This window comes from Mya arenaria, chromosome 5, assembly GCF_026914265.1.
Source record: "Mya arenaria isolate MELC-2E11 chromosome 5, ASM2691426v1".
NCBI classification, from domain to species: Eukaryota; Metazoa; Mollusca; class Bivalvia; order Myida; family Myidae; genus Mya; species Mya arenaria.
In genome coordinates, this window is record NC_069126.1 from 37,142,832 (window position 1) to 37,264,727 (window position 121,896).

At 35.7% G+C, this 121,896-nt stretch overlaps 6 protein-coding genes across 10 annotated transcripts in view; 3 read left to right on the forward strand and 3 right to left on the reverse strand.

Moving 5' to 3' along the window:
- The window catches only part of LOC128234720 (40S ribosomal protein S19), a 9,107-nt gene extending 4,414 nt beyond the window's left edge, over nt 1–4,693 (reverse strand). The window contains exons 1-3 of the mRNA XM_052949149.1: nt 4,547–4,693; nt 2,875–2,975; nt 665–733 (exon numbers count right to left, since the gene is read on the reverse strand). Coding sequence (XP_052805109.1) covers nt 665–733; nt 2,875–2,975; nt 4,547–4,614 — 238 coding nt within the window. The 5' untranslated portion in view covers nt 4,615–4,693. The remainder of the gene's footprint in view (nt 1–664; nt 734–2,874; nt 2,976–4,546) is intronic.
- Nucleotides 4,694–13,620: 8,927 nt separating this feature from the next.
- LOC128236037 (leucine-rich repeat-containing protein 58-like) lies at nt 13,621–16,372 on the forward strand. Its single transcript, XM_052950856.1, has 3 exons — nt 13,621–14,288; nt 14,804–15,207; nt 16,076–16,372. The coding sequence occupies exons 1-3, from the start codon at nt 13,807–13,809 to the stop codon at nt 16,255–16,257; spliced, it is 1,068 nt and encodes a 355-aa protein (XP_052806816.1). The 5' UTR covers nt 13,621–13,806; the 3' UTR covers nt 16,258–16,372.
- A 6,509-nt stretch (nt 16,373–22,881) lies between these two features.
- Nucleotides 22,882–37,781, reverse strand: LOC128234307 (glycogen synthase kinase-3 beta-like). 2 transcript variants are annotated; one of them, XM_052948474.1, is made up of 9 exons: nt 37,389–37,781; nt 36,694–36,884; nt 35,153–35,236; nt 34,226–34,336; nt 31,461–31,591; nt 30,215–30,321; nt 29,402–29,595; nt 28,039–28,225; nt 22,882–27,372 (listed from the first exon to the last, which is right to left on the reverse strand). In XM_052948474.1, the coding sequence occupies exons 1-9, from the start codon at nt 37,471–37,473 to the stop codon at nt 27,194–27,196; spliced, it is 1,269 nt and encodes a 422-aa protein (XP_052804434.1). In that variant the 5' UTR covers nt 37,474–37,781; the 3' UTR covers nt 22,882–27,193. The 2 variants fall into 2 exon arrangements, with proteins under 2 accessions (XP_052804434.1, XP_052804433.1); XM_052948473.1 differs by lacking the exon at nt 34,226–34,336 and adding an exon at nt 34,560–34,670.
- Nucleotides 37,782–39,034: 1,253 nt separating this feature from the next.
- Nucleotides 39,035–57,652, forward strand: LOC128235384 (uncharacterized). The gene is made up of 9 exons (XM_052950194.1): nt 39,035–39,113; nt 43,220–43,333; nt 43,577–43,637; nt 44,583–44,652; nt 44,988–45,082; nt 47,304–47,433; nt 47,768–47,932; nt 54,180–54,230; nt 55,693–57,652. The coding sequence occupies exons 2-9, from the start codon at nt 43,269–43,271 to the stop codon at nt 57,078–57,080; spliced, it is 2,025 nt and encodes a 674-aa protein (XP_052806154.1). The 5' UTR covers nt 39,035–39,113; nt 43,220–43,268; the 3' UTR covers nt 57,081–57,652.
- Nucleotides 57,653–58,844: 1,192 nt separating this feature from the next.
- LOC128235052 (Golgi pH regulator A-like) lies at nt 58,845–82,784 on the reverse strand. The gene is made up of 15 exons (XM_052949756.1): nt 82,656–82,784; nt 76,580–76,639; nt 75,652–75,755; nt 73,669–73,775; nt 73,381–73,491; nt 72,894–73,014; nt 70,481–70,561; nt 69,188–69,291; nt 68,946–69,034; nt 67,382–67,474; nt 66,970–67,065; nt 64,409–64,498; nt 63,422–63,487; nt 63,089–63,147; nt 58,845–59,838 (listed from the first exon to the last, which is right to left on the reverse strand). Exons 1-15 carry the CDS (start codon nt 82,695–82,697, stop codon nt 59,697–59,699), a joined length of 1,365 nt encoding a protein of 454 aa, XP_052805716.1. The 5' UTR covers nt 82,698–82,784; the 3' UTR covers nt 58,845–59,696.
- Nucleotides 82,785–83,026: 242 nt separating this feature from the next.
- On the forward strand, nt 83,027–117,688 carry LOC128234598 (ubiquitin carboxyl-terminal hydrolase 25-like). 4 transcript variants are annotated; one of them, XM_052948905.1, is made up of 26 exons: nt 83,027–83,126; nt 83,695–83,753; nt 84,759–84,932; nt 86,048–86,117; nt 86,431–86,593; nt 89,443–89,608; nt 89,954–90,034; nt 90,310–90,471; nt 90,799–90,884; nt 91,219–91,313; nt 91,631–91,779; nt 92,536–92,663; nt 93,807–93,902; nt 98,752–98,904; nt 99,181–99,302; nt 99,561–99,833; nt 101,715–101,785; nt 102,377–102,605; nt 102,802–102,978; nt 103,317–103,507; nt 104,654–104,841; nt 105,227–105,311; nt 105,555–105,634; nt 108,420–108,546; nt 114,492–114,678; nt 115,045–117,688. In XM_052948905.1, the coding sequence occupies exons 2-26, from the start codon at nt 83,703–83,705 to the stop codon at nt 115,227–115,229; spliced, it is 3,489 nt and encodes a 1,162-aa protein (XP_052804865.1). In that variant the 5' UTR covers nt 83,027–83,126; nt 83,695–83,702; the 3' UTR covers nt 115,230–117,688. The 4 variants fall into 4 exon arrangements, with proteins under 4 accessions (XP_052804865.1, XP_052804866.1, XP_052804867.1 ...); XM_052948906.1 differs by having other exon boundaries at nt 83,027–83,041; XM_052948907.1 differs by having other exon boundaries at nt 83,042–83,061.
- The last annotated feature ends 4,208 nt before the right edge of the window (nt 117,689–121,896 follow it).

Sequence of the window (121,896 nt, forward strand, 5' to 3'; positions counted from 1 at the left end):
AACTCCTGCTAGATAGTACTGCTCACTTTAGTGTAATCACTTAACTTTATGCTAGTTGAATGGCCAAAAGAACATGTAACTGACTTTTTTTCTTGAGACGCCTCTAATTGAGAGACATTTTTCAATGGTTTAATATAAGCAAATTACACAGCAAAATAGATAGAATACAGGATGTCATAAAAAAAATAATTTCACACTGCTTTGTCTTCCCTTTACAGTTCAGTAATCTTCTCTGCTGGTCAAGGGACTCAGTCTATAGGATAATTATTTTAATAAATCAAATTTAACAACCATGTGCATTTGCGTTACTTCCCCAATGTAAGATGCTCAATTTTTGAAGCAATGTAATATTTTGATTTTTTTTTTCATTTGTAGGTGAAAAAACTATGCTTATTTCTGAATATAGTTAAATAAAAGGTAAATAAACTGCACATTCCACGTTCATTTCAAACATTTAATAATTACTATTTGGGCATCATATCTAATAATAGATTGTTTTAAGTATTGAGATGGGGATTTGATTTATTGGTCTCTGTATCAGAAAGTTTCTGGCTCAATCCCACTCACAAATTCAACGATTTGCACCAGAAGCTTATCATTAAGAAACAGAAACTGTTTTCAACCACCTGCTGATGAACTAAATCTGAGTTCATTGAATATTTACCTCCATAGATTTTCTCAAAAGATCCAATACCGGCTGGTGATCTGATGTACAGATGTCTGCAGATTGAGGCTGAAATATGATGACAAACAGAATATACAGGTATAAATGTGCAAACAAATTGATTGTTAAAAATCCATTAATTTAGTTTACTACATTATGTCATAAAATGTGACTTTTGCACTAATTTAAGAACAGATACTTTCGTATTTGCCAGTTCAAAAATAACTTTTAGGGAACAGTTCGAGAAAAGTAGTAATTAAAATATCCTGTGTTAAACTTTATGATTAAAAAGGGCAAAGCAAGTGTCAGTGGTTAATGTAACCAACTTAATGGTTTAATGTCAGAAGTGTCCTTATCAGACTCATTAAATCAGTTTTTGCTCTCACTGACAATAGAGAACATAGGTGATCATCATCTTGAACACTGAGGAGTAATGTTTTGAGAAACATTTTATCTATATATAAATATATCTGTATATTTCGAGTATTGGTATCATACAGTGTAAAACGAGATTCAAAGTATGAAGATTTAAAATCAAACAAATAAAAGTTACCCTGTCTTAAAAATTCAAGAAATAACAAGAGCTGTCACAGTATGTGACGAATGCCCCCATGCCTTTACGTGTCAAATACATATGGCAAGTTATTTTAAATTGCCTCTGAACATAAAAAAAATACCACCCATACTTGACAACCTACACTGTTATGTCCTTATATTCAGAATTCCCTTGTGAATAAACACTTAGTGTATCTTTCACCTTAGAGGTAGGGACATGGGTCTTGCACACGACACGTTGTCTTCGTATGTGGAACACATGTAGCAAGTGATTTTAAAATCTGTCCATACAAGGGAAAGTAACAGCCCTGACACGACAACCTATACTCTATGTCCTTATATGCAGCACTCCATTGTGAATAAACACTAAGTGTGACCTTGACCTTTGAGGTAGGGACACGGGTCTTGCAGGCAACACGTCGTCTTGGTATGTGGAACACATGTGGCAAGTTATTTTAAAATCTGTCCATACAAGAGAAAGTTACAGCCCGGACACGACAACCTATACTCTATGTCCTTATATGCAGCACTCCATTGTGAATAAACACTAAGTGTGACCTTGACCTTTGAGGTAGGGACACGGGTCTTGCAGGCGACACGTTGTCTTGGTATGTGCAACACATGTGGCAAGTTATTTTAAAATCTGTCTATACAAGGGAAAGTTACAGCCCGGACACGACAACCTATACTCTATGTCCTTATATGCAGCACTCCATTGTGAATAAACACTAAGTGTGACCTTGACCTTTGAGGTAGGGACAAGAGTCTTGCACGCCACACGTCGTCTTGGTATGTGGAACACATGTGGCAAGTTATTTTTAAATCTGTCCATACAAGGGAAAGTTACAGAGCCGGAAGGACGGTGCGATTTTAATATGCCCACCTTCGGGGGCATAAAAACAGGAGTAAAAGAACATGACTTGTCTAGTGAAAATACAATATTGTTCCTACTAAGAAAGTAAGAAACCATGCCCATCTACATGCATCATTTATTATTCAGGGTATGTCATAAAGCATCAGAAGTGAACATTTTTCCTACATGTAACAAGAACAGTCATATCCCTCACTAAATGTGCAGCATCCTTTACAATTGGACAGAGCATAGGAATTGAACAAAGGGAGTCCCTCAAGAAATACCACATCCAGAGTTAGGATTCTTGTACATTGTTCTTTTACTCGGTATGATCTGAGTGCTGCAGACAAAACTAAAGAATGAAAACTTACAAATGGGCAATAAAATGTATTGAGTATGTGCATTGTTCTTTACCTGAATATACTCAATCTGTATATGGATCTTGAAGTTACATAAAAAAAAATTAACAGAATTATGCCGAACAAACATAAAATATTGTAGCCGGAGTTACGTTTACTGTTGACTGCACCTTTCCTAAATATGAAAACTTATTATGAAGTTTGAAGTCATTATCTCAATTTTTCCCCCCATCAAAAATAATGTATGAAAATGGACAAGGGCAATACCTTAAAATACCACAGCCAGAGTTATGGTTCCTTTTCACATAACTTCTCAATATGATCTCTCTGTATATGATGCCAATACCTCAAAGACTTTTAGTTGTTATTTTTCCGACAAAAAAGACAACCACATCCTTTTCTAGGTACCCCTCACCTTTACCCGGGGATAACAAGTTAAATACCTGCTCTGATGAAGTACCAGTCAGGCTCATAGGGAGACAGTTCCTTGAACATGCCAGTCTTCACAAAGTCTGTCCACTCTGGGACCTTCATCTTCCCGGACCTGTAAAACCAAACAATGTTACCTTCCAATGGTACACATGTAGAGACTAATGCCAAGGTTTGAATGTATTTAATGTATATAAGCTTAAGGTACCTGTATATTTTAAGCTTTCTGGCGAAGCCCATCAGCAATACATCAGTGATTTTTTTCACTTTTTTGTGAAACAGCCCATGCCTTTTCTTGTGAAATTTTAGCGTGTTAAAGTTCAAAATTAACAAACATTGAAATCTTAATTCTGAAATACAAGAGTGTTAATAATACTCGCACATACAGCCTGATTTAGTGTCTGTATTGATATTAAAAGGATAATAGACAACAATGAAAATTTGATAATTGCATACTTATTAAATGCAAAGAGTTACAGATAACAGCTTTGTCAACTTTTTTTAACTTTGAGGTACAGTGTTTGGGTCAGAAAGAATTGGTGTAATGACACCTGCACAAGATTGTTTATGATCAGGTTTAAGAGACAACTGAGTTGACTGTGTGGATAAAGTATAGGGTTGAAGAGACTGAGTTGACTGTGTGGGTTCTTCATTTTCAATAAAGGGCACACAATTGGATGTGGATGTGGAACACGAAAGTGAACTGATGACAGATTGAGAATGATTCACCACGGTCATTTGTAAATGTCATGTTTAAAGGCAGAAAATATTGTTGGTGTACCGGCAGCGTGGATCTTTTTTCTGATAATTCTTGCCAATTCTTGACATTTTGCCGATAAATATCAATTTGTTTACAAATTTTGCTAAGTCATTTTGCTCCGCGTGACTGAGGACTAGGAGCGTTTGCTTGATCGGGTATCGATAAAAACTTTCATGCGGTATCTTATATGTATGCGAATTCGCAATCGCAGATAGGTAAATATTTCAACTAAAATCAAAGTTTTACACAACTTTTACAAATCTGTACGCTGATTTAATAGAAAAACACTTTGTTCACAGGTAGCTCTTGGGAATTGTGAATTTTTCTTCACATTTTTGTGAATTTTTAGCGTTTTTGGCGATTGTGAAAAGGCCGATATTCGGCCTTAAATTGTTAGTAAAAAAATCACCAACTCTTGCAGATTAGATCATGCATTGAGGCTTCTTTCCGATGATACCGACTCTCACACTGAAATTCTCCCGGGTCAAATCTGACGCATACTACACATTTAAGACGCGTCAATTTTGGGTCATTTACGATTTCTGTGCATCAAAACTAATATACGAAAGCCAATATTTAGAAAGTTCATTCAGAATTTGAGAATTGTTGCAGAAGAAATTATGAAAACTAAGGGATTTAAATTTCAGGAAAATGCACTTGCCCGTTTGGGCAACCACCATGGAATTTGGACTTGTCCGAAACAGTATTTACTTGTACCGGGCTTCGGGCAACCCAGTTACGACCAAGACTGTTTAAAGGTGATTAATGATCAATACTAGTAAGCAAATTACAATTATCAATACAAAAAATTACAATTTCCAAAAGACAAGGAGACCTTGCTACTAAACGTTCAGCAAAGCTGCTCAGACAAATTGTCAAACTTCCTGTTCTTAAGAGCACCCAGTATAGGTTTCTCCAAAACTTACTTTTTCAGAAAGGCTGCAAAAGCCCTGGTGAACTCATGACTGCTCACGTCTTTCACCGAGATGCCCATCTGAAATAAACCCTTTTGTTTATTATTCAGGGGTTATATTGATTTACAATTGTGTGATAATATAAGTCCTTGCAAACCCGTTTTAAATAAAGCAACTATGGAAGCAACAAATGGACTTAAGGTTATCAATGTTGTTATTTCACATGCATGTCTAAAAATCTAAGCAACGGTATGGGTTCACTAAATTTAGGACAACATATATGTCTTTAATACAAAATGTTTCACATGAAAATCTGATTCAGATGATACCAAAATATTTCTCTCTGACAAGAGGGCTATGTTTCACTATGTGAAGAAAGACACTGCTTAGGCCTTAAAAAAAAAATTGTTTGTTTCTGGTTACATGCCCAAAAAATATTGGATCGGTAGGTAGTTTTTTTTGTTTTTTTCTCTTTCTCTGGCAGTCAACTTCAACATCTTCTTTTCTGCCATGTAACTCATCGAAAAGGTATTTTATAGGTTGTCCTTGTTCTTCACACTTTATTTGTTTGAATCCCAATGCACAATGAGTGCAAGGGTATACATTTACTGCAATCAGGCATGTTAATTTCGTCGCCATTCCGGTCTACTCAAGGGGCATTTTGTTGTCAGGAAAAAAGAAATAATGCACCGGTTGGTGCTGAAAAAATATCTAGTTGTTAAATTTAGCAAATGGCATAAATTTCGGACATTTTTTTTCCGGATACCGGATTTTTTTGGCAAGTGATTTTTTTGCAATAAAATATTTTGAGTCGGTGGCAAATAAATTGAGTCGGTCGGGTAACCAGAAACAAACCTATTTTTTGTTAAGGCCTTATAAACAACTTTTGGGTAAAAACCCCAATGGACATGTTTAACAGTAGGTCATTAGTCCGCACCCTGGGACGGTGCTGACTATATTTCATATAGCTCAACTTAGGGACCAGTTATCAAATTGCTAAAGAAAGTTGTTGATATTTTTAAACGCTGCACGATAAAATATGATAGGCTGTGTTTTAAATGTTTTATTTCATTGATAAAGAAGTGTAAAATTTTATCAGCCCTGAATAATGTTAGTCTTAAATTATTCATTTTAATAAATAGCTCTGAGTTTCAATTTCGAAAGAGACAATGGTCTGGTTCAATTGAAAAGTCTGATGAATAAATTCAATATTGGACAACAATGTAATTATACAAACATAATAAATTTAAGGTAATTACTTCACCCTAAAAGTCTATAAATAGAACAATAATTACCTTAAAAAGTGACTAATTCGAAGGGGAATAAAATATGTTTCCTTGTCAATAAAGCCAGACAAAAACCTTGCTTCTTGTGTCAAGTTTAAGTAAGATATTCTAACAATATGGAATTTTCACTCTGCAAAAAAACTGATGTTGTAGGCCAATGGAGACTTCTTGTTGTATTTTTTTCTTAGGTCACCTTAGGAAGCTTCCTGGGAAGTTTTATTGAATTTGGCCTCATGGTTTAAGAGAAATAACAACTGATGACAGACAAAGACCCATCCCAATAGCTAACTTTGAGCACAAACCCTCAGCACTTTGAGCTAAGGTAAGCTTAAAATGCATTTTTACGAAAGTACTTTCAAATTCAATATAAATGGCATTGTAAATAATAAAAGCATCTTGAAAGCACTTGCCAAAGACTGGCTTTACCCAAGAAATGCAATAAATGAATACACACTCAACGTTTTTCATTGTTATGGTTTTGTGTGCCGGTCTACTTTTATTGAGACAACATTCTTTGAGTATACAGTTTATACAAAAACGGTTAATGTTTCATTTGCAAAGAACACGTGTGCGACATCAGGCCCGATGGAAGTTTCTCCGGTAAGTAGTAACTTAGTTACCTAAAGGCTGAAATAGTTTACTCCACCCACTTTCCTTCAACATCATATGGATCCGTCCAAATTAAACATTTATTGTTTCCTTTTAATATTAGGGTAAAGTTAATAAAGTAGTCTGTAAAATACAAACAATTGTTTCTTTTCTGGATTATTAAAATATTTCACTGAGCTTAAAACCATTTATGTATGAGAAAAACTATTTTTTCTGTAGTATATTTACAAAAAGTTGCTTTCTACTCACATTTACGGGTCGCAAAAGGAAGTACAACGGGGTTCTCTTGTTGAAAATCAGAAAGCAAAATAGTTGTTTTGTAAATTTCGCAAAAGGTTTAATTACACTTTAAAATATTGACTTTTATCATTTATGGCTTTTTAAGACGTAGTAGGGGCATAACTTAGAGACGTGCGACGTAGGAGTCGAAATATTTAAGATAAAAAAAATTATATTTAAAGTCGACAAAGCAAGATACAGTAAACATAAGTTCGTAGTGCCCTTTAATCAAATATATTTATCATAATGTATAGCAACAACAAATGTACTGTATTATGTATAACAGCTAGAAAGGGTGTACAAAGTATTAAGACATATATACTAATAGCATAATACTTGCTAGTTCAAACTTAACACATAAAATATATATTTAATTTAATTGAAAGAACAAATCATCTACAGTATCAGCAACCGGGGAGTATGATTGATCAGTGTTATGGGTCCCAGTATAAACTCATGACAGAAAAATCAACATATATGCAACTTTAAAATTGCTGCCGACACTTCCGTGATGCGGTCACGTCTTGTGTTTACTTCGACACACGTGTGAATGATACATTTTTTATTTGATAGTTTTATAAAACGGACATCTAAATACTATTAATACTATATTCAACGATTTGCACTCTTCACGGCCATGCGACATTGATAAATTGGTCGAAGAATTTTCGTCTGTCGTGCTTAAAAGTGCAGACCCGTATTTTAAGAAAACGTATTTATTGCAAAACAATAGTAATAGTTACATAAATAAATCCTCAAATGCCTGGTTTGACCACGAATGTTTTACGGTCAAAAAGGCGTATTTAGAGGCACTCAATAACTTTAACGTATATAAATCTGAATCAAATAGATCAGTTTTGTGTGATAAAAAGTGTGCATTTAAAACGCTTGTTAAAAAGAAAAAGAGAGCGTATAGAACGCGTAAAGCTAAAGAATTGTGCGAGTTGCGAAGTAAAAAACCAAAAGAATTCTGGAACCACTTTAAATCTAAGAAACCCAGTCTTTCAGACAATATTGACACCGAAACATTTAAGGAATACTTTGCCGGTCTGTTCAATGATATACGCTCTACACAAATAGACGAAATAGATAATTTTATCAACGATACTGATTTTAATATCGATGATCCCACATTTGAGGCACTTAACGCTGCCATAACTCCTGAGGAAATTCGTCTTGGTGTAAAAGGTATTAAACGTAATAAATCCTCATGTCCGATTGATAATTTACTAAATGAGTTTTTTTATCGATACTATAGATATTTTAATCGGTCATTTAACGGACTTGTTTAACATCATTCTCGACGGAGGTTATTTCCGTTTAAGTCGTAACCGTACAATCACTGTCGTGACCACTAATCATCTGCATTTCCATAATGTATCTAAATAACTAGATAAACAGCTGCTTATATCTATTATTATCAATATTGTTATACGTGAACATTCTCCATATTTCTTGAGCTATCTTGAATTGTTATTGATATTGGCTACCTTGTAACGATGATCACACGCATGAATATTTTGTTTAATTGTATATATTTGTTTGACGAGATGCTTTGTTGCATAAGTCGAAATAAACTTCTGTTCTGTTCTGTCATATTTAGACCGAGTCTAAGAATACTGCCTCATTGTCTGACACACTGTCAACGCAAAATCTGAAGTTTGAATGTGTATCGGATGAGTGGCAATAGGTGCGCGGACCTTTTAACACCCACAAAAGTTGAAATTCTTAATGATTAAGCCTAGTACTTAATGATTGCCTATCTGCAATTTCATTGGCTGGAAATGTAGGTTGTATTCTAAGAAATGTTAACTTATTATTGCACCCTACCGCCTTAACATTCTGACACACCAGACGTTGCTTCGAAGACTTAGGTAATGAAAGAGGCAGTTTTATGGTAAAATTTACGAAACCAAGGGTACTGTTTTTGGAATAGTTTTTACGTACGTATATAATAGTTATATGACATGAATTTTAATGATTACGAATAGGCGGAATGAGCGTAGGGAATAATACTTCAGGTCATCTAACTGTCATCTATCGTATTGGCTGATCAACACATTGTCAACGCAAACTCTGCTAAAGGGAGTACATGTTAGCTAGGTGAATGACGGTAGGCTGACCTTTAAACACCCGCGAAAGTTGATATTTTTAATGATTAAGCCTAGTACTTAATAATCGCATTTGATTTATGTCGTTTGGCGTATTTTCGTGTGTTTTTTTCACTTTCCGATGCGAAAATACGATCATTACGAAATGGCAGAAATCAGCCACCATACGCTAGAATGTTGACAATCTGTTCAAAGTGTTCCGTAGGGTTTAGCAATCCCATATAATTGTAGCTTTTTTTCACACAAAAAATCCTCTTTATATATTTTAGAACTTTATAATTATGCTATGTGGTGCACTAAGATCGATATCTTAAACATTGTGGTGTCAATGAGTCGGTTATGGAGCCGATAAATCGTTGTGGTTCTCATGCTTTGTACTGGCGAAGTTTAAAGATGCACTCTTACTCCCAAAAAAGATTTACCACAATTAATACTATTGTTTTATTATTCCATAAAGATGAATAAATGTCAAAAACAGTGGTTCTTATGAAGGATACCGAGTTTTATTTGGAAAACAATGTGCATAAACACGGTATTTCTACCTCATGAGACTCAAGTAGATTACAATAAATCATTTAATATTTTTTGCGTTTTCTGGCAATAATCTTGTTATCAGTGATACATATTTTTCATAAATGCATTATTTAGTTAGTAGTCAAAGCTAGGTTTATCATTCAAAATTGATGTTTGTTATACATGTGTATGTACTGATTTTTAATAAGAGAGTCACTTTAATAAATGGAAAATTAACAAGTCATAAATTAATATCATTGTCGATATTAATCCTTAAGTTTCCATCAATTTATGCAAGTTCTAGACTATCCGATCTTGATTTGTATTGTGAACTTTTACTTTGAACACAACACATAGTCAATCCTATGTTGGAACTACATTCGTGTAAACCTCTGAAAGGAAACACACCAGATCATATACCAAGGGGGAGGACGTACTTTTGTTTCATGCAAACATTTCGTAAGAAAAATGTTTCATGGCAAACAAAATGGCGGATTTCGAACGAAAAGTACCGATTCAGGTACCAACTTTTGCCTGGTAAGTGGACTTTTTCTTTAAATTTTGAAAAATCTATGCATCCAGTATGTGGCGAAAAACATAGTCTTCGTTCGACAATCTAGTTTGGTATCATAACATTGAAGATAAAAAAGTTATTGAACAGATTGTGGCTTAGAAAGCAAAGTTCACAAATAAGCGTGTTGATTTTGTCTTCAATTTTTCGTATTTTCTCGGCAAATATGGCATATATCTGTGCATGTTGTAACTGTGCTTGCATGTATATATTCCTATTTTCCAAACGCCATAGTTATGTCTCGATAGTACACGTTTCCTGGCCGATTTTTTTTACCTTTTCCCCCTATTTGTTTAATGCAAGCATATTACCCACATTTTGGTGACAATGCAAACAACCTTCTGCATCATTTCAAAATATAAGTGTGTCCAACTGTTCATGTTGTGCTGTAAAATTAACTACATACCTCTGACTAACTACAGTTGTATGTGTTTACGATTATACCTGATTACCACAAGTGAATGGAGACAAGAAACAAAAATGGCAAATTATTAAATATTATTAAATAAATTACAGTATAGAAAAATACAAAATCTTAAAATATTGTACATTTAGTACAAACACAATATGTAAATAGTTATGATTGGTATGTATTACCACAGTGAGAGAAACTACCACAGATATATATCAATGACACTCCTTAGTTCTGCAGAACGAACAAAGTAATAAAGTCACATAGAGATGTGGGTACTCAATGTATATTTATGTATACATTCAGGATATTATGTCTTTTATTTCATCCTCGCTGATACCAAACCGTAACGAAGGAAGGATCTTGCTTTCGTCTACCTTGCAGGGCTTTTTTGCCCATTTTGGGAAAAATACCCACTACTACTGCTACTACTATTACTACTACCACTTCTACGGCTACACTACTACTATTGTGTCAATCGTTGTTTAAACTTTTAATGAACAGTATTTTAGATCAATTCAAAATGCGTGATAAAAGCTTCAGTTGAAGACATGATTCAATGACTTAATATAAGCACCCCTGAAACCGACATTTTTTTCTATGCACATGCGCACCGGAAGGCGATAGTACGATGATGAAAACACGACAGTACGATGATGAAAACGCGATAGTACGATTGTGAAAACGCGATAGTACGATGATGAAAACACGACAGTACGATGATGAAAACGCGATAGAACGATGGTGAACACGCGATAGTACGATGATGAAAACACGATAGTACGATGATGAAAACGCGATAGAACGATAGTGAAAACGCCACAGTACGATGATGAAAACGCGATGGTACGATGATGAAAACACGACAGTACGATGATGAAAACGCGATAGCACGATGGTGAAAACGCGATAGTACGATGATGAAAACACGACAGTACGATGATGAAAACGCGATAGTACGAAAATGAAAACGCGAAATCACGAAACTACGATGGTGAAAACGCGACAGTACGATGGTGAAAACACGATAGTTTATCGCATTATCATCATCGTACTGTCGTATTTTCGCGTTTTCATTATCGTATTATCGCGGTTTCATCATCGTACTGTCGCGTTTTCACCATCGTAGTTTCGTGATTTCGCGTTTTCAACATCGTACTATCGTGTATCGCGTATTAGATCAACACATTCACAAGCGATGGCCTTAACGGCATTCCGTAGTTTAAAGTCCTGAGAATCGCTTATGATAACGAGTCTTTCATTTTTGGTATGTGATGTGTAACATAATTTTAAGTCAACGACTTTTTCACTTCAGAAACGGACTTGAACTTCACCATGGCCCGATTTAGAAGGCGAATGGGCCTCACGTTATACAGAAAATCACACAACAGTCCTGCCCTTGCCACTGTCACCTTCAAATGCCTTGGTGGTGTTGTCACTGACATTTATTCATCATCATGTGATTAAAACACACTTCCTCTGAAAATGCATCACATTTTGTTACAGTAACAAATGCATTAGTCGGTTATCCTGATCATTCTCCCCTTTCGGTAAATTTAAAGGTTGGCATATATAGTCAACCTGTCTTTTTAGTGTGAAATAGCCTAAATCACCTGCTTTTTATCAATACTTATTCATTTGCTTCACAAAAATATATATAAATGCACACCATCCTGACAGACTGATTGTCATAACTAACATAGTATGAACAAGTTCAATATAAATGGTTACAGACATATCCCCCCATGATCGCCTTTATTTCTCAATTTCAGAGTCTCAATTTGCAGTTGTCCACTCTCAGCAACTTCGATCTTTCCACAATATACGATACTGTAAATTAAAATGTGCCAATTATTATTCATAATTGATAACAAAATGTGCTTTTAAATTTGTCTACAATGGAAGCAGATAAATTAATCGTTCAAACCCAACCAAACCATCAATGTAATACGTACTTTGCTTTTGTGTGCACATGCTACCTAAATGTAGATTTTAATCAACTTCATAAAACAACAAAGATAACTAGTCACGAAAATATATTACACGAATTCCTTTTCAACATAATTACTCGAAATTACAACTTACTTTCGAGAATAAAACTATAGATAAACAGAATAGTACTATAATAATTCCTTATATTCATGAGCTCAACAACGATTCAAACAGTACTTACCATTGACAAAAACCTAAAGTATGATTTGACTCTGATCTTCTCTTTGAAATGGCACAAATACCGCAGTGAATATAAAACTAAATAATTTCATAGATAAAAATGAAATGAACATGAACTGAATCTTTTAATTACATAATTAATTAAAAAATAACCATATAGACTTAAATTGGTTTTATTATTTAATGATAATGAAATTAAATATTTATTAATCGCCAGGGCAATGAACTGCTAGTGAAAGTTGCAACATATGCAGTGCTCTCCCTTGAAGCAATACCGAGTATAAATCGGGCTAATATCGGCCCGATATTGACATATTTATAAAGTGTTTTGTCCATAAAAAAACAACAAAAGCTATTGTTAATGTTTTTATGTTTAAAAATTCAAATTTAAATCATATAGTTTTATTACACATACAATGGTTCAGTCAATATGCCCATATCGGGCCGATTCGGCAAACACTGGCCGATATGACGAAATTCAGCCAACATCGGCCCGATATGGTCATGTTTGCTGGGGGGGCCTTGATTAGTTTTCAACGAAGTTCAACTTTTCGCGCGAAAAAGGCCATTAATTAACAAGCGTGGCGAGTAAATTTTTAATGTTAAAAAATCTGTTATCCGTTAAAAATGGCCATGGCTTCGAAATTCAATGGGATCAGCATTTAAGTGCTCCACCAGCCCATCAGTGACATTGCGTAAAATCGATCAGGGTCGCAGTTTTCAAAACCCTTCTTTGTTCATGTCGTCCGGACTATTCAACGCTTTCTATGTCGTCCCCTCAAACGACCGCGTTTTAGGATAGGGCCACAGTTTTTGAACAAAACCCTTCTTAGTTTTTTTGTCGTCCGCACTATTCAACGATTGATATGTCGTCCGCTTTAAAAACCGCGTTTAAGAACTGATACGACTGTGACATGGAACAAGTGCACACTTTGTACTTGGGGAGAGCAAGAGTATGGTGTCACAGAGCGTGTTGATCGTATAAATTACTTAAGAGTTCAATTAGGTCATTTATGACGTTAATCGGTTCACCAACCTTGACATTTACTGTAGGAAGTTTACATTATTGCGAATGGTTCCGCCTTCTATCCGCGCATATGACTTAAACCGGGCTAAAGAATGAATTCATTCAGATGGATCACTTGGCTATCATGCGTCGATCGCATGTCACAGGAGTAGAGCTGTGTTGTCTTCGTTTGTTACATATTTTAGTGTTCTGATTTTTGTAACCTCGATAAAGTAGTCTGAGAATGAAAACATCCTGACGAAAGCTGACGGAAAAGGCATAACCTGCCTTCAACACAACAACAGACTACAGTATGGCAGAAAATTATCTGTATTATTCTGGATCTTCCGACACTGACGGCGAATTCAACGATGAAAATTCAGAAGATCTGTCTCATAGCGAGTTGGAAGTCTTGCCAAATTACTTAAAAAGTGACTCACTTTGTTTGAAATCGCTTCAGTTAAGCCACAACAATTTTGTTATATTTCCAGAAGAAATAGGGAATTTCAGGAATCTTGTGAACATTGACATCAGCAACAATGGATTAACAAACATCGGTGGTGCTCTTCTTAATTTGACTGCTCTTCAAACGTTCTCAGCTCGCAATAATCTTCTTGAAGCCAGTTCACTACCCAAAGACTTCGGACTTATGACATCACTTGAGACTGTGAATTTCAGTGGAAATAAATTTGTGGACTTTCCTATGCAAATTACAGAGCTAGTGGAATTAAAAACCCTCTATTTTGGTGCTAATCAGATTGTTTCAATTCCAAATGCTGTAGGAAATCTTAAAAGGTATATTAACTGAATTAACAGACTAATGCACCAGTCAATTGTAACCACGGCCCCCCCAAGGTCTGGGGGTATACCAGGGATAGCCAGGGAAATTGGCCGTGTTTTGAATGCCGTGGTTTTGACTTTGCGCAAAATATAGTGGGGAATGGGCCTGACCTAGGCTCCCTGGGGCTGGGGGCATTTGGCGGGGATTTGACCATCAGTTCGTTACTGCAGGGTGGGGATTTTACCTGGGGTTGGCTTGACCGAAAGTCTAAGTCCCCGCTATTCCCCGGACCTGGGGGGGGGCCATGGTTACATTTGACTGGTGCATAAAGACAACATTTATTTTTCTACACCTTATGCAGTACAATTTTGGAAATATAAATTTTATAGATGCAAATATTCAAGTTTTTTTTAACAAAGTGGTAAATATAATAATAATGACATAAATAGAACTGGTGTTCACATGCTTTCAGTGACAGTGATTCAATTTGAGATATGATAGTAACGAAAAATATTTTGTTTATTTTCAGATTGGAGGTGCTATATCTAGGTGGGAACTGCCTCACTGAAGTGCCAGCCGCTCTGGGAAACCTTCAGAAACTGTCTTCCCTGGTGCTCTGTGATAATAACCTCAATAGTATTCCTCCGACATTTATAAACCTCCGGAAACTACGCTCTCTAAGCCTACATAATAACCGTATCACAACACTTCCTCCGGAAATTGTAGCATTAAATTTAGTGGAACTTAGCCTGAGAAACAATCCTTTGGTTGCGAGATTTGTTCAGGATTTATCCTTTGATCCACCATCTTTGCTAGAGCTTGCGGGGCGAGTTGTCAAAATTGAAAAGGTGAACTACTCTGAAACTGACCTTCCATCAAGCTTGGCCAGCTATATGAACTCTGCTCAAAGATGTGTGAATCCCAAGTGTAAAGGTGGGTGTTTAAAGGGACTGTACACCAGATTGGCACCAAAAAGTTTTTTTCTGTAACAAATCTCAGGACAATTATCTAATAGAATGTGTTACGCTTTGATATCATAATTGTAAAAAAAAGTACCAAAATGTTAAAAAAATTTTTTGTTCGACCTGGGTTCAAACCCGTGTCGCCAAAATAGCAGTCCAGTGTTGTATCCACTGAGCTACGATGGCTTTCTATAATTGGGTGACATAATTAAGCTATACACCTACCCTGGTAATATCACGTGATAACACCGACTAGCCAATCACGCATAAGGAATGAATTCTACCTGGTAGACATACCCAGTAATCTATTTTAATGGAAAAATATGAAATAACTGCTAAACTTATATAAATTGTTAACTATGTGGTACTTCAGTTAGTAAGTTTCAATGCATTGTACACATCGATGCCAAGTTTATGTCAGTTTTCTACAATTTTCTTTTCTTTTCGCTATTTTATCATATGGAGTACAGCCCCTTTAATATTTAGTGTATGGGTTTTTGTCAATATTCATTGATGTTATATGTCACAATAATTAAACAATTTTTTTTTCACTAACTAATAAGATATATGTGACAGTGAGCTTTATTTTATAGTTTTAACTCAAAGATTACAACAATTTGTCTTGGTCAAGATGATAACAAACATTTTTTTTTTTTAAACTGACATTTAAGTCTGATTATTTTGATCACAGGAAGTGCTTCACCAAAGAATCAGACTCTGGACTTCTTTGTTGACAGACAGGCTTACATATTGTTATGTACTGGTACACCATTTATGCAGCTCACTCTATAAATTATAATAGCTCCAATGTTTTAAATGAACATGTTCATGTATTTCAGGTGTATATTTCGACTCGAAGGTTGAGAATGTTAAGTTTGTAGACTTCTGTGGGAAGTATCGGCTGCCACTGCTACAGTATCTCTGCTCCCCTGCCTGTTCGTACCAACCTGCCTACAGTGACAGTGAAACTGATGATGAAGATTCAGCACGCTCCAAACTCAAGAAAGTCTTGCTGGGTTGAACATTTAATGCCAGTAATACTCATGTGTCTCATGTGTTTTTTACTTTGTGGAGGATTGGTCCCATTTGAATACATGTCCAGAATTTAAGAAAAACATTAAAAGAGTTTAAATGACCTCAGACAATTTTCCTTTTCTTCTTAATTTACGGTCGTTGGATGAACAATCCCTATTTGGTTCTGGTCCCCCCCCCCCCATTTTTTCTTTGATTTTTCTGAAACATACATCTGGTAATTTCGTTGTACAAAAATTCATTTTGTGTAGCCTTATTTCAATGAAGATAGATATTATATTGTGTAAAAAATATTGTGATAACAGATTATACATTTTAGATTATACATTTTAAACACAGGTATAGCTTCTAGTCGCATACCAGTTTAACATTTTATCATTTTACATAATAGTATACAATTCCTTGTTTCATTTGAAATGCTTTTTGTGTTTTGCTAGGATGATTGTCCGTCATCCTTTATCAACATTTTCCTCTGAACAACTACTCCTAAACCACTGGGACAATTTCAACCAAACTTCAATGGAATGATCCTTGACAATCCTTTTTCCCAATTCTTTAAATACATGTGGTTCCATTGCAATTCTGGTTGCCCTGGCAACCAAATAAGCAAAAATTTGAAAATCTTCTAAGAAATTGCTGGCCTGATTTCAAAAAAGTATCAGAAAAATGATCCTTAGGTGACCCTGTATTAAATTATTTTACCCCATGGATATTCGTGAGAAAATCATTGCCGCCAGAGGCGAGATTTAGAAAATCTTCTCTGAATCTGCTGGCCCGTTTTAAAAATAATTTTACTGAAATGTTCCTTAGGTGACTCTCTATCAAATTTCTTCACCCCTTGTTGATTTATTAAAAACATGGTTGCCAGGGGCAGGGCTAGGCCTAGTTACCACTATATGTCTATATATGGGGAACTTTGAAAAATCTTCTCTTCAGAAACCATGGACCAGATTTCAAAATAATTTCTAACTATGACATAATGTATTCGGCCATAATATCTTGGACAAGTTTATTTGGTCATATAAAAAAATAACTAAAGTTGGTCTTGTCTGCTCAATAACTTTTCAAGGGTTTGTCAAATTATCACCTAATATGTTCAGAAAGTGTATGGGCATAATGCCTACAAGTTTGATAACTTGCACAATCGCTGTAGTAACCTAAGAGTTATTGCACTTTAATTATAGAATTACCTAAAATTGCTCTTGTGTGATCAATAACTTTACAAGCATTTGTCCAATTACACTGAATGCAGTCAGAATGTATAAAGGCATAATACCAAGGAAGTGATCAATAACTAGCCAAGTCTCTGTAGTCACCCCAGATTTATTGCCCTTTAATTATAGAAATGTCTAAAGCACCATTACAGTTTTTCTCAGGTGAGCGATATAGGGCCATCTTGGCCCTCTTGTCTTAAGATTTACTTTTAATTGGAACTGTAAATGTTTAACTGGCATTTATTTATTTAACTGATGATCTTTGAGAAGTTAAATGCTTTGTACGGAATTAACAGACATATGGATGAGTGGGTGCTTATTTTGTTATTTTGGGGCAAACGTGCATAATTATTATAGTGAATGCTGATGGCATTTTATACTTATAATAATTAACATTCTTTTTATCATAAAATCATTGGTTTAATATACATAATATGTGTTAGACAGGTTGATTTATTTGTGGCCGTAACATTTAATTATTTATAAAGTACAGCCTGTCTGTGACTGAAACTGCTTTTCCCTAGTATTGTAACTGGAGTGAACTATTTTATCACTGTACAGAAATAAAAACATTAAAGTAAATGTTAGTATTGTATTGACTAATTTATACCCATGGTGGTCTATGTTTATTCAAAGGCTGTATTATGAGACTTGAATTCTAAATAACATACATTTCCACTACCTTGATCGCTTTGAACTTGGAGATAACCAATACATGTAGTTTTATGTTTTGGCTAAAGATCAACGGATACACTGTGAAGGTGAGCTGGCCTTCTTAAAATATTTAAGACTAAATTATTTCACCTACTAAGTACAGAATCCATTCCGTCACCATTAAATTCACGTTTTTATGTTATATATATTGGATCTGGATAGTACTGTTTCTCAAAATGAAAGGAAGGTGCAACCTGTTGTGTGGCTTACCCTGACCCCGACTTGGCAGAAGGCCTTGTTTTCCATTTCAATAAGTTAACTTCTATTTTCTACGTATCGAGATAACTTGAATATAATTGATCGAGCGTCAACACATGAACGTTCACGTGGGACTTTTTCAAATCAGACAAGATGATTTCAATAAAGCTGTAACATTGTAGGCGCAGTCCACTTGGTCATGTATTTGGTATAGTGGTATAGCAGCCCTCTGAGGGATTTAAAATTTTACCTTTCCGCTGTCATAACAGAGGTGTCCGTAGATGGATGTTTGTAAAAAAACTTTAAAAGAAGACCACATAAGTACGCCGAGTAGGATTCCTGTACAGCTGGGTTGGAAATGAACCTGTAAAAGAGAAAATATATCACCAGACGTTCTGATGGTTTGCGTTTGAACGTGGTGTTTTCAAAGATTTAGTTGCTTTTCGGATTCTTAACTTGCCATGATCACACGTCTTGTAACCTGAAATAATTTTATAACTTATTGGCACAACAATTTGATTAAAACTTCATCGAAATTAACGCATACAAAGTATCTACCATGGGATCATTTCAAACCCTTCCGTGCGTCTGCTCGTGGGTGCATGCCGACAGTCACGCTAAACCTCGTGTTGCCAGTCTTTTTTATGTACGCCGAACTAGACTGAATTAATTTTGACCTCTAGTGTAGTAAGTAGTTACATAAAGGTGTCTGGCTTGAGCATAATGTACTTAAATGTACTTAAAGTTAATTCGGATATCCTCAAATTTTGTGGCATTGTCCTCAATACGCTCAGCATGTTAAATGAAGATGGTAAATTTGTGTGCCAATTAAGTTATGCCGAAATCCTTCCATAACTTGCACGAGTCAATGAGCAGAAACGCATAATGGCTCCCATAAGTGTGATATTTACCTTAAAGAAGATGCGTGTCTGTACAATACCTGCGCTATGCAAGTCAGCTTATTGTTATTGTATGCCTTGTTATTTTCAAATCCTTCCACAAGTAAGTTATAGAATGGACACAAACATGAGCTATCTATAGATATGGCCTTACTCAATGTGACTGGAACATGCCGGTAAGTAAATTAACATTGGTTCCAAGTTATATCGAAATCCATTCATTGTCTGAAACACAAAACAGTCTATATGACACAAAATATGCCTTTGGTACTTTGATTTTGAAGGGCTCGGCATACTGTCTGATAAGTTAATTAGCGGACAATCAGAAGCCAGAATGAATACTGGATATCCCATAATCACCAGAATTAAGCAGGTAACGTCACGACTCTTTAACTGCGAGATTTGTCGCGCTTGAGCTTTTTCACCGACCGTCGGATACCCTCGATACTTTATTACACCATCTACTTCATTGAGCAGTGTTAACGGAATGTGTATCTTCAGTGCCGACGATGCTTTTCACCAAACCAAACAACACCCGAGAGAAGAGTACCAGTCACCCGACCAAACAGCACCCGAGCTGAGAAGAGTACCGGTCACCATACCTAACAGCATCCGAGAGAAGTGTACCGGTCACCATACCAAACAGCATCCAAGAGAAAGGTACCACTCACCATACCAAACAGCACGCTAGAGAAGGGTACCACTCACCATACCAAACAGCACCCGAAAGAAGTGTACCGGTCACCATACCAAACAGCACCCGAGAGAAGTGTACCGGTCACCATACCAAACAGCACCCGAAAGAAGTGTACCGGTCACCATACCAAACAGCACCCGAAAGAAGTGTACCGGTCACCATACCAAACAGCACCCGAAAGAAGTGTACCGGTCACCAGACCAAACAGCACCCGAGAGAAGTATACTGGTCACCATACCAACCAGCATCCGAGAGAAGTGTACTGGTCACCATACCAACCAGCATCCGAGAGAAGTGTACTGGTCACCATACCAAACAGCACCCGAGAGAAGTGTACTGGTCACCATACCAACCAGCATCCGAGAGAAGTGTACTGGTCACCATACCAAACAGCATCCAAGGGAAGGGTACCACTCACCATACCAAACAGCACCCGAGAGAAGTGTACCGGTCACCATACCAACCAGCATCCGATAGAAGTGTACCGGTCACCATACCAACCAGCATCCGAGAGAAGTGTACCGGTCACCATACCAAACAGCACCCGAGGGAAGGGTACCGCTCCCCATACCAAACACCACCCGAGAGAAGTGTGCTATTCACCATACCAAACAGCACCTGCGTGAAGGGTACCGGTCACCATACCAAACACCAACCGAGATAAGTGTACCAATCACCATAACAAACAGCATCCGATAGAAGAGTACCGGTCACGGTACCCAACAGCACCCAATAGAAGTGTACCGGTCACCAGACCAAACAGCACCCGAAAGAAGTGTACCGGTCACCAGACCAAACAGCACCCAAGAGAAGTATACCGGTCACCATACCAACCAGCATCCGAGAGAAGTGTACCGGTCACCATACCAAACAGCATCCAAGAGAAGGGTATTACTCACCATACCAAACAGCACGGGTATCAATCACCATACCAAACAGCACCCGAAAGAAGTGTACCGGTCACCATACCAAACAGCACCCGAGAGAAGGGTACCGTTCACCATACCAAACAGCACCCGAAAGAAGTGTACCGGTCACCATACCAAACAGCATTCGATAGAAGTGTACCGGTCACCATCCCAACCAGCATCCGAGAGAAGTGTACCGGTCACCATACCATACAGCACTCGAGTGAAGGGTACCGGTCACCATACCAAACACCACCCGAGAGAAGTGTGCTATTCACCATACCAAACAGCACCTGAGTGAAGGGTACCGGTCACCATACCAAACACCACCCGAGATAAGTGTACCAATCACCATAACAAACAGCATCCGATAGAAGAGTACCGGTCATGGTACCGAACAGCACCCGAAAGAAGTGTACCGGTCACCAGACCAAACAGCACCCAATAGACGTGTACCGGTCACCAGACCAAACAGCACCCGAAAGAAGTGTACCGGTCACCAGACCAAACAGCACCCGAGAGAAGTATACCGGTCACCATACAAAACAGCACCCGAGAGAAGTGTACCAGTTACCATACCAAACAGTGTACCGGTAACCAGACCAACATCAGCTGTAGTAAGACTCTGCCGCTTTGACTTAGAAGTTAATACATTAACGATGTAATATGTGCCTGTCAAAAGCAATACAAAAATCAAATTAAAAAATGAACAAGAATCACGATGTGGGGCCCAAAACACAATCTCAGGAAAGGCCTCTATAAACTTTATACCAAGTTTGGTCACAATATGTAGACACTTAAGGTATTTAATACCAACCCTTTTTCTATTAATAGCATCTTTGACCTTGACCTTGATCCTAGGGACCTCAAACACATTCCCATAAAAAGTCTCCATAAACACTTCGTATATACCAAGTTTGGACTTTATGTCAAACCTAGCTAAAAATTATTCGATACATTAGGTGACTTTGACGCTGCCCTCCCACCAGACCGCCCGAACAATGATGCAAGTCATTCAATAACTTGTTTTCCCTTTATGAAAATGTGGTTAACAATATAAAAATGTGCCTGTCAAAAGAAATTAAAAGAAAATTTAAAAAAAGATCAATAAAAAATCAATCAAGGGCCATAATTTGTATGCAGGGTTAAAATGGAGTTATGTGACCTTATTGTAAGATGGTCGTCATTAATTTTGCGAATTATTAAGTGCATTGAATGAAGGGTATAGGAGTTGTTTTTATTAAAATCCAAACTTGCCCTAAAACTTTAACCTGCCCTAAAACTTGAACCGAAGTTCCTAAGTCAGTCAGAGCCATTACTTGTATTAAGGATAATATGGAGTTATGTAACCTCATTGTGTGATGGTATTGAACAACTATGTGAAGTATTAAGTGAATTAAATGAAGGGTATTGAAGTTATAAGTGAAAATCCCAACTTGCCTTAAAACTTTAACCCAAGTTCCCAAGGCATCAGGGGCCATAACTTGTATTAAGGAGAATATGAAGTTATGTAATCTCAATGTGTGATGGTCCTGAACAACTGTGTGAAGTATTAAGTCAATTGAATTAATTAATTAACTTGCCCAAAAACCGTACGCCGACGCCAGGGCAAGTAGTAAAGCCCTCATTATTCTTTAAATAGTCAAGCTAAAAAGTGTACCGGTAACCATACCAAGCAGTGTACCGGTCACCATGCAAAACAGCACCAGAGAGAAGTGTACCAGTTACCATAACCAAGCAGTGTACCGTACAACATACCAAACAGCACCAGAAAGAAGTGTACTCGTCACCATACCAAACAGCACTCAAGAGAAGTGTACCGGCCAACATACCAAACAGCATTCGAGATAAAGAGTACAGGTCACCATACCAAACAGCACCCGAGTGTACCAGCAATTTTTCAAGGACTGGCATGGAGTTTACAATCGCTCACTTGGGTATTTCCTGGGCTTGAACATAATAACAAACACTTTTCTGTACATGACAATTTCAATTTTATTTCAACACAAGTTCATGAAAATGCATCTATCCCATTCAACAACTAGGTTATTATCATTCATTAATTACAACACACTTCATACTGTATCTACATATATAAGCCAGTTACACAAGATAGTATTTGTTGAATATAAAATGCTCTTTAAAGTTTTCTTAGCTGAAAATGAAAGAAAATGTCAATGAAGCTATGGTATGAATTAACAAGTAGAACATCTCTTTAAGGAAATTGGAAATATAAACATTAGTTTACCTTTAAGATAACATTGCTAAACACCTGATGTAGAATGAACAAGGTTCAACTGGTTATGCATAGCATCTTAACCTGGTTTAGATTCTTTTTATTAAATTGTGTCAAAATTCCAATTAATGCCCTGTAAATGAATAAATTCAGAAACGTTTAAGTATGCATATTTGTATAAGAATAATTTAATTATGAATTTGTTATGATAAATATTTGCATAAAACAATACAAAGATACAAACCACACAAAATGTAACGTAATGAAAACAATGAATTTGCCATTTCACACAATGTTTAGTATAATAACAAGTTTTTAGAAGGAGCTTAAAAACATTTACTGTTCATTCTCTGGTAACTCTTTTTTAATACTTTAGACGATGGAGAACTCTGCTAATTCTAATGACTTTACGGTAAGCAGTTACAGAGTTAAATCAAACCATTCCATATCTGTCCAATTTAAAAAAAAACATAAGCTTACAAATGACAAGACACATTTTGAGCCCTCAATTAACATGTTTCAGAGGTAAAAACAAGGTGTCATGTTAAGGTCTAGAATAAACAGAAAACTTAAAACATCTTGAATACAGATTATGAAAATTAGTAATAATACACATACTACTTGGTATGAGAATGCATGCATAATACGAATGGTGCACAAATGATGCAAATCACAAGTAATAAAACAACTGGCAGTTTCTTCTGTGTTAAAAATGAATAAAAATGTTTCTCTTTCATGAATAATTGTAAAAGATGGCCACATAAAATGAATGATCACCATGCATGACATAACAACATTCTCTTTGACACTATACACACATGTCAAAACCATCATACAGCACTGGCATCTGTTCTAGAGTCAAGCTTTCTAGATCAATAAAACATCTAAAATCATTATTTTTTAAATTGGATAAAAAGTTTCCAACAGAACATTAGGTTTTTACACTCATGAATTTGGGTTCCTTTTTCATCATGTTATTAACAATGGGACATTATTACATCAGGTTTGTTACCATTAATGTCACATTTATCTTTATAGAAAAACATGAACTCTACTAGGTAACATAAAACACTTTATAGGCTTCTAAAACTATTACCCCACTGTCATTTCTGGCACTAGTAACATTTCAAATAGTACACTAATATTGAACATAACATATTTCTAACATATTTCTCATTCACTTACACTGTCCTAAGGTATCATATGTAAACATTACCTTTTTGTTTAAAGTGCCATTGATTATGTTTAACTTTGATATCTGGTGACCCCATATAACTTTAAAATCATTTAAAAGATATTAAGTGAAGATGAAAAAACCAAACCAGCTATGGAAAATTCTATAACATAAAGATACTGCGGTTCCTTTATTAAATCAACTGAAATTGGACATGGAGCTACCTAATTTGCCATCGTTCAAGTAAAAAAAGAAGCTTGTTTGTAATATTATCTTCCGTACAATTTGCTTTTTCTCCACATCAATCATTGTTGACCAATAACAAAATAATAGGGTGACATCTCTGTAGCATTTTTTTCTTAGACATAAAACAATCTACGGACCTTGAAATTATGACTGTCTTAAATTTGTGTACAGCTAAAGCATTTATGTCAGACTGAGGTGGTTGTGTATGAAATACACTGACTTTTTAAAACTCGCCCTTGTGTTAGAGTAAGGCATTTTGTTTTTGTTAACAATGAATGCATGAATACCTGGTGTACACTTAATGTACACAATGAAGAAACAAAAGCATTTTCTCCATCAGTCGTACAGTTTTCCTCACATAAACAGAACAAACATGTGTTACAGATATTAATTAAAGGGGGTGAAATATATACAGTGGTCAACATGAAGAAATCTTACATGTACAAACTTTGTAACATATACATTGTTCATTGTATATAAACATACCATTAGACATTCAAATTGATGTTATTGACTACCTATTTAAATATGTGCAAAAACAAAAAGTAACTAGTAAATAAGTGTGTTTCCAGTAGTTAACTAATTAAACATAATTCAGTGTCATAGGACGCAGAAAAAAGTTTCAAATAAAACAGGTTTAAGTATTAAAGTAAATAAAGATCTTAACAAATCTTACATGCACTTTTCTTCATTATCAAAATGCATCACATTTTCTAAAATTGTTAGAAAAAGACAATCACAGTCTGACGCAAGAGTTTGAAAATGCAATCCATTGCTTTACTTACTTCTGTTAGAAAATAATTTAAAGTTTGATAAAGTACCAGGAACATCACTAATCTTTGTGTTATTAAATTGTTTAAATGAAATGTTCCAACTAAGGCCTGTGTTTAGGGCAATCTGACCATTCTGTCAAAATCCCTCATCATAAGAGGTTTTTTTTTAACCTAGATAAAAAATTTTTTAACCTAGATAAAAAAGTATCTGTTTTCCCCATTAAAGTTGTTTTTGAGCGTGTTATCCATTCGTATTGATTATAATTAAAAACTAAGAATTAATTATTCATAACACAAGATATCAAAATGACACGACAAGCATTCACCACTTGCTGTGCTGTTTTGACTGGATTTAAAAACAACAACAAAGAAACAAACTTTGTTCCTACCCTACCCATCATTTTTGCAACTGTTGAACTCCTAATTTATTTTTATGATCAAAGAACTTTTATCTTTGCACAGTGACCTATACCTTGTGGGGCAAATAAAGTAGACATTATAACAATAACAATAATACTGACTTAAATGCCAATAATATCTTAAATAAGAAATCAGTTCATCAATTCAAGAGTTTAATATTAGAAGGATTCTTATAAGAGTTTTTCGAAAACATTTCAACTGATCTTTTATGACTATTCTAAATTATTATCTAAGTAAACACTTAATAATTACAAAACCCTATGTACTTTTATATATATATATTCTTTGTGTCATTTCAAAATGACTAAGAGTTTATACCATAAATTATTAACTATAAGAGCCTGTGTGAAATGAATTTTAACACTCTTAAATATTTACATCTAACATCATTAAATAATAATACAAATCCTATTTTGATATTGTTCATGTCTGTGCAATGTAACTAATGCTTACATTTTGAAACAACTTCAATGTCAAACAGAAGGGGAAAACAGCTTGCAGGATCATTTTGAAATTTAAAAATGAAATTTTACAAACTGAAGGTGCATAAGAAGGAAGATAACATAATTTACACCATCCATCTTGAATGATACACAATCATATAACTAACAACTGTATTAAGATATTATAATGTTTTAAACGAATACATCGTTAAAGCAAACCACTCTCAAGTGTCCACACTCCCTGGTGTGTTTCATACAGTGAACAAATAATCAACATAAAAATGACTAAGATATTATGGAGAGGTCAATTAACTTGACCTTTCTGATCACAAAGTCTTTGATCTAGGATCATTACCAAACATACTGGGGCAAAAATTGGCCAGAGATTTGGTATCAAAGTCAACATTTAAATATTCTCTTCTCTCGGATCTATTCTTCTTCATCTTGATTCTGATAAAACATTCATTTACAGGAAGCCAAATCCACCACACACTTTTGCAAGGCAATTCCGTATCCTTAAGCGTCCAATTCACTCAACCACTTCTCCATGTCATAAGAGTTCACTGAACTATTTCCATTTGTTTCATGTCATGATTAAAAATTCACCACCTCACAATTGCAAGTCAACAGTTTTTGCTTCAAGATCCGTTTAAGTCAACAAATTTCAACGGTGTAAAACATCCACATATAGTTTCCTGCTGTCTTTTCCCATCAGAATCCACATTATTATTTTGTATAACATAACCAGCAAACTTCCAGACTTTATCAGCTCTGTCTATACACATGTATCACTGATTTTCAATCCTAATCTCTAAAGAACAATTCCAATGCTGGCCAGTTTTATGTCTCAAGATTTGCAGTCCAAATCCATCTTCCACCTTTTAAAAATTATGTCTTTACAGAGAAGAGCTTATCTTTGAATAACAGATTACGGCAATAAATACATTTTGTACAATAAGACTTTTAAAACAAAGAATAATCCGTCCTAGACATTATCGTTTTCTCATGCATTCCCGCCGGATGCCTGCGCGCCCTGTGTGTTGCCAGCGTCGCCGGAGGAGTTGGCATTAGTTGACGCGTCCTGGCCCTGTCCGGTGGAGCCGGATTGTTGAGCATCGGAAGCCGAGGTGCGGGCATGCGGAGGTATTAACGTTGCATTCAGTTGGGGGGCAATAAGTAACTCTGAAACACAAGAACACAACATATTTGGTTATGATTCGAAGAAATCATACATCCAGTGTAATATCTTTTACATCATGTTTTTCTTCCTTTTGAAGCAATTATTACATAAGGAAAACCTGATTGCAAACGTACAAAGAATTGTGGTTAGGTATTGGTATGGGTGTGATTGAGTAACCATGTCATTAAAACAATGCAGGAATCAATGGATATATGGCAGAAAAGCACTTTCAGGCAAAATTTGTGTTTTTAAACCCCGAGAGTATTCACTTGGGAGTATTACCAGATACAATGTGCTTAATTAATGTTAACATATCTAAAATCAATTCCACAAATGGCAACACCAAGTCCTGTTTCATGTAGTATTCCCAGTGGTACTCAGTGTCAATCACATACCATGATTAATCTTGTCAACCAATACATGTAAATGACTTTATCGAACCAATAAAAAATGGTGACATAGTAATTCACTTTTTATAATAAATCCATTGTTTTAATCTAATAGCACACCAAAACTCTCAAAAGAAGATGATCTTTTAACTTAAAAGTAAAACTGTTTACTTTTTGTAAAGAAATATATGTTGTCATTTTAATTGTACACACACCATTTTTTTGAGAAAAAAAAGGAAAAAAAGAAATATCTTTAATTCTCCATAACACTTTACAAACCCTGTGGGGAGAAGTTAAAAAGCACGGGTAACTCTCGTCCACTCGGCAATCGAGTGGTAGGGTCCCTTAGTTCGTCAAAGAATGGGTGAGCACACGCCTCTAGCGGGGAAATTCTGGCCGACGGGATATATTCCAATAGACGGCTGACCACCTGTATAGCCTCAGGGGGAGTTCTTGGTCTGAACACCTGCAAATTAAATCATCAATTGACCAATTGCAGTTTGTCAGTTAATCACTATGTTGAGAACTTGACCAAGATATATATATCAATTACATTTTGTAACACAGACAAAATGTACTATATGATTGCACAAGTCAACCAAATGGATATCATGTCAGACAAACAGTTAGTCAGTGTAAGAAATTCAACTATTTTGAATCCTATGTCTGCACACGATAACCACTGCGTACTATTTTGGGTAAAATGTGTAAATCAGGCAAAATACCAAGTAGGTTTGATGCCTACAGGGTTCCCCCTGGGTTCTAAAAAGTTGTTGCCACTTTTTCGCGGGGGGTTAAGGGGGGCGCGAAAGGCCCCCTTACCGGTCCAGGGCAGCTCCCTTGTGGGGGCCAAGGGGGCGAAGCCCCCTGAAGCTCATGGGGTTTAAGCATTTTAAGATCCTTAAATTGCATTTAATTAGCACATTGTCGTGCAAAAACATAACATTTTGTTGTACATGAAGCACAAGATATTAATAGCAAATTGTTATTCTGTTGACAAAATACATTGTATATGGACTAGTATAGAAATAAAAATATATTGCAAAAAATGTGACATAAACATCAATATGTTGATTTCAGTCTAATGCCTGCATACAATAAAAGAATACAATTGTGAAATTATGAGATAAATTTAAAACAAATGGACACTCAAAGACATAAACATTGTCAAGCTAGGGCCATAACTTTCCTAATAGAAATTTGTCTACCTACTCTTTACTCCAGCCAACTTATTAGAAGCCTTATCAAATAGGGTTTAATCCTATTTATTTGATTTCTGTTAATCTTTTTTTACACTTTCTGAACTCTTAGAATGCTGCATTTAAATATAGGCCCTATATGGGATGTGGTGCCATTGTGATTTATTACATCTCGCGTAATTGGTTTTACTCACTTAAACTAAAACACATTTGATATTAGCTTTCACAATTAACATGACATCAAATCACGCTTACATAAATATTCATAACTGTTTGACCAATGGAAAGAGTAACTAGTCAAATTATAACCCTGGACCAGCATATGCATGTGGACTTGGATTCAATTTACGCTTTTATTCAATATAGGGGGCAGTTAAATCGGATTGAGAGTCAAGATAATTAAGAATAAATGGATAATAATACTTAAGTATACTGACACCTACTTTTGTCCAAGGGTGGGCTTTGATCTGTGGGAACTTGAACTCAGAGTAGTTTGGGTTCATTTCCCGGATCTGTTCGCGTGTGGGTGTACCGAGGACCTTGATAATCTCCACCAGCTGGTCGACACCACTGTCACCCGGAAACATTGGTTGCCCTAACAACAGTTCTGCTAGAACACAGCCCGCTGACCAGACATCTGAAATAGCACAACAAGTTGTCGTCCAGTCCAATTATACGTCATAATATTTAGCAATCATATCAACAGTTTTGAAATTGGTAATTCTCTTTTAAAATTTTTGGATGTTGTAATTGACTGTGTATAGGTAACAATCTTTCTTGCAGATTTTAAAATCCATGTTTTCCAGCGGAAACTCATTTCAATATCATTTTCCAACGACAGAAAATAAATCTTGTTGTCAAACATCATTTAAATTTTGAGACATTTAACCTAATCTTTTGCACAATGTTTATTTTTGAAATTTACAGAAGCTTGATTTACATTGGAAAAATCCCATGTATATATAGCCACAATCCTGTGATTCTTTTTCAATCCATAAAATGATTCCAGTTTTTATTTTTTAGCATTACATGACTATACACTCAAAACGTAGCACACTGAAACCTGTCCATGCTTTAAGCAATTTGATTAAATAATATTGAAAAACAAGAAAACAAAAATTGGCATTCTTTATTGTTCACTTTGTGGGTATTACATAACACTTTCTTTACCATTTTAAAGCCCCAGTATCTGGGAACAATTAACAATGACCACATTACATTAACCTTAATCATTGCCAACATCTCCCACTACTCACCAATCTGACAGGTGTAGTCTGTAGCACCAAATATCAGTTCTGGAGCTCTGTAGTATCGGGAACAGATGTATGAGACATTTGGCTCACCACGCACCAGTACTTTGGCACTGGAACACAAAACAATGAGCCAAAATAAATTATCTTTGCTTTTTTGTGAACAAAATTAAATAAAGAATGATAAATCTTATTTCGTAATAAAAAATACAAGTTTTCTTTTACAAATTTGATTGATTGCCATAACCCAAACACCTTCAATTATCTTTGAATGTTCTTAGAAGTTCAAATTTTGTATTAAACATCTTTGGTTAATGTGTTACCATCTGTCAAAATATATGTTCACATTTTTTTTTAATTTTAAGTCAAAAATTGTTTTATAAAACGGTAATCACCCTTTAATTAACACTATGTAGTAACTTACTCTGGACTAACGGATGTTGAGTGTTTTCAATTTCAACTTAATGAAACAAACTAATTTGAAACGCTTGATTGGTAAACCTGCTGAAAGTCTACGTCACGAAAATACATAAAATAATTATTAACAATTACACTATTTAAATTTACAGCATATCAATTATCTTCTTAGTTCTAATTTGTTTATTAAAAGTTCAATGTTGTTTCAAATATATAAAGAGAGTGACTTCTTATGGTAAACATCAAGGTAGGACAACATAATGAGGAGGCCTCAATGATGCGCACATGCCACATGCCATGTGGCGTCATCACCAACTTTGTACATTTCATCATTTTAGCAGGTTAGAACAATGTCTTGGATATTTTGGAAATGAATCAACAAACAAAACTAAACTCACAAGCTATCTGTATAAAATTATTGATAATGATGGACAAATGCATGTTTTCCCAGGTGGTTGGAATTTTGGATGTGTGGATTTGGGCACACAACCAGAGTGATATCCAAATACTGACTTTAAACAGCAATGCTTTTAATAGACATGATCATACTAATAGGGTTCAAGCCACGGTTTAAAAGTGGAATGATGCTGCTGAAAAGGGACAGGGCACAAAGCCAGTCACTCAGAATCATAAATACATCTATAATTTTGGTAATGATGCCAACTTAAATAGGAACTTCGCAGAATGTTGCAATGTACTTTAAAATTTAAAAAGAATAGTACACTACTACACCATGGAGCAAAAACAAAACACATGTCAAGTGCAGAAGTGTGCAGCTGTAAGTGGAATTTATGCTGAAATTCTGTTCCTAGTTGCAACGTTTCAAGAGATTTACCTGCCAAAATCACAAAGTTTGAGAACGCCTGTCTCTGGGTCCAGCAGCAAATTCTGTGGCTTGATGTCACGGTGACAAACGCCCTGGGAGTGGATGTATGCCAGGCTTCGGAACAGCTGGTACATGTATAACTGAAACACATGTCACAAACATAATCAAACCTCTCTTGTACTGGCACAACTCAGTTACTACAAGGCAGTCCAAAGGACAGCTATATCGCCCACCATTGTTTTTTAAAACATTTTGTTTTTCTCTGAACCTGACTGGTACGCTAAATCTGACCAAAATTGAACACTTCCACTTGCCAAGAGTGGGAAAATAGGAAATACAAGTTGTTTGAATCAGCGTGTGTATACCACGTGATAAATTCCGTCTTAATTTTATATGCTACGTCGGAAGGCAACATTTTGCTCAAAATGAAGACCAAAGTCAAAGTTAACTTTTCTTTTACAACACCATTTTAAATGAAACAAAGGGCAGTCCAAAAAGCTTGAAGAGCTTGATAAGGTCATCAGTTTCATTGAACACTTCGACAAACCCGTTTCCAAAATAATGTTTTAATAAATAACGGCTGTATTGTGAAAAGGTTTGTCGAAGTGTCTTAAGAAACTAAATTCTCAATCAAACTCTGGTAAAAGACCGAAGGAAGGGCTCCGTAACAGGCGTAGAATGTGCTATGTTTCATTTAAATTGGTGAAAAAATAGCGAAGTTATATTTGTTTAAAGTCTTTTTTCAAATCAAAATATTGCCTTCTGACGTAGCATTTATGACGTAATTTATCACGTGGTGTACACACACTGTGATTGGTAACCAAAATATTCTTTGATATATGAACATGTTATAAAAGGATATTTGTTAGAGTTATTCAGATTGTGTGTAGTGTAGGTATTAAAGATCAAGCCAAGGTCATTCTGGTTAAAAAAGAGAGAAGGAAAATGAGTCTTTGATTTATAATGTCGATGAAATAGCAAGCCTTAAGTATTTTCAATTAAGTGACACATATATATTGTGTAGATGTCATAACATTGTTTTACCGCTTTTGAAGAGAAAACACATAAACATAATATTGGATTTGTGCCCATAGTTTATTATAATATTTAACTTGTTGCACATAATGATAATGCTTGGCATAGTGAGCATAGTGTCAATCTGTACAACTTGTTTAACACTTTCAATTAACAAATACTTTTAATTGTGTACTCTTGACGTTAATATATCTCTTGTGACCTGGCCTTTGAGGTATAGACCCCTGTCAATTTCACTTCACATCGTCTTAATGAGGACAACATTTGTACCAAGTTATATGGTAATCAATCAATGCATAGGTAAGAGCATTCCTATAATCCCATATGTCAAAACTTCAAAGTACAAAATGTGAGTCTGTTGGTAAGAAATACAACATGTATTACACATTTCCATACAAATAGACATTAATACAAGCACATTCACATGAAAACATACTACTGCTTGCTCAAATCAAGAATTTAATCAGACTTTTATGGAATTGGGCTTGATACCTGTTTTGGCAGGTAAACAATCTAAGAATTAGGGCTTGTTCAACCAGAAATTAAATTTTAGAAAGTCTGAAAACTAAAGAGCTGCCTGCATAATTATTGTCAATTTTTACTTCTAGAATAGCAACAGAATGATCATTCTGTTTTTTTCTCTCTATTTTTCTTCATCATAATCAAATACCATAATCAAACCAATTTACATATATCGGCATGTACATAACCAACATTGACACCATACTATTATATGTGGCTATTTTGAATTTATTGTAAAGTGACACATGTGTAGGTTCATGTCTTGAAAGTGCACTGTGATAAAGCTACTGTTGGAAGTTTAATACTAAGAACCTGTGAAACCTAGGTATTAAAGAGAGATTAATATGGGAAAGAAAGCTATGTATTGGTTTACACTAATTCCTTTCAGCTTGATTGTGACTAAAGCTTATAAAATCATGCGGGAGTCTGTCAAGGGAAGAAACCAGCCATGGAATTGCTCCCCAGGTGAGGATCAAACCCAAGACCTCATCGGTGAGCAATGGACAATTATAGTGCTAGAACACTCTCAACCTCAAAGCTCTGTATTAGACAAGGAGGAAAAGCACAAGGGTATCCAAACTTTCAAAATATATTGAGTTACAAAAGAGATATTGTGAAAATGACTATGATCACTTGAGTATTACTAAAGTTTTACTGTTTACATAAAAGAATAAGAATAGCTGAAACAATCATGAGCAAATAGTATTAAGATATGCTGTAAATTGGTGCTTGGCAGACACATGCATAGGTAGAAAAGTTTTGCTAAACATTACAAATCCACATGTATTAAAACTTGTTTACTTTGTTATACCACATTGGACAAGTACACTTGATGATAAAAACTTGACATATTAAGTTACTAGGATATGTTTCTGGTATATGAAACAAAATCTTGAACCAATTAATACAGCAGACAGGGCCTTGGCAGAAATTCACTATGAACGGATGGCATCCACTTAAAGTTTAAATTCCAGTTTATGAAGAGAAGAGCAACAAAGTGAAACTCAAACGAAAATGCTGTATCATTCAATGTGCTTTAAAAATATCTTAAAATGTTGACAATCAAATGAAAATCTTGCACTTTCATTTGTTTAATTTAGTAATGATTGATCACTAATTGTTTCAGCTATAACACTGTACAAGTGACAGTAATGTGAAGATAACACACAGAGAAGGTGCCCAATTCTGTGCCATCTCCTGTCAGAGTGCACGCATACCTTTATGAAGAGGATCGGTATAATTTGCTTATTTTTACTGTAATGCCTCGCAACCCTATATAAATTCTCTGGTACATATTCCAAAACTAGATTCAGGAAGACCTCTTCCTTCTGAAAATCAGAAAATGTTTTGTTATAAAAGCATTAAAAGTTAACTTGTCAGAGTTTGAAAGAACTGCAAATTTAGCCAACACCTACATTCATCATGACTAGTAATGGCATTTTTTTTAATAGTGATGCATTTTCATGATCAGAGACCCAAACATGATAGTTGGCATTCTTCTTTTGCATTTCTTGAAAACTCTGACACATAACATTTTAGCATGAAGTATACCTTGATGTAAATTATGGGAATTGTCTGTTTGGATTTGCTATAATGTCTCGCCACCCTGTATACTGTCTCCGGAACATACTCTAACACTAGATTCAGGAACACTTCATCTTTCTAAAACAATACGCAGCAAAACAAACATATATACAATCCTTTGAGCATTTCTTGTTTTTCTAAATCAGATGATTAAAACAATGATTTATTATTGAATCAAATTAAAATACTTCATCCGAAAACAATGCATGTTCATCTATACATGATTCATGTACATGTATGATGGCATGATGTAATTATTTACGTCAAATAATATTTTATGCTTAATTTTATACATATAATGCTGTTATCTTTCTTCTTGTACTAACTTCAATATTATATATAAAAATCCTACAAAACTTAATTGTAAAACTGCATCAATGAGCTGGATTATACCAATTTTATCTGGATAAAAAGAGAATCCCATTCAAACCTTTAGTAATTTTGCATGATTTCATGGAAAAAAAATCAACTACTTCACATGTAAATAACTTTTAAAAACAAAATCGAAAATAGAACATTATCTTGTTAACATTTGACGTTTATAAATCTATTAGTCTTACCTTTTCTCCTGCTGAATAAAAGAAGTACTTGAGTTTGACAATATTATGGTGCTCCAGCTTCCTCATGATCTGAAGCTCTCTGTTCTGTAAAACAAAACCATAGAGGTCATGGAACTCGACATTTCACTATCATCTTTTTCATTTTTTAATATCTTCTGGTACAAATTCATCACAAGCATTTTTATGCATACCCACTCAAATTGAAGCAGTCTAGGCTGGTTGGTCATTTGACATTCTTGAAATCGGAATAAGTATGCTTTATCTACCCATTATGTTCCAGTATTTTCTTCCTGCATGGCAAAAAGTGGTGTGTAACTGGTACAGTCAAACCTGTATTAAGTGGCCACCCTTGGGAAATGATCAAAGTGGCTGCTTAAGACAGGTGGCCACTTAATCCAGGTTTGACATTTCGCCACTTCAGCTTTATTCAGAGATGGAGTATATATCTTAACTACCACCTCACACCACAATCAGTAACATCTGTATCAATATTATTGAAGAAGGTTGAATACAAATACATTTGTATAGATAAAATAACTTTATTTCAAATTTATAAATAAAATACATTATATAAATGTTGATACAAGGCATAAACAAAACACCACTACGGCCGTTTTCTAATAACTTTATACACTCGATAGGTTTTTTAGAGTCAAACACTTTAGATTAGTCTTATTTTCAGCCATAATCAAAGTTAAAAAAACATATCAAGAACAATGCATTGTAAATATCTGTTCGTAGAAATATAAATCCGTGCACTTTGAAAAACAATATTAAAGTGAATAAAAATCGTAACTTGTTTCACGCCTTCGAATGACAATGCAAACTGTGAATTCATAATAACAGGTGTTTGTTATTTTTAAAATTAACTTCGCAATTAATTAATTATCTTATTAAAAGTGTCATTAACTGTGTCAATTCTGATCAAAACATTTGCCGACGTGTCATAAACATGATTTCTCGATGAGTAAACACGCATGGCAATCGTGTGATGCAATATTCATTTTCATTGGATGACTGAGATACCCGAGGCCGTCGTTCTTTTCCGTAAACTTCTATACGAAATTAAAGCTGTGTACTGGAAAAATTTATAAGTGGAAGTGTCAGTGACAAGGGATTAGTGGCCGCTAATTAGTGCTTATATGGCTTCATGGGGACAAAAATAAGTGGCCGCGTAAGACAGTTGGCCGCTTAATGCACATACATTATATAGTAAAAACATACAGGGGGATTTGGAGTGGCCCGTTAAGGCAGGTGGCCATTTAAAGCAGGTGACCGTTCAACCAGGTTTGACTGTACGTATAATAAATCATGTACATGTTAGAATTAAACAAATGCAATGAAGATTCCTGTGCTTTGTTGGCTGATAAATCACGGTTTTTCATTCCACTGCTTTACATAAAATAACTTGAGGTAATACAAGAATGATGCTATTCCTAGACAAAACAAACTGAGGATTCAACAGAAAAACAAAACATGGTCAGTTAAAAATACCCTGATTTGTTTTATAAGTAAAAATTAACAGTTGGCAAAGAACTTACTTTAAACCTCTTGTCCTGAAGAACTTTTTTGATTGCCACTAGATCTCCCGATTCGACCAGCTTTGCCTGATAGACAACCCCGAATGAGCCATTCCCAATGACTTTAGCATCGGTATACGACACTTCTTGCGGTCGATCATTTCCTTGACCAGCAGTTGCTAGAACTGTTGTCACCTTACTGCCGTCTTTGTCTATAAAAAACATTAAATGTTATCAAAAGATACCATGAATAATTCTAAGGAAGTATTTTCTATGCGTTTTACACAGTATATAGAAACCAAAAAATTAACTGACTTGCTAAAAATATTTGTTACAGTGTGCAAGGGGGCAAGGGTTTACCGTTCATCCTCATGAAACATAATAAGTGGTTTCTTTAAACGTTGGTGATTATTCAACCATTTCAAATGTCATTAATTTAGTGCTGCTTAGTATCTGTATGGTTTACTTCTGCAACATGCATGCTGACTAGTGCACAAAATAACCTTTGAAATAAATTATGCTAATGAGCAGTAGCTGGATTAATGGCAAGTAAGGAACAGAGCTACAACTAGAAAGCAATATATAACAAAAGTAATGTATCATATCAATTTGGCAGTGGACAAATATCAGTACATAACATTACACCAGCATCCAATGTTGGTTTCCAAGATGAATGACCCAGATATTGTGACAGACTGGCATCAATTTGCACTTACTGATGGTTTTCATCCCTGGAAATGGAGCTGATCCTCCGGGTTTACCACCGTCTGCAAATGATGTAGTCCTTGGACGCCCACTCATGGTGTGAAAACAACTAAGTGGGGGCGATTCCGTTCATCAAGTATGGTTTCTCTCGTCATTTATTCAGAAGAATGGCGGCCGTTGTGCGAAAATGGTTTCCGTTTTGAGTGAAAAACGATCAGTTCATTCAGAGGACTTTGTTGTTGTTCAAGGCCGATATATAGTACCCATAAGTAGAAATAGATCTGCATTAAGAACAAATATAAACAGTTGCAGAGATGATGAGCCCAAAACGCAAAATTTGGAACCCGAAAATGGTGAGGTTAGTCCGAAATCGTTTCCAATGGCTGTTCTTTCTTATTATTAACCATCGGCTACTTCCGTGTATTTACGTGAATTTCAATAGCCAATGGCTACTAAGTTTACAAAGCGTGACCAATACGTTTATTTCCGTGATCACACGAGATTAGGTGCATCTAATGATCGGATGAAAAGTATACAGAGAAAATACAAAGGGACAACTACCAAATATTGTTGCGGATCCGTGGTCTAGTGGAATTAGACTTGACTGTTAATCTATCGGATCACTCACTAAATGGGTCTTGACCAAGTGAGAGTATAAATAAACTTAAAAACACCAGTACCGAATATAGTTTACGCAATACATTAGGCCGCGAAGAAAAAGTATATTATGTACATTGAGTGGCACCCTTCAAGGAACAACCTTTCAACCCAAAACACCATGGTGCAACGGTGTTGACACTTAAATTTTAATTATTTGCATTAGTACAGCGTTGCTTTAAGTTATGCCCACATTTAAAAACAAAACATACACAGTGTAAAACGGTGCCTAAATTATCAGACCTCTACCACATGAATTTGGCTGAAAGTTGTGTGTAGAATTATATATTTAAGTCATTTTATAACAATATTCTGAAAAAAATAACGAGTTCGGACAAAAACCTAATACTATCCAGAGGAAAAGAGGCATCAGTACAGACATGCCTTGCAAGCCTGCCAAGAAACATTTAATTGCAAAATGGTGTTTGAGTATGATTTTACAGTATAGAGAACAAAATAATCGTATGAGGATTCTTATAACTTTTCTGACCTTTGAAAATTTAAGTGACTGGAGAAACTTTTTGCTTGATTATCAAGTGTTATACATCATTTTAAAGGTTATGGATTGAGCTTATAAAAAACGCACACGTACGGTATTTCCAGATTTATTTGGTTTTATGAATAAACTGCGATAAAATCTGACTTACCGGATTGTAGCATTTCAGACCGAACACGGGAACGAAGTCCTGTATGAATAATTATATGAATTTCTAAGCTGCGTCACGGACCTATAAACTACATAGGTTTGTAGGCCGGTCCGTGGCTGCGTGCAACTTTTCTTAATTACATACTTTATGGATGAATACATTGTGAGATCGCAATATATTTCATAATATATAGTGTTTTGCCAACTGTCAATGATTTATCAAACCACGTGTCTTGAGCTCGATAACTTGAACACAACTTGAATAGCTCAGGTTCGTTAATAAAAAAAAATGAACTAATATTTTATCACCTTTTTTATTTTAAAATATTTTATCCTGTTATTCATAGCACCCTACGCGAACATGACGTCATTGTCATGGCGGCTATCAAGAAGTAATGTGTTTTCGCGAGAAGTGAACTTGTACACCGAACTTGTATGTGGCCTTCCTTTTGCATCAATAAGATATCAATAAATTATTGAATAATCGGGGCACTTTGGGAAAAAAGACCTTAGACAATTTTTGAAAAATTGCGCCGTGATATTAACATATTTTGGCCGAAATTATATCGCTTCGCCACAAATTTGGGAATCTTCAAGGGTTTTAAAAACAACCTAAATAGAAATGCATTGAAATCTGATGTAATTTCGAAAAATAATTATAATGTTTAAACATATATTCAATAATATTTTAATGCATGAATGTAAAAACAATGTTACAAATAATACAACATTAACAGTAGTGTTTTAGCCAGGAATTAAAAAGGTCAGGGTGGGCCAAAAAAAGGGCAGGGTGGGCTAAAATAGGGGCATGGTGCTTTCTTAAATGGGAAAACAATGCGCACAATATTAGCTTTGTATTGTTGTAAAACGACCATGCACCTTATTAAAGCACATGCATGTTCATGCACACATTGTAGTAATATCCCTACAGAATACTAATAATTCTTTTTTCTTGTTCATTTTCACTTCAGACACTTTCTTTACCATCTCGGCTTGTTGTCACCAGGGCTCTCACAAGGCTGATTTTTTGGGGAAGTCACTTCTCCCACCAGTCAAATTAGGGAGAAGTGGGGAGACTTTAAGGAGACGAGATACTTATCTTTAAACCTGAGATAAATATTGTGCCATGCCACAAAACTTTAAATTCACATTTACTTTGACTGCTTTTACTAGATGGAATGTTAAAAAAGTGTTCTTGTTTAGCCTATCAAAAGTGTACTTGTCTAGAGTCTCCTTTTTACAATGTAAAGTTTACCTCCAAAAAAGTGTATAAAATAAAAACAAAGACATTTAAAAAAAATACCATTACAATAAATCAGAATGGCCTTATATATGAGCTGTTAAAAACATTTAAGTGCAGGGGCGAATCTTGTTTTGGAACGATCAGGATAGGGTACGAATGTCACATTCAGCTTTGCTGTTGTTTACTTGTCTTTGGTTAAATAAATTTTAATATGCTGACATTTTAAAACAAAATGACATTTAAAATCTCTATCCTTCATGAAAAACTCACTAATACTTAATAATAGAACTAGAAAATCGAAAAATGTTATGACAAAATGGCGGTGACTCGCCGAATCTTCTACTTTTAAACATCGTACAAATGACGAAAATACTGTAAGTAAACGCTATATAAAGCAAATAAAAAAGTTTTGAGATATCAAAACAAATTTTCATTACGAACATTCAACACAAAAATTATCAAATATTGGTCATGAAGTCAAGTATTTGATTTTCTTAGCGCCACCGTCTGTTTTTCAATGACCGTCTGCTTCAAACGAAACACTGTTCTAAAAAGTGTGCCTTGTTTTTACACTGCAAGTATCAATTGTTTACTAATACTTGACAACATTTTTCATCCTTTCTTCGCGTTTTCTATCGCAATTTAACAAACTTTTAATCATTTGACCAGTGTCTTCTCTGATTGGTTAAAATGGGACGTTTCGATAATTGGATGATAGACGACCCAATTGTGTGATTAGGAGGTTACTGATCATAAATTGCTAAATTTATTAAATTTGTAACAACATCGGCATCAAAGATCAACATTTAGAGGTACAACTTCGATGTCTCAGACAAGGAATAATGTGTCATAATGAACATCAATTAGCACCCTGATTATAAGCTGAACTACTGTTAATCAGACCCGCGGTGATGACGGTCATGTGCCTTAGAACGCACTGATCTGTGACAGATTAGGAAACGGCGACATTGACCAATGAAATACTTTTAGGGCGTAACTTTGTGATAAACAACGATCTGAATGGCCAGAAGGGCGCAAGGGGGCGGGAAAAATATGACAGGGCGTGTAAAAAGGGGCAACGGGGCGGGGTCAAAAAAGGGCAGGGCGGGCCTCCCTTCCACTCCGCTTTAGCTAAAACACTAATTAACAGGTTTACATAGAATTTGAGACAAATAATTTTATATAAATATCAAACATGCAAACATATATACCTGGATATACATGTTTGTTTTTTTTCAAATTGTTTAGGACACTCTGTAATTTTTACAAGTCGCCAATTTGTTGGGATATGTGATCCCGATGCCCACTGTCAGAACAAATTCTGTGTGCAATTAATGCTGTCTATAAAACCACAAACAATGGACTTTTAGTGACAGAGTTCACATCGTGAAGATGTGTGACAGAATTCTTCGGTCATACTATAATCAAATCTTCAGAACCGGCCTGTTATATTTTGTCTCAATTTCATCTAAAATAATGACATTATTTATTGATCATTCATAAAATTTATAGCTGACTATCTTACCAGATAATTATTAAAATACCAAAACCTGCCATTATCGAACGAAGACTGGCACTGTTCCCGAGACCCTATTTAGTACATTCAAGGCAGTGCGCGTATGCTATGATGTATATGAGATTTGTAATTTATTGGTATAGCAGATTTTTGTATTTATTTTTTATTTGGGAAAAAATAAATAAAATAATCACATTTCAAACTGTTCTATAATTTATTTGGTAAAACAGCCGATTCCTTTAACAATTAGCTGTGCTTATCTTCAAATCTTGTTAGTATCAAAGTAATCCAAGAACACTCTGTCTGCAGTACCAGTACGGTACTGCACACAGAGTGTTCTTGGATTACTTCTGAATGGAAATGGGTCTGCTAGTCAGTAGTTGGATATGTGGGAGATATAGAAAATGCTTTGATAATTCAATGAACACAGTCAACTAAGTGATACTTTTGGATCAGCAAGCTCTAATTCTTATGTTATTACTTATTGATCGTAATAATGGAATATCCTTGATAACAATTTTATTGGTACCAAAACAAACATTATGTTTGATTTTATAGCATAATTAGATGATTTAAAATTGTATTGACTACCATTGTGACATATATCTGTGGCTCTAGTTGTTCTGATAATCAACTATAATAAAAACACAATGTAAAGGTCAACATAATCATCTATTTAAAGTGCTTTTTTCATACTTGTCCTTCCATGATTTTAGAATTTTGCTGTCACATTTCTCTAAATTCTTTCTAAACAGAAACTATCCCCCAACTTTAAAGTTGACAAGACACCAGATGGTCCCATTATCGGCAAATATAACTTATTTCCTCAAAACAAGCCTAGAATTGTTGATATGAGCTAGTATGATGCCTTTAATACATCATTTAACATGATTGAAGAATATTTTGTCGATGTCTTAGCTGAGTGCATAATGGTTTCCTAGTTTATAGTGTGTGTATTTAGCATGTGAAAGTCACATGATTTGTACTGATAGATATACTGACACTGTTTTTTAAATTCCTGGGTAGCCAGACCTAGTAATTTCGAAATTGGAACAAAACGCAAAAACTGCGAAAAACACATACATGTGCCATGAGCAAAGTGAAACATCAGTAAGTAAGATTCAATGTGTTCATGTACCTTTTTGTGATGATTTTTTTTTTCCTTCGATTGTATCATCTGGTGTCTAGTCCCTTTAATGTGCTGCTAATTTAAAAAACCAATGCTATACGAATTACATACAGAACTGTAGAACACAAATTAATGAATTTATGTGAATTGTGTTTTTGTTTTTTTTATGCATTGTGTACGCACAAGATTCATCCTCATCATGTCATTAAACACAAGAAAAATTGCCCTTTATTAGAAAAAATATCTATGTATGTCTAGAGCCTTTTATATGCAACTAATTGACAGAAACTAATGAAACATATGTGAAGTCTGTAAATAACTATAGTGTGGTGGTGCATGTACATGATTCATCTTAATCGGGTCAGTATCACATGACTTGCCCTTGAAGTAATGAGTAAACAGTTAAAATTTGAGCCAGAGCTTTAACTTTTAGAGCAATTAATACTTCGGCGGGGAATATCAATTCCCCAATTTGTTTGCTGATTTTAAATAAATCTTTTCTGATCTTATTTGTGTATATTGATATACTCTTATGAATGCAAAAACATTTGATCAGTTGATTAAAACCTATGTAATAAAGGTAATTATTGTTGATTACCATACAGTGGTCAGAATAATCACAAGCCAGCAAGCCCATGTTCATTATTTCAGGATGATTCTTGAATGTTAAATCTGCATTGTCTTGAAGAAGACCCTCATCATGTCGACCAGCAATTTAACATGGAGTATTCAGGAAAAGGAGCGAATGTGTAAACTGTTAGAACTGTAAGTTAAAACTGATAATGTTGGCATATATAGGAAAAATGTTGCTTTCTGTTGTATAAAAGTTTTATTCAAATTCATGATAAATCAATAAATTATCAATGATTTCTTTAAAATTTCCTTTTTTATAAATTTTCCAGCTATGGTTATAACTTAAGTGTGCAACACATTACTGAATACATTGTTTAAGCATAAACTATTGTTAATAGATTGTTCATGTGGATATTTAAGATGTTTGTATTTCAGCTACCCGTACAATGCCGTTCCTATTCTCGCCAAAAAAATTGGAACAAAGTCAGAGGAAGAGGTTATTATAAATTTATTTTTCTAAAAATCTATGATAATTAATATAGAGTAATAATGTTGTATTGTCTTTCTTAATGTATTTATGCCCCCAAAAGAGGGCATATTAAAATCGCACTTAGCGACAACCATCATGGGGGCCAGCATATGTTTAAAGTTTATGTTTGCCCTTCTTGAATATAGGCATAATAGTAATTGCATAATCCATTGAACTGAATCACTTACTGTGACAGCTCTTGTTTAGTTAAGGAGAGAAAGTTGTATGTTTGTAAAGTACTATTTAGGCTACACAACATAGTCATTGGATCTTAAAGGGACTCTCTCACATATTTAAGGTTGGCATATATTTTTTAAAGATTTTTTGATGTACAACTATTTAATTTACTTTTAAGAACAATCACCAACCATCAATTTATTTGAGCTTAATTTTTTCAATAGGCTTACCGTTACTTTTTCTTTTTCAACAATATTAAGCATTTTCTGTCACATTTTTCAATAACTACCTAATAATATTAGAACTCTTTGATGATGCTTGTTCATTGTAACAATGTTGTTTTTTTACATTTCACACATAACATTATTTTGTATGTCTGAATATATAAAACATGAACAGTCCCTTTAAATAACTTTACATCCTCCAGTATTTCATAAGGTTCAATCTTTTGACACTGAAACACTTAAGCTACAGAGATAGACCTATATGTAATGATATATCTGTATGAACAATTCAGCTCATTGCTTTAGCTTAGGAGTTATACTTCAAAACAGAGTTATACTTCAAAACATGTATAGGCTTTTGTGTGCCTTGAGACAAGAAGATACATTTCCCTTTGATGGGCACTCAGCTGGACAAGTTACCAACATAATATCAATTCACCATCTTTTAAAAACAAAAATGCATTTGTGAAATATTGCATGATTACTGAACATATGATGTGTAAACCGATAGGTGGAGGAGTATATTCAGAAGATGATCAACAGCATTATTAGAAATGAGGAATCATACAAGACTAAAAAAGGTAAGTTGGACCACTGGAAGGTTTAATTGGTATTTTTTTCTTGTCTTCTTTTCAAAATAAAATAGTCTGCCACTCTGGGTTTTGTTTTAACCTTGATGGTGTAGTCTGGGTATTGTTATAACCTTGATGGTGTAGTCTGGGTATTGTTATAACCTTGGTGGTGTTGTCTGGGTATTGTTATAACCTTGGTGGTGTTGTCAAATCTGAAAACAATTTACAATTTGTCTGATTTTCATTTTAAGTAGATATAACTTTGAAAACTACATGCTCTTGCAGTGTATGTGTGTGATACTTTCTTGTCTTCAAGGAGATATTATATATGAGCCTACTTGCAGTTGCTCTACACCGTGCACCACTTGAGGAGTGGGCGGACATATCGTCAGATCTGGTCAGCTTTGAACATACAGACTTCTCACAGAACCTGGCTAAGGTGAAGGACTTTGTTGGAAAAACATAAACCATATACTTATGAAATAAGAAGGCTTATAGAACCTTTTGTCTGTCCATGGTTTTTCAATCTAAATTTTTTTTTGTACACATGGCCTATGGAACAGGCGCTGACCCTACCATTTTTATAGTCAATTTGAAAAAATAAATAAAAAATTAAAATATACATCTTTTTTAATTGCTTTTCAATATGTAATTTAAAACCTTGAATGCTTATACAGAAGATAACTTTAACACCATTCTCTATATAAAGCCTTAAAAAAAAGAAAAAAGCCTACCTACCCTACCTATTTTTAGCTCGACCATTCGAAGAATAGGTGGGCTATACTACTCGCCCCGGCGTCGGCATCCGGTTAAAGTTATAGGGCAAGTTGGGATTTTCACTTATAAGTCCAATACCGTTCATTCAATTGACTTCATACTTCACACAGTTGTTCAGGGCCATCACATGATGAGGTTAGATAACTCCATATTATTCTTTACACAGATTATGGCCCATGATTGACTATGGAACTTAGGTTAAAGTTTTAGGGCAGGTTGGGATATTTATTAATTACTTCTATACCCTTTATTCAATTGACTTAATTCTTCACACAGTTGTTCAGGACCATCACATAATGAGGTTACATAATTTTTTTTTTTTTTTTTTTAAAGGCATATTTGTATATTCTTAACCACATTTTCATAATGGGAAATCAAGTTATTTGAATGACTTGCATCATTGTTGGTGCAGGCTGGTGGGAGGGCAACATCAAAGTCACCTTATGTATCGAATAATTTTAGTTAGGTTTGACATAAAGAGACCAAACTTGGTAATATTACATCGTTATTGTATTCACTTCTAAGTCTCTTTTTGAAAAGGATGTTACCCTAACCAAACAATTTATTTTTTTAGGCCTAATTAAGATTTTAAAGCATAACCCTTATTTCTGTACTTGTAAATAAAATACAATCTTAACTTTTGTAAAAGGATAGCAAGTTCAAACTTTGACCTTAAAACAGTTTTGCTTGGTTTTTACCTTCAGACAAATGAAAATTTTAATCATGGCCTTAAGCTTTGAACATAAAATAATATTTGAATAAAGTGAATAAGACCACAATACAACAATATTTATCTTTAACACAAATGTTCTGTACTAATGTTTTGTTTATTTATTATGCCCTCCTTTGAAGAAGAGGGGTATATTGCTTTGCACATCTTGTCGTCCGTCCGTCCGTCGTAGACCAAAGCTTGTCCGAGTGATAACTCAACAATTCCTGGACCTATTGTCAGTAAACTTGACATGAAGGTTAAGCATGACCAGTAGATGACCCCTATTGATTTTAAAGGTCAAGGTCACAGTGACCTTTAATGGTAAAAGGATTTTAAAGCTTGTCCGAGTGATAACCCAACAATGCCTAGACCTATGGTCATCAAACTTGATATGGAAGTTGGGCTTGACCAATAGATGACCCCTATTGATTGTAGGGCTCATCAGATCAAAGGTCAAGGTCACAGTGACCTTAAATGATTAAAGATTGTACGAGTGATAACTCGACAATGCCTGCACTCATGTCCCACAAAACTCACTTGGAGGTTGAGCCAATGTTAAACTTAACATTTAGGTGTTGGTTGACCAGTTGATGACTCCTGATTTTGAGGTCAAAGGTCATGGTTAAAACTCATACTCAATATTTCTCCATATTTTCTTATTCTCTGCTGCTAAGGGGATACATTTTTATCTGCAAATATCAGTCATCATCTGATCATGATTAAAAACTGTACCTACTGTCCTCACACTTTGAATGGGCATTATCATAAAACTGCCTCAAAGGCATCCAATGTCAGTGACAAATCAGCTGTCATTTGAGTCCATGTATATTTCATTCAATTGTCCAAATAATCCTGACAATATGGCACTCAGGAGGGCATAATGTTTGACAAACATCTGGTGTATAAACCTCATTTTGTAAACTTTTTAAGAGGAGAGTGGTCTAGTGGTACATTTGGTCCACCTCCCAACAGGGGAGCTTTCTCATGGCCCTTTAAAAAGAACACCAATACTGACGGCTCACTAATGTGATCAAGACTCCTCTTAAGAGTGATTTTGTTCTTAGGAATTATTTTCAACTTTCTCAACGCAGAAAGTCTTTGAGCATGTTTCTGTACGCTTTCAGCATTTGTCACATAAAAGAATATGTTTAAACTAAATTAAACTCTACAGGTGTTTAATGTGATTGCTCTGTATGAAGACCAGAAAGATGAGAAGGTCAACTACCGGGCCATCTACCGATTCCTGTCCCAGTGTATGCAGATGGGGCGCCAAGATGATTTGGAATCCCTCGGCCCCATTGGTTGGTATTAAAATAATTGAGGCTACAGAGTCTTAAGACCATGGATGTTCCTGCTCTATGATATTTCTTTCATTGATACCTCCTGGCCACATGTTGAATTCTCAGATGATATACACAGACTAAAGGAGCAAAGACCTATGACTAGATAGCAAAAACTCACTTTCAACACTGATGACAATGGTTCAGTTTCAGCATTAACTTTATTTAGAAAAAATAACTTGATATATTTTAATTTTGTTTATCAATTGTGAGTGAAATGTTTGTATTGTAAATATTTGGTAAAAGAACAATTAAACAAAAGTATGCCTTTCCTTATATATTTCATTGTACACAGAGTGCTCTATTCTGGTGGATCTGATGCACAGTTTGATGGATGTTCTGAGCCAGCACGATGTCTACGTCCAGGCAAACATACTCAAGTGGAAACACATGCTTCTCGAGTATCGAGACAGTTATTGTAACCCGGACCCTCGCCTGCTCAGAATGGCCTCAGAAAACGGTAATAACTAACTCTGGCCTGCTCAGAATGGCCTCAGAAAACGGTAATGACTAAACCTGACTCTGGCCTGCTCAGAATGGCCTCAGAAAACAGTAATAACTAAACCTGACTCTGGCCTGCTCAGAATGGCCTCAGAAAACGGTAATAACTAAACCTGACTCTGGCCTGCTCAGAATGGCCTCAGAAAACAGTAATAACTAACCCTGACTCTGGCCTGCTCAGAATGGCCTCAAATAACAGTAATAACTAACCCTGACTCTGGCCTGCTCAGAATGGCCTCAAATAACAGTAATAACTAACCCTGACTCTGGCCTGCTCATAATGGCCTCAAATAACAGTAATAAGTAACCCTGACCCTTGCCGGCTCAGAATGGCTTCAGAAAATGGTAATAACTAACCCCGACACTCGCCTGCTCTGAATGGCCTCAAAAAAATGGTAATAACTAACCCTGACTCTGGCCTGCTCATAATGGCCTCAAAAAACAGTAATAACTAACCCTGACCCTTGCCTGCTCAGAATGGCCTCAGAAAATGGTAATAACTACCGTAACCCTGACACTCGCCTGCTCAGAAAACGGTAATAACTAACCCTGATACATGCCTGCTCAGAATGGCCTCAAAAAATGGTAATACTTAACCCTGACCCTTGCCTGCTCAGAATGGCCTCAGAAAACAGTAATAACTAATCCTGACCCTCGCTTGCTCAGAAAGGCCTCAGAAAACAGTAATTACTAACCCTGACCCTCGTCTGCTCAGAAAGGCCTCAGAAACTGTAATAACTAACCCGGACCCTCGCCTGCTCAGAATGGCCTCAGAAACTGTAATAACTAACCCGGACCCTCGCCTGCTCAGAATGGCCTCAGAAACGGTAATAACTAACCCGGATCCTCGCCTGCTCAGAATGGCCTCAGAAAATGGTAATAACTAACCCTGGCCTCAGAAACGGTAATACTTAACCCTGACCCATGCCTGCTCAGAATGGCCTCAGAAAACGGTAATAACTAACTCTGACACTGGCCTGCTCAAAATGGCCTCAGAAACAGAAATACTTAACCCTGACCCATGCCTGCTCAGAATGGCCTCAGAAACAGTAATACTTAACCCTGACCCATGCCTGCTCAGAAAACAGTAATAACTAACTCTGACACTGGCCTGCTCAAAAAGGCCTCAGAAAAAGGTAATAACTAACCTTGGCCCTCCCATGCTCAGAATGGCCTCAGAAAACAGTTAATTCGACCATTTCTTTTTACAAATGGTAAAGTGTAATGGACAGGTTTTTGGAAAGATTAAAATCTGTCTGCTTTACATTTATATTTACATGTACGTACATGTGACACATGCTATACACGTTCAAGTTGTGACACATGCAATACACGTACATGTTGTGACACATGCAATACACTTACAGGTTGTGACACATGCAAAACACATACAGGTTGTGACCCATGCAATACTCGTACAGGTTGTGACGCATGCAATACACGTACAGGTTGTGACACATGCAATACACGTACAGGTTGTGACACCTGCAATACACTTACAGGTTGTGACACATGCAATACACGTACAGGTTGTAACACATGCAATACACGTACAGGTTGTGACGCATGCAATACACATACAGGTTGTGACGCATGCAAAACACATACAGGTTGTGACACATGCAATACACGTACAGGTTGTGACGCATGCAATACTCGGACAGGTTGTGACGCATGCAATACACGCACAGGTTGTGACACATGCAAAACACATACAGGTTGTGACGCATGCAATACTCGTACAGGTTGTGACGCATGCAATACTCGTACAGGTTGTGACACATGCAATACTTGTACAGGTTGTGACACAAGCAATACACATACATGTTGTGACACATGGTGACACAAGCAATACACATTCAGGTTGTGACACATGGTGACACATGCAATACACATTCAGGTTGTGACACATTGTGACACAAGCAATACACATTCAGGTTGTGACACATGGTGACACAAGCAATACACATACAGGTTGTGAAACATGCAATACACATTCAGGTTGTGACACAGGTTCAGTTGGGACACATGGTGACACAAGCAATACACATTCAGGTTGTGACACATGCTGACACATGCAATACACATTCAGGTTGTGACACATGGTGACACATGCAATACACATTCAGGTTGTGACACATGGTGACACAAGCAATACACATTCAGGTTGTGACACATGCAATACACATTCAGGTTGTGACACATTGTGACACAAGCAATACACATTCAGGTTGTGACACATGGTGACACAAGCAATACACATACAGGTTGTGAAACATGCAATACACATTCAGGTTGTGACACATGGTGACACAAGCAATACACATACAGGTTCAGTTGGGACACATGGTGACACATGCAATAAACATTCAGGTTGTGACACATGGTGACACATGCAATACACATACAGGTTGTGACACATGGTGACACAAGCAATACAGGTTCAGTTGGGACACATGGTGACACATGCAATAAACATTCAGGTTGTGACACATGGTGACACAAGCAATACACATTCAGGTTGTGACACATGCAATAAACATTCAGGTTGTGACACATGGTGACACAAGCAATACACATTCAGGTTGTGACACATGGTGACACATGCAATAACCATTCAGGTTGTGACACATAGAGACACAAGCAATACACATACAGGTTCAGTTGGGACACATGGTGACACATGCAATACACATTCAGGTTGTGACACATGCTGACACATGCAATACACATTCAGGTTGTGACACATGGCGACACAAGCAATACACATTCAGGTTGTGACACATGGTGACACAAGCAATACACATTCAGGTTGTGACACATGGTGACACAAGCAATACACATTCAGGTTGTGACACATGGTGACACAAGCAATACACATTCAGGTTGTGACACATGGTGACACAAGCAATACACATTCAGGCTGTGTCATATGGTGACACATGCAATTACATACATGTAGTGTCACATGGTGAAACATTCAATAACATACATGTAGTGTCACATGGTGAAACATACAATAACATACATGTAGTGTCACATGGTGAAACAAACAATAACATACATGTAGTGTCACATGGTGAAACATGCAATAACATACATGTAGTGTCACATGCAATAACATACATGTAGTGACACATGGTGAAACATGCAATAACATACATGTAGTGTCACATGCAATAACATACATGTAGTGTCACATGGTGTCACATGCAATAACATACATGAAGTGTCACATGGTGTCACATGCAATAACATACATGTAGTGTCACATGCAATAGCATACATGTAGTGTCACATGGTGTCTCATGCAATAACATACATGTAGTGTCACATGGTGAAACATGCAATAACATACATGTAGTGTCACATGGTGTCACATGCAATAACATACATGTAGTGTCACATGGTGAAACATGCAATAACATACATGTAGTGTCACATGCAATAGCATACATGTAGTGACACATGGTGAAACATGCAATAACATACATGTAGTGTCACATGCAATAACATACATGTAGTGTCACATGGTGTCACATGCAATAACATACATGAAGTGTCACATGGTGTCACATGCAATAACATACATGTAGTGTCACATGCAATAGCATACATGTAGTGTCACATGGTGTCTCATGCAATAACAAACATGTAGTGTCACATGGTGAAACATGCAATAACATACATGTAGTGTCACATGGTGTCACATGCAATAACATACATGTAGTGTCACATGGTGAAACATGCAATAACATACATGTAGTGTCACATGCAATAGCATACATGTAGTGTCACATGGTGTCACATGCAATAACATACATGAAGTGTCACATGGTGTCACATGCAATAACATACATGTAGTGTCACATGCAATAGCATACATGTAGTGTCACATGGTGTCTCATGCAATAACATACATGTAGTGTCACATGGTGAAACATGCAATAACATACATGTAGTGTCACATGGTGTCACATGCAATAACATACATGTAGTGTCACATGGTGAAACATGCAATAACATACATGTAGTGTCACATGCAATAGCATACATGTAGTGACACATGGTGAAACATGCAATAACATACATGTAGTGTCACATGCAATAACATACATGTAGTGTCACATGGTGTCACATGCAATAACATACATGAAGTGTCACATGGTGTCACATGCAATAACATACATGTAGTGTCACATGCAATAGCATACATGTAGTGTCACATGGTGTCTCATGCAATAACAAACATGTAGTGTCACATGGTGAAACATGCAATAACATACATGTAGTGTCACATGGTGTCACATGCAATAACATACATGTAGTGTCACATGGTGAAACATGCAATAACATACATGTAGTGTCACATGCAATAGCATACATGTAGTGTCACATGGTGTCTCATGCAATAACATACATGTAGTGTCACATGGTGAAACATGCAATAACATACATGTAGTGTCACATGGTGAAAAATGCAATAACATACATGTAGTGTCACATGGTGAAACATGCAATAACATACATGTAGTGTCACATGCAATAACATACATGTAGTGTCACATACAGTAACATACATGTAGTTTCACATGGTGTCACATGCAATAACATACATGTAGTGTCACATGGTGACACCTGCAATTACATACCTGTAGTGTCACATGCAATAACATACATGTAGTATCACATGGTGAAACATGCAATAACATACATGTAGTGTCACATGGTGAAACATGCAATAACATACATGTAGTGTCACATGCAATAACATACATGTAGTGTCACATACAGTAACATACATGTAGTTTCACATGGTGTCACATGCAATAACATACATGTAGTGTCACATGGTGACACCTGCAATTACATACCTGTAGTGTCACATGCAATAACATACATGTAGTATCACATGGTGAAACATGCAATAACATACATGTAGTGTCACATGGTGAAACATGCAATAACATACATGTAGTGTCACATGCAATAACATACATGTAGTGTCACATGGTGTCACATGCAATAACATATATGTAGTGTCACATGGTGAAACATGCAATAACATACATGTAGTGTCACATGCAATAACATACATGTAGTGTCACATGGTGTCACATACAGTAACATACATGTAGTTTCACATGGTGTCACATGCAATAACATACATGTAATGTCACATGGCGAAACCTGCAATAACATACATGTAGTGTCACATGCAATAACATACATGTAGTGTCACATGGTGAAACATGCAATAACATACATGTAGTGTCACATGCAATAACATACATGTAGTGTCACATGGTGTCACATGCAATAACATACATGTAGTGTCACATGGTGAAACATGCAATAACATACATGTAGTGTCACATGGTGTCACATGCAATAACATACATGTAGTGTCACATGCAATAACATACATGTAGTGTCACATGGTGTCACATGCAATAACATACATGTAGTGTCACATGGTGAAACATGCAATAACATACATGTAGTGTCACATGCAATAACATACATGTAGTGACACATGGTGAAACATGCAATAACATACATGAAGTGTCACATGCAATTACATACATGTAGTGTCACATGCAATAACATACATGTAGTGTCACATGCAAAAACATACATGTAGTGTCACATGGTGTCACATGCAATAACATACATGTAGTGTCACATGGTGAAACATGCAATAACATACATGTAGTGTCACATGGTGAAACATGCAATAACATACATGTAGTGTCACATGGTGAAACATGCAATAACATACATGTAGTGTCACATATGATGTTAAGACCCATGATGACACATACAATACATGTACATGTATTATAAAAAGAAGTAAAGTTTTAAATGTAATAGCTTAACTCTGTCTCCTTAGCTTATGTTATGAATACATTCAAGGGCAAACTGTTATACATGTACACATGTACATGTCACAAGTCAGCCCATTGATATTAACCATGACCATGACTGTTAGGTAAAACTTATTTTACAACAATTGTGAATATTTTTTTTTATATTTTTACTAAGCTAAGTCACTCTCTTTGGCACAATCTTGCTAGACAGTGTGTGTTGTTGGGTAATCAGCAGCCCCTTGAAAGTTAAAATGAATCAGACAATCCTACAATGCATTTATTCTTTTTGGCAGCTTTCTTACAAACCTGTGATCTTTTATATTTTTATTGTTTCAGATTTTGACGATTTCATTGATGGGCTGTTTGATGAACATGGACAGTTTCGTAGTAAGTTATTGCCATTACTTTTTTGGACAGGCAAATTAATGCACATTCTTTACGTCTCAATATAACATATTATAGTGGTTATATTTCATTAAACCCATCTTAAACATGAGTAACTTAATGAAACTTCGTCAGAATATGTTTGAGCATGATATTTAAACCAGTGTAAATATGGGTCATCTTTGGTAAAAAACTAGTGTCAGCAGGGATCATCTCGGGTCAAAAACTAGGTCACAAGGTCAATATTAATACAAAATTTTATGTTAAAGTTTCTTGAAATGTGTATGTGTGCGTGCGTGTGTGCGTGTGTGGGAGCGAGTGTTTGTGCGTGTGCATGTGTGAGAGCATTATTGTTTCTGAATATATGTATTTCCTATCAACATAAATAGATATGTTGTATATGTTGAGAATTTAAAACTGTACTGATATATGTATCTATGGGAAAAATAAATGAGAAAAAAAAAAGGATTACTGAAAGGTAATCCGAAATGACAAAAAAAAGAGTTTCTTTCTTTCAGTTCCATTCATATGGAATAAAAGTTATTTTTTCTCAAATTCATTGCATAATAAATAAAACCGTATTTATCCAATCCGTCTGAATAATTATCTACATTGTATTTAAGAACAGTGTCAACATGGGTCATTTCAGATATAAAACACAACTCGGTCAAAATTAAAGACAAAATTTTGTGTTCAAGTTTCTTTGGGGAAAAATTAGGGTCTGTCGCGTTTACTAATCGAATATTTGATTGAAAGAATTACTGAATTTTTTTATCATCAATTTTGTACAAACATCATGCTGCAAAATCACATTTGTAATATTGAAATTTCTCGGTTCAAATTTAAATGCCAACTTTGCATTTTTGAAGAAAAATATATTTGAGGCATTTTCAAAAAAACACATCAAAACTATTATATGTGAAAAAACTAGAAATTCATTTTTAATCAGAAATACACCTATAAAATGTTGAAATTTTCGATCTAAGACTACTATATGTACTGGTACCAGGTTTTGTTCTAATGAAAGCTTTGTTTATCATATCTATGCTAATTTGAAGAACAGACTTCATGGGGAAGTAATGAATTAAAGAATCTCTATTATCTCATTTAGCATTTATGTCTGTGGTGATATGTTTTGTCTGTAAAAAGCATTATATTAACAACATCATACCAGATGTTTGAGCCCGGTCGAAATCATTGTCAAGCAAGACTAATTTTTAAAATGATTTGTATTCCGACACTTGGGCAAGCAGGGGCATTAATCACATTGTTGATAGCTCTAGTCATTTATGGCTTTGACAATTAATTGTTCAAAATTTATGCTGTTTGCAAATTGTATCAAATTTTGTAAATGTTTGTTTAACAAGATCGCAAACAAAATAAAAATATTGTAATCTTTTATCATGTTAGATTATATAGTGAATATTAATATTACATGTTATTATGTATAAGATGTTTTTTCCAGTGCAACCAGGATACATACCAGAACTCGGGAATGTTGCGCTTCGGCAAGCATTCAAATCCATGAAAGAAGGTGAAATATTTAAAAAAGCACCTTCCAAAGATGCTAGTGGCAAGCCCAAGACAACCGAAACATCCACTGGTGGGAGAAATGCACAGGAGAAAGGTGATATATTTAAGAAAGCACCTTCCAAAGATGCTAGTGACAAGACCAAGACAACTGAAACATCAACTACTGGGACATATGCACAGGAGAAAGGTGAAATATTTAAGAAAGCACCTTCCAAAGATGCTAGTGACAAGACCAAGACAACTGAAACATCAACTACGGGGACATATGCACAGGAGAAAGGTGAAATATTTAAGAAAGCACCTTCCAAAGATGCTAGTGACAAGACCAAGACAACTGAAACATCAACTACTGGGACATATGCACAGGAAAAAGGTGAAATGAATGAAACTGAAGCTGAGGAGGTCTCAAAAAGAGCTGGTGGCTGGAAAAGGAGGCATCCGTTGTCAAAAAAAGATGAAGAAAATGCTACAGTTGTTAGGGTTGGTTTGGCTAATCAGGATGTGACTAGCTCTTCCAAGAACCTGACCTACACCATGGAAAGGGAACAGATCAAGTCAAGATCATGTATACAGCCAAGAGATGCAAAACAAACCACAGAAAGTGTTAGGTCCGGTCAGAAATCATCGCAGTCACATGCCCAGGCATCTCGTACAATCTCTTCTACAATAGATTGCTCTGCTTCTAATCAAGCTCCACCAGTAGAGATAAATGATGAAGAAATTATCAAAGAAAAACATCAGCAACTTAATCAGCTATTCGCTAAATTCACCCCAAAAACGGCTAATATGGCACCAAGCATGGTGTCACTTTGTCCTGCTTCTGAAGTTAAAAAACATAAAGCTGGAGCCAAGAAAAGGTTCCCAAAACCTGAAGAATTGGAGACTCCAAAAACTGAGATTATTCTTGTAATGCCACCAAAAGGAGTACCGATTAAGAATTACACAGTACAGTCAAAGACTCGAAAGAAATTTGAAACAGTAATTGATGAGGAAGATTTGACCATATTAGAAGAAAAGGAGGAAAGAGAATATTATTATGAGGTAAAAACCTGTGAACTGGACCAATTCTATAATAAGAAAAGGAAAGTGGAACAGTCCCCTGCCGAAATTGTACCAGCTGTAAAAGCAAAAATAGACAACTTTAACCAGCAAGCTGATAGTAAAATAGCAGCAAAGAAAAGGCTTGATTTGGCTAGAAAACGTAAACTGGAAGCAGTAAAACGGGCAGTAAAGGATCGGCAAGCTCCTGTGAAGAAGTCTAAGACATATTCCCTTAACCCATTCTGCCTGCCTCTCATGTTGGTTGATTTGGATCAATGAACAGTGAACATTGTAAATTGTATTCCCAAAATGTCACAGTATTTTTATGTCACTTAGAAAAGACAATAATGTTTATGTCATACTTCTACAATGTCAGCGTTTTGAATATTGTACAGGTGCTATTTAATCATCATGCAACTTTGTTGAATATTAAAGGTACTTCATGGTCTTATTGTTGAATGCTTCGATAAAGGATTGATCACATTTTGTGTGTATTCTTGCTACATGAATGCTGAAGAGCGAGCTTACTAAATCCATGGTATTTGCCAAGATATGGGTTTCATTTTGGGAGATATTCGCAAGTGTCCCTACTGCATTAATACAGTAAGAACACATGAACAAATATGATCAATCTTAATAAATATTTTCAAATATAACATAATATAACAATATTCATCACAGTTGAAAATCAGTAAAATCTTGTGCAATGGAGTATTTATTGAATTAAAAGGACAATGTACTAGTACATGCTTGAATGTATAAACAAATAGCCGATAATATCATACATCATACGTCAAGTGAAGTCACATTAAACCAAAGTGTGATTTTGAAATAAACAATGAAATCACTAACTGTCGAGTGTTGCACAATATGAACCCCATTTTATTCCTACAGAAATGTCTAATGCAGATATATTGGCCATGGATTTGGGTTACATTTTAGTCATAGCTGGATGTGTAAATGCTGTTGGTCACTGCTGGTTCATAGATTTTCAATGATCTAAAATAAAATGTACACTTGACCCACATGTGACACAACCCATGTCAATTGTTTCACCAGTGTTTTACCATCTATAGGCCCCCAAGTGTGACCTTTTAAAAGCTTTACATTTGAACTCGCACGAATGTGAGTCGGTGTTCGGGTGAAAGGATTTATTAAAGTTATAACCAAATACTGACAAAAATAATGATTTCTGACAAAAACAGGGCATTAATACTATCCTTTAAAGAGTATAGTATAAGTGACATCGCTTTTTTAAGAAATCGTTACTTTTAGAATACAAGCCTACCAGGTAAATTATGGGCCTTTGCTTAACTAGTTCATATTGTCTCCAGCAATATGTTTATTAAGTTTCAGTATGTTTTTGCTTTCTGAGATCTGGCCAAGGATGAAGGTTTTGCACGCCATCATCGACATGGACACGAGGCTATCACAATACCAGGATCTTTTCTTTAAAAACAGACAAACTAATAGCTTTCAACAATATACATCATTCCTGGAGAAATATTCAACATAACTAGACGGTCTCTCTGTTCCAAAACATTTGATGTTGGGAGATATAGCGCAGAATGAGTATTATGTGCAAATTAAGTATCAATGAAATTGTACAAGTGTTAACAGATACAGAACGGACATGAAAGTAGACACAAAATCTACGGCTAGAACCTTCGACCTTGACAAAGCAAGATTGTTTGGAATGTGGATTCAGCCCATTGGCTTGATGAGTTTTCCCAATTTCATGAAAATCTTTTAAGGGGTCTTGAAGATGCGGAGCAGACTTTAAATCAATGTGACAGTCAGTTCGACATCCACACTAAAAACTGTCTCCCACTGCATAGCATGATAGGAGACACAATAAGAACATTCTAGGTGGGATGTTTAATAAGATATTTTCAAAGAGCATCGTCTGCTTGTGGTCCTCATATTGGTGATAGTTCAACTACATCTGTTGCATTTCAATATATATAAATATAAATATATATATAGTGGTTGGATTAAACTACAACACACACTTTCCTATTGAGGAAAATAAAGAAGGCTTCAATTTTATTTGAATTTATTTGTTCATTATGTTTTTAACAGGTAGTATTAGGTACTAGACTACAAGTACATTCTTTAATGAAATTTCTTGTTAAAAAACATTTGTCACAAGAAAATAACACCAGTAATATTAATGGAAAACTGTTTTTGTGCACCAAATCAGCAATAAATAGATGTTTGTTATTATGGCGGCGTTTATCAAAAATGTGAGAAACAACAACCAAATTTGTAAGTTCTGTTTACAAATGATATTACTCATTGTTTGCATTTTGCAACAACACTAATTAATGAACGTTACCCCAAAGTACTTCATCAACTGCATCCAAGGTATACATTTTGTTTATCACTGCTAAAATGCTGTTATAACATGCATCAACTTCATAAACAATGTTCAAAATTCATACAAAAAACCCTTAACACAGTATCATATCTTTGTGAAGGTAAGGCATTCATGTACAACCCTCGTGCAAGCTCTCTGCAGCTTTAAGAACTTGGTTTCACCACAGGTCTTCATATATTCACTAAGAGAAAGTATTGCAGCAAATTATATAAAACTAAGTAACATTTTGGTTTGGTTAGTTAGCCAAAATGTTTACTGATTGATCAATATTTATCCCAAAATTACTATTAACCAATCAAATCATTTAATCATGCAATATAGCCTAAAGATAACCTGTGGACAACTTATGATGCAAGTTTTATCATTGCTTTATCACTTAGAACAGTTCACTGTATTATACACATTAATTGGTTTTGTACTGGAACCAAAACTCCACAGTTAAAATTGTCTTTATTCTAATACAGCCATATTATATGTAAAACAAGGAGATACGGATATTGCTGGATCAATATGGTCTAGCTGATTGTGTCCGAAGCATGTTTATGAGCAATGTATAAAAATCCTATACTGGATAAAGCACTGACTAGAAATATCACATCAAACCACCGATGATAAAAGTTGAACTGTAATTCTCCGAGAACTTCTGTTATTATGGTCCTGAAAACAAACAAACACAAACATGTATATACGCCATGTTGAATTTTACTGATTTAAGATGTTATGACTCAATGTAGTTATAGTATTCAAGATTAAGTTACAAAAGGCATAATGGTGTAAGATAATTATATATATATATAAGTGTAAATTCTTCTTAAATCATCAATATTGAACTGGAGATAGATTCATGTTCTCTTTTGTTAAACTACATATACATGTATACCCAAATAATAATTGGAGAACTGTATTTTTCCAAAATGGCATGAACATCAAACACTGTTAAAGACATTTTGGGCTAATGATATCAAAATGTAAGACTGCTATAAAATTAGTGAAATTATTTATTGACATCATAACAGTTCAGTTTATTTTAAGTGCAAAAGTGATTCTAGTCCAAATTATGCCTTCCAACTTATGCCCACATATCCTGTTTTGTGACAATTATTTTAACCAAAATGTGAACAATTAAACAAATAGATCAGCAATCATAGCAATACTTGTTGACCGAATTTGGTTACAAATATGTAAAATAACTCGTAGTAGCTTAAACAATGCTTACTTAATGTAAAGAACAAGAGCTGTCACAGTATGTGACGAATGCCCCCGAATGTGACATTGACCTACGAACAAGGTCAGTACATGAAAAGTTGATCTTGCCTTTACGTGTCAAATACATATGGCAAGTTATTTCAAATTGCCTCTGAACATAAAAAAAATACCACCCATACTTGACAACCTACACTGTTATGTCCTTATATTCAGCACTCCATTGTGAATAAACACTATGTGTGACCTTGACCTTTGAGGCAGGGACACGGGCCTTGCACGCGACACGTCGTCTTGGTATGTGGAACACATGTGGCAAGTTATTTTAAAATCTGTCCATACAAGAGAAAATTACAACACGGACACGACAACCTATACTCTATGTCCTTATATGCAGCACTCCATTGTGAATAAACACTAAGTGTGACCTTGACCTTTGAGGTAGGGACATGGGTCTTGCAGGCGACACGTCGTCTTGGTATGTGGAACACATGTGGCAAGTTATCTTAAAATCTGTCCATACAAGGGAAAGTTACAGCCCGGACACGACAACCTATACTCTATGTCCTTATATGCAGCACTCCATTGTGAATAAACACTAAGTGTGACCTTGACCTTTGAGGTAGGGACACGGGTCTTGCACGGGACACATCGTCTTGGTACATGGAACACATTTGGCAAGTTATTTTAAAATCTGTCCATACAAGGGACAGTTACAGCCCCGACACGACAACCTATACTCTATGTCCTTATATGCAGCACTCCATTGTGAATAAACACTAATTGTGACCTTGACCTTTGAGGTAGGGACACGGGTCTTGCAGGCGACACGTCGTCTTGGTATGTGGAACACATGTGGCAAGTTATTTTAAAATCTGTCCATACAAGGGAAAGTTACAGCCTGGACACGACAACCTATACTCTATGTCCTTATATGCAGCACTCCATTGTGAATAAACACTAAGTGTGACCTTGACCTTTGAGGTAGGGACACGGGTCTTGCACGCGACACGTCGTCTTGGTATGTGGAACACATGTGGCAAGTTATTTTAAAATCTGTCCATACACGGGAAAATTACAGCCTGGACACGACAACCTATACTCTATGTCCTTATATGCAGCACTCCATTGTAAATAAACACTAAGTGTGACCTTGACCTTTGAGGTAGGGACACGGGTCTTGCACGCGACACGTCGTCTTGGTATGTGGTACACATGTGGCAAGTTATTTTAAAATCTGTCCTTACAAGAGAAAGTTACAGCCCGGACACGACAACCTATACTCTATGTCCTTATATGCAGCACTCCGATGTGAATAAACACTAAGTGTGACCTTGACCTTTGAGGTAGGGACACGAGTCTTGCACGCCACACGTCGTCTTGGTATGTGGAACACATGTGGAAAGTTATTTTAAAATCTGTCCATACAAGGGAAAGTTACAGAGCTAGACAGACGGACGGACGGTGCGATTTTAATATGCCCACCTTCGGGGGCATAAAAATTGCATTTTACATGAAAGATATAGTAGCAAAACTCCAACTGCAGTATCCCATACTCGTGGACTCCAGATTGATTTAGAACAATCACAAAATATTCATTTTATAAAGTGATAAAAAAAATACATTGCGTCTATTTTCAATGTAACCAAAGGGCAAGAGCACCAACTGCCTGTCCTTATTTTAGGACATCAAGTTTGGTAATGGAGGTTAAGCCAAATTTAGAGAGCAGACATGGTAAATACAGTTTTTGCCATTTAGCCAATTCAATGGTCATAACTCTGGTTCTGGAGTGACTGAGGTGACATGGCCAGTTATCTAACCTGACTGAGATATTCTGCAAATAGTCAATCTGACCAAATTTGGTGATGATTGAATGAAATGCTTCTAGAGTTCTTGTTCAGACAAGACCAATTTTAGGTGATTTCTATAATAAAAGGGGGATAACCTCAATGACTCGAGCAATATCAAACTTTTCAGAGATCTTGCGCCCATACATTCTGGCCAAATTTGTTGATGATTGGACACAGGCTTCTAAAGTCAATGATTGGACAAGACTGATAATTCAATCACTATGCAAAACTCCTGAGTCACTCAAGAAATATTGCTGGTGATTGAACTTGTCCAAGATATTAGGACAATACACATTCTAACCCAATTTGGTGATGATTGGACAAAAACTTCAAAGTTGGACAAGTCTGATTTTAAGTAATTTCAATCATCAGAGGGCAATAACTCTCTAGTGATTCCAGCAATATTGCTGGTTATTGAACTTCTGACCTAATTTTATGATGATTGAAAGAAAACTTTTAAAGGAAAACATTCTGGATGCTGCCCATCTGCTGGCCCGCCTGTACATAGCAGGAAAAACTATAATATGTCCCGCTCTATGAACGAGCCTTTAAATATGGTACATAGATTGACGAGCAATAGTCTTGAGCTGAATTTGTTTTAGTGTACTAAATAAAACTTGACTTATTGTTTACAGTATCTTTGGCGGGCAGTGAACAGTATGGATGCAGCTCATAATCTCGCAACAATGCTAGTCTCAAATCTCCCCACACTAATGTATGTGAAATGTAACTGATCTTAATCATTTTTTTTTGGTATTTGATGCATTCTCTTTCAATTTAGAGCATACTTTTAAATTCTAGAAGTGTGCTTTTTTGGTCATTACGAAAGTCTAGGGCAAATTGAAGTTCCTCACCTATATTCTAGGGGCATATTCATTCGCATCAATAATACTGAAGATACAAAGTACATCCCCTGTAATACAGAAATAAAAGACAATATTTAAGATAGATTAAAGTGTCACATTCATGCCTGCCAGCAGGACTGGTAGTATGGTAGGTACAGTCGGGTTAATTGTTCTACTGTTGCTATGTTATATATACCGGGGGTAGGCTTTTTTATATATTAAAGTTTTTCCCAAATGTTTTCCAATTTAATACAATGTTCAAATATTAATTACTGCCAAAATCTAAAACACAAGAACTACACCTACAAAATAATTTCACCTGGAAAATGCTTCAGTGCTTACCATGATTTGAGCCAGACAAAGAACTATGATGTTGGAGGATTTACTGCTGGCTATTGCATAGAAAAACTGAAAACAGAAACAGAATGGGGATTCAAATTCAGAATCAGTTCAATGCAAGTTGACTCAGTCTCATGTTCAAACAATCCTGCTTTGATATTCCGAGAACTTCATCATGCTAAATATTTATTCAGATAACACAAAATAGAAATTTAATAGGAAACTTAGAACTTTGTATGCAGTTTTGCTTTTTTCTTACAAAAATCACAAACAATGTGATTCTACACAGTCATTCACTATGAACAGTACCTGTTATCAAAGGCAAGTACCAGTAAATGTGCAATAAGTAGACCCAGACTTACCCTTGTTTGTGTAATAAGTAGACCCAGACTTACCACTGTTAGTGTAATAAGTGTAGACCGGACTAACCCCTGTGAGTGTAATAAGTAGACCCAGACTTACCCTTGCTAGTGTAATAAGTAGACCCAGACTTACCATTGTTAGTGTAATAAGTAAACCCAGACTTACCCTTGTTAGTGTAAAATGTAGACCCAGACTTACCCTTGTTAGTGTAATAAGTAGACCCAGACTTACCCTTGTTAGTGTAATAAGTAGACCCAGACTTACCCTTGCTAGTGTAAAACGTAGACCCAGACTTACCCTTGCTAGTGTAATAAGTAGACCCAGACTTACCCTTGTTAGTGTAATAAGAAGACCCAGACTTACCCTTGTTAGTGTAATAAGTAGACCCAGACTTACCCTTGCCAGTGTAAAACATAGACCCAGACTTACCCTTGCTAGTGTAATAAGTAGAGCCAGACTTACCCTTGTAAGTGTAATAAGTAGACCCAGACTTACCCTTGCTAGTGTAATAAGTAGACCCAGACTTACCGTTGTAAGTGTAATAAGTAGACCCAGACTTACCCTTGCTAGTGTAAAACATAGACCCAGACTTACCCTTGCTAGTGTTATAAGTAGACCCAGACTTACCCTTGTGAGTGTAATAAGAAGACCTCGTATAGATGTCACTATGATGATTCCTACAAGGAAAAAGGAGATCTGCTGGGACCAGAACTTCACCTGAAGATGCATACATATAACCATCACTATACTACGGATAAACAGCAAGCATGTGAATCATAATAAAGGCCTGATTTGATTCAATCAGAATCTGTACACCGATTCCATTAGCAGTGACATGAGCAACAGCAATATTATCTAAGAACCAGTTCGTACTGGAAATTATTTGAAATCAGCCAGTCTTTGTTCATCAGAATAGATCTTGTCTAATCTAACATAAAATTTGTTTCAGGAAGGACAATAATAAGAACATAGTATGCGGAAGTCATATAATTTTTCCGTTCTTCAGTTGATCAATTGGAATTAAAAAATCATAATAAAATTGATGGCATTTATAATACAAATACATGTCACCATTATTAACATGCATTCTAAGTTTCATTTAAAATCTTGATAAGTTTTGGAGTTATGGAGGAACATTTAAGGTTTAAGGTGACTGAAATCTGAACTTGGCACCTTCAAACTGCCTTACAACATTCCTTAAAATAAATATGAATATGGCAGATTTCACGTTTTGGTGACCAAAAAGTTCCCGGCGAATATTGATTTTTAAAATTTATTGCAGATTTGTGATTTCAACATAATCTTTTACAGCAATTTCTTATCTATCATATTTTAGAACATTTGCAATGATTTATTCATGCATTTTTATAAAAAAAAGAATTTTGTATCACCATACCATTTGTGCTAGTGTTACAATATTGCCGGTAAAAACTTGTTTTTTTTTAATATTTTGATCCAAAGAAGTATTTTGTCTTGCACTAAATGGTTCATTTATCTATAAAACAGATTGTACAGACAAAAAATAAAGATTGTTTCGTTTTTCTCAAATAAATTTATTGAAACAAACCCTAATTGGACAACAAGACAGAAAATGCTTTCTGCAAACATAGGTTTTCTTTTTATATCAGATCAGATAAGCTATAAACATAAATGTTTTGTTGTGGTAATATAAATGTCTCTAGTATGGTGCAATTATCATTACCTTTGATATTAAACATATATATTATAAATTGCTAATTGCAGTATGTGCTAGTGTTACCACAAAACAGAATGAGTAACATTAGCAGTATGTCACATTAGCAGTTGGACAGAATGTTTCACAACAAATTAAAATACAGACCTACCACAGACTGTTTGAGCTTGATACAGTATAAAACAAACTATATAAATGATTGATAAACACGGTCAATTGATAATCACAAAAATTCTTAATTCTGTCCAATAAATAACGATATCAAACACAAAAGCGGTATGAATTCAATATAAACTACGTACCTAATGAATGAATACTTACAAACGATAGTTTACAGACGACATTGTTATGTTCGAATAATTGACTCTGGGAAAGTCATCAAATTTCAACGATTTTCTTGCTTTATTAAGCGCTTGTCTTAATGCTAGCGTGACATAATGTTAACGTTACATCGAAGGACAGAATGAGCCAAACTTGGATTAAGTTTTTATCAACGGTATTCACCACTATTTTTATCATTTCAATTTCAACTGTGAACCAGTCCAATATAAAAGTAATCGCTACCCGGATGTTAACCCTCAGTCGGTGTAAATTATTCACGAATAGAAAAGGTGCTATCGTCATGCTAAAATGGGACAGAATCGATTTTGAGTAACATTAACACATTTTTAGACCTAAAAAACTTTATGATCGGGAATGACCAATTTCTTGTTACATGCAATACTGTTTTTATCCGACACGTAGTCTTTGTTTTCAGTGATTTAATAAAGGTGTGTTTAGGCTTAAAACAGTTAGCAGTGGATCATGTCTGCTAATGTTACACAACAATTCGAGGACAGATTACCGTAACGTTATCACCATGCGCAATTACCGAAAATTTAAGTATATTACGAACGAAATGCAATCATTTTAGATATATTATTGTTTTAATTAACATTTCTTGCAAACATTATTCAACAGACAAGAATAAAATACTTACCAGATGTTACTGAAAAGCATCCTCAAAAAAGTGGTATATTGGTACCGGGAAGATTTTCTGTCTTTTTTGTCCTAAATATCGGCATATTTTTACATTTTTTTACCTTATTTAACACAATAATTTCATTATTTTAATACAAATCACTTCTATTAGGTGTTCTTATTGGGTTGGGAAAGGCAATTGCTGTATATATGACGTTGACATGCAATAACAATAAATGAAAGCAAATGGGCCAAATAATTGCCTTTTTTGTGAAATCTGCCATATGTAATGCCTTTTATATGAGAATATATGAGCCATTGAACAGCCCATTAGAGAGGAGGCTAAACCACAGGGGTTTCACTCGACTTCTTGACTCTATAGACCTTTTCATTATCATATATGTAGGGTAAAAAAATCGAGAGAAACCCCTGTGGGCTAAGCCTTAGGGGAATGGGCAAGCATTGTATCCAGTTGACCTGTAAATGATAAAGCATGGAAATAAGGGGACAGTTAGAATAATGTGGTATTTCTTACATCAATCTGAATTCCCAGGTAGTTGATGGCTATCTCTATTCCTCGTGTCACTGGGTCCTGTTTTCCCACTCGGTCAAAAATTATGTTTACTGTTGACTGAAATAAACATGTATGCATGTTAAAGTAAAGAGCCAAGCACACTTTAGCCACATAATACATGAGATTAACACTTTCAAAATAAAGACAGTTTTATTAGTGCTGGGATTGATATCTTCTGATTGATCTGTTTTAATATTCATGTGTACTTGTTAAAATAGATCTTTGAATTATACTGGTAATACTTATTATTGCTCCATTTGCTGATTTTCATTATTTTCATGAATTCTTTATGTACATTTTGTCCTTAACTGACCACATGTTGATTTCCATTATTTCAAAATACAACATGATATTTAAAGCATGGTACACTTACTATAAATATTTTCCATACACAGTAGATAGAAAAAAAGTAGCCCAGGAAATTGAAGTATTTTCCTTTGAATGTTTTTGAGGACTCAATTCTGTCCTGAAAAGAAAATTGACATTTCAAACATTTGAATGTGATACCTCACCATAAAAGAAGGCCAACAATACTGTAATTCAATTCTTTAAGACCTGAAGAAGGCCGAGCGTACTGTTATTCATTGCTGCTAAAGTTAAAAAGGGCCAAGAGTGCTGTAATCCAATGCTATTAGACTTAAGAGTGCCAATGGTACTGTTATCAAATGCTATTTGACTTAAAGAAGGCTGAGCAAACTGTAATTCAATGCTATTAGACAATAAGAAGGTAGAGAGAACTGTAATCCAATGCTATTAGTCTTAAGGAGGGCTATCCAATGCTATTAGTCTTAAGGAGGGCTATCCAATGCTATTAGTCTTAAGGAGGGCTATCCAATGCTATTAGTCTTAAGGAGGGCTATCCAATGCTATTAGTCTTAAGGAGGGCTATCCAATGCTATTAGACTTAAGGAGGGCTATCCAATGCTATTAGTCTTAAGGAGGGCTATCCAATTCTTTTAGACTTAAGGAGGGCTATCCAATGCTATTAGTCTTAAGGAGGGCTATCCAATGCTATTAGACTTAAGGAGGGCTATCCAATGCTATTAGACTTAAGGAGGGCTATCCAATGCTATTAGATTTAAGGAGGGCTATCCAATGCTATTAGACTTAAGGAGGGCTATCCAATGCTATTAGACTTAAGGAGGGCTATCCAATGCTATTAGACTTAAGGAGGGCTATCCAACGCTATTAGACTTAAGGAGGGCTATCCAATGCTATTAGACTTAAGGAGGGCTATCCAATGCTATTAGACTTAAGGAGGGCTATCCAATGCTATTAGACTTAAGGAGGGCTATCCAACGCTATTAGTCTTAAGGAGTACTAATGGTACAGCAATCCAATTCTTTTAGACTTAAATGAGGCAAATGGTACAGAAATTCAATGCTTTAAGAATTTACATGGATACTCTTAATTTATTCATTTCATGATCAACATCTAGAAATCTTAAGTATTTTTATGGCATTTTCTATTATCATTAAGTAGTCATGTTATTCTACTTAAACTAATCTTCTATGGCTGTTCAAACAGCTGTAATTGTATGCATTTTGACTGTCATTAAAGCATATTTTTTCAGTGTTTCCTAAGAAGAATCTCAGAAAAAGAAATGCAAATACCGAGTAAAACTGTAAATGAAAATTGAATATTCTACATAATCTGGTGAGATCTTAATCATGAGTTCAAAAATGTGTTATGTGTAGGAACATCACAGCTGGCAACTTAAATATTGGCTTAAGATCAATTTCCACAATAAAATAGCAACACAACAAAAATATAACACTGAAATAACTCTGACTTAAAAATAATATCTTCAATAAAACAGACCCAACATTCATTAGCGTACAAATATATATGCTCAGGGCACAACATATAATATTTATAAAGTTTACTTCAGTGCAAATGTGTTCATACACCTATATATTCCAATATTAAATCCCCACCTGTGTAGTGTGAAGATCTACAGCCTCAAGGAAAAGTTGTCGACTCAACTCCTCCAGCGCTCCTGCCTCCTGCTTCAGCTGGCTGATGTCTGGAGTGGCCGTTGGAGTGTTGTAAATTTGTACAAATACTCAATTTTAATGCACTTAAAACATTTTAATGCACTTAAAAATCAAATTTTTAACTATTTAATGCAGTGTTCCCTAAAATAAACAAAAAACAAGTCTATATAAGTGACAGATACTTTCTGTGGATCCTCCGTATGTGACATTTTTCAGCATGCCCCAAATCCCACCACCGATATTCTGGCTTGCTGATCTTAGGTTTTCACGTTTGGCTTGGGCAATCCTGTATATAAAAGAGCAAAGAGCAGATGTAGTAAAGGCTTGTTACACAATGAGTATATCTGTTAAACATTGAAAGCTACTCACAACTTTTCATATTTTACTTTAGTCAACAATTTTTTTAAACCACTTCAAGGATCAAATGAAGTATGCACATTACCAAGAACAATTTTCTTTCAAACATTAAACACATTTGTCAGTACAGAAGTCTTAAACCAAAATTTGGCTATACTTGCGCTAGAAATAATAACAAATATATTTTTAAAACTAAATTTAAACAAAATTTAAGTATCCCCTGTCGAGAGCCCTCATCATTGTCATACCAAATGTAATACTAATTTTAATGTAAAATGAGTCACCATAACTTGACCCATGACTAACTGACATCAAAAATGATAGGGATCAACCACTGTTCATGATTAATATTCCTACTTAGTTTCAGGACAGTAGGAAAACCAATTTTTTTCAAGAAAGGTTATGGTGACCTTGACCCTTGACTTACTGTCCCAAATAAGTAGGGGTGACATCTACTGAACATGACCAATGTAAATACAAAGTTTGAGGACTCAACAACATGTCACAAATTATTAGAAACTGATTTTCTAGCCAAAATTACCCCAACCATGTATCTTTCACCTACCGTCTCCAAAATCAAGAGGGGTAACAAATGTGCATGCAACAAGCTGTTTACAAATCATTTAATCTGTTTTTAAGAAAAGGTCACAACAACCTTACATGAACCCAAATAAATAGGTCATCTAGTGACGATTACCAATGTGCATATAAAGTTTGAGGACTCTACAACAAGTCATTGACTGAGAAAATCAGTGTGACGCCGCAGACACGTCAACGACCGACAAAGTGATTCCTTTTGTGTTGAACCTGCTTGGTGGGTAAAACAAAAAACAACAACATAATCACCAAAATATTTCCATAAGTTTAATGATTGAGCTCATGTCTTTGCTAATGGGATTACTGGCTAGATTCTTATTTAATTTTTCAAAAAGCCTCTGATGATAGCTACTGTCCATATTCCATTTAGTCATTAATTTGTTTCATTGAGTTGGTAATTTAGAAGTACACGAATGGGAAAAGCCTTAAGGAAAGTATGGAGACATTTCTCGCCTAGCTAACTATTAAGCAGACCAAAAATAAACGCTAACCGTTACATAAAAAATAGGCAGTTTGTATACCTCTTCTTCTTGAGCATAATCATGTCCATTGTCTGCATGAGTCTCTTCTCTACGCCCTGTATCTCCGTATCTGTCACTTGTCTGAAAGGAATATGTAACTTATCATTCACCTGCTTCATAGCAAGATCTCAGTATCTGTCACTTGTCTGTAAGAAACATGTTACTTATCATTCACCCACTATATAAAAAGCTGGTCCATTTGCACTGTGACAAACAGAAGTACCGGGTATATCAAGTTTATTTTTGAAAATTATCAATTTTAGCATAATACCTAAGTGTTTTACATAAAATAACACATTTAAAACACCTCAGCCATTTTCCATCAAAAACAGCTTTGGATGTATATCAGTGTGTGTATACCAAGTGATAAATAACGTCATATATGCTACATCCGAAGGAAACATTTTGCTTAAAATGAACACTTATATCAAATATAACTTTCTTTTACAACACCATGTCAAATGAAACAAAGGGCAGTCTTTGCCGCTAACAGAGCCCTGCCTTCGTTTTATTACCAGAGTTTGATAAGGTGAGAAGTTTCATCAAACACTTTGACAAACCATTTTCCAAAATATTGTTTGACAGTGCTCCGCCAGACGGCCGTATCGTGAAAAGGTTTGTCGAAGTGTTTAAAGAAACTAAACTCTCAATCAAACTCTAGTAAAAGACTGAAGGTGGGGCTCAGTAAGCAGCGTAGACTGCGCTATGTTTCATTCAAAATGGTGAAAAAATTGGAAAGCTATCTTTGTTTAAAGTCTTCATTCAAAGCAAAATATTGCCTTCCGACGTAGCATTTATGAGGCAATTTATCACAAGGTATACACACACTGTACATGGACAGTTTACAATGTTAGAAATCTTTAAATTAAACTACATGTAGGCTGCAAGTAGATGGCAAAGTAATTTCAATTTAGCAGTTAAACTTAATGACTTTACTCCTGCCCTGGTAATCTTTATAATACATGCAATAAAATGTATCACTGGCAATTAAACACAAATAAAACACTACAATTAATTTATAATATTATTTTAAATGTTTTGAACTACTTCTACTGATACAGCATACATCAATGGTTGTTATCGATGGAAAATGACCCAGCTGAATAAAAAGAACATTAAATAACCTTTACCCTTTTACCTTCAGGCCACCAATGTATTGCAGTCACTGTAAACTATAACATCATATTTTAAACTTGCCTATTCTCGCTTGCCACAGCTCATATTGATCATATTCAAACTAGTAGAAAATTGATAAAAAAGAACCACAACAACATTAATTTATGGAACTTGCCATCAGGTTTCACATACACACATTGTCATTGAAAACAAAAAACAAGTTTCACATTAATGTCATCAATGTCTTTTAGTAATGGTGTATATAACTAGTTTTGTTTTGATTTAAACCAAATATGACAAAAAAAATAATGCAACAAAAATCATGAAGCAATAGTTTTTGCAATTAAATTTATACATCTACTGTTTGGCGTCAAGCTGAAATACGAAACTATCATTTATTGCATCAACAATATCATAAACTATCCTACCAAGTAAACTAACAAGAGCTGTCACAGAGACAGCGCGCTCGACTATTCCGCCACTTTTCAATGTAAGGATTGAAACGTTTAGGCGAAACATGTAGGATCACTGTTAGATTAGGTTTCAATGCAATACATGGTGTGAGGAGATATTAACATAAATGTGGTTCCAGAATTTCTAAGTCTAATAATAAAGGGCCATTATTTGAAAAATACAGTTATCTGACTTGGTTATTCAATTAAGTTGGGTGGTTGAATACCATTGTATAAAGTCTCAATGCAATACATCAAATAGTTGCTGAGATATTATCCTATGTGTGGTAACATGCAAGACCTTAACCAGAATTTCTAAGTCGCATAATAAAGGGGCAAAAATTATATGTCATAAAAGATAGAGTTATCTTACTTGATTAAATAAGAAGGCTAAATGGATGGGAGCCTGTGTGTAAAGTTTCAATGCAATCCATCAAGTAATTGCTGAGATATTAACCTATGTGTGCTTGCACGCAAATCCTTAACCAGAATTTTTAAGTGGAATAATAAAGGCCAATTATTTGCATTATAAATATTCAAACAGTTGTTAACTAACTTCATTAATTTAGTATGTAAGATAGTTGGGAATACAAAGTTTCAATGCAATAACTGATGTATTTACTGAGATAATGACTCCAACGCCGACACCAGGGTGAGCAGTATAGCTCTCCTTATTCTTCGAATAGTCGAGCTAAAAATGCTAATGGAATGCCAATGACACATTGGCAATGTGACATTATTTTAGAAGGTTACCCTGAAGGCTACAGCACTAAAATGACTTAAAAAGAAAGCGTTCCTTCAACAATTTGCTTGAGTATAACGTATGGTACTCCTGTAATGTTTACCTTATGAAGCAGAACATTGACGTGTATGGATAGTTGACTGCTCCGAATCCTGACAGAATTGCCATCAATGTCACCCCTATAATACCTACACGACCTATACATTGCTCAATGGAGAATATACCTGAAATTATCAAATAAAACTAAACATCTTTGAAACTTCGTTACATTGATGTCCTTAACACATCATCTTCCTGTCTGGTACAATTTATTATATTGTTTGTAAGTTGTTTTGAAATAACTTAATGTATGCTTGCATTTACAGGTAAGTTTAAAAACAAACTGCACCCCAATATCAATAAGTATGAATCTAAAATACTGTGTAATAATCAAATTCAACAAAAAATATTTGCTATCACCAAAGGTGCCACCAAACCAGCTCTGTAACTGTTAAAACCAAATCGAGAGATTTACTGATTACATGATAACCCTGGAGTCTGGACAAACAAATGCAGATGGAATTTATACAGCTAAAATACTGCATACTAACCATGTTTTGGACTAAGGATGGGAAAGGGGTCACCAATCTTCCAGAAGAAGTAGAGAAACACGCACCAGGACACAAAGGTCAAGGCCACCTGAATGTGGGGCTTCTGGGGTACTGAAATGGTGCAGGAGATAAGATTTGACATGAAACCAAACTACTCTCATATATATCTGTTAAACTTCTGTAGTGAATTAATAGTCACATGGTAACTCCGGACAAACAAAGACACATGAACTTGGATTCTATATAAATCGATTTTGTTTTATCTACAGTGCCAGTGACAATTCATACCAAATCTGAGATTGGAGAGTACGAAGAAGGCTATATATGCGGGCAGTAGAACAATCAGCATGAACAGGGTGGCAAACAGCTGAAGCTTCCAGTGGAAATATCGTGAACTGAAATACACAACATTATAGGTTTCCATTGGATATTAAGATTTTGTAAAAATACAGCGATGCTTTCAAATGTCAATATTCTAAAATATTGATTGTTAACTTATTATAATCTAAAAATACTTTGTAAATAGATATTTGAACAAAAGGAATAGTTATCATACATGTAAATATACATGTATATAGGATCTGTCACGAGTCATAAAATACACAATTTTATTCAACAAGTTCAGGAAAATTGTTATTAAAGCAAGCCTATGGCGAACTTACTTACATATTTCCTGGAAGAGTTGAATAAAAGTGTGTATTTATTATAACATGATGACTAGTGACAATTTTTGTTTTCACATGCATATCTCGGTAATAAATAACAAAAAAAACACATGTCTACCTGTTTCACCTGCGCTGAAGATGAGTAGAATACCACAAACTTACAAAGCAATGCTTTTTCCACATGAATGCTTTTTCCACATGCATTGCGGAAATGTAGTACCGGAATGATAATAATAATAATAAAAAAAACTAGAGATTGCTTTTTTGAAAAAGCGCTTGTCTCCCCTATTGTGTGGTCGTAGCTGAGAAAAAATAAATGATGGACATGAAATTTGTAACTTTGGACTGGAGACAAACCAACAGTGAAGTTTGGTTTATTCGATTATATTAAATAGTGAAGAGAAGAAAGTGTTGTTGATTAATACCAAGTATGAAGTTCCTGGGTCTAAGAGTTCTATAGTTATTGGGCGGAAACGAAGTGTGACGTACTGACTGACTGACTGACAGACTGATGGACTGACTGACGGACAGGGCAAAAACAATATGTCTCCCCATGAATGGGGGAGACATAAAGATATTACACGCAAATGATTTTTACATGGAAGGTCACCACGACCTTGACTATTGACCTTGTTACCCCCAAAACAATTGGGATCATCTAGACATCATGACCAACCTCACTTCAAAGTTTGGTGAACCTAGATCAAAGCATTCTCCTGATATTGCACGGAAATATTTTTTTACATTAGAGGTCACAGCGACGTTGACCTTTGACCTTGTGACCCCCCAAAATATAGGAGTTTTCTAAACCTCATGATCAACCTCCCTACCAAGTTTGGTGAACCTAGGTCAAACCATTCTCAAGATATTGAGCGGAAATGTTTTTTACATTGGGGGTCGCCGCGACCTTGACCTTTGACCTAGTGACCCCAAAAACAATACGGATCTTCTACACCTCATGACCAACCTCCCTACCAAGTTTGGTGAACCTAGGTCAAACCGTTCTCAAGATTTTGAGCAGAAATGTTTTTTATATTGGGGGTCACCGCGACCTTGACCTTTGACCTAGTGACCCCAAAAACAATAGGGATCCTCTACACCTCACGACCAACCTCCCTACCAAGTTTGGTGATCCTAGGTCATGCGGTTTTCCAGTTATCGATCGGAAACGAAGTGTGACGTACGGACGGACTGACGGACTGACGGACTACCGGACTGACGGACAGGGCAAAAACAATATGTCTCCCCCAGAGAGGGGGAGACATAATACATATCCGATCATATTTATCTGTTTATAAGTACAATGAATACTGAGATCAACTCAGTAATCCAGTGAGTTATCATAAAATCTAAATGTGAAATGAACATATGACTTGCTGGAATATCACCAACTGTTGTATGCAATTAAATTGTTACAAACATGCAGAATATTGTTATATTTCCATGTGTAAAACAGACAAATAATGTGATGGTTATATTAAATTTGAACAAGATATCCATAGCATGTGATAAAATTAAATCTGACGTTTCTGGTCACTTACAATAACGTTATTAATTACATAACAGCTCAGGAAAAATAAAATGTGTCTGATATCATAACAAATACCTGGAATCCATTATGCCTATGATTTCAAATATGATCAACACAAACATCGTACATGACAGGGCAAACGTCGTGGAAAACATGAGTAATACTCCTGAATGATGAACCTGAAACAAACACAAACATAAAGCTAACTTAGAAACACCATCGCACTATATATCATCAATTTGCAACACAAGAAATTGACCTTATGTCGAGATGTCTCTATTTACCATTGATGATATTATGATAGTTGTGTAGTGTTTGTTGTCTCGTTATGTTATGATGTCTCTTGGTTGGTGTTGTTTAGCCATGACCCTTGTGTCTTTAAACAAGATGACCATTTTCAAGCTAATTTCAGTCCTTTTCCTTAAAATAGCTAGTTCATGGTTAAATGTCTGGCTATTGGGCTTGTCCCTGTAGTTACCATTCTTTATTCATATACTGTTTATAACAGTCACATCAAAATCATAAAACCACCATGGATTTCCATTTCAATAGATTCTTAACTTTATAGACCAAAACTTTACTACCAAGTATCAATAATCAGGGAATCAAACCAATGAATAAAATGAAACCTGCACATTAACACCACCATTTTTTTAATATTGGCTATAGTACCACATTCAAAACAAATCTTTAATGCACTATATATTTTACTCATTGTGTGTAAATATGTATAAAACTGAACGATTGGTGAATCAGTGTTTAAAAAAATAAATATGAGGGACAGTCAGTTTTGTTAAAAATCTCCTTGCACCATTTTTTCATAAATCAGTTTCATGTATGACAAAATCACTACCCACTGATGTCAGCTTTAACCTTTTTAATTGCATATTGATTATAATCCAGCATCGGAATAACACTAATTTTAATGACATACACATTGTTCTTAGACTTCATACATAAACAGACTACCAGTTACTATTAAAGCTGTGAGAAATAAACTTACCTCATAGTTTTTATACAGTATCTTCAAGAAGAAAATCCAACCTCCACCAAAAAATAATGCCTGAAAAACACAAATTATATATAAATAATGAAAAACACATACATGTAATGTCTCCATGCAATCAAACAAATATTCGCTTAAAATTTGAAAGAAGTATATATAATACTGTGAAATCATTAATGTTCGTGGGGCATTAATGTTCGTGGTTTTCGTGGGTAGGGTGATCCACGAATTTAAGATCCCACAAAATATAGACCCTTTATTTACTTTTTCAACTGCCATGTTATGTACATACTAGTTTATTCGTTACAGAAGTCGCAGTATACAGCGTTTATACCTGTCTCACTGTATATATTACTATCTTTGTTTTGTTAATATATTATATCTGCCTTTAACAATTTATAATAAACCAAATCAATTAAATGTGTTTTTATGAACCAAATGACAGAAGCACGTGTTTAAACGTGTGCTCTTAATGAAAATCTCCAAGATTACAAGATGCGCGTGATGAGTGTCGGTACTTGATTTTTTTATTTAATGAAAAAAATAATCGATTACATTGGAGGTTACTGAGCACCCAACGTGACAAAGTACATAACCACCCGTTCAATATAAACAAAAACGTGTGAATAAATATTGAAACGATCTTGTTTACTCAAATATACGCACATTTTTGGTGTTTTCACCGATTGCAAAATTCTTAATTGGTATTCAATGGCTTCCCCTATCTGTATTTATTATCAGGGTGCATCTTCTTTTATGACCTTAATTCCCAATTAAATCGATAATTGACATGGGTATATGCACTAATTGGCATCTCGTACCACTTTAGCGAGTGTCATAAACCGTGTGACGTAGAAGACGATAATCACGGGCCAGCGCGTGGAGATTATGCAGACGATCTAGGACGATCGCATATTCGAATTTTTTTTTCAAAAATGAAAAACCACGAATTCAAGTACCCACGAAATTGTATTTTTTTGGCAAACCACGAAATTTCATGCCAACAAATATAAATGATTTCACAGTAGTATAAAATAAGTAGTGTTGGGAATCAGACAGAAAAAATACTATCGATAATCGGTTTATGAAACCGATCAATGATCGATTATTAATCGATTTAATCATTAATTTATTACTAGTATCTTTGGTCATCATATTAAAGGCATACAGATACAAGCACCAGTTTTAAGCACACTTTTAAGTTCTCTTACAATATTGTATGTACATTTCTTTGTATAAATTACTTTATCTATTCAGAAGGCAACTATCTTTTAGTGTTTACAAATTACTATTACAGAACATATGACCACAGGCTCTATTTTTGTCTTACATTTAGTATTGTATACATGTGTTAAATAAAAAGAAAGATATCAATTTCTTTTTAATAATCAGTCAGTTACAAATACTTCAAGAAGTTGAATATTCTATATGTTTCACAAGGACATTTTCTTTCAGACAACTGAGAAAACTAAATTCTTACATGGTAAGAAGTAAATGGTAATATGTTTTAAAAATCACTATTAAACCACAAACATGAAAAGTTGATCCTTTCCTTTTGCAGTTAAGAAACAGAAATTTTGTAATAAGGTACTGTAGTGACATACTGACTTGATAAGAACATGACTAGATAACTTAACATAGTAAAACCTTAACATTCCAACATTAACTGGCATTAACCAGAAAAAGAAAATTTGTCAGTAGCGGCTACGTCCCTTGTTTCTACAATCGATCTTTCAAATTTCACTATCGATTGTTACTGACGTAGGCCTTTCCGATCAATTGTTAATTATAATCCATCATCGGCACAACACTAAAAATAAGTATAAATATTTCTCATCACTGCAAATCCTGCTCACAAGTAATGTTTTAACTAATTGGTAAACTGTCAATAACAGTCTCAGCATTTACAAGGTGACAGTCACAGCATTTACAAGGTGACAGTCTCAGCATTTACAAGGTGACAGTCACAACATTTACAAGGTGACAGTCTCAGCATTTACAAGGTGACAGTCTCAGCATTTACAAGGTGACAGTCTCAGCATTTACAAGGTGACAGTCACAACATTTACAAGGTGACAGTCTCAGCATTTACAAGGTGACAGTCTCAGCATTTACAAGGTGACAGTCACAACATTTACAAGGTGACAGTCTCAGCATTTACAAGGTGACAGTCTCAGCATTTACAAGGTGACAGTCTCAGCATTTACAAGGTGACAGTCTCAGCATTTACAAGGTGACAGTCTCAGCATTTACAAGGTGACAGTCACAACATTTACAAGGTGACAGTCTCAGCATTTACAAGGTGACAGTCTCAGCATTAACAAGGTGACAGTCTCAGCATTGACAAGGTGACAGTCTCAGCATTGACAAGGTGACAGTCTCAGCATTTACAAGGTGACAGTCTCAGCATTTACAAGGTGACAGTCTCAGCATTTACAAGGTGACAGTCTCAGCATTTACAAGGTGACAGTCACAGCATTTACAAGGTGACAGTCTCAACATTAACAAGGTGACAGTCACAGCATTTACAAGGTGACAGTCACAGCATTTACAAGGTGACAGTCTCAGCATTTACAAGGTGACAGTCACAGCATTTACAAGGTGACAGTCTCAACATTAACAAGGTGACAGTCACAGCATTTACAAGGTGACAGTCTCAACATTTACAAGGTGACAGTCTCAGCATTTACAAGGTGACAGTCTCAGCATTTACAAGGTGACAGTCACAGCATTTACAAGGTGACAGTCTCAACATTAACAAGGTGACAGTCACAGCATTTACAAGGTGACAGTCACAGCATTAACAAGGTGACAGTCACAGCATTTACAAGGTGACAGTCACAGCATTTACAAGGTGACAGTCACAGCATTTACAAGGTGACAGTCTCAGCATTTACAAGGTGACAGTCACAACATTTACAAGGTGACAGTCTCAACATTTACAAGGTGACAGTCACAGCATTTACAAGGTGACAGTCACAGCATTTACAAGGTGACAGTCTCAGCATTTACAAGGTGACAGTCTCAGCATTTACAAGGTGACAGTCTCAGCATTAACAAGGTGACAGTCTCAGAATTGACAAGGTGACAGTCACAGCATTTACAAGGTGACAGTCTCAGCATTTACAAGGTGACAGTCTCAGCATTTACAAGGTGACAGTCTCAGCATTTACAAGGTGACAGTCACAGCATTTACAAGGTGACAGTCACAGCATTTACAAGGTGACAGTCACAGCATTTACAAGGTGACAGTCTCAACATTAACAAGGTGACAGTCACAGCATTTACAAGGTGACAGTCTCAGCATTTACAAGGTGACAGTCTCAGCATTTACAAGGTGACAGTCACAGCATTTACAAGGTGACAGTCACAGCATTTACAAGGTGACAGTCTCAGCATTTACAAGGTGACAGTCTCAGCATTAACAAGGTGACAGTCACAGCATTTACAAGGTGACAGTCACAGCATTTACAAGGTGACAGTCTCAGCATTTACAAGGTGACAGTCACAACATTTACAAGGTGACAGTCTCAACATTTACAAGGTGACAGTCACAGCATTTACAAGGTGACAGTCTCAGCATTTACAAGGTGACAGTCACAGCATTTACAAGGTGACAGTCTCAGCATTTACAAGGTGACAGTCTCAGCATTAACAAGGTGACAGTCTCAGAATTGACAAGGTGACAGTCACAGCATTAACATGGTGACAGTCTCAGCATTTACAAGGTGACAGTCTCAGCATTTACAAGGTGACGGTCACAGCATTAACAAGGTGACAGTCACAGCATTAACATGGTGAGAGTCTCAGCATTTACAAGGTGACAGTCACAGCATTTACAAGGTGACAGTCTCAGCATTTACAAGGTGACAGTCTCAGCATTTACAAGGTGACAGTCTCAGCATTAACAAGGTGACAGTCTCAGCATTTACATGGTGACAGTCACAGCATTTACAAGGTGACAGTCTCAGCATTTACAATGTATTTGTTCATGCACCAATAGACATGCAGGAACTCTTTTTTATACTGTTTCTTTTCTAGAATGTTCACCCTGATTCAAAACATAAAACATTATCTTTATTTAATATGATAATATAATATTGAAAGGCCATTTTGTTTAGATTTTCAGTGCTAGAGAGTCTTTGAAATGACTAGGGTGAGCAGGTTCAAGAAAGTACTTAATTTACACATCATTAGTAATACTGTTTGATTTTTTTTCCAATAAAAAAAACGCAAATGGGAAAAAGTATGCATTGACCTCTTAGGTTGCATAATATTTTTTTGTGGAATTTTAATGACTTCAGCATTTTGTTTGAAACCTGCATGCTAATTGATTGCAAAACTAAACCTTATGATTATGCAAATATAATAAAAAAAAAAGGTTTTACACCATAAGCAATCACTGAAGCACAACATTTTGTTATTCATTGAAATGATAAAACATGTCTTCTGTTGTAGTGTCATTGAGTAGTCCAAATAATTGGATGTTTTTGTTTGTTTTTTTATGATTTTTGATATGGCAAATCCTTCACATACAAATAGTTTTGTACCAAAAGTGCCTTAGTAGTTATTCCGATCGGGATTCCAGGTTAAAGCATATTGCGTCTATAAAATATCACAAAAACAAGAAATATTACCAGATAATGCTATTTTTATACTAGTTCCGTACACAAAAGAATTAACATTCAACAAATTATTACAAGTTTGATGCGCTTTTCTTCATTTCATATTGTCTAAACATAGCGATATATACATGATGGGCACCGGCAAGGCTGCGGTTCATAGTTTAACAACAATCAGAACACTTGGGCCATGGCCGGTTTGTAATGATTGTATTTACGAGGACTATCGCGAAACTTGTCGGAGATGGTTGAGTTTTTATGCTTGGTATAATTGTTGTCTGTGTCAGTCAAGTTTCGTTGAAAAGGTAAATCCTGTGTTTAAATGCATTTAATGCTTGTTTTGTGCAAAATATTTTGGCACTTACACAGTAAAATATGAATATAAACCTATACTGGGCAGTTGCCTAATTCCGGATTTGCCTAAATATTCGGAAATCGTTTAAAAAGCGTTTCGGCGACCGTGATCAATATAGAATGATCACAGTCTACGCAACTGACCTCCAAAGCAACAGAAACAACACAAAAGTGCAGCTATTCGAGTATAACCCCAAAATAAATACCTCTAAACTTTCGCTTTCCTAAATGTCAATATTAAGTCACGTGGGGGATGACGTCACACAGTGCGAGCTTTTATATTGAGGTTCGACAGGGTTATCTTTAAACACTAGACCTACTATACGATGTTTATGACTTATCGTCAATCACAAAATACAATGCCAATTACATAAAAAGTAAATAAATTGACGATGTCATTGTTTTGTGTTGTGCAGCATTTGATATGAAAATGAAGCAAAAATGAAGCAGATTTGTACTTTCAAAATTATGCAAATTCGGACAAATTAGTAGTTCGGATATGCCGAAAATACACATACAAATACTTCAGAGAAGTATAAAATTTATATACAGGTTAAACATTTAATACATGATGTTTATTTAAGTAGCTTTTAAATATTTGTATTGATTTAATAATGTTTAACTTGTTCATTGAAAAAATCTGAATATTTAGGCACTGAATGCAGGTTTTTGGACGTCGTTTATGCCCTTATTTCGTACTGAATATTATATTATAATTAATTGTTTTTTCTTTTTCCATTTTGGTTGATATAGTACCCAATATTTCTCTATTAAAATTTCATGCACTTATGTTCAGTAATTATGACAATATTTTAAGAAAACTTCAAAATTGATCCGGAATTAGGCAACTGCACAGTAAACCTTTATTATGTATTTCATAATACTTCTCTAAATACAATTTCAATATTTTTCAACCCCCTTGCACAAACCCGTAATAACGTTAGGGATTGGAAGAATCCCGTATAACACGTCTATTATTTTAGACTATGTCAGTCAGCTATTGATTGGAAAATGGAAGTAAAGGGTGGTCGTTTATTTTTCATTTACAGAGGTGATCGGGCGATACACACCAATTTCCATAGAAAAATGAAATTTACCTGTAAAACGAACATAATACACGAGTCTACTAAAAATGACATTGTATTTTAAGAACGAAGTCGACACAAATACTCGATGTCAACAAAGATCAGTCAATGTGGAAATGTTTTGTCAAACCGGAAATAGTACAATGTGAAAGGAAAGTTTTCATTAGCTAACTCAAGATCTCTAAACAAAATGTCATAAATAGTATATAATCATTAACCACCAATAACTTAATTTTCAAGCAAGTTTTTTTTAAAAATGCATTTAATATTGTTTTCGTTGTAAACAGAACATTTATTTATCATTTCCATGTCAAGAACAAAAATAAATACGTCTTAGTCTCGAAATGTCTGGCCAATCAAATTTGACGTTACAAAACAGATCAAGAAAATCCAGAAAGGTTGTCAACATTGGAAACTTGTGATAATTTTTAGATTTTCCTGTTTGATAGTGTATTTCTATAGCTCATCCAACAAACAGAAAATGTAGTTAATTTTTATCTTTTACAAAGGCAAATTATTTCAACATATTTCACACCCATTATTTTGTATCTATTTAACGAATTAACAACAGAAATGTGCAGCTTCTTGCAGTGAAAGTTATTAAAAGTAAAACATTGGTTGGACTGCCTTAACTCACCACAGATGCGTAAACTTGTCATGATTGAAACCTTTGGAGCCGAGGATAAAACGTTCGAGATTAGTCCTAAGATCAGGATTTAGACTTTAAAATTATATCTATTGCACAGTTGAACTTTTGTTTTCTGCAGGACATTTGCATTAGTACTTTGAAATTTATATAATTGCATTGGAAACAATTTCAAAAGGTTCAAAGCCCCTCTGGGTGTCAATCCCTCATACTTAAATAAAATGATCAAGATTGGGATATTCGATCTGTTACTATACCTGATTGCTTCGACCACTTGTTTGAAGTTCAGTATTGAGTGTCCAGTGGGATACATTATAGCTACAACTGTGTCGTTATTCCTGCTCATGCGCCTCAAAGGCACATCAAAGTTGTGTTACCTTGTTGATGATCTTTTTTTAATCATAGATGCCTAAATGACTGGAAATATGACAGTTGAGCAGCCAGAATTTCCTCAAATTGGACAGGTGTGTTGAAAAAGTTGATTTCGTTGTTATTTGGTACATGTTGTATTCTTGCCTTCCTTCCGCAATGGAAGATGACTCAGTTGAAACAACGCACCAATTTATATTTTAGTGAATTATTTAAATGAATTTTAAAACAGTCCAATTGAATAAATATTTATTTAAATAAGAGTGATAAATTATTCAAACTCTAAATAAAGGCATTTTTATAGGATTTATTTTACAGTCATGATTCAATGATTTCAAACTACTGCTTGTATGATGGTTGCATGCTCATTTTGGTCAAATGTACAAAGCTGAGCTTCATTTTTTTTCTTAACTTTGAAAGTTTATGGTATGCAAGAAAAAGTATGTGGTTCCTCTGCCAATTTCTGGAACAATGCGTTGCAGTTTACAGGGCAAGCCTCATCACTGTCTTCTGCCTGTAGCCTTGAGTTGAATTTTTTATCAGCTTCAGAAATACATGAACGATTCTTACATTCTTCAATTAGAATTGAAAGTCATTACTGCATTTCATTTTTATCCCCCACTGAAGGGCAAAGGGGATATTGAAATGGAAGGTGTGTGTACGTGCATGTGTGTGTGATTGGCAAAACATAACTTGCAAAGTCTTTGAGTCTTGACTTCAAAATTATATGCAGATAGATCTCATTTAAGAGAAGTGCAGTGCACAGAAACCATAACTCTGGCTGCAGTATCTTTTGCACTTTGTTATTATTCAGTGTTGTTCTTTGTCGTAAGGCGAAGTTGATACTCTTCTTAATTCGGCAGGGGATATGCAGTCTGTGACAGCTCTTGTACAACAAGTATTTATCTAGACACATAAACAATCTACATAGATATTTTAGGTTAAAAATAAGTGTTATTCAGATAAAAATAGATGTAATTCAGATGTAATTGAGTGTTCAAATGCTGATAAGAGTAGACATACAAATATTTTAAAATAAATTATGATTGTTGATTCACTTAAGAGCATTTGTAAACATGTGACATGAATTTCTGTTTCAGACCAAACCGTGTGATGACCATACCTATGCCCAGGTTAAGGAGATTACAGGCATCACTGATCGCAAACTGATCGAGCAAGCTGTAACTAGCTGTAGAAATAATGATGGCAAATATGATGTATCAGATGTAGTGGGATATTTGATTGGAGATGACAATAAACGCAAAGGAAAGAAGGTAGTTAAAGTAATAGAAGAATCTGTACATTTGTTAATATTATTACAATCGAAACAACTCAAAATGTCTATATTTAAAGCAATATAAAACAACTAAATTTGATACCTACTTGTGTGACATAACAGTGAACTTAATAGGCAGTGATTGACTCTGCTATCAAATTTTTACACGAGCTGGTTTTGCAATTTCCATGAGGTGTGGACAAATAAGGCGACTTCTGCTTTATTGATCTAGGCCTTTGAACTCGCTGCCATACATCAAGTTAATAGTATATACACATTAATAGTTGCTAAATTTTACCGATTGGCGTGTTCTGTAAGTTGGAGGAGCCAAAGCCATATTAAATGACAAAACCATCGGTTGTCGTTTATGAAAATCCGGTTCTGGCCAGTTTTGACAGGATATTATAAAAAAAATGGTCCAATACAAAGAGGCATACAGGGCCACTTTTAGAAATTTTGAAACATCCCTGGTCAAATTCTGGGGCGTATTGGGCGATTTTTTTGACATGATACATCTAGGTCCTCTTATTTAAACCCCTGCCGATACATGTACTTATTTTTAATGTTCAAAATGGTTTAAACCTATTTTATTCCAAGAAAGTGTATATATGAGAACATATATTTCAAGAATTTAAAGAATTTGAGTGAAAGATAGAAGTTAAGAACCTTATAAAGATGATATTCTTTGGCATCAGATGGCTATGTTTAATATATGGTTGTCTTTATGAATAAGGTATTAAAATATGAATTAAAGTGAAGTTTACAAAGTCAGAAAGTTAAAAAATATTATTTTTTCGATGGGAAAAATATGTGTTATGTATTGTACTGTATATATTATAAAAGCATACAGTAATATATATGTTCAAGTTGTTACTTAATGGCTATGAACTATTCATTGGCCATAAGCAGTCACACTTATTACTTTTGAATATGTGTCTTTAGATGGACATGCCTGCATGAACAGAAAGTTAACATGAACAATAACATTTTGTTGTAATGTGACTGTCTGTTTGTCCATTAGTCTACAGAAAGAAGGTTCTTTGAAAGACATTTTCATTTTGAAATGAAAATGATACTCTGGAATGAATATTCTAATAACTTGTTCCATTGCAGGTGGTCAAGGCAGTGGAAGAGGATGAAGCTGATGCAGTTGCAGGTCCCGCACAGAACCTCAATAAAAAAGGTTGAATGATGCATTTTATTGTAGGAAAGGTTAACAATGTTCAACTAGAATATGCGATGCAACAATACTTGGTATCTAGATGTGTCTGTTGCTTGAATATGATTTAGGTCCAAATAGTTATTTTTTCACAATCATGCCACTTGTGTCATTAGTTTGCATGTTTTAAGAACTAGATTACATGAACATGTATGCAAAAAATATGTACTTGTGACTTCACTTTTGAAGAGATTTTCTAATGAAATCAGATTCTAAGTTTCATTCAGTACATAAAAGTAATATAAGTCAATACATATCAATGGTCAATAAAATTCAGGAGGGGTGATTGACCTGACCAATGTGAGCGATACAAATGAGTCTGAAGACATCCAAAAGGCGATTGCAGCAAGTCTGGTGGACAGTGGGGGTCCTTATGTCCAGGAGACATCACCAGGGATACTAGGGGGTCAGGTGTCTAGAGAAGAGCAGGACATCTCCAGGTACGGGTTGCACAGAATATTTTGATTGTAACTATCAAAATGAGTGGGGTGTAGGAAATATAGTGATTGTAACATTAAGGGACAGCATAGGTGGGGATAAAGTGATTGTAACATTTAGGGACAGCCTGGGTAGGGAATGTAGTGATTGTAACATTTAGGGACAGCATGGGTAGGAAATGAAGTGATTGTAACATTTAGAGACAGCCTGGGTAGGAAATGTAGTGATTGTAACATTTAGGGACAGCCTGGGTAGGGATTGTAGTGATTGTAACATTTAGGGACAGCATGGGTAGGAAATGTAGTGATTGTAACATTTAGAGACAGCCTGGGTAGGAAATGTAGTGATTGTAACATTTAGGGACAGCATGGGTAGGGATTGTAGTGATTGTAACATTTAGGAACAGCCTGGGTAGGAAATGTAGTGATTGTAACATTTAGGGACAGCCTGGGTAGGAAATGTAGTGATTGTAACATTTAGGAACAGCCTGGGTAGGAAATGTAGTGATTGTAACATTTAGGGACAGCATGGGTAGGGATTGTAGTGATTGTAACATTTAGGGACAGCATGGGTAGGAAATGTAGTGATTGTAACATTAAGGAACAGCCTGGGTAAGAAATGAAGTGATTGTAACATTTAGGGACAGCATGGGTAGGGATTGTAGTGATTGTAACATTTAGGGACAGCATGGGTAGGAAATGAAGTGATTGTAACATTTAGGGACAGCCTGGGTAAGAAATGAAGTGATTGTAACATTTAGGGACAGCATGGGTAGGGATTGTAGTGATTGTAACATTAAGGGACAGCATGGGTAGGAAATGAAGTGATTGTAACATTAAGGGACAGCATGGGTAGGAAATGAAGTGATTGTAACATTAAGGGACAACCAGGGTAGGGATTTTAGTGATTGTAACATTTAGGGACAGCATGGGTAGGGAATGTAGTGATTGTAACATTAAGGGACAGCCTGGGTAGGAAATGAAGTGATTGTAACATTAAGGGACAGCATGGGTAGGAAATGAAGTGATTGTAACATTAAGGGACAGCATGGGTAGGAAATGAAGTGATTGTAACATTAAGGGACAGCCTGGGTAGGAAATGAAGTGATTGTAACATTAAGGGACAGCATGGGTAGGGATTGTAGTGATTGTAACATTTAGGGACAGCATGGGTAGGAAATGTAGTGATTGTAACATTTAGAGACAGCCTGGGTAGGAAATGTAGTGATTGTAACATTTAGGGACAGCATGGGTAGGGATTGTAGTGATTGTAACATTTAGGAACAGCCTGGGTAGGAAATGTAGTGATTGTAACATTTAGGGACAGCCTGGGTAGGAAATGTAGTGATTGTAACATTTAGGAACAGCCTGGGTAGGAAATGTAGTGATTGTAACATTTAGGGACAGCATGGGTAGGGATTGTAGTGATTGTAACATTTAGGGACAGCATGGGTAGGAAATGTAGTGATTGTAACATTAAGGAACAGCCTGGGTAAGAAATGAAGTGATTGTAACATTTAGGGACAGCATGGGTAGGGATTGTAGTGATTGTAACATTTAGGGACAGCATGGGTAGGAAATGAAGTGATTGTAACATTTAGGGACAGCCTGGGTAAGAAATGAAGTGATTGTAACATTTAGGGACAGCATGGGTAGGGATTGTAGTGATTGTAACATTAAGGGACAGCATGGGTAGGAAATGAAGTGATTGTAACATTAAGGGACAGCATGGGTAGGAAATGAAGTGATTGTAACATTAAGGGACAACCAGGGTAGGGATTTTAGTGATTGTAACATTTAGGGACAGCATGGGTAGGGAATGTAGTGATTGTAACATTAAGGGACAGCCTGGGTAGGAAATGAAGTGATTGTAACATTAAGGGACAGCATGGGTAGGAAATGAAGTGATTGTAACATTAAGGGACAGCATGGGTAGGAAATGAAGTGATTGTAACATTAAGGGACAGCCTGGGTAGGAAATGAAGTGATTGTAACATTAAGGGACAGCATGGGTAGGAAATGAAGTGATTGTAACATTAAGGGACAGCATGGGTAGGAAATGAAGTGATTGTAACATTAAGGGACAGCCTGGGTAGGGAATGTAGTGATTGTAACATTAAGGGACAGCATGGGTAGGAAATGAAGTGATTGTAACATTAAGGGACAACCAGGGTAGGGATTTTAGTGATTGTAACATTTAGGGACAGCATGGGTAGGGAATGAAGTGATTGTTACATTTAGGGACAGCATGGGTAGGGATTGTAGTGATTGTAACATTAAGGGACAGCATGGGTAGGGAATGAAGTGATTGTTACATTTAGGGACAGCCTGGGTAGGGAATGTAGTGATTGTAACATTTAGGGACAGCCTGGGTAGGTATTTTAGTGATTGTAACATTTAGGGACAGCATGGGTAGGGAATGTAGTGATTGTAACATTTAGGGACAGCATGGGTAGGCAATGTAGTGATTGTAACATTTAGGGACAGCATGGGTAGGTATTTTAGTGATTGTAACATTTAGGGACAGCATGGGTAGGGATTGTAGTGATTGTAACATTAAGGGACAGCATGGGTAGGAAATGAAGTGATTGTAACATTTAGGGACAGCCTGGGTAGGTATTTTAGTGATTGTAACATTTAGGGACAGCATGGGTAGGCAATGTAGTGATTGTAACATTTAGGGACAGCCTGGGTAGGAAATGAAGTGGATGTAATCTTGAGGGGCTGATTAGTGTTTCTTATCAATTTGAAAGACTATTCTTGGTTTATAACTGAACATGTTGTCTTGTGTATGATCTATTGCATTGCTTCTGAGATGTAAGATGCTGACTATGGTTTCACATGTATTGCAGAGTTTTGGAACAGAGCTTGATTGAGAGTAAAGCTGGCACAAAGCGCAAGAGGGGAGATATTTGGTTTGTCGACCCGTTAAATCCTCATGAGAGAAAGCGTAAAGATAGCTGGCCTATTGGATTGAAAAATGTGGGAAACACATGCTGGTTCAGTGCAGTAATGCAGGTATGCAATGTGGTAACATTTATTTATTTAATCCAGTGACAACAGGAAAATTATTTAAATAAAAATAAGAAAATTATATCCTACGTTTTAATTCTGTGTATTTGCCAGTTTACAATCCAGTGCTACACACAGAACCTGCTTTATACCTTACAGTTATCCAAGTTAGAAAAGGCACGCACCAATGTTAAATGATTTCCCGGCTTGCTCAAATTATTGATTTTATGTAGCAGCTTTTGTTGAAAAGACTTAATGCCAAGCACTAGTGTAAGAATTCGGGCTTGATCATGCTCATTAAAGCATAAAGCCCCTGATAGTAATAGTAAAACACTGTGGTAACTATTTTAGTCCTTGTTCCATCTTCGAAGATTTCGCCACCTTGTTCTTACGTACCAGCCTCCTAAAGAAGTCCAGCAGGGGACTAGTCAGGTACAAGTCATTCTCTTACCTTCCCATGTTTCCACACAGATTATATGTAACTTAAAACTCAATGATTAGAGAACCATTTATGATATCTGATTCTCAATTCTTATTTTAAATACTTCCCATAAAAAGTTATAATTCTTTTTAACATTCTTTATAATTTTTTATTTGTAACTTGCTGATTGCCAAAATCACAAGTGACTTTGATGCCCAAATAACAAAGATTGCATAAAGATTTGTTGGAAAAAAAGTGGTACATAACCTTCATCAATGTATTACAGATGAAGCGTAATCTGAGGTTCATGCAGGAGTTACGTCACCTGTTTGCCTTGATGATTGGGTCCCGACGGAAGTATGTGGACCCTTCCAAGGCTGTGGACATTCTGAAAGAAGCATTTAACTCAGCAGTCGTCAGTTCTGCCAGTGTCACAGATAGCCAACAGGTTTATAGTTGGTTTTAGCTCTTTCAAGCTATAGAACTAAACATGTACCAGTACACGTATTAAAATGCTACAATTTGTAAATTCATAGAATATAAAACAAACTGGTAATTAGAAATACTAGTTTTTAGTGTTACCGACATCCCATTAAAAGGTTAAATAAATACTTTCTTAGTTTGCTGTATACAGTGTTTTTAGTGTCTTCTAAATTGAGCAACTCTTAACTTTAAATTCAACTATCTAGCTGTTTTAGACTAAATACATGTACTTATAAAGCAACTGTTCTAAGCCCTTAACAAATGCTGACATTTCTTATCTTGCCCATCCCAGGACGTAAGTGAGTTCCAACACAAGCTGCTGGACTGGCTGGAGGATGCCTTCAAGTCTGCCTCCAGACCCAACACTCCAGACCCAGAGTATGAGTATTTCTTGCATAAAAGACACACACTTTAAGTAAATCTAGCCATGCTGTTAGATCCAATCAAGCAACCCAATGCCTGTGAATTATTGGCAACAAGGCACTTCTTTTTATTTCTTTTTGCACTTCTTTTTATTTCTTTTTGTTAGTTCTTCACTTCATTACATTTCAGTACAGTGTGATTGAAAACATATTTAAAATGCCCAATTCAATCAAAGATGTTTTTACTCAAAATGTAAAGGTTAAATGTGAAGCTTGAACTAAACATTCAATTAATGAAAGGGCAACTTTCTTTATTATAATATTTGCGCTCTTGATGTTTTTTTGTGCAGTGCTGAGAAAACCGACAAGGAACGCAGTTGCCATGGTAATAATCCGATGGTGGACTTGTTCTATGGACAGTTTCGAGCGGAGGGGGTTAATGAAGGTATGTTTAATATAAAAAAAATCAACATTTCATCTCTATTAATGTCAAAAGATTTTTCTTTTTTTTCAGTTGTGTGGATAAGTGCTTGTTTAAGTTTTGGACTTATTCAGGGACAGTAAAAAGGCTGAGGATTTTTTTATTTAACTAGGTGGATATTTTACTATTCACTTTCAAAATGATAAAATAAATTAAAACAAACAATTGAAATTTACAGAAACCTTTCGAAAAGATCTGACTGTAGGCCTTCTTGAATATTGCCCATGCTAATAATCGTTATGTTTCTATCCACATATTTACTTTCGTTTACCTTTTTGCAGGCAAGGATTTCAGCAATGAGGAGACGTTTGGGCAGTTTCCACTTCAGGTGAACGGTTTTCGTGACATTCATGAATCTCTCGAGGCGGCCACGGCACTGCGCGAGATAGAAACTGTTAGTAGTGAGTCTTCACAGAAATCAGGACAGGAGGTAAAATCCCGTTGATTATTCATTATTCTTTTAGCTCAATTGTTATGAAAGCTGATTGATTCACACTCATTTTTTTATGTGGGTAGAATCGAGCACTGGTGTCTGATTTGAGCAGTCACTAAAAGACCACTTGGGTGAGAGGAGGACATCTTAACTCCACTCACCTCTGCTAAACTTTCATTTGTTTCATAAGTTTGTTTTTTTTTGTCTGAAAAGATCATATGCATGAATGAACATTTTTTGAGTAAGTCTGAAACATGATGGTCATCTGATAGATTTTGTAAATGTTTGTCATCATGAGACAATACGCCATGACCAACAAAGTACCAATTTTTGTACGCAGTAAACCGTGTACAGGAGTAAATCATCTACCAGTATACTCTGAAATATTGGACTAATGGCCTAAGAACATAATGTCATCAGACCTCATTTGTTAACAATGTATTTTGGTTTGGTTTCATTTTACTTAACAAAGTGACAGTTCAAATGAATGAACACAATTCTACAGTGAAAGATGGGTATATCAATGACAACAAAGATGACTGCCATCCTCATCTTTTACCGTGGAAAATCACCACATCTTTTACTGTGGAAAATCACCATTTAATAAGATAATTATTTTTAGGATCCAGTTTAATTGATATAAATACACTGGTTAACAGGAACCACAGGAAGACTACATTTAAAATGTGAACATTTTGTTGAGTTTGGATTATATACACAAACACATTTATCCACCATTTTCTCCGATTTCAGCTGTGGTTTACTCGACTTCCTCCTGTGTTGACATTTGAGCTCTCCAGATTCCAGTTCAACCAGCAGATAGGTCGTCCAGAGAAAATACACAACAAAATAGAGTTCCCTCACGTTATATACATGGACAGGTAGGTCAGAGAAAATAAACAACAAAATAGAGTTCCCTCACATTTTAATAATGGACAGGTAGATCAAAGAAAATACACAACAAAATAGAGTTCCCTCACATTTTAATAATGGACAGGTAGATCAAAGAAAATACACAACAAAATAGAGTTCCCTCGCATTTTATACATGGACAGGTAGGTCAGAGAAAATACACAACAAAATAGAGTTCCCTCGCATTTTATACATGAATAGGTAGGTCAGAGAAAATACACAACAAAATAGAGTTCCCTCGCATTTTATACATGAATAGGTAGGTCAGAGAAAATACACAACAAAATAGAGTTCCCTCACATTTTATACATGAATAGGTAGGTCAGAGAAAATACACAACAAAATAGAGTTCCCTCACATTTTATACATGAATAGGTAGGTCAGAGAAAATACACAACAAAATAGAGTTCCCTCACATTTTATACATGAATAGGTAGGTCAGAGAAAATACACAACAAAATAGAGTTCCCTCACATTTTATACATGAATAGGTAGGTCAGAGAAAATACACAACAAAATAGAGTTCCCTCACATTTTATACATGAATAGGTAGGTCAGAGAAAATACACAACAAAATAGAGTTCCCTCACATTTTATACATGAATAGGTAGGTCAGAGAAAATACACAACAAAATAGAGTTCCCTCACATTTTATACATGAATAGGTAGGTCAGAGAAAATACACAACAAAATAGAGTTCCCTCGCATTTTATACATGAATAGGTAGGTCAGAGAAAATACACAACAAAATAGAGTTCCCTCACATTTTATACATGAATAGGTAGGTTGACCAGAGAAAAAACTCAATAGAAATAGAGTTCCCTCATGTAATAAACATGGACAGGAAGGTCCGTCAGTGAAAATAAGCAAACAAAATAGAGTTTTATACACAGACAGGTACATGAAGGTTGGCCAGATAAATGCTTATATTTTCACTTTAAGTTAAAAAAGATACTGTTTTTTACCTGTTTCTGCCTACACTTTTAATGAAGGTAAAAGTTAATCATACATAGTATATACATTATTTTTTGTTAATATTGTTCAGTTAAGCCTAGAATAATTGGAATGTTGATTTTCTCCAACTGTATTAAATAACATTAAACTATTTTCAGATACATGGACTGCAATCGGGAAGAGACAAGACAGCGAAGAGAGAGAGCCAAGAAATTGAAAGAAGAACTAGTTGCATTACAGTTCAGACTTGAAAAGTAAGGGGCATCTTAATATTGTGTTATGCTCTGGTCTTGTGTTTTTGCAAAATGATAATTAGGCCATGCAAATTGATTTTACATTAGTGTCATTGGGTTGGGTGGTTTTGAAATGTAAAAAGCAAGACAAACCAGTCAGATTTTAGGAGCAGATAATGATATACTGAGTCGAGGAAACCAGTGTTTACTGTGAACTGGTAAGATGTGGACCTACAAGTGCGCATGACCTGATCATACTGTCTTGGTAAAGTTAGTCTGTGTAGCGATTATTGTCTAAGAAATTAAAAAAGTTGATTGTTTTTTTCAGAACACCTATTTTGTTGTTTTTTTGTCACATAGGTCAGTTTTTAAATTGGAATATGATGCCAAACATAAAATCACTGTGGTACGGAATAAGATATTCTCAATGTTTGGTATACTCCAAAAAAGTTTAAACATTTGACCTTACAGTCATAAAAAAATGGAATTATGTATCTTTATCCAAATGTATGGATGTTATTTAACCAACTGTACATGTATGTCATGAAATCAACTTTAATGCATGATCAGGCAGCAGAGTTCTACACAAGGGTATTTAAACCCCAAGTAATTTTTAGCTCTTCTGGCCAGAAGAGCTTATGCGATGGTAATGTGTACGTAGTATGTGCGTCCGTGTGTCTGTAAACAATTGCTTGTGAACACGATACAGTCTTCAGTTTTGATTGTATCTCGATGAAACTTGTACAGTATCTAGATATCCATTAAAGCTTGGTTCCTTTCAAAAACCAGCAAGATCCGCCCATGCATGCCTAGATTATGGGTCTTGATAGTATAAAAAATGCTATTGTGTAAACAAATGCTTGTGAACACGATACAGTCTTCAGTTTTGATTGTATCTCGATGAAACTTGTACAGTATCTAGATATCCATTAAAGCTTGGTTCCTTTCAAAAACCAGCAAGATCCGCCCATGCATGCCTAGATTATTGGTCTTGATAGTATAAAAAAAATGCTATTGTGTAAACAATTGCTTGTGAACACGATACAGTCTTCAGTTTTGATTGTATCTCAATGAAACTTGTACAGTATCTAGATATCCATTAAAGCTTGGTTCCTTTCAAAAACCAGCAAGATCCGCCCATGCATGCCTAGATTATGGGTCTTGATAGTATAAAAAATGCTATTGTGGAAACAAATGCTTGTGAACACGATACAGTCTTCAGTTTTGATTGTATCTCAATGAAACTTGTACAGTATCTAGATATCCATTAAAGCTTGGTTCCTTTCAAAAACCAGCAAGATCCGCCCATGCATGCCTAGATTATGGGTCTTGATAGTATAAAAAAATGCTATTGTGTAAACAAATGCTTGTGAACACGATACAGTCTTCAGTTTTGATTGTATCTCGATGAAACTTGTACAGTATCTAGATATCCATTAAAGCTTGGTTCCTTTCAAAAACCAGCAAGATCCGCCCATGCATGCCTAGATTATGGGTCTTGATAGTATAAAAAAAATGCTATTGTGTAAACAATTGCTTGTGAACACGATACAGTCTTCAGTTTTGATTGTATCTCAATGAAACTTGTACAGTATCTAGATATCCATTAAAGCTTGGTTCCTTTCAAAAACCAGCCAGATCTGCCCATGCATGCCTAGATTATGGGCCTTGATAGTATAAAAAAATGCTATTGTGTAAACAATTGCTTGTGAACACGATACAGTCTTCAGTTTTGATTGTATCTCAATGAAACTTGTACAGTATCTAGATATCTATTAGAGCTCGGTTCCTTTCGAAAACCAGCAAGATCTGCCCATGCATGCCTAGATTATGGGCCTTGATAGTATAAAAAAATGCTATTGTGTAAACAATTGCTTGTGAACACGATACAGTCTTCAGTTTTGATTGTATCTCAATGAAACTTGTGCAGTATCTAGATATCTATTAGAGCTCGGTTCCTTTCGAAAACCAGCAAGATCTGCCCATGCATGCCTAGATTATGGGCCTTGATAGTATAAAAAAATGCTATTGTGTAAACAATTGCTTGTGAACACAATACAGTCTTCAGTTTTGATTGTATCTCGATGAAACTTGTACAGTATTTAGTAGGGATGCAAACGAATATTCGAATATTCGATCAAACGTTTAGTATTCGAATGTCTAAATCGGTATTCGAATACTCTGAAAAAAGAGTAATGATACTAATTGTCAACAAAGAAAATTAAAAACCTTTTGCCTTCAACACTGCTTTTGTTTATAAAGTTCGTTCGTTTTGTTTTTACAACGACTGGCCCCTAATGCCAGAGGTGTGAATGTGATGACAATACACTAAACATGTGTCATATGTCATTAAGGGACATATCGTCGGGTACGGTAAAAAGTCCCCTTACATTTACAATAACTGACTAGGAATCGGCTTTAACACCAATGTTTTGTCTTGGCTGCAAATTAAGCTGGGCGACATAGCTCAAATCGCCGTGATGATATGAATGCCATGTGCTACAATAATGTTGTTACATATATGTGCTTTAAATTGTTTTCCATGTTTCGATACAATGTTCGCGCTTTAAAATGTAAATGTATAGTATAGCGTTTTAGGATATATTTCCTCTATTGTTGAACTCTGGATGAGTCAAATCCAAATATGTTTTCGTTTTATTATTTTACTAGTTCCCGAGTTGGTTTGGGTTTTCCATAGTTATATTTAGTCAATTTAAAGATCAATCTTAGAACTAGGCTTCTTGTCCTACGGAAAGACCCTCCGTTGGCGCAAAACACTATTTGACTAGAAATCCATCTAATTTCACATTGTTTACACATATAAAGGCAGCGGAATTGAAATTATTCTATTGTGTTGTTTGTCTGTTTATAATGTTGTTGTTTTTCTTCCTGAAAATTGTGATTTTCAAAGGCTTATTTGGGGGAAATCGGGGTCCGCCGCTACGACAAATAGGGTCAAATTGCCCCGGCTATTACTTAAGCAAATAATAATAGTAGTTTACTACATCTTCCAAAATATGTATTTCGGTAATTGAATATTCGAATATTCGATCGAAAGAATTACCGAATATTCGTATATCAATTTTGCCATTTGTTTGCATCCCTAGTATTTAGATATCCTTTAGGGGTTCCTTTCGAAAACCAGCAAGATCTGCCCATGCATGCCTAGATTATGGGCCTTGATAGTATAAAAAAATGCTATTGTGTAAACAATTGCTTGTGAACACAATACAGTCTTCAGTTTTGATTGTATCTCGATGAAACTTGTACAGTATTTAGATATCCTTTAGAGCTCGGTTCCTTTCGAAAACCAGCCAGATCTGCCCATGCATGCCTAGATTATGAGCCTTGAAAGTATAAAAAAGAATGTGCGTCTGTAACCAATTGCTTGTGAATACAATTCAGTCTTCAGTTTTGATTGTATCTTGATGAAGCTTGTACAGTACTTAGATATCCATTAAAGCTGGGTTCCTTTTGAAAACCAGCCAGATCCGCCCATGCATGCCTTGATTATGGGTCTTGAAAGTATAAAAAAATACTATTTTTACATGAGTAAAGTCTATTTTTAGCCAAGTTTACATGAAAAATCACAGTTGCTTGTGAATGTTTGTTCAAATTATGCCCCTGGCGTCATTACTGGCCACGCCCCCGGGTTCACAGGTTTGGTATACTTAAATTGGGAAATGTTTAAATTCTTTTTGTCTAAAACAGCTATGCAGATCCTTGCTATTTTGAATTTAGTGGTCCACTGCCATGGTTGTTCAAATTATGCCTCTTGGGTCAAAACTGACGCTGCCCCGGAGGCCACAAGTTTCCTAGAGACTTATTTTAGAAATATTTTCAAAATCACAAAGCCCATACCTTTGATATTTGTTGTGGAGCATCATATGATTACTGTCTAGCAAAACATTTGAAATTATGCCCCTTGGGCAAAAGCTGGCCGCATCCCTTTTGACTTACTTTTTAATTTTTAAAGCTACAGCAATGAAATTTTGACCATGTGTACAGTTTTGCAAACGAGCATCAATGTTGTCCTCGTATGTCCCTGACTTTGACCTTTTGACCAACTTTTTTTTATTTTTAAAGCTACAGAAATGAAATTTTGACCATGAGTACAGTTTTGAAAGAAAATATTTTTTACCCTCAGATTACCTTTACTTAGCACAATGCCATATTAAAAAAGTTCATGTAACTAATCTGCTTACAACACTTTCTGTCCTCAGATGTTGAATGTGCAGCATTTTCAGCTAAACCAAACACAAAAAGTGAACTATATATTTGTTGCCTATAACTCATACGTACATGCTCTGGATTGAAAATGACCACAAGAGCCATGCCAGTAGAGCATAGGCCCTCTTGGGCCTCTTGTTTAAATGAGTATTGAATTTTTCACAGAGTATTTATCTGAACAAAAATCAAACATTATGTTTGGGATGCTGTTTATTGCTGTAAAGACTGTCTGCATCTTAGCACGTTCCATTTGAAATAACCAGGTTTGGTGATATAACATGTACGCAGTGATCTCCCTTGACAATTATTAACTTTCTTCACACTGAAGTCAATGCTGTGAAGTATTCCGCTAAGTGAATATTACCTTGCGCCCAGTACACGATGTGTTCAATTTGACAGACAATTTGACTAAATCCAATGTTTCGATATACAGCGGTTGAAAAGTGATTATGTTTTTCATTATTTTTTGACCTGATGTACCTTATCTAGAGCTCTGCAAGCATTATTTCCATGATGCATTTCATAATTGATCTAAGACTAAATCCTTAAAAAAAAATCTTTGATTTCCAAATTTGTTTCATTTGTTCAAAGCTCAGATCCATCTATGTTTGAACACCGGCTGCATCTTTGTATCTTTCAGATTTACAAACTATGGGTCAGGTAAAAAACGGTACCCTCTACAAGATGTCTTGTCATACGCTCTCGAATTCGCTAAAACCCGCCCTGAATCACCACGTAAAACTGTCACTGTTTCACAAGATATAGAGATGGAATGTCTTTCACCAAATAATAGGTAATTAAGTTCCAGTTTTTGTCTAAAAAAAAATACATAAAATTAGCTCTAACAAAATATTATTGAAGTTCCTTTGTATCATAAACTATTTTTGGTTGAATTACTTTCATTACCACTAACATATAACTTATTAAAACAAGATAATTAATAATAAATAATTCAATAATTTTTTTAATTGATATAATAAAACAATATAAGTACTGGTACACATTCAAGTTATTAAGTGTGCATACAATTTAGTAATTTGTTTGAAAATAGTTATTATCTTTCTTCTAGTCTGAACATGATGGTTGATTCCCCAATCAAGTCACCACCAGATGTTCCTATGGCAACAGTTACATCTCCTCTAGCACAGGGGCAGAGTTCTCCTGATGGTTCCCAGGGAAACCAAAATCCAGGTGAACATTTCTTGATGAAGAATATATCTACAGTCTTGGTTTGTTTAGTTGAAACAGCAATATTTTGCTGCACATTAAAGTATGACAAACCTGCTGGTTATAAATTCCATATGTGTGTGATATGCATCAGCAAAACTCAGTACTGAAATAAGCAAAGGAAAAAAAGCCTTACCAGGAAAATATTTTTTTAAATTGTTTTAACTGAAATGTAGATTTTTTGCAATACTGTTGTATGAATTTCTTTAAAATGTACTGCAGGTAACCAAGACAACCAGTCACCGAATAAAGAAAGCCCCTCCCCAGCAGTCACAGTCCCCACAATCCCTGTCACCATGGTAACAGCACAACCCAGCTGCACAGGAAATACTCCCCCAGATGTCACCATGGCAACAGAAAATAGGTCATCACCAATAACAACAGAGACAGAGTGTTCAGAACGTCCTCACCCAAGACATGTGTCTGATGGTGAGCTGGTGGTATTACAGGATTGCCTTCATAGATGGAGAACAGAGGTGGAACATGATGTAAAAGGTCAGTCATCAAATTTTTAATTTGAATCTAATTGCTGTCACTGTTGGTTTTGAAAATTATTACATGCCTTATTTTGGAAAATCCAAATTCTAATCTACCATAATTGTTTAGGCTGAGTTTGCAGGCTTTAAATATAGTTGACACTGGTGAAAGGCACATGTATGAAAACTTAAAATGTTTTTAACCAGGTTTTCACATAGTGAAACCTGGTTATTAGAATGGCGAACGTCATTGTTTGGGCGGGCGGGCGGTGTCAGACTCACCTATGAAACTGAATAACTTTAGTAAGGGTTGACATATCTTGACCAAACTTGGTCTATAGAAGAGTTTATGGGTACCTTTCATAGGATTGTGTTTGGGGTCCTTAGGGTCAAGGTCAAGGTCACTGTTACTAAAAATAGAAAACGGTTGAAACTGAATAACTTAAGTTAGGGATGCCATATCTTGACTAAACTTGGTCTATGGGAAGAGTTTATGGAGACCTTTCATGGGATTGCGTTTGGGGTCCCTAGGGTCAAGGTCACTGTTACTAACAATAGAAAAACGGTTGAAACTAAATAACTTTAGTTAGGGATGACATGTATTGACTAAACTTGGTCTATAGGAAGAGTTTATGGCGACCTTTCATGGGATTGTGTTTGGGGTCCCTAGGGTCAAGGTCACTGTTACTAAAAATAGAAAAATGGTTGAAACTGAATAATTTTAGTTAGGGTTAACATATCTTGACCAAACTTGGTCAATAGGAAGAGTTTATGGATACCTTTCATGGGATTGCTTTTGGGGTCCCTAGGGTCAAGGTCAAGGTCACTGTAACTAAAAACAGAAAAACGGTTGAAACTTAATAACTATAGTTAGGGATGACATATCTTGACTAATCTTGGTCTATAGGAAGAGTTTATGGAGACCTTTCATGGGATTGCATTTGGGGTCCCTAGGTTCAAGGTCAAGGTGACTGTTACTAAAAATAGAAAAACAGTTGAAACTGGATAACTTTAGTAAGGGTTGACATATCTTGACCAAACTTGGTCTATAGAAAGAGTTTATGGGTACCTTTCATGGGATTGTGATTGGGGTCCCTAGGTTCAAGGTCAAGGTCACTGTTACTAAAAATAGAAAAACAGTTGAAACTAAATTACTTCAGTTAGGGATGACATATCTTGACTAAACTTGGTGTACAGGAAGAGTTTATAGGTACCTTTCATGGGATTGCGTTTGGGGTCCCTAGGGTCAAGGTCACTGTTACTAAAAATAGAAAACCGGTTGAAACTTAATAACTTTAGTTAGGGTTGACATATCTTGACCAAACTTGGTCTATATTATTATGAAGAGTTTATGGATACCTTTCATGGGATTGCATTTGGGGTCCCTAGGGTCAAGGTCACTGTTATTTAAAATAGAAAAACAGTTGAAACTGAATAATTTTAGTTAGGGTCTACATATCTTGACCAAACCAGGTATAAAGGAAGAGTTTATGGATACCTTTCAATGGATTGCATTTGGGGTCCCTAGGGTCAAGGTCACTGTTACTTAAAATAGAAAAACAGACACAGGCTGAAGTTCTTCTATCAATCATTAAAAACCTGGTTTTGTCGCATTGCGGCGTTTCTTGTTATGTTCATGTTATAGTGTTGAAGTGCTTAAAAACTACCAGTAATATAATTTATTGATGAAATAGTTGCATTTAAGCTGCAGTACAAGAAATGCAATTTGAAATAAGATTTTTTCAACTTTCAAACAATGGCTTTGTACCAACGGTATCTGCATTGAACAGGGTGGGGTAAAATTTTTCTCTTTGAAAATTATATGACTTTGTATTTAATATGCCATAGTGGTTTAGATTGATTATTAATGCTTTTTACATGCATTTTGTTTCGATATCAGAATTACAGGAAGGAATAGGTCGGCTAGAAGATTCAATTAGCAGAATGTACAGCGATGAGCCAATGACGAAGGTGAATATTTTAACTATATATTCTATATCAAACTCAGACCAGATTTACAAAAAACATGGAACATATGACAATTGATGATGACAGATTTGAATAGTAGTTTTAAAACTGAACAATCTTCACATACCTTGTTAGTGTTGCCATAAATTCAATGCGTTTATGTAAAATGCTTTAAATACATAATTTTGATTATTTATTTATTTGAGTATGCTTGTTTATTGTTTTCGCATAGATGTGTTTATATTTCTATTGTGTAAATAAATAAAAAAATCAAATTATAATTTCATAGTTTAGAATGCGGTTCAATTTTTAGAACCAAGGCGTGAGTGTGGTCTTGTGTTGTGGGGGAAACCGGAGTTCTCGGAGGAAACCCACTTGTCCGACTTAGTGACCACTAACCAAACTCACATGTGCTCAGACCGGGAATCAAACCCAGGTCGCCTAGGTGAGAAGCAAGTGCACTAACTACTGCACTAACCGGACAACCAGTGATACTTCTTGTTACAAGAGGGTGGTGTGGTGGGGTTATTTATCACATTTAGTGACAGCTTTAGTTGTTCAAGGCAAAAAAAAAGTCACAACATCTTTTTCCAGCACCCATACCACCTGCATGCAGTTCTAGTCCATGAAGGTCAGGCAGCGTCGGGCCACTACTGGGCGTACATTCATGATGCTGGGTCTGATTCTTGGCTCAAGTTTAATGACATCACAGTTACGGAAGCATCGTGGGAGGAGTTGGAGAAGGACAGTGTTGGCGGCTACCACAACACCAGCGCCTACTGTCTCATGTACATTGATAAAACACGCATAGAGGAAGAGGCTGGTAGGTTTTATGTTGGTTAAAATGTTCATTAAAATTATGATTAAGTCAGTTTTCTTTGTGGATAAGAGTGTGCATCTGCTAAAAAATGGCGGTTAAATTGAAACATTGTTTACCATCATTAAATTTATTTCTCCCAAATTCAATCATGTATACAAGCAACCATTGAAGTTATTAACCCCTCTTGGTTTGTTTACAGTATCTGGTAAGGCTGCCCCTGGAACAACATCTGACCTTGAGAACCTGCCTGTTGACCTTGGGGATTTGGTGACTGTTGACAACAAGCTCTTTAGTGAGGAGATAGAGCGCTGGGACCGAGAGCTAGCCAGAAAGGCTGCTGGCTCTGGAGACTCGGATGTTGTTGAAAATAAACCTGGTAGGTTTCTATTTTTATTTTATTTTATTGCCTGGCATTTTGTTTTGTAATTCGTTTTTTTTTTTTGTTCAAGGACATGATTTCCAAATATTTTTGTATATAATTTATAGCATTAGCATTTTATGAAATGCATGTGTATTGAAAATCAGCTATAACAGCATAGAAATGGGTTGTTCTTTGACATTATCATGGTAACTTTACATTCTCTTATTTTTTTAATGTGTTTCTTTTAAACTGATTCAAGCTTTACTGACCTAAATACATAATCCATTACCAGCCAAGGCTAACAGTAGGAGTAAAAAGCTATAAATTTATTAAAAATTCCACACCATTTGCAGCTCTGCCTCATCCAAACATGAGCAGTTCTAGCACAGTGTCAACTCAGACGACCCAACCAGCTGTAAGGCAAATAAACTTTGGTGCCATCCATGCCCAGCTGTCTGCGAATGAGAGTGCCATTGCACTTCGCAGGGTTCTGGAAACCGAAGATCTGGAGGCTGAGAAGGGATTAAGCAATGCTTTAAATAGGGTAAAAGTGAAGGCAGTCATCTTTGCAAGGGTTGATACGTTGACCTTTTTTAATGTCATTTTTATGTATAATGTTTTATTGTTTAAAGAATTTTAACAACAACTGCCTGGTCAGCTTTTTGGTTGAAATATGCTTGTAAGCTGATCTAAAAAATCCAATTTGGCAACGTTTATGTTACATGACCATGCTTTCTCACTGAGAAGGTATTCATGTTACACAGCCATGCATGCTAATTGAGAAGTTAATCATGTAACATCCCGTAAATCATTGTGTATAGTACGCTATCGTATATAGGATGCAGGAAAAAAATTACGGAATGGTGGAAACGGAAAAGGTTATTAAATAGTACAACACATGTACATAAATGATAAAATATATTGAAATAACAATGGTACACAGCACATCAATAGTTAATTGCAATACTGTATTAAGTAATCAATAAGCAACAATTTAAATCTGTTATCCCAATGTCGCTTTCAGGGAAGCCCTCAAGTTGTTTGCTATCGACACAAATTGTATAAGGAACAGCTGTATGTTGTACCCCCTTTAATATTCTCAACACCTAAGTTAAGAATTCCAAACACATGGTATAATGGGATGAACAACACTGTCATTGCAACACATTGTACTATTGGTACGGCCGTAAGGTAGATCTAGAGGGTGTTTTTCACACCACTGCACATCAACAGTGCACAATGATGCCACTTCACATGATGCTTTTCAATTTGTTTTAAATACAGAATCATACAATTTGAACTTTAAAATAATCAACAACTTTAAATTGTTGTCGTCTTTTAATGCTAACTACCCATTTTCTACAGCTGTTATAACTCAATCCACTAATCGATGTGAGTAGCCTCCCTTTAAAGTGAAATGTCAACAGACATATAACGGCTTGAAATTGACTGTGGAAAAAAATCGTCAAAAGTCTAATACTGTTAATAAGACACAGGCATTTTATTCATAAGGATTCTAGGGGGAAAAAGTGTGTCCTATACTCAATGATTTATGGTAGCCATGCTAGCTCATTGAGAAGTTATGGAAGAACTGTGAATTCTACTTTTTATCACTCGAAGAACTTTAAAGCGAATACAAGAATTGTCCTATCACCTTGGTATTTAATCTGTTCAATCTGTGTACTTCCAGGCAGTAGAGATGGAACACAAAAGAATAAAAAACATTGTAGATAAGGAATTGCCGTCGTTGTTCCCTAAACAAGACCCACGCCTACAGCACATTGTTGCATTCCTGATACACTGCGAGTGTAAAAACAGTGTCACTCTCATCATGCTACTTGAACAGTTTGCTGAACTCATCTATGATAATAATGAGAAGTATGATCATTTTATAAGGAATTTTTGTAATGCTTTTCTGTTTATACGTATAAAAATGATGCCAATTGTCTTTCTACATTGAATGCATGTAAATAAGTAATGGTATAGTAATGTGGAATGTTGTCCATAGATATTGTTCATTTCTTTGAGTATCTGTAGATGATAGGTTCAAATCTGTTGCTGACAAATCTATTGTTTTTTTTTCAAGAAATATAACCTCGCAACAGATTTGTTTCTCCAGATATGTTTGTTTTTCAAGATGATATTTCAAATGTCTTTAATACTGCAGTTGTTTGAAACATTAGGAATAGAATTGTACATGAAGTATTGATGACATATCTGTAGTAACATTAAGTTTTTTAACAGTACTGTCTATTTTTGACAGCATTAAAAGGTTGAAACAGTTAGCTGGGGACTGGATGAAACAACTCAAGTGCTCCAAGGAGGAGGAGGTGGAAAAACAGTATATTGTAAGTTCAAGTTTACATGGCATGTTGAATAACTTTTAACTTATTTAAACTCAATTGCCCAAAATGAATCAAGATCAGAGAGAGCTAACAATAAAAGGTTAAACTATCCAAGTGTTACTCTTGTTTAAGGCCAATCTACAACTATATAAACATATTGTAAGTTTAAACACCCTTGAAATGTCTTCATTTTTGTTCTTTTTAAGAAATAACTGTTGAAATTTAAAAAGATGTTTCATTTTACAGGAATGGCATGAAATGTACCAGAAATACCTGAAGACTGCCTTACTGTTTATTAAGGGTGTCTCATTATATTTTGAAGAAAAGTAAGTTCTTGAGAAACATATAATATCTAAATGATATATTCAAATTCATCAAGATACTTTGATGGACATGCAAACCTCACAATAAAGCCTATTTGTTTGCTTGTCTGTTATTTGAAGAGAAGAAATGGAGGTAATGTCATTGCCTTGGTGTCTTATGGTGTAATCAGTAGCAAACTTTTACCATGGCAATAACTTATAAACTGGTCAAAATATTCAAATAAACCTTGGTAGCAATAATTGTTGAGTGCCTGTTATTGACTGGAAAATAAAGCAACGGATAAATGTTGGCATCCTATTGCTCTTGTTTGAAATGAAGAAAATAATTGATAGTATAATGAAACTGAATGGTAACATTTGAGTGGTGATGGTATGCTGGTATTATTGTAAGATTTGAGTGGTGATGGTATGCTGGTATTATGGTGACAGTATGCTGGCATTTTGGTGACGGTATTAGTGTTTTAGCTAAAGCGGAATGGAAGGGCGGCCCGACCTGCCTTTTTTTGACCCCGCCCCATTGCCCCTTTTTACACGCCCTGTCATAATTTCCCTGCGCCCTTCTGGCCATTTAGATCGTTGTTTATCACATAGTTACGCCCTAAAAGTATTTCATTGGTCAACGTCGCCGTTTCCTACTCTGTCATAGATCAGAGCGTGCTAAGGCACACGACCGTCATCACCGCGGGTCGGATTAACGGTAATTCACGCTTATAATCAGGGTGCTAATTGGTGTTCATTGTGACACATTATTCCTTGTCTGAGACATCCAAGTTGTACCTCTAAATGTTGATCTTTGATGCTGATGTTGTTACAAATTTAATTAATTTAGCCATTTATAATCGGTAATCTCCTAATCACTTAATTGGGTCGTCAGTCATCCTTTTATCGAAACGTCCCATGTCAACCAATCAGAGAAGACACTGGTCAATTGATTAAAAGTTTGTTAAATTGCGATAGAAAAAGCGAAGAATTGATGAAAAATGTCGTCAAGCATTAGTAAACAATTGATACTTGCAGTGTAAAAACAAGGCACACTTTTTAGAACATTGTTTCGTTTGAAGCAGACGGTCATTGAAAAACAGACGGTGGTGCTAAGAAAATCAAATACTCAAAACTTCATGACTAATATTTGATAGTTTTTGTGTTGAATGTTCATAATGAAAATTTGTTTTGTAATCTCAAATCTTTTTTATTTGCTTTATATAGCATTTACTTACAGTATTTTCCTCATTTGTACGATGTTTAAAAGTAGAAGATTCGGTGAGTCACCGCCATTTTGTCATAACATTTTTCGGAGTTTATTTCTCAATTTTCTAGTTCTATTATTACGTATAAGTGAGTTTTCCATGAAGGATAGAGATTTTAAATGTTATTTTGTTTTTAACATCTCATATATAACAATAAGGCCATTCTGATTGATTCAAATGGTATTTTTTTTAAATGTCTTTGTTTTTTTTTTTTGGAGGTAAACTATACATTGCAAAAAAGAGACTCTAGACAAGTACACTTTTGATAGGCCAAAAAAGAACACTTTTTTAACATTCCATCTAGTAAAAGCAATCAAAGTAAATGTGAATTTTAAGTTTTGTGTCATGGCACAATATTTATCTCAGGTTTTACGATAAGTATCTCTTCTCCTTAAAGTCTCCCTCTCCCTAATTTGACTGGTGGGAGAAGTGACTTCTACCCCAAAAATCAGCCTTGAGAGAGCCCTGTTGACAACAACCCGAGATGGTAAAGAAAGTGTCTGAAGTGAAAATGAACAAGAAAGAAGAATTAAGAGTATTCTGTAGGGATATTACTACAATGGGTGCATGAACATGCATGTACTTTGATAAGGTACATGGTCGTTTTACAACAATACAAAGCTAATATTGTGCGCATTGTTTTCCCATTTATGAAAACACCATGCCCCTATTTTGGCCCACCCTGCCCTTTTTTTGGCCCACCCTGCCCTTTTTAATTCCTGGCTAAAACACTACGGTATGCTAGTATTGTGATAAAATTTATGTGGTGACGGTATGCTGTTAAGGTTTGTGTGGTGACGGTATGCTGGTATTGTGGAAGGTTTGTGTGGTGACGGTATGCTGGTATTGTGGTAAGGTTTGTGTGGTGACGGTATGCTGGTATTGTGGTGAAGGTATGCTGGTATTGTGGTGATGGTATGCTGGTGACATTTGTGTGGTGAAGGTATGCTGGTGACATTTGTGTGGTGACGGTATGCTGGTGACATTTGTGTGGTGACGGTATGCTGGTATTGTGGTGAAGGTATGCTGGTATTGTGGTGACGGTATGCTGGTGACATTTGTGTGGTGAAGGTATGCTGGTGACATTTGTGTGGTGACGGTATGCTGGTGACATTTGTGTGGTGATGGTATGCTGGTGACATTTTTGTGGTGACAGTGTGCTGGTATTGTGGTGATGGTATGCTGGGACATTTGTGTGGTGACGGTATGCTGGTATTGTGGTTACGGTATGCTGGTGACATTTGTGTAGTGACAATATGCTGGTATTGTGGTGACGGTATGCTGGTATTGTGGTGATGGTATGCTGGTATTGTGGTGAGGTTGCTGGTATTTATGTGATGGTATGCTGGTATTTATGTGATAGTATGCTGGTATTGTGGTGATGGTATGCTGGTATTGGTAAGCTGGTATTTATGTGATAGTATGCTGGTATTTATGTGATTGTATGCTGGTATTTATGTGATAGTATGCTGGTATTGTGGTGATAGTATGCTGGTATTGTGGTGACATTGAGTGGTGACCTTTTGCTGTTACTGTTTCAGACATGTCCAGGCATTAGCGTACCTCCTGCATGCTCACCTGTTATCTCTGGACCTTCTGAAGATGAACCGTCATGCCATCCTGCCAGAACCCAACATTCTTGCCTTCTTCTTTCGACAAACACTACTGGTAAGATGTTAAACATAATCTTGATGTAATTTTGTGTATTTTTTTTCTGCCTAGTGTTATAAACAGTTGTGCAGCAGTAATTTTGTTACAATGTACTTATAGGTTAGAATATTTTGTATGGAAAGTTTCTGCAGAAGTAGGAAACTTGTAAGAATGTTCTTAATGATAAGCTGTTGTCTTAGATTATTGATTGTGCATAGGCAGACAAACTATAAAGTCTCAGATGTTCACCTAAACTTCACTGTTAGGTGGACAACGAGACACCCGGGGCCATATTACAGAAGCAATTTGTGGTTAATTTCTACTTTTTTCTAAATTTCCACTTTTTATTTCTTTACATTGGTAGAAAGTATTATGCTTGGAGTATATTCTGCTATTAAAATGTGGAACCCTACAAACCCTAGCCCCTGGTACAAGAGTAGTCTAACCCAACATCTTAGTCTAACCCAACATCTTAGTCTAACCCAACATCTTAGTCTAACCCAACATCTTAGTCTAACCCAACATCTCAGTCTAACCCAACATCTCAGTCTAACCCAACATCTTAATCTAACCCAACATCTAAGTCTAACCAAACATCTTAGTCTAACCCAACATCTCAGTCTAACCCAACATCTTAGTCTAACCCAACATCTTAGTCTAACCCAACATCTCAGTCTAACCCAACATCTTAGTCTAACCCAACATCTCAGTCTAACCCAACATCTCAGTCTAACCCAACATCTTAATCTAACCCAACATCTCAGTTTAACCCAACATCTTAGTCTAACCCAACATCTTAGTCTAACCCAACATCTTAGTCTAACCAAACATCTTAGTCTAACCCAACATCTCAGTCTAACCCAACATCTTAGTCTAACCCAACGTCTCAGTCTAACCCAACATCTTAGTCTAACCCAACATCTCAGTCCAACATCTCAGTCTAACCCAACATCTTAGTCTAACCCAACATCTTAGTCCAACATCTCAGTCTAACCCAACATCTTAGTCTTACCCAACATCTTAGTCCAACATCTCAGTCTAACCCAACATCTTAGTCTAACCCAACATCTTAGTCTAACCCTACATCTTAGTCTCACCCAACATCTCAGTTTAACCCAACATCTTAGTCTAACCCAACATCTCAGTCTAACCCAACATCTCAGTCTAACCCAACATCTTAATCTAACCCAACATCTTAGTCTAACCCAACATCTCAGTTTAACCCAACATCTTAGTCTAACCCAACATCTTAGTATAACCCAACATCTTAGTCTAACCCAACATCTCAGTCTAACCCAACATCTTAGTCTAACCCAACGTCTCAGTCTAACCCAACATCTTAGTCTAACCCAACATCTCAGTCCAACATCTCAGTCTAACCCAACATCTTAGTCTAACCCAACATCTTAGTCCAACATCTAGGTCTAACCCAATATCTCAGTCTAACCCAACATCTCAGTCCAACATCTTAGTCTAACCCAACATCTCAGTCTAACCCAACATCTTAGTCTAACCCAACGTCTCAGTCTAACCCAACATCTTAAACTAACCCAACATCTCAGTCCAACATCTCAGTCTAACCCAACATCTCAGTCCAACATCTCAGTCCAACATCTTAGTCTAACCCAACATCTTAGCCCAACATCTCAGTCTAACCCAACATCTCAGTCCAACATCTTAGTCCAACATCTTAGTCTAACCCAACATCTTAGTCCAACATCTTAGTCTAACCCAACATCTTAGTCCAACCCAACATCTTAAACTAACCCAACATCTCAGTCCAACATCTCAGTCTAACCCAACATCTCAGTCCAACATCTCAGTCTAACCCAACGTCTCAGTCCAACATCTTAGTCTAACCCAACATCTCAGTCCAACATCTCAGTCTAACCCAACATCTCAGTCCAACATCTTAGTCTAACCCAACATCTTAGTCCAACATCTTAGTCTAACCCAACATCTTAGTCTAACCCAACATCTTAAACTAACCCAACATCTCAGTCCAACATCTCAGTCTAACCCAACGTCTCAGTCCAACATCTCAGTCTAACCCAACATCTCAGTCCAACATCTTAGTCCAACCCAACATCTCAGTCTAACCCAACATCTTAGTCTAACCCAACATCTCAGTCTAACCCAACATCTCAGTCTAACCCAAGTCTAACCCAACATCTCAGTCCAACATCTTAGTCTAACCCAACATCTCAGTCTAACCCAACATCTCAGTCTAACCCAAGTCTAACCCAACATCTCAGTCCAACATCTTAGTCTAACCCAACATCTCAGTCCAACATCTCAGTCTAACCCAACATCTTAGTGTAACCCAACATCTTAAACTAACCCAACACCTCAGTCTAACCCAACATCTTAAACTAACCCAACATCTCAGTCCAACATCTCAGTCTAACCCAACGTCTCAGTCCAACATCTCAGTCTAACCCAACATCTCAGTCCAACATCTCAGTCTAACCCAACATCTCAGTCCAACATCTCAGTCTAACCCAACATCTTAGTGTAACCCAACATCTTAAACTAACCCAACACCTCAGTCTAACCCAACATCTTAAACTAACCCAACATCTCAGTCCAACATCTCAGTCTAACCCAACATCTCAGTCCAACATCTCAGTCTAACCCAACATCTCAGTCCAACATCTCAGTCTAACCCAACATCTCAGTCCAACATCTCAGTCTAACCCAACATCTCAGTCTAACCCAACATCTTAGTGTAACCCAACATCTTAAACTAACCCAACATCTCAGTCTAACCCAACATCTTAGTCTAACCCAACATCTTAAACTAACCCAACATCTCAGTCCAACATCTCAGTCTAACCCAACGTCTCAGTCCAACATCTCAGTCTAACCCAACATCTCAGTCCAACATCTTAGTCTAACCCAACATCTCAGTCCAACATCTCAGTCTAACACAACATCTCAGTCTAACCCAACATCTCAGTCCAACATCTTAGTCCAACATCTCAGTCCAACATCTTAGTATAACCCAACATCTCAGTCCAACCCAACATCTCAGTCCAACATCTTAGTCTAACCCAACATCTTAGTCCAACATCTCAGTCTTACCCAACATCTCAGTCTAACCCAACATCTTAGTCTAACCCAACGTCTCAGTCTAACCCAACATCTTAAACTAACCCAACATCTCAGTCCAACATCTCAGTCTTACCCAACATCTCAGTCCAACATCTTAGTCTAACCCAACATCTTAGTCCAACATCTCAGTCCAACATCTCAGTCTAACCCAACATCTTAGTCTAACCCAACGTCTCAGTCTAACCCAACATCTTAAACTAACCCAACATCTCAGTCCAACATCTCAGTCTAACCCAACATCTTAGTCTAACCCAACATCTTAGTCTAACCCTACATTTTAATCTACTCCAGCATCTTAGTCTAACATCTTAGTCTAACCCAACATCTCAGTCCAACATCTCAGTCTTACCCAACATCTCAGTCTAACCCAACATCTTAGTCTAACCCAACGTCTCAGTCTAACCCAACATCTTAAACTAACCCAACATCTCAGTCTAACCCAACATCTTAGTCTAACCCAACATCTTAGTCTAACCCTTCATTTTAATCTACTCCAGCATCTTAGTCTAACCCAACATCTTAGTCTAACCCAACATCTTAGTCTAACCCAACATCTCAGTCTAACCAAATATCTCAGTCTAACCCAACATCTTAATTTAACCCAACATGTCAGTCTAACCCAACATCTCAGTCCAACATGTCAGTCTAACCCAACATCTCAGTCTTACCCAACATCTCAGTCTAACCCAACATCTTTATAGTCTAATGCATTCTTTTGACTCAATATAGTTATTTAATTTCTTGTGATTTTTTTCTCATATTTAATTTAATTAATTTAGGTCGCATTTTCTGGAAGATTTTGACCAAAGATACGTCAGAATCAAGTGCAGTCAAATGCTAGATGATATTGTTGTGGTCAACGGGGCGACATTTACAGGTTCAATCTGCCCTGCAAAAGCAACAGACACTATATTCAATTTATATATTGCCATAAATACCGTAGTTACATATATTCGAAGAAAATAAGTAGGGCGGTTCATGAAAGATCATAGTCATAACTGGAAATTATGTTTATGTGTCAAAATTTCATTATGTTGCTACATATTTGTTGATATTCAATTTAAATCAGCATTTAAGTTGAAAACAAAAATGAGGAAATGAAGATATTAACTTCTTGAGAGCTATGGTGTTCCTACATTCCTACATTTTAATATATTTGAAGGTGCAACTTAAATCCTCAATAGAAACAGGGCCCCTAATATTTCGAGTAAAAATGCCAAGCCTAGCCCTTGACCTGTACTTTGACACCTTGACATCATTATATTGGTTTAGTTGGCAAAAAAGTTCATCTTACAGATATATTAGCATTACGTACGTGGGAAGCAATCTATAACCTGTCTCTTGAATGTTACAGGGGTAAGTTTCAAATTTAAGAATATATATGCCATTTCAGCATCTTAATGACACCAAGGCAGTTCCCAGTTTACATATGTATATGCTGTTTCAGTATCTTAACAACACCCAGGCAGTTCCCAGTTTACATATGTATATGCTGTTTCAGTATCTTAACAACACCCAGGCAGTTCCCAGTTTACATATGTATATGCTGTTTCAGTATCTTAACAACACCCAGGCAGTTCCCAGTTAACATATGTATATGCTGTTTCAGTATCTTAAGAACACCCAGGCAGTTACCAGTTAACATATGTATATGCTGTTTCAGTATCTTAACAACACCCAGGCAGTTCCCAGTTAACATATGTATATGCTGTTTCAGTATCTTAACAACACCCAGGCAGTTCCCAGTTTACATATGTATATGCTGTTTCAGTATCTTAACAACACCCAGGCAGTTCCCAGTTTACATATGTATATGCTGTTTCAGTATCTTATCAACACCCAGGCAGTTTTCAGTTTACATATGTATATGCTGTTTCAGTATCTTAACAACACCCAGGCAGTTCCCAGTTTACATATGTATATGCTGTTTCAGTATCTTAACGACACCCAGGCAGTTCCCAGTTTACATATGTATATGCTGTTTCAGTATCTTAACAACACCCAGGCAGTTCCCAGTTTACATATGTATATGCTGTTTCAGTATCTTAACAACACCCAGGCAGTTCCCAGTTTACATATGTATATGCTGTTTCAGTATCTTAACAACACCCAGGCAGTTCCCAGTTTACATATGTATATGCTGTTTCAGTATCTTAACAACACCCAGGCAGTTCCCAGTTTACATATGTATATGCTGTTTCAGTATCTTAACAACAACCAGGCAGTTCCCAGTTTACATATGTATATGCTGTTTCAGTATCTTAACAACACCCAGGCAGTTCCCAGTTTACATATGTATATGCTGTTTCAGTATCTTTACAACACCCAGGCAGTTCCCAGTTAACATACGTATATGCTGTTTCAGTATCTTAACAACACCCAGGCAGTTACCAGTTAACATACGTATATGCTGTTTCAGTATCTTAACAACACCCAGGCAGTTCCCAGTTTACATACGTATATGCTGTTTCAGTATCTTAACAACACCCAGGCAGTTCCCAGTTTACATATGTATATGCTGTTTCAGTATCTTAACAACACCCAGGCAGTTCCCAGTTTACATACGTTTTTGCCGTTTCAGTATCTTAACAACACCTAGGCAGTTCCCAGTTAACATATGTATATGCTGTTTCAGCATCTTAACGACAACCTGGCAGTTCCAGTTCACATTTTTTATTGACGTTGCAGCATCTTAACGACACCCAGGCAGTTCCCAGTTTACATATGTTTTTGCCGTTTCAGTATCTTAACAACACCTAGGCAGTTCCCAGTTAACATATGTATATGCTGTTTCAGCATCTTAACGACAACCTGGCAGTTCCAGTTCACATTTTTTATTGACGTTGCAGCATCTTAACGACACCCTGGCACATCAGTTTGAATCTAAGGCTGAAGTGAGTGATATTCTGGAGATGGTGTTACGTAACGTGGTGCCGTGCCTGCAGACCGTGGTCAACATCGGCAACACAGAGGACGTTGCTGCTGTGGAAGACATTCGGGAGAAATGGTGCAACTTCCTTGGGCAGGAGATGGAAGGTATGTGTTGTAATGGTATATTATGTACAAATAAGCTTTTCATTTCCTTTTGCCATTGGCCTTATTTATTCATTCATATCGAACAAGAGTTGATACCTGAATTGAAGTTTCACAAAGTGAGCAACAGCTGATGCGTGAGGTGTGTTGTTAAGTAAACTTGTTATTAACATTGCACAAATGGTAATCTTGCTCCATTCAGTTAGTTGTCCGAGGTTTTGAGTCATCCATTTGATTATACAACCATGTGCCATTATCATTTTTATTAACAAAATTTAACCCATTCCTTGGTCAAATGAGGTATTGAATGACAACCAGCAACATGTTTATTGTGTGTGCATTTAACTCGACATGTCATTTGTTCTCCAGCCTCAAAAGTGGAACTGTTACAAGACTTTTTATCCAAATTGTTTGAGCCTCCGTCAGAGCTGCGAGTGCCTCGGATGCCCAAGATTGGAATGGAAAGCTTTCATCATATTCATAAACAGTATTCCCTTATAATGGAGAAAGCCATGGAGTATGGGGACATAGAAAAAGCTTTGAAAGGGTCCTGAGTTTTAACCACTTGACTTTCTGTGATTTCATATACATACGCATATTGTTATTGCAACAAAACTCCTCAACATGTACATCCGAGATGGTGCCACTGTGGTTGAAGGAGTCAAGTGTTGATGTAGCCGTTTGAACGGATTACCTGTCCACCCAACACACACATCAACAATATTTATTTTCAAGTGGAATGGTTTAGAACCAGTATGCTTAAATGTGATTCAAAAAGAATATGAAATAATAATTATCTCAAACCATAATATTTGCAATTGATCAAAAGTAATTGGTGCCATAACAAAATGATGTTAGTTCTTGAAAGTAGGCATTTTCTTATTGTTCAAAGACAAATGTCACCCGATATATTATGTCTAACAATGTTACTACAATGGTGCAAAATGTGCTTTACTCGTATGCACATAATTCGTCATTCTTCGTATGTTCGTTTTCACTCTTGTTTTTACTCAAATTCATATTTTTACCAAGTTGGTTAGTTTCACATTCAATAATGTCCATGCTGAGTGAAATGTTACATTTTGTTATTAAATACATGCAACACATTTTTAAAATCTTACTTACATTGATTAAACATTAAGAAATCTTGTTAAAAAATAATTTTGTAGTCAGATCATAGTATTTTATAATAACTACAGTGTAAAAAATTACCTTAACTGTTTAAGTCATGAATCTGATGAATTGAGCGGAATCAGTGATCTTCATTTAGAATGTTAATTGACTGTCCATTTCATGATGGATCAACAAAATATGTTATCACATTTGAATGTACATTTGGTTTGAATCATTTGACACTACATCTGCAAATGTATATTGGTATAGTTACATATTAATACACCATATGTAAATTAAACACATTGAACAAATGAATATGTGTGCCGCCCTACTTGTTTTAAAATAAAAATAGCAAGTTTAATATTTTATCACATAATTAGAGTATTTAAAATGACGTGTAACACTTTACGGAATATTCATCTTTTTTAGGTATTTATTAAAAATAATGTAGAGCAGTTATGGAAGAGATGCACATATCTGAAAATAATACAGATCTGCAGAATTAATGTTAAGACTATTTGCTTAACCTTCAAAATTCAGTTTTCAGAACATTTTCACTTACTTTCTCACTTTCCCAACACAAACTAAAACCTGTACATTATGTAAAGGATTCATTTTCTACTGATAGTGTATTTAATGACAAATGTGTTGTGTGGTATCGGTTTAAACATTCAACTAGTTCTGCAGTACAATCCGTGCTCTAATATTACAATGGTTTTGTCTTCAAAATAACAATCATAATTTGTTTCAAAGTGTTTGCTTCTAACAAAATCAAAATATACACATTGAAATTGTGCTTGCGCGCAGTGTGATTACTTAATTTAAGTGGGTGGTTTTATTTCTTGATCCCCTGACCTTTCCAGTACAAAAGTCTTTATTATAGTACTAACCCCACGCTCATAATATGGTTTATGCCATTCTAGAAGAACACAGTTTTGTTTTCCTTTCCACTACCAGTAAAAACAACAACATTTAAATGTCAAAAAATAATGTCAAGGACCAACGAAATACAGATGTTTCAAGCTAAAAGATTTGTAACATTGGCTTAAATAGTTTGTTCATGCATCCCTATTGATAATAGTCTATTTTGAAATATGTCTGAATTTGCAAAGCATAGTATTTCTCCTGTATAATTTCAGTATGTTTCTGTCAGCTTTACAAACCTGTTGGGTGCTGATGAATGAAAAGTGCCCTTAAACCAGGCATTAAATGTGAATTAAACTTGTGTTCTTTTTTTAAGTATCACGATGAAAAGCTTTCTTTAACATATTAACTTCATTTGCATGTTGTCTATACAGTTAACTGCAGGTTTGCTAATTTTATCACAAATACCCGGTATACTAGCACATTGATGCCAGCATCAACGATTTTTAAGCAGCAATTAAATTTATATCTTCATGGCCTTATTTAGATCAGCAACTTAATGTACATGATAATGCCAATAAGAAGCCCATAATACATTACAATGAATAGTTCTGCTGTGAAATTGTGTACATGGTGTTTGTCTCTGTCTGACTAGGTCCTAAGGGCAGCCTTGATATCCCCTGGGGTAGTCCAAGCTTAATAGACCAGGTCCCCTCGTCTATAATGTACATGTCTGTAGTCTGCCAAATTCCGCAGCATAACAAAGGCTATAACAGTCATGCAAGCCACTTATATCGCTCACTGCATTCATATCAATTGATACTACATTGTATTTTAAGCCAGAATGCAAGTATAAAAATAATAAAAATGAGCCTTTCGCATGTCCTGCTTGAGTATGTTCATTAGGTGTTACTGATAGGGATGTTGTAATAGCTAAAATTGATCACCTTTATATGACTGTAATATACTCTGTATTCTTAACTTTATAACTATGTTTTGTTGACGATTTGAAATAAAACCCTAAACAAATGAACAGAGTCCTTTTGGAACTGATTATTATGTCTTGATATTTTGAGATTAGAATAAATTTCGAGTCGAAGTTATTGTCAGTAAAAATGCTATTTCATTTACATGTTTATTCCAATACTGAGATAGAGTTTGGTCCTATTTAGATCCATCAAATCAAATTAAACCTATCACTTTACAATTATATCGATGTAGATACTGATAGATGGCAGTTCTATCTTTTTAATCCCCCCACACGGAGTGGGGAGGGGATTATAGGAATGCACTTCGTCCGTCTGTCTGTCGGTCCTTCCGTCTGTTAATCCTTCCGTGGATGGATTACCATATTACTTGATACAAATGTTGTCCTCATTGAGACAATGTGCAGTGACCTTGACCCGGGTCCCTACCTCAAAGGTCAAGGTCACACGAGGCATTTAAAGGTCAGAGTACACATGCTCGTGTCAGCGCTATAATTTACTTATGCATTGATGGATTACCATAATACTTGGTACAAATGTTGTCCTCATTGAGACGATGTGCAGTGATCTTGACCTGGGTCCATACCTCAAAGGTAAAGGTCACATGAGACATTTAAAGGTCAGAGTACACATGCTCGTGTACACGCTATAACTTACTTATGCATTGATGGATTATCATATTACTTGATACAAATGTTTTCCTCATTGAGACGATGTGCAGTGATCTTGACCTGTGTCCATACCTCAATGGTCAAGGTCACACGAGACATTTAAAGGTCAGAGTACACATGCTCGTGTCCACGCTATAACTTACTTATGCATTGATGGATTACCATATTACTTGATACAAATGTTGTCCTCATTATGCATTGATGGGTTACCATATTACTTTGTACAAATGTTGTCCTCATTGAGACGATGTGCAGTGACCTTGACCAGGGTCCATACCTCAAAGGCCATGGTCACACGAGACATTTAGAGGTCAGAGTACACATGCTCAACGACTCATTTTCCTTCTTTTTTTTAGCCAAAATAACCTTGATATTGATCTTAGCTACACTACACACAATATGAATTACTTTAACAAATATTCTTTTATATTATACCTCACAAAAATTTGTCCCTTCTTTGTATAAACACGATCGGTCCGTATATCACTGTATTTTGATGAAAATCCAGTTTAATGACGTCAGCGGTCCATATTATATTTTTGGCCGGTCCGGACCTCGCCAAAAATGTAATATGGACCGCTGACGTCATACAATTGGTAAGTGCGGCTTGCTATTTTCACAACGGCGAAAACTTGTCGCAAGTAAACGTTATTAGCTTTGTTCAATAAAACACATTTAAATCGCTTTAAAAATATTGAATTGTAATGAATTGTAAGTGTTCGGTATAATATAAGAAATATAACACACGACTTCGGGCCATATGGCATTATAAGGACCGGCCAGTCAGCCCCCGAAGGTGAATGGACCGAGGCGTTACCTTCGGTGGCTGACTGGCCGGTCCTTATAATGTCATATGACCCTCAGTGGTGTGTTATAATTCTTAAATAATATGTTCATATATCTAAGAATATTTAGGCTACCGATCAAATAACTTTTATTTCCTATATTCCCATTCTTGACCAGTGGTTGTGTACAATTTTGGTCAGATTCAACGTACCAGTCAGGTTGCGAGAAAAACAAAATATACTAAAAAAAACAATTGTGGGGGATATAGCCATCCTTTGAACTGCCTTGTTACAATTAAACTATTGAAGTACTTAACTTTTCATAAAAGTTGAAATAAAGGTAAGATTTGATATACGTCGCGATGATGAATTTGGAACATACGCAGTGTGAGCACTCATTGGGTCTTTAGCAAATAAAGTACTGCCATGATTAAGAACCACATACTGGGTACCCGCCAGTACTATCATCGACCAAGTTTCGATATGAGGTCGAACCCGGGATCCTCTGATCCAGAGCTTGATACGATGACCAGCCAGCCATCGTCACTGATCTGCCGTGACAAGTTGATACCAAAGCAATCTTTTTTTTTCAAAAATGTTACCATAATTTTATCAAAAGTTGGTATCTAAAGTAATATTCGATTTATCATAAGGTTGAGTGATATCCAAATCAATTTTCACTTTATCAAAAAAGGCGGCAACCTAATTCCAACTTAACATAATGAAACTTCCATGGCGTATATGAAAAGCGTTTTATTAGTAGTGGCAACATAGCTGAAATAATCACAGTTCCCTCGTGCACATACATGTAAAACATGCCACTGGAAACGGCATGGATTTTCAATCAACAAGCTTTTAAACGTTTTACACGTTTTACACGTATTTTAATGCGATTTTAAAGGCAACATAGCATTTCATAATGACTCGGAAGTGTAAAATTCGCGACTTATTGGGTCAACGCGAATTGGAAGCAAAAACAGATCGGGACACAGTGTTTGAGGAAATGGCTTTCCCGTTGTATTGTTGCAAGATGTGTAGCATTGTGTAAAGAAGGGAGAAAGAGCGTTCAAGATGAGCCGGGGCCCGGCGAGCTTTGACAAAGATACTGATACTGTCAAACACACAGTAGAGCAATATGTCTTACTGTGGGTGAGATAGGGAACATAACAGGGATGAATTCGTGAGCAGAGTATTTGATTTTGAAGAGAGAAAAAATAGGAATGTTTGCGCACGTTGGATAACGTATCGTTGTTATTCCGCGAACAGAAGCTTGCACTCGTTGAACAGGCGTCGGCATTACTATCTTAATTCAAAGACAGGGATCTTCGGCCGTTAAAAGAAATTGTCACTGGTGATGAAACGTGTCTCTCCTTTTTGAGCTCACTAGCTCAAGGTAGAGAGTCAGGTGCAAAGTTGCACTTGCATTCTACTAGTGTTTTAGATACTATTAGCCCGCTTTTAGGAGAAAACATCCTTGCAATACTGCAATAGATGTTTAATAGATGTTGACAATGGAAAGCATTTTCTGGCTTTATTTCTTGACCTAAGAAAACCTCTGACTTAGTTGAATTCTTTTGCATGAACTAACATTGTTTCAATTTTCAGAAAAGGTCCTTACAATTCTTTCAATCGTATCTGATTAACTGGAAAGAGTTAGTAAACGTTGGAAACATACAATCTGGCCTGCTTCCTTCATCATCAGACGTGCCGCAGGGGTCAATACTAGATTGCATTTCAACTACAAAGTAATCTGAACTTCGTCGTTAATTGGTGCAAAACAAAAATCATGCCTTAATTTCCAACTAAATCAAAATGCATGGTTATAGGCACATACTATTAGACAAATAAACCTGCTTATCAAAATTTAACTATCAATGAAAAATGTACAAAATCTGCGTAGAATCTACTTAGATAAATCACCTAAAATGGCATTAAAAAAATTATTTGGTTAGAAAAAAAATTACTTCAATGTAATATTATTGTGCAAATGTTGTTTTTTTAATTGACATGTTATAGTTAATAGAACGAAACATTATAAATATGATGAGTTAAATGTTTTATAATGATGCCATAATGTGTTACCACCATTTTAAAATAAATTTGATCATGGGCCATGTGTTTTTAATCAAATATGTATGTACAAGCGTAAGTTATACCGTTCATAGATATACAGTAGAGAAAAAATTCCTAATTGATATATATAGAAAATTATATTAAATTATATAGGCATAGTTGTTGACGCTGTGATATTGATAATATTATTTGTAAATCTGTTTGGCCATACACGTATATATTAGCCTTTGTATTACATTAATTTGATCACGGGTCATATTGACCTATTTCAAATATGTATTGTGTTGTATATTTCTTTTAAATATACTTTCTTCTATGTTAAATGTCGGATTAAAAAATAAAGTTGTATACAAATTATTCAGTTCAATTTCTTCTAACCTCGGTAGAGCCAAGTCGAACCCGCAGCAGCGTGCTACTTGCTGTTTTGTTTTGCCGTTTTGCGTTGGCCTGTAAGTAAACATCTCAGGTTCAGACACATCGATATATTGAGGCATTCTACCAAGTTGTGGTAAGACATGTCTTCAAGTGCCATGAGTGATACAGGAACGACATATCATACACTGATGATGGTGATAGCTTGGTAAATATAACTAATCAGGAAAAACAATGCATGTCATTAATGACGCCGGCAACAATGTCTCCGACCATGAACAAGCTGAAACAGGAATAAAAGTAGAATCAACCAAAAACTTCTACAATGAATTGGTTTACTAATGCTTACTGATG

Excerpts from the sequence above, each read along its gene's own strand:
- LOC128236037 (XM_052950856.1), top strand. The coding sequence starts at position 13,807 with ATGGCAGAAAATTATCTGTATTATTCTGGATCTTCCGACACTGACGGC. Across the intron at positions 14,289-14,803 it reads GCTGTAGGAAATCTTAAAAG|ATTGGAGGTGCTATATCTAG; the intron begins GTATATTAACTG and ends GTTTATTTTCAG. Across the intron at positions 15,208-16,075 it reads TGTGAATCCCAAGTGTAAAG|GTGTATATTTCGACTCGAAG; the intron begins GTGGGTGTTTAA and ends CATGTATTTCAG.
- LOC128234307 (XM_052948474.1), bottom strand. The coding sequence starts at position 37,473 with ATGAGTGGGCGTCCAAGGACTACATCATTTGCAGACGGTGGTAAACCC. Across the intron at positions 34,337-35,152 it reads TTTATTCAGCAGGAGAAAAG|AAGGAAGAGGTCTTCCTGAA; the intron begins GTAAGACTAATA and ends TCTGATTTTCAG. Across the intron at positions 27,373-28,038 it reads TTTTAACTTCTCCCCACAGG|AGTTACTTATTGCCCCCCAA; the intron begins GTTTGTAAAGTG and ends CTTGTGTTTCAG.
- LOC128235384 (XM_052950194.1), top strand. The coding sequence starts at position 43,269 with ATGTCGACCAGCAATTTAACATGGAGTATTCAGGAAAAGGAGCGAATG. Across the intron at positions 43,638-44,582 it reads GAACAAAGTCAGAGGAAGAG|GTGGAGGAGTATATTCAGAA; the intron begins GTTATTATAAAT and ends GTAAACCGATAG. Across the intron at positions 45,083-47,303 it reads TCTCACAGAACCTGGCTAAG|GTGTTTAATGTGATTGCTCT; the intron begins GTGAAGGACTTT and ends TAAACTCTACAG.
- LOC128235052 (XM_052949756.1), bottom strand. The coding sequence starts at position 82,697 with ATGTCATTTTTAGTAGACTCGTGTATTATGTTCGTTTTACAG. Across the intron at positions 64,499-66,969 it reads ACCTGGGAATTCAGATTGAT|GTGAAGTTCTGGTCCCAGCA; the intron begins GTAAGAAATACC and ends ATGCATCTTCAG. Across the intron at positions 63,488-64,408 it reads TTCTTATTACACTCACAAGG|TTTTTCTATGCAATAGCCAG; the intron begins GTAAGTCTGGGT and ends TTCTGTTTTCAG.
- LOC128234598 (XM_052948905.1), top strand. The coding sequence starts at position 83,703 with ATGACTGGAAATATGACAGTTGAGCAGCCAGAATTTCCTCAAATTGGA. Across the intron at positions 93,903-98,751 it reads TTACAGTTCAGACTTGAAAA|ATTTACAAACTATGGGTCAG; the intron begins GTAAGGGGCATC and ends TGTATCTTTCAG. Across the intron at positions 102,606-102,801 it reads ACGCATAGAGGAAGAGGCTG|TATCTGGTAAGGCTGCCCCT; the intron begins GTAGGTTTTATG and ends GTTTGTTTACAG.